This window comes from Dipodomys spectabilis, unplaced genomic scaffold, assembly GCF_019054845.1.
Source record: "Dipodomys spectabilis isolate Male_0828 unplaced genomic scaffold, ASM1905484v1 ptg000207l, whole genome shotgun sequence".
Taxonomy (NCBI): Eukaryota; Metazoa; Chordata; class Mammalia; order Rodentia; family Heteromyidae; genus Dipodomys; species Dipodomys spectabilis.
In genome coordinates, this window is record NW_024870884.1 from 14,391,074 (window position 1) to 14,535,252 (window position 144,179).

The 144,179-nt window shown below is 41.3% G+C and overlaps 4 protein-coding genes across 12 annotated transcripts; 1 reads left to right on the forward strand and 3 right to left on the reverse strand.

The window, feature by feature from the left end:
- Positions 1-2,619: 2,619 nt before the first annotated feature.
- Bms1 (BMS1 ribosome biogenesis factor) lies at positions 2,620-38,369 on the reverse strand. The gene is made up of 23 exons (XM_042696377.1): positions 38,261-38,369; positions 37,398-37,606; positions 36,259-36,449; positions 32,405-32,484; positions 29,679-29,867; positions 28,935-29,077; positions 28,033-28,154; positions 27,277-27,470; positions 25,677-25,816; positions 23,416-24,152; positions 23,122-23,223; positions 21,195-21,352; positions 19,043-19,124; positions 16,843-16,916; positions 15,925-16,101; positions 14,371-14,559; positions 14,108-14,288; positions 13,831-13,889; positions 12,934-13,056; positions 11,152-11,299; positions 7,012-7,187; positions 4,012-4,173; positions 2,620-3,130 (listed from the first exon to the last, which is right to left on the reverse strand). The coding sequence occupies exons 2-23, from the start codon at positions 37,571-37,573 to the stop codon at positions 2,897-2,899; spliced, it is 3,837 nt and encodes a 1,278-aa protein (XP_042552311.1). The 5' UTR covers positions 37,574-37,606; positions 38,261-38,369; the 3' UTR covers positions 2,620-2,896.
- Positions 38,370-43,455: 5,086 nt separating this feature from the next.
- Znf248 (zinc finger protein 248) lies at positions 43,456-54,383 on the reverse strand. 5 transcript variants are annotated; one of them, XM_042696365.1, is made up of 7 exons: positions 54,303-54,383; positions 52,029-52,131; positions 51,891-51,932; positions 51,352-51,478; positions 51,003-51,098; positions 46,364-47,895; positions 43,456-44,339 (listed from the first exon to the last, which is right to left on the reverse strand). In XM_042696365.1, exons 3-6 carry the CDS (start codon positions 51,903-51,905, stop codon positions 46,394-46,396), a joined length of 1,740 nt encoding a protein of 579 aa, XP_042552299.1. In that variant the 5' UTR covers positions 51,906-51,932; positions 52,029-52,131; positions 54,303-54,383; the 3' UTR covers positions 43,456-44,339; positions 46,364-46,393. The 5 variants fall into 5 exon arrangements, with proteins under 5 accessions (XP_042552299.1, XP_042552298.1, XP_042552302.1 ...); XM_042696364.1 differs by lacking the exon at positions 54,303-54,383 and adding an exon at positions 53,862-53,909; XM_042696368.1 differs by lacking the exon at positions 52,029-52,131 and having other exon boundaries at positions 54,303-54,379.
- A 2,553-nt stretch (positions 54,384-56,936) lies between these two features.
- On the reverse strand, positions 56,937-84,833 carry LOC122122272 (zinc finger protein 25-like). Of its 5 annotated transcripts, none has more exons than XR_006150141.1 (6): positions 81,387-81,821; positions 64,153-64,279; positions 63,100-63,195; positions 60,604-60,667; positions 58,885-60,467; positions 56,937-58,111 (listed from the first exon to the last, which is right to left on the reverse strand). XR_006150141.1 is itself a non-coding variant. In XM_042696373.1 (6 exons), the coding sequence occupies exons 2-6, from the start codon at positions 81,399-81,401 to the stop codon at positions 59,399-59,401; spliced, it is 1,371 nt and encodes a 456-aa protein (XP_042552307.1). In that variant the 5' UTR covers positions 81,402-81,505; positions 84,684-84,833; the 3' UTR covers positions 58,666-59,398. The 5 variants fall into 5 exon arrangements, 4 of the variants coding, with proteins under 4 accessions (XP_042552307.1, XP_042552306.1, XP_042552305.1 ...); XM_042696373.1 differs by lacking the exon at positions 56,937-58,111 and adding an exon at positions 84,684-84,833 and having other exon boundaries at positions 58,666-60,467; positions 81,387-81,505; XM_042696372.1 differs by lacking the exon at positions 56,937-58,111 and adding an exon at positions 84,684-84,833 and having other exon boundaries at positions 58,666-60,467; positions 81,387-81,709.
- A 12,159-nt stretch (positions 84,834-96,992) lies between these two features.
- Znf33b (zinc finger protein 33B) lies at positions 96,993-108,221 on the forward strand. Its single transcript, XM_042696543.1, has 5 exons — positions 96,993-97,227; positions 98,145-98,189; positions 102,599-102,743; positions 102,955-103,050; positions 105,518-108,221. Exons 1-5 carry the CDS (start codon positions 97,213-97,215, stop codon positions 107,560-107,562), a joined length of 2,346 nt encoding a protein of 781 aa, XP_042552477.1. The 5' UTR covers positions 96,993-97,212; the 3' UTR covers positions 107,563-108,221.
- The last annotated feature ends 35,958 nt before the right edge of the window (positions 108,222-144,179 follow it).

The following is a 144,179-nucleotide window of genomic DNA, read 5'->3' on the forward strand; positions in this document are numbered from 1 at the left end:
AGGTCTTCAGATGTTTGGGTAAGTTCACCTTGCGTTGGAAAGGACTTGACAACCTCAATGACAATCTTTTCTTTTCTTTATTTAAACAGGCCCAGGGACAGCCTAGGCGCTGTCCCTGACCCTCTTTGTGTTCAAAGGTAGTGCTCTACCATTTGAACCACAGCACCACTCTGATTTTTGCTGGTTAATTGGAGATCAGAGTCTTATGGACTTCTCTGCCCAGCCCAGGCTGGTTTGAACTGCAATCCTCAGATCTCAGCCTCCTGAGTAGCTAGGATTACAGGTGTGAGCCACCGGCACCTGGTTCCAGATGCCAGTATTTAGGAGCAGCACTCTTACAAAAGTACTTTGAGGTACCTTTGGCCCCTTCATTAGGCTGGGAATTTGGAAATGTTTTAGAGTCACATTTCTGAATGACTTCCCAGTTTCCAGGGCATTTCCCAGTTCCCTAGGGTTCCCTTTCAGCCCTCCATCCCACAAATGGGATTAAATTACTTCTCTATCTTGCTGCTTACTAATCATGGCTGTGCCCCCAACCAGGGTCAAGCAAGGACTAACACATCTCTGACTTGCTTGAAGTAGGACTTTAGGTATTTCCTGTCTTTGGACTCAAACTAATAGGGTTTTCTTGGTTCATGCGCCTGTTAGCATGTGAATTGGGAGCTATATACGATGAACATTCCAGCTTCCCAAGTCTTCCAATATGGACTAGAACTTTACTATTGGCTCTCACAGGACTCCAACTTGTTGACTATAGATCTCAGAGTTGTTTCCATTATCAGGTGACACAATTACCCTATTGGTTCTGTTTCTCTCAAGAACCCTCAACAGATTTTCAGTGCAGAGAATGGGCCTAGAGGAATAGAATTTTGAGGATGTTTTCTAAATTGGTTCTGGTTTCTAGAACTGGTTCTCTGCTTTTCTGAGATATTCTCAGTAGCAGATCACTGGCAGGCCATGCCATCCATATATGAATATATTAGAGACCATCATTACTGGGCAAAGTGGGAAGGGAAAAGGAAAAGCTTGGGAATCCAAATTCTCCTGAATAGTATGAAAATTTCTGTTGCCCTGTTGCAGATTCTTAACTCCTGTAACTGCAGGGCTGAGACTGCTGAAAAACAAATGCAGAATGCATTTGTTTATATATATAGAGAGAGAGAGCGCGCACCTTACAAGGTTGTGTACTTTTTTTGGGGGGTCCAGTCATGGGGCCTGAACTCTGGGCCTGGGTGTTGTCCCTTAGCTCTTCAGCTCAAGGCTAGTGCTCTACCACTTGAGCCACAGCACCACTTCTGGCTTTTTTCTTTTTGCTTATGTGGTGCTGAGGAATCAAACCCAGGGCCTCATGCATGCAAGGCAAGTGCTCTACCACTGAGCCACCTTCCCAGCCCGAGGTTGTCTACTTTTAAAGTAAGGTATTGGGGAGAAGTGAGTTCTTGAAGATGTGTCTTAGGACAGTCCCTGTAGACAGAACTTCTGAGTGGAATAGGTGTTCTTGCCCCCATCTGGGGTGAGGGAGGGGAGGGAATTAATCCTAGTTACAAGAGGAAGCTACAATGGTTTCCCCAGAGGCAGGTGTTATACAACCCAATGCTGTCTCCTCAGAACCCACCTCCACAATCCCTATTTGCTATAGACCTATAAATTCAAGTTCCAGCAGGCCTTAAAAGGTGAGGACAACATAATCAGAAGGAAGGTATTCTATAAGCCAAGTTCTAATTTATATAGACAGAAAGTGAGGGAATGTATAATGGTACAAGGAACATAGTTGAAACTGGGTCAGATTTATGCTCACTGTATGGCACGTGTGTGAGGCACATGAAATCCTTCAACAGCTCATGCATCCAAGGCTTGGTTCCCACTACAGCAGTGTTCACACGTAGGGCTGGAGGGAAAGGACTGGCTCATGAAGCTTTGGATTCATGAATCAAGAATTTATTGGGAAGTGCAAAGGGGCCCTGGAAAGACTCAGCTCAATCCAGGGACCTTTCCTATCTCTGTCTGACTCTGTCTCCTGCATCCTGGCCACAATGAGGTAAGCCACTTTGCTTCACCTTAACCTTTTGCCATGACATTCTGCCTTACCTCAGCTCAGAAACAAGGCCAACTGACTGGATTGAAACCTGTAATGTACAAGCCAAAGTAAATATATCCTTTTCTGTTTCAACAACAAAACCTAATCCAAAGGCTACTTTCAGCGGTTATTTCTATAGTTTGTTACTAGAGAAACTCCACTGATCATGTAGAGTACTGATAATACTAACAGAAATGAACTCCAAGAAATGGAAACAAGAGGTTGTTTTTGTTTTTTAAATGTATTGTATGAAGTTATTTCTTTTGGTTTATCCCCTGTTGTCACTGCTTTTTATTTTGGGACCCTGAGCTGTTTTGCTCAAAGCTGGCACTCTACGACCTTGAGTCATGGCCCTACTTCTGGTTTTCTGGTGGTTAAACTCATGAACTTTCCTTGCCCAGGCTGTCTTTGAACCACGATCCTTAGATCTCAGCCTCCTGAGTAGCTAGTATTACAGGTCTGAGCCACCAGCGCCTAGGGTAAACACTTCTTTACAAGCAACTATCAGGCATTGATTCCAAATGAAAACTACTGTAACAAAATTAACAGAAAAATATTTAATAGCATTTTTATAGCACAAAATAATTCCACAGACAGGGGAAAGAACGTGAGACAATTCATATAACCCAAAGTTGCACTGCTCCGAACCGCTCAGTGCCACCAGCTCTGCCTTCTCCAGGGCTCCTCCCCTTGGTGCAGTCTGGGTGATGGGTCCAGCTGAGAGTTCTCTCTCGGGTCCTCGTCCCAGCATGGCAGACATCAGCACCATGACACTGGAGACCATCCACCTCTCAGGGATGGTCACAGAGGCCTAAGGGCTCACTTAGGTAAATTGCTCTCAGCTCCTTTCAGACTAGACTTCTGATTTCTTCTCTCCTTCTGTCCTTGAATCCGGAAGAGCTTCTTCCTGAGGTCCTTCTGCCGCTTGAGCTTCTCCTCTTCCTCCTTCTGCTTCAGCTTTGCGTGCTCCTGGTTGTGCACGTGCCTCTGTGCCTTGGCCTTCTTCATCTTCTGACTGTGCACAGTGCTCAGGGCGTCCAGCAGAGCCAGGATCTGAGAGGGATAAAAGCAGTGAGTGCCCAGCCATTCTCAGTGATAGCCAGCGTGTGAGTGACATTTCAGGGCCAATGCGTGGTACCAAAAGTAGGTTCATTTACTGAACCCAGTGAATGATCAATCTAGTGGAAGGTCACCTGAGCTAGGAACTGCAGTCTGCATAGAGATGGCGCTGTGAGTGTACTGTGCCTCTGCTATGAAACCACTTCTGTGCACCACTCTGTGGGCACACAACCTGCCTGGGCAGAGTGCTTCACCAGCTGTGTGTGTGGCTGGTACTCCCCATTCTATCAGCTATGACGGGCAGCACGACTCTCCGGAGGATGCAAAGTCTGGCCCTCCAATTTGCAATTTTAGGGCCTTGCATAAGTCTGGGTTTCATCCTTTAGTGAGAAAGACTGACAATGCAGGAGAAATGCCAACTGTGAGCCAGGCCTGCTGGCACATGCCATATACTGCAGCACTGTGGAAGCACAGGCCAGAGGATCACCAATGGGAAAAAGACTGTCTCAAAAAAACTCAAACAATCCCCTCTCCTGAGTGACCAGGTACTCATGCCAGCAGTCCTAGCTACTCAGAAGGCTGAGATCTGAGGACTGTGGTTCGAAGCCAGATAAGGCAGAAGAGTCCATGAGACCCTTATTTCAAATAGGCAGCAAATAGCCAGAAGTGGAGGTGTGGCTCAAGTGGCAGAGCACCGCCTTGATGGAAAAAGCTAAGGGAGAGCACTCAAGCCCTAAGTTCAAGCCCCCCCCCCCTACTAACACCAAACAAAATATTGGAAAACAAAACAAAACAAAACAAAACACCAACAACAAAAAGCAATCACTACTTTCACATCCATATGCACTGAGCAGTGAGCATCCTGCGGACAGTACCTTTCTCTCATGGGGTTCGCGGATGACAGCTGGTCTCTGCCTGTCCCTTGGCACCTTGCCTGCCTTCGCTTGGGTCTTGGGCTTGTTCTTAAATGGTAAAGCCTTCTGCAAAGCTTTTGGAATGTGTAGTGAATTAAAATGCTTCTTTTGCCTCAGGACCGGCTGAAAAGACAAAGCAAAAACAATGAAATAGTTAAATTAATCTATATGCTTTTAAACCTTCTGCATAAATCTCAATGGATCAACTTTTCCATGGAACTAGTAACATTTGTCTGCTGACCACCACACATCAGAATTCAATCACCATCCCATTTGGACTGCCTTGAGGGAAATCCTTGTGTCTAGGCAAACAGAGGTACATGCAAATCATATTTATAATCCTTTAAGAAATCAACCATGCCCTATCTATGTAATGAAACTATATCCACAGAGCTTAAAAATAGATTGAGAAGCAGGTGTGGTGCTGCATGCCTGTAATCTCAGCACTTGGCAAGCTGAGGAAAGAAGATTACAGGTTTAAAGACCGCAGGGCCTACAGTCTGTATCAAAACAAACAGATTCAAAGTTTCTTTTAATGGACAACTCAGGCCTCATTTTTGGGGCACTGAGGTGGTATTCTCATCCTCCCAAAGAAAATCTTATTTCCCATTTTGAGTATTACCCTCTGGATGAAGGGTACAGTTCTTCCCCAGCAGCCAACAGGTGGCCATTTCTGACCCCAATTAAGAAGTTTAACTGAGCTGGGTGCTGGTGGCTCATGCCTGTAAATCCTAGCTACTCAGGAGGCTAAGACTTAAGTCAGCCAGGGCAGGAAAATGAGACTCTAATCTTCAAGTGACTATCAAAAAGTAGAAGTAGAGCTGTGGCTCAAGTGGTAGAGCACGAGCCTTGGGCACAAAAACTCAGGGATGACACCTAGGCCCTGAGTTCAAGCCCCAGAACTGGCACACAAGAAAAACAACAAAACTCAAAACAACAAAAAAGAACTATATGAAAAAAATATATGCAAGTAGAATAAATTCCTAGAAAAATATAACCTACCAAGACAGAATCAGGAAGAAATGCAAAGTTTGAGCAGACCAATAACAAGAAACCATTAAGAACTTTCTAACAAGAAAAGTCTAGGAGTAGACACTTCATAAATGGGTCATACCAAACATTCAAATTCTAAAAAACAGAACTAGAGTAGAGGCAATACGTTCAGGTTTTGAGGCCAATGTCACCTACTACTTAATCCAAAGATGAATTCCAAAACAAGCATCCTGAATGAAACATTAGTAAACTGAGTGCAACAACACATTGAAGAGATTACACCAGGATGTTTTAAATATGCAAACCACTAGTGTCTCTCGCCTATAATCCTAACTACTCAGGAGGCTAAGATCTCAGGATCATGGTTTCAAGCCAGCCCAGGCAGGAAAATCTGTAAGACTCCATCCCCTAAATAATCAGCAAAAAGCCAGGATGAAGGGGTGCCTCAAGTGGTAGAACACAAACTCAGCAAGCATGAGGTCCTCAGTTCAAACCCTAATACTGGCAAAAATAAGCTCAATGGCTTATCCTAAAATTTGGAAACACACACACACACACACTACTCAAAATGACTAAAAAAGGAAAAATAAAATTGAAGGCAGCATCACATTTCCTGATTAATAACAACTAATAAGCTAAACTGTCAAGAAGCTCTACAGCAGTCAGGAGGAGGCACAACGTGGAACGCTAGAAGGCAGGCGCTGGGGGCACACGTCTGCACTCCAAGATCGGGACAGAGAGCTGAGGAATGGGACTTATCTCCAATTAATCAGCAAAAAGCCAGAAGTGGAATTGTGGCTCAAGTGGCAGAGCGCCAGCCTTGAGCAAATATGCTAAGGGGCAGCGCTCAGGCCCTAGTATAGGTGCACATCACCTCCACCTCGAAAACAGCACTAGAAAACTAGACCTCTGCATGTAAAGGAAAGAAACTGACCCCTTATCTTACAGCATACACAAGTGAAGATGGCTGAAAAACAACAAAAACCTAATTCCCTAGAAAAGAACGGGGAAAACTCCTTGACATCCTCACTACCAAAAACTAGGATACAAGAAGCAAAAATACACAAGAGGGACCACATCAAACTAACAATCTCCTGTACCACAAAGGAAACAACCAACAAAATGAAAAGAAAACCTACTGACTGGGCAAAATTACTTGCAAACCATTTATCTGTAAAGGTTCAATAATCAGTCTTCATAAACATTTACAATAATAGAAAAACAAGCAGGGAAGTACCCAGGGAAGAAGGTGAGTGGAATGTTAGTACTTACCTAGTATATGTGAGGCCTGGATTCAATCCTCAAAACCACCCCCACCACACACACATAAAATAACCTAATTAAAAAATGGGCAAAGGACCTGAATAAACATTTTGCCAAGCAGACATAAAAATGACCAAGAGATGAGGGAGCCCCAGAGAAGGGGTGATACCAATCGAGATGCAATGCACTCATAATCTGACAAGTAGAACTGAAAACCCTTTGTACAACTATATGAAAAAAATTATACATTTTTTTAAATGGCTAAGAAGAAATGGGGGAAATATAGATCAAAGGTTTAAAATGGAAGACATAGAGGATGCCTAGGGCTACAGATGTATTGTATCAGAATTACAACATGAGTTAAATGTGGGATTGCTGCTGAATACATTCTAACTGTTCATCACACAGATGGCAGCCATGGGAGATGGCAGAAACTCTACTTTGCTTCATTACAGTGACAACTTTGCTATCTCTATTCATTCTATGTTATGATATAAACCTCAAATACACATAATAAAATTGACTTATTCTTCCCAATCCAGTGAAAAGTACTTGCCTTTTTTCTTTCCCAAAGTACTCTATGCATCACAATTGTTGTATCTGATTTAATGTTAAGACTTCAAAGCATATGTTATATATGAAAGCACAGGTGTGACTCATGTGAACACAGGTGTTGGCTCACTGACACATGTAAGTGATCTGTACCTTATACAGTGAGTCCTTGTTCGGCTTTAGTTTGATGCCATGGTCGAGCCTGAGTTGGCCTGTTGTCCTCATTCCTGACCAGGTGTCTTTCTCACCCACAGGTTTCAACAAGGACGTTACTGGGTTATAGAAGGCGGGAATGGAGACTGGGTACCACGTTCGCATGAAGACGATATCTACAGTAGAGATGAACTTGAACATTTCCCAAAGACTCATAGCCATCACACACTCCCAATCACCCCAGGCGTCTCTAGCTAGCTGCACAGAGCCTGAGAGGAAAGCTCAACCACAAAAACTCTATGGCAGAAGTCTGGGTGTGAACCAAGAGGCTGCAGATACCACAAACTGCTTATAGTGAGAGATGCCCATCTGGAGAGAACTGAGTTCCCTCTGGCTTTATAAAGACTTGAACTCCTACCACAAATCAGATACAACAGACATGCACATTGTCTTTATCTCACCATTTTATCTTTTTTAAAAAATTTTTTTATGCTAGTCCTGGGGCTTGAACTCAGGGCCTGGGTGCTGCCCTTTAGCTTTTGTACTCAAAGCTAATGTGCTCTACCACTTGAGCCTCAGCTCCATTTCTGTTTTTTTGCTAGTAACTGGAGGAAAGTCTCTGCCTGGGCTGGCTTTGAACTGTGACCCTCAGAGCTCAGGCTCCTAAGCAGCAAGTATTACCGGCGTGAGCCACCAGCACCATGCGTATCACTTCATATTAATCATACAATGTGAGGTTTGGGAATTTCCATACATACATATATATAATATGCCTTGATCATATTTATTACCTATATTACTTACTCCCCCTTTTCCTCACCCTACCCACTCTTAATCTTCCATGCATGCAAAATAATCCTGTTCTGGAGGCTTAAACTCACTGCCTTATGCTTGCTAGGCAGGTGCTCTACATTGTGAACCATGTTCTCAGACCCTGTTGCTGCAGACCTGTTTTTGCCTGGAGCTGAATCTGGATGCAGTCTTCCTACTCATATTTCCCAGGTAGCTGGGATCACAGGCGTACCCTACCACATGTGGCTTACTGGTTGAGACAGGAGTATTGCTAACTTTTTCACAGCTGCTAACCTTAATCACAGTCCTCCAGATACCTATCTTGAAAGTAGCTGGGATCACAAACATGTACCACCACACCCAGACCCTCCTGAAAATTGGGGAAGGAGGGGTGGGAGGAGAAAGTTATTATGATGTCCTCCTCATACTGCCATACAACATACTCCAATTAGCCTCCACCCTCTTTCCCCTCACTCTACCCTGGTTCCTGCCCTTCCCAAACAGTCCCCATTATGTTCTATTTTCTTTATAACTAGAAGAAAATATGACACCTGTCTTTGCATCTGGCTTATTTTAACATAACCATCATTTCCTCGCAAATAAGGTAATTTTATTTTTATAGCTGGATAATACTCTATAGTACACATATAGCACAATGTTCTGTTTCACTGGTCTTTTTATCGTTTTGTGCCAGTACTAGGCTGTTTTTGTTACTATGGCGCTGTAGTATAGTTTGAACTGCTGTATTGTAAAGCCTCCAGCCTTGCTTTTTGCTCAAGATTGCTTTGGCTACTAGGCATCTTTTGTGCTTATAATGAAGGTCACTGGATTTTGATGGGGATGACATTAAATTTGTAGACTGCTTTTCAATATGAATTCTTCCTTGTTTATGAATTTGGGAGGTACTTTTCTTTTCCATGTTTTACTTTCTTCTACAACTTCTCCCTTAACTTAGTTTTTACTGTAGAAGTCTTTTATCCCCTTATTTTATTCTTGTTTTGTTTTTAAGCTATTACAAATAGAACTGTTTCCTGATTTCTCAGCCTGCTCATTACTGGGACACAAAAATGTTACTGAGTTCTGCTACTCTGATAAGTGTTTGTCATATGTAAAAGTTCTTGATCTTTAGAGTCTTCTAAAGATAGGATCATATTATCTGAAAAATTTTTATTCCCTATGTCCCTCTTTTTTTCCTTGCCTTACTGTTCTAAGAATTCAAGCATTATATTGAGTAAAAGGGGAGACATGGACACCTAACCAAGCTCCTAACCCCATTTAGTATACTGTAGTATATAACCTTTATTTATGTTGAGGGATGCTCCTTTTGCTCCTGGATACTTCACACTTTTATCATGAAAGGACAGTAAATTCTATCAAAAAGCTTTCTCTACATCTATCGAGATGATCATGTCATTTTAGACCATTATCTTGATTATGCCCTGTATTAAATTTGTCTATTTTGAATTATTCTTTTTTTTATTTTGAATTATTCTTTTGTATCACTGAGATTAAACCCATGTGATCATGATGTATAATCTGAATTTAGTTGACAAGTATTTTATTGAAAATTTGTGTCTTGTTCATCAGGGGAATTGGTGTATAGTTTTTCTTTGTTGTGTTCTTATCTGATTTGGGTATCAAAGCAGTAAGTTCCTTTCTACTTGAGGAAATAGTATATGGATCATTGACAGTTTTTTTTTCCCTTGTTGGTCAGTACTGGAGTTTGAACTCAGGGCCTCACACTTGTTAAGCAGGTGTTCTACCACTGGATCCACTCTATCAGCCCTTTTTGCTCTGGTTATTTTTCAGGTAGGGTATCACTGTATACCAGGCCAGTCTGGACTATGATGTTATTTGTACATCTATCCCTAAGTGGCTGGGATGACAAGCACATGCTGCTGGCTTGGGTTTTTTTCACTGGCAGACTCTACCACTCTCTCAGTAGCATTCATCATTAAAGAGCTGATGAAGTGGTTTATACCTTAGACATGTGTCTAGAAATTTACTCGTTTCTAGACTTACACAGTTTTTGAAATATTCCCTAAAAAGCCTTTGAATTTCATTGCTACTTGCCTATATCTACTTTCTCATCTCTAATTTTATTAGTTTGGATCTTCTTTTTTTTTTTGTTAGTTTTGCTAAGTATTGGTCAATAATGTTCATCTTTTCAAAGAACTGTTATTTCATTGATTATGCGGTTTTGTAATCTTTAATTTGTGCCCTGATCTTCAGTACTTCTATCTATTGCTTTCGGTTCTTGTTTTTCTAAGTGCGTGGGGTACATCATCATTTATTTTGTGATCTGATTTTTTTTTTTAACAAATGTGTGCATTACTGTAAACTTTGCTTAGTATATTGTTTTTGCTGTTTCCCAAAGATTCTAGTAAGCTAAGGTTTCATTTTTGTGTGAATCGAGGAATATTTTTTCTTCCTTATTTCTTCAGCTACCCACTGATCGTTCAAGTGTACAATTTAGTCTCTGTTGAATATTATTCTTTGAGTATTTTCTAGGCTTTTAAAAACAGTTTCTAGTTTTAACCATTGTGATCTGACAAAATACAGGAGGTTATTTTAATTTTCTTGTATTTCTCAAAACTTGCTTTATGCTGGTTATCATACAAGCTCAACTTATAATCTTACTACCCAGGATTGAGATTTGTAGCCAGCCTTGACAGAAAAATCCAAAGATTCCTAGTTTCAATTAAACTGCAAAAAGCTGGAAACAGAAGTATGGCTCAAGTGATATGGTTAAGTGACAGTGCCTAGTCCTGAGTTCAAGCCTCAGTACTGGCACAAAAGCCAAAACACAAATCAAGGAAACAACTTGCTTAATGTCCTAAAACATGATTTCGTTTAGAGAAAAGTTCCATGGGCTGCTAAGATCAATATGTATTCTATGGCTGCTGATCCAGGAATCTATATCATTTACTTCCAAAGTTAGTTCGTTGCATTTTCTTTGGTCTAGTTGACCTGTGTACATTAGCAACAGTGGGTTGTTGAAGTCATCCACTATTATTCTGTTGGAGTCTATCTGGGCCTTTATGTCCAGTAATGTTTATTTTATAAATTGAGTGTGGTTAATCCACCATAATGTCTTAAAAAGACTAGAAAAGAGCTGGGCGCTGGTAGCTCACGTCTATAATCCTAGCCACTCAGGAGGTGAGATCTGAGGATCACAGTTCAAAGCCAGCCCAGGCAGGAAACTCCATGAGACATTCATCTCCAATAAACCACCAGAAAACCAGAAGTGGTGCTGTGGCTCAAGTGGTAGAGTGCTCACCTTGAGGCCCAGAGTTCAAGTACCACAACCAACAACAACAAAAAAACAAGACTAGAAAAGGTTCTTACCACTCATCAGCAATTTGTCCTCAAAGGTGGCCCGGAAAGCTCCTTCTGGAGCCCGGAGTGCTTTCTTGATCTGCCCCCTTATTCCACTGACAGTTCGAATCATAGCCCCTTCAAACTTGGCAACTTCTAAGGCAGAATTAAACATTCCCTACAGAAAAAAAAAAAACAAAAAAACAATATAAAATCATACACTTTACCTACTTAATTGCAAATATAGTTTCTGGGTTTTTGTTAAAACAAACACAAATACCAGGCTGTAATCCTAGCTACTCAGGTGGCTGAGATCTGAGGATCACAATTCAAAGCCAGCTTGTGCAGAAAAATCCCTTTATTCTCTTTTAGTGGTTTATTCTCCAATAAACCACTAAAAAACCAGAAGTAGCACTGTAGTTGAGTGCAAGTAGTTGAGTGCTAGCCTTGAGCACAAAAAGACCAGGTCCTGAGTTCAAGCTCCACAACAGACAAAAATAAATAGATAGATAAATAAATGGAGATAAAAGGCCAGTGTTATCATTACTGGATATTAACATTGGATACTGATATTTTATGGCAGTTTTCTTTGCTTTTTCCCCTTACCTCCTTCAATGCTGAAGATCAAATTCAGGGCCTAGCACCGGCTGGCAAGCTCTCTGTTACTCAGCTACATCCCCAGCCTTTGGGATTTTAACACTCTCTTTGTTTAATGGAAACATCCTTTTCCATCCATGAAACTTTCAATAAATTCTTCTCAAACATCCTCTCATCTCTTCACATTGCAAAGCATTTATGTGATGAACTACTTTTTAAACTTCTTACTGCACTATTATACAAACCTAATTTTTTTCCTTTCTTTTTCTCTCCTATTATTGCTATTATTTATTACTTTACTGTACTGAGCAGTTTGACTACAAGGTCTCAAGCTTATTAGGCAAGTACTCCTATATTACTGCCTCCTACACTTCTGTTTGGATTTTATGAAATGAGGTCTTACTTTTCCAAAGCTGGCCCCAAACTATGATCCTGCCTCCACTTCCCTAGGAGCTAGGATGACTACACACTGGCCTGATTTTTCTCCTTTGCTTTCACAAACCTAATAGGCAGAAAACAAAAGCAGTAGATCAAATTATGGATTTTCAGCATTAGTGTCAACTATCTGTTTGACCTCACATTCAGAGATTTAAGCACATTTATTTATTTATTTGTGCTGGTCCTGGGACTTGAACTCAGGAGCTGGACTCTGTCCCTGTGCTTCTTCTGATCAAGACTAACACTCTACCACTTTGAGCCACAGCACCACTTGTAGCATTTTCTGAACAGTTAATTGGGAGTCTCAGACTTTCCTGCCCAGGCTGGCTTCAAATTGTGATCCTCAGATCTCAGCCTCCTGAGTAGCTAAGATTTTAGGTGTGAGCCTGTCAAGCAATTTTTTTCTTAAACATTAGAAAAATAACACTCTAGAGGAATAAGCCCAAAATTTTTTGAGTGCTGACATATACAAACATAGAAAATTTAACTGACCCCATGTTTTAGTCAAAACCCAGCATCAAAAATACTGTACAAAATGGTCTTTAGACTATGCTGATGCGTTGCACATGAAGTACAAATGAATTTGGACCAATCCCAAGGTATCTTGTTATATATGCAAATGAATGTTCAGAAGTCTTAAAGGAAGTCTTGAATATGAAATTCTTCTGGTCACAAACATTTCAGACAGGGGATCCTCCACATGCACTGCACTCTTGTCCATTATCCAATATGCTTTAACCACAATCCATTTGTGAATATCTAAATATATATACAGACCTTAATAAAAGAAGTATTCTTGAAAATTTTGAATGGGAAACCAGTAAGCTTTAATTTCTTCACAATTTTTATGGATTTATCCAGATCAAGGACAACTCCAGTGGCAGCGATCCGGAAATCAGGCTAAAAAGCAAAAACAGGAAGTCTGAATATAGGATCAAATCAAGAGAAAAACTGTATTTCTGTGATGCAATAAATTACCAAAGTTTAGTTTGCTTAAAACTAGCTAAGAAAAAAGAGAGAACTTGTGAACATGGAAAATAGAATTTTAACAAAAGTAATCTAAAATTGTTATACCATGTAGCATACTAATTAATGATGGTGACTCCAATACTTGCCTGAGGGTAATTTCATACTAACACTATTTCACAATAAGAATCAATTTGGAATGAAAAAGAATTAGTTTTATTTAAGAAATTGTTTGGGACCATTGAGATGGATTATATCTAGCAATTACTCTAATTTCTCCTGTTAAATGGGGGGTCAATAAAACTTGCTCTGACTGGTCTAAGACTATGAAAATACTTTGCCCAACAAACATTAGCAGGGAGTAATCATGTCTAGACACTTATTGATATAATGCTGGAACTTAAACAAAGAACAAAATCCTTCTAGCTCCCTCTTCTCTATTCTCACATTCTACTTAAAGAATTATAGAAAAGCTGGCCATGGTGCCATATGCTTGTAACCCCAGTAATCAAATTCTAGGCCTGCAGGGTGATATAGTGAGTTCAAGGGTACTGTGAGCTATACAGCAAACCCTTTGTCTTTTTTACCCCCCCAAAAGAAAAGCCAAAGAGAAATTTATATACTACAATTTAAGTAGATTTCAACTTGCAAATGTAATTTGTATTAAGGAATTCTCAAACATAATCTGTAAAAACCTCAGATATTTACCATTATGCCACTGACAGACTGTATTGCTAAGAATCCAGTTCCCTGTGGGGTGATAGGACCTTAAAGAAACAAGAAAAACTCACACAGTAAACCACAAAACTTAGATTCTATTTTACATATTCCACTTCAAACAGTTTCCCCCAAGAGAGACAAATCTTATGAATCAGGATTCCATGAAAGGAAAAGAGCAAACTGCAATAATAGAGCTAAAAGGGTATAGATTAATCTATTGCAATAATCTAATTTAATTTAATTAATCATTGCAATAATGCTTTACCCCAAAAGGTTGCTCCACAATGCATGTGCTGTGGGGTATATTTTAGAAGCCTTTGCCTTCCATTGTGGTCTTCAATATAATACAGTGGGATGGTCTGAAACCTCCTCCAGCCTATGGAGAAAATGATTGGATCTCTGGACTTGAGGATTTTTTTATACCAACGATGCTTCTTCAGACGCATCTGAGGAGAGAAGGGTTGGATAAAACAGTGTGCATCCAAATGAGCTCAGAGGTCAAGCATACAGTGAAGGGTACGTACCTACCTGCACATACCCCACATTGCCCTCGCTATTGCCCAAACCACCCAGAATCATTGGGTAGTGGGGGTCAAAGTTCAACACGAATTCACAGGGAACGTTTTCAATCTCAATTCGGACATACATCCCAGGTCGAAAACCTTCATACTGGACTCTAGCTTCATCATCTTGATCTTCAAATTCTGCTCGGTTAAGCTGTATGTGAGAGAAAGAAACAAACAATAAAATTCTATCATACCATGATCATCTATGAGCATAAGACTGAAATTCAGACATATGCATGCATGCAAGCAATAAAAACTCTTATCATACCATGATTATCTATGAGCATAAAATTAAAATTTAAACATACAACTGTGTCTAGCGAGCCACCTGCTCTCTGAGATGCCTCTGCTAGTCTCTGCTCAGTTCCACCCCATCCCAGCTCTTTCCCATCGTACATGGTGCCCAGTCACTCCCCAGGCTTAAAGCAACATCTCCATGATGAGGCCTGTCCATCGAAGGCCCTGGCTGGACTCAACACTCCACTTGTCTAAACATAATCTCAAACCTATCCAAGTCAAGAAGGGCTTGGGCTTCCTGCCTGCCTGTGACAACTCATTCTTCCAGAAACTTCTGTCAATCTTACTTTCTCACTGCTCTGTTTTCCCAACAAAGTATATCCAGCCCTGACTCCTCCCTCCTCCATGGCCACACCTGGATACATAACTTCCATTTCTGACTTAAGGGATGAGGAGCCACTTCCTCTGCTCAAATCCTTCCCTCCTGCCAGATCTCACTTCTTTCAGAGTGACAATTTAAAGTCCTTTAAAGTGGGCCACAGGATTCTAGTAAATGGCCTGAAGTAAAGACTTCAAAACCAGCTTTCCACTTCTCAGTCACTTTTGTCAAAGACCAACCACAGACTGTAACCCCTAAGTAATGACAGATGAAGGCTTGGGTAGAGCAAGGCCTGTCAACAATGTTATTCCAAGCTATATACATTTGTTCCTTAAGCTGAACAAGATCGCTGGTGCCCCCACTAACAAAACACTAGTCAGACAACCACAATTAGTAGTGTGGACAACTCTGTGTCTGCTTCACAGTGAGATAAAAACAGCCTGCTCACCACCCTCAGGCTGTAGGCACATACACTATCTCCACAATCTGTGTGTGTTTCAGTCTCTGCCCAGGACCTTACATGAAATATCCAGACCTCAGTAAAATGAGTTTGCAAAAAGCCCTCTCTCCCCTAGAGGGTACTATGTGTACATAAGCCAAACAGGTCACAAATCACCTCCCAGTTCAAATCTGGGAGGAATAATGAGAATGTGAAATCTATTCCTGCATTTAAAGGCACACTGCCTCAACTCACTCCTAGAAGTAACAATCACTGCACTGTCTCAGTCATTTCTGCTTGCTCAGCGCCAAGGTGCAAAAGTGTGAATTACTGATATTTTTCTGGTAAAGTTCCGATTAAAGCTCTCAGAAGACTATGATAGGTCAGAGCAGAGCCCAGACAAGGATTCACAATGTGGGTAGGCCTCTGGGAGGAGGCTGACAAGACTTGCACTTTCTCACCTGTGCTTGCTTCTGCATTTCTCCTTTGAGATCATCGAAGTATGTGCTCTCTCCTTCATCGTATTCAGCATCAAACATCTCCTTTAATTTTCTCTTCTTATCCAAGTGTTTTTTCTTGGCGCTTTCCTCCTCATTAGGATCAGTTTCTTCTTTAACTTCTTCCTCTTCATCTTCAATCTTAAAATTTCCCCAAGAAAAAATGTAATGTTTATGGCAACCTTTTGAGATGACAGTTGATAGTATGGCAGATTTACAAAGTTCTATTTGAGCCACAAAAATTTTAGTTACAAGCATCATGAAGAGAACAAAACAATACACAAATCTTGATGGCAAACAACCTGGTAGGAGATAGTAGTGTGCAATAATTAACTGCCACTCCCCAATCTGGTGGGGCGCATCAAACATGAATGAGATACCAACCAATGTCTTTGATAGAGATATGGTTCTAAAGCAGTACTGAAGAGAATAGGGAATTTGTTGTTGTTTTTCTGGTCGTGGGGCCTGAACTCTGAGCCCAGACGCTGTCCCTCAGCTCTTCAGCTCAAGGCTAGCGCCCTACTACTTGAGCCACAGCACCACTTCCAGCTTTTTCTGCTTATGTGGTGCTGAGGAATTGAACCCAGGGCCTCATGCATGCAAAGCAAGCACTCTACCACTGAGCCACCTTCCCAGCCCCTTGTTGTTTTTTAAATGACAAATTTAAGAAGAAAATGATGGTGAGAAGACATGGCTTACAGTTCCATGAGTGAAGAATCACTCAGAATTTGCTAAGTGACTACAGTAAGAAGGGATGATAAGCATTATCATCATTATCATCTGCACAACTGGTCTACAACAGATTTGCATGTCTCAAAATAGGTCTTCCTCAAAACATGGTGACTGCAGATGAAGTTGGGAACAGCCATAGCAAACTCTTACCTGAGAATCCTGGCCTGGTTTTCCCTTGTGCACGTGCCCTGTTTCTAGGTCTTCAAAGTCACCGTAGAGCTCCTCTAGGAAAAACGTATTGAGTGACTATGCTGTGGACCACACATGTGGCCCCACACAGATCATCCACTGCAGACCATGTGCTGTGTGGACCACGCATGTGGCCCCACGGAGACCATCCACATGCAGACTGTGTGCTCTGCATTCCAGGCCATCAGCATACAAGCTATCGAATATCCTTTTAAAATTGCAATTCATCAATGAATGCACATTTCCAGAGGCTATTTTTCTGGTACAGTGATGGACACTATCGGAGACACATCCCTAGAGATGGGGGGCATGGACCTGAAGGTGAGAGCTCCAAACCAACATTTCAAAGAGTGAATAAACAGCCATGGCTTGGTAATAGCTGATATGAAAGAGTCTTGACAGTAACCTACCCATCATTACAGTGTAACAACCTAGGGAAAATCTTAGATTATAGGTATGAAGCATAGAACTTAAAGTAAAGGCAGAGCCCAATCAGTGCTCTAACATTTGTAGGGTACTAGGTTCAGTTCCAGATTCTAAAAACAGACAAGGTGAAAACTCTAGGAAGACGGGTAGGCAGACTCACACCTGTAATCTTAGCTACTCTGGAGGCTGTGAATTGAGGATCACAATTAGAAGACAGCTGGGGCAGGAAAGTCCATGAGACTCTCATCCTAATTAGTCATCAAAATGCTGGAAGTGCAAACAACTCTAGGAAGGCAATATTTACAAAGGTATTAAACATTTTTCCCTTAAGAGCCAAAGAAGGTACAACAGATGAGAAGTTCCTATAATAAAAACAAAACAGAAACAGAGTAAAAAACTATAAACTTGGGCACAAGCAGTAACATCATTGGTCAGCAATTCCAGTGCCTTCTATTGCAGACAATGCTTTTAGTACGGCTGTTCCTTAGCTACCTTTTTCACATAATTCAAGGAAGGGCTGCAAGGATTATCTACCAAGGACTATCTAGAAAGGAGGACAAAATGTCACACTGATGCCAATTTATTATTCTTTCAATTATTCAATTATTCTTTCAATGCAGTTAACAATACAAAGTCATCACCAAGGCTTTAGTTTTGAAATAGGGTGTCTAAGTTTCTACCCAGGCAAACCTAGACTGCAACCCTATATATGCCTTTCACATAGCTGGGGGATCACAAGCATGTGTCACCATGCATGACCAGCTTTATTGGTTGAGAAGTCTCACTAACTTTTTGTTCTGGCTGGCCTAAAACCACTACTATGTTAATCTCTAACTTCCGAGCATCTGGTATTACAGGTATAAGCCACTGTAATATTTTCCCCTCCTAGGGCTAGGGTCTGACTGAACTCACAGCTTTGTGCCTATTAGGCAGGTATTCTACCTGTGAGCCATGCCCCCAGTCCTTTGTTGCATTGGTTATTTTTTTAGATAGATTCTCACTTTCTGCCTGGGCATGCACTTGGACCTGGATCCACCCATTTAAGGTTTCTATCACCCGGCTTCTTTCCCTTCAGATGGGTCTTGGGGAATTTCCTGCCTAAGCTAGCCCAGCATTATGATCTCTCAGCCTCTCTTTTTGCTGAGGATGAGTGTGCATACTGCACCCAGGTTTTGATTGAAAAGGAGCTTCACATATATGCCTGACCTGGCCTGATATTATGATCCTCCCAATTTTAACCTCTCAAGTAGCAAGGACTGCAGGTATGAACCACTGATGCCCAGCTGTACAATACAATTTTTAAATGACTAGAAGGGGGAAAAAAAATCTCCATTTTTTTTTTTTAATGGGTGCTGGGATTCTAGAATGAAATGGTTTTTGTGTTTTTACAATGCTGGGAATCTGGTATGAGCTTTTTAATTGTAAATGTTCCCAAGTGAATATACTACCATCAAAAGAAAATAAGAAATTGAGTATACCATTCCTACAAGTACAAATACAATTTTAAGCAAAATTTACAGAAAACCTTTCACTTTTCTTTAAAAGACAGTATCTAATAACTGAGCTAAGCAAGGGGGGGAAAATAAGACCACCATGAAAGAAGATATTTTGCTGAAGATAAAAGGCCAGTCAGAGTACCCCCAGACTTGATTAATTTAATTAATGTAATTATTTTAAATTATTTAATTAATGATAATTTTAAGATATAAGAGAAAACCCTCAGCCCTTTATTTACCATCTTCGGCTAAGATCTTGGCTGCGTCTTTATCATCTTCCCACTTCCCAGTGACGAAGCAATCTCTGATACTGTTCATAACCTACACAGAGAGAGTAGAACTTAGTTGACTGGTTCCTAAGAACTATTTCCTGCCATAATGGTTACTACCTTAAGGAGGAATGAGACTTAGGAACTATCAGCTTGTCTTCCAATAGTGCTTATGTCCCTTTCCTGGGCAGTCTCATTTCATATGGACCTGACAGCACTTACCTGTGACAATGAGAGTGTACCATCAATATAAAACATAAATGTCACACTAGTGAGATTTCGAAAAATATTCTGAGCTCATGGACCTTGCAAATAACCTGATTTTACTCATTTACTAATCTTTAAAGTTTTAACAGTATTTTCAAAGTGTTCTTCTTAACTGTTAATCCACAGTTATCATGTATACAGGACATTCCTAGAGAATGGTAGAAAAATATTTCCAAATAGATCATGTACCAATAAGGTAATCAGAATATATTAACTAAAATTTAAAAGTAGGCAACCAATACAAATACATATTTCTTCCAAGTGTATATAGAAATGACCAAAAAGCACATGAAATGATATTGGCAGTAGGCATCAGGAAGCCTAACACCCTAATAAAATACCACTGTATATCATCTAGGATCCCTATAATCAAATAGATTACAAAATATAAGTAGAGAAGGAGCTGACAAACTCTACTGGAAGAAATGTGAAATACCATGGCCACTTATGAAAAGTGGTGGCTCCCGCCTGTAATCCTAGCTACTCAGGAGGCTGACATCTGGGAATCATGGTTTGAAGCTCAGCCTGCAAACCAGTCAATTAACCACCAAAAAGCCAGAAGTGGACCTGTGGTTCTTTAGTGGTAGAGTGATAACCTTGAGCAAAAAAGCTTACAGACAGCACCTAAGCCCTGATTTCAAGCCCCAATACCGGCACCAGAAAAAAAAAAAAAAAGAAAAAGAAAAAGAGAGAAATAAATATTAGGGAAATAACTAGTTTACTATAATAACACATACTAGAAGTACTGTATAATCACTATTCTGATGTGAACATGAGAGATATCAAATAAATGACAAGTTCTATGACTTTCTAATTTTTTTCATCTTCAAGTTAAATCAGGGAATAACTTAAGTGTCCAGATAGAAAATTGATACAGATGTAAGATTTAGTACTGATTATAAACTAAAAATGTAAGTTCTACCTTTGGCCACTGGAAAACCATAGAAACCATAAACAACTTGCAGCAATAAATGAAGATCATGATGCTAGAATAACATTTTCCAGTAAAAGAAAAATCAGTGTTTCTTGTTAGGGATGATGGCTCATGTTTGTAACCCCAGCTCATCATAGGCTGAGATCAGGAAGACCAAAATTCAAGGCCAGCCAGGACAAAAACACTCCATTTCAACTAAACAAAACAGGCGTGGTAGTGTATGCCAGTTATCCCAGTTACATGGGGCAGCACAAATGGGAGGATTGAAATCTGAAGCATCCACAAGCAAAAGCCAAGATTTTATCTGAAAAATAACTTAAAAAACAAAACAAAAAGATAGGTGTAAGGCTCAAGTGGTACAACACCTGCTTAGTAAACTCAAACCCCAAAGCCACAAAAGTAAGGGGAGGGGAAGAGGATAGGAGGGAAAGTAAGGGAAACAGGAGAAGGGAAGGAAGAAAGAAAAGAGGGCAAAGGGATACTTGAAACTAAGCCAATGACAGGTAAGTAATACTGAATTCAGATTATGTTCTTCTAATACAATTCCCTGACCAAGTGGCAGTGGCTCACACTTGTAACCCTCGCTACTTGGGAGGCTGAGATCTGAGGACTGAGGATCAAAGCCAGCCTGAGCAGGAAAGTTTTGGTGACCAGCCTGGCCACTGGAAAAGCCAAATCGGATCTGTGACTCAAGTGGTAGAGTGCCAACCTTGGGCAGAAAAGCTCAGAGACAGTGCTCACACCTGAATTCAAGCCCCAGAACCAACACCAAAAAAAATAAATAAAGATTACCTAATTTTTTCATTGCTATTTTTTTTGGTAGTGCTAGAAACTGAACCCAGGGCCTCACACAGGCAAGGCAAGCCCTCTACCACTGAGCCCCCTAATTCTTATGAACATTAAGCATACTACAGAACTTACCTCCTCTAAGTCCCAATCATGTGGTGCCTCCACAAGAAATTTGGAGCAGTCCAAGGAGTCGGCCTTATGTTTACAGCCTCTGTCAGGCTGGCTGATTCGGAAGAGTCCTCCAAGTTCTTCTCCTGTATCTCCATCTTCCTCTTCACTGTTCTCTGTCACTAAAAACACCATGAGAGAAAGTTGAAGACAAAAATTCTATCAGAACTCCACATCTCCAACCTATCAGATCATAAATGTTAGAACTCAGGGAATAATGGGCTGGGAAGGTGGCTCAGTGGTAGAGCGCTTGCCTTGCATGCATGAGGCCCTGGGTTCGATTCCTCAGCACCACATAAGCAAAAAGAAAAAAGCCGGAAGTGGCGCTGTGGCTCAAGTGGTAGAGCGCCAGCCTTGAGCTGAAGAGCTGAGGGACAGCGCCCAGGCCCAGAGTTCAGGCCTCAGAGAACTCAGGGAATAAGATCCCCTTTGTGATCAATTTAATGATGGCCTTGAGCCAGACAGAAACACCAAGAGCACCTCACCACTGACAAGGAAAGGCCAGGGGCTATCCCTTGGTTATTTACAGAAAATTTACCTTTCCAAAAGGTAGCAACCAAAAAAACAAGGAGGAAATCCGAAGATTGGGGTCTGGAATAGGGGAGGGGCATTTAAAGGCAGAGCTTTAAATTAGTATGGAGAAAGCTGGGTGTGGTACCCATGTTTATATTCAGGAAAAAGAGATGGGAGGATTATGTTTTAAGGTCCAGGCAAAAAGAGTTCACAAAATCTCATCTTAACCAACAAACCTAGGCATGTGCCCATCAATCCAACTACTTAGGAAGTAGTAATGGGAGGACTGAAGTCCAAGGTGGCCTGAGAATAAATGCAAATTCCAAAAATAAAACTAAAGTAGAAAGGACGAGTCATGGCTCAAATAGCAGAGCACAAATATCAAGCCTTTAGCTGAAGTTCTACTACAGAAAAAAAAAAAAATTATAGAATAGTTTCTGCAAAGGTTGATTAATTTCTGCTCATTTAGAGTCTTTTAAGCAAAATCTAAATCAGTATCAGTACACATGAACCTTCCAATCAGAAGTTCATCTTATCTTGTGGCAATGAGAAGCCCCATACAAAGCTCTCCAGTTGACATTTACTTCTGTCTTATTCTGCTACATTCATTTTTCCAAAAAGAACACACAGGTAAGTTTAATAAACTATAAAATTGGAAAACTATAAAATTGTGTAACACAGGATTCTCGTTCTCAGGAAAGGAAACACCACCTTTTCATAGGCAGAAATAATAGGCATTAATTCTACCAAAAAATTCTCATAAAGGACTTCAAGTCAGGACTTGAAATAACATAATCAACAGAATTATCATCAAAATTTTCATGCAGTCTGCAGTCCTTAAGAGATGTAAGTACAAAAAAAATCTGCCATGGGGCTGGGAAGGTGGCTCAAGTGGTAGAGCACTAGCCTTGAGCTGAAGAGCTGAGGGACAGCGCCCAGGCCCAGAGTTCAGGCCCCACGACCGGGCCCCCCTGTCCCCCCCAAAAAAATCTGCCAAAGCTGGGTACTGGTGATTCATGCCTACAATCTTAACTGCTCAGGAAGCTAAGAACTGAGGATTGTGAATCCAAGACAGCCTGGGCAGAAAAGTCTGTGAGATTCTTATCTCTAATTAACCATCAAAGAAACAGAAGTGGAGGTCTGGCTTAAGTGAAACAATGCCAGCCTTCAGTGAAAAAAGAGACAGCACCCAGGTCCTAACTTCAAGCCCCAGTACTGGCACCAAAAAAAAAAAAGTATATAGAAATAAAATTAAAAAAAAAAAAAACACAACATAAGCATAAAATTAAGCTTCTGACCAAATCTCTCATCTCCTTTTCAGAAAAGAATCTAAAATTAAAAGTGGAACTCTACTTCATTCTGAACCAGTGCTCTTTACCTGTCCCATATACAAGCTTTCGAAGGTTTGGAGTTGCCTGCTGCTGCCTCAGGAAAGCCTCTGCTGCCTTCCTGGAAAGGTCTTCCTTCCACTTGAGGGCACCTGAAAGACCAAGGCCAACATCACATCAGTTACACCTGCCTGCTAGTCCTCCTTTCTTTGGGCTCATAGCTTCAATTCAGCCCAAAATCCAATCCATGCCTCAGCAAAATCCTTGAGCAGGGATTGCAAATACACATATCTTACTGACAGCAAACCTCAAGTGCCAGGGTTCCAAAAGCAGCAGGTACTCACCAGAAGTTTCTGTGGGACAGCTGTTTTCTTCTTTATATTCTTCTTCCTCTTTGAGTAAATCTTCAATATCACTGGTTTCATCAATTAAATTCTCCGACCCGAGTTCCTGCACACTGCCCATATGAGAAGGCTTTACAAGCTTTTCCCTACCAATCTCTGTGCTTTCTGCATCCTCATCATCTGAACTGAACGAAGAGCTTTCTTCTGATTCATCTTCAGATGCCAGTGCCTCTTCCGCTGTGCAGTGACCAGAATCAGAGGTAGTAATGGCTGCCTTTTTCCCCAGATTCAGATTGTCATTTTGGTGGTTAGCTGCAGATAGTCCTTCCTTACTACCTTCTCCAACTGTCTTCGATTCCAAAATGCTCCTCCCTCCTTCTACAACAGAATCTTCTTCACTGCTTTCATCAGCTTCCTCAGCTTCTCCTTCGCCCCCTGAGCTCTGCTCAAGATCATCATCACTGTCAGCAAATGCTGGCAAATCCACCTCGCTGTCTTCTTCCAGCTTTTGGCGCTTGATGCCCCTCATCATCACATATTTGTCTTGGGTTGTTCCAGCGGCATCTTCCTCCTCCTCTTCTGCTTCATCATCACTATTTTCTGACTTGTCACCTTCAGACATCTCTTCATCATCTCCGTCACTGTCTCCAGACTCATCTTCATCTCCAAAAACAGCTTTCCGACGTACTCGACCAGTTTTCATATCCATTTGCTTCTCCTCTTTGGGCATCCACAGCCTAAATTACCAAGTAGTGACAAAAAAATTCAACTTGTGCAGGAACAAGCTCCTTTAGAAAGGCAACAGTCAATAAAAATACAAAGAAATAGAAAACATCAAGGAATAGTTTAAGATGCCACAGCATAAAAAATTTTTTTTTGATAAACACTGGAATGGTCAATAAACAAAATCATGCACAATTCCTAACAATACATTTGTGAAGAACTTAAGAGAAAATAAAAGAATAACTTAAAAAAAAAACTGAAACCAAATGGCTCACATCTGTAATCCTAGTTAGTTGGGAGGCTAAAATCTGGAGGACTGCAGTTCAAGGACAACCCAAGGCAATAATGTTTAAGAGACCTCCAACTCATAATTCATAGCTAGATGCAGTAGTACATGCCTGGCATCAATTATATATATTATATATAATGCTCAGATATACATAATGGTTATATATGTATGTATGCTCAGACACACATGAAGATGACATCTATGTATGTTCAAACATAAAGATGGTGTATATATATACAGTATCTCAGACATGAAGACAGTATATTAATATATGCTCAGTCATACAAAAATGGCATATATACATATATATGCTCATTCATAAATATGGCATACATATATATATATATATATATATATATATGCTCAGACATAGAAATAAAATTTCTGCACATAAGTATGTTAGAAAAAGAAGTATTAATGTAGACAAGGACAGCCAGAATACACAAAAACAGTGCAGCAGTGGAGTCCTTCCAGCTATGTTAACTAATTATGCATGCTACATATAAATCTCTATCATTGCTGGTGCCAGTGGTTCATACCTGTACTATGCAAGAGGCTGAGATCAGGGGATCATGGTTCAAAAGCAGCCCAGGCAGGAAAATCTGTAAGACTCTATCTCCAAATAACCACCACTAAGCCAGAAGTGAAGCTGGGGCTAAAGTAGAATGCTAGCCTTGAGCAAAAGCAGCTCAGGGGCTGCACCCAAGCTGAGTTCAAGCCCCAGGGCTATACACGTACACATACACATCCAGATTATGAAGTATAAATCAGCACAACACAACAGCACAAGCAATGTTTATCAAATATCCACTACGTATAAAGGTATAGTTTCCCTTCTCAAACTAAAACAATGCAATCTAAAGTAAACTTACTTTCAGAGACTAGGTGAGCAGCTCTGGATAACACAATGAGTTCCCTGACTGCTCCAGAACCTAGCCAACCAAAATATAGTCAAATGGCTTTTGGTCTGCTTGGAAACTATAAGCAATCTATGGAAAGGACTTTGTAGTATTTGAGAAATATCTTGAATACTTCTACTGAATACAAACCATGTTATTTTGAGAAAATACTAGTCAAAAATACAAGTCAAACAAACAAACAATAACAACAACAAAAAATCCCTGAGAAATATATACAAAGCAAAACAAAAAGCCCAGAATAATTTCTGGCAAAATAAAAACATGTAATGACGCAAAAGGATGGATGTTTTTACTTTTATTAATTAAAAATAGAAGACAAGTAGACTTACCCTTGGTTATCTACTTCTTCTGACTCTAGAGGTTTGGAATCAGTAAAAAGTGCCACTCTGCTGGAAGCCATCTTGGCATCAATGGTGGCATGGGTGGAAATGAGACTCTGGACCAGTTCATGTGTAGGCCCTGTCTCCTCCTGTCAATCAAGGACACCAAGAAAGGGCAAATGACGGAAGCACTAGGTTCCTGGAGTGACACACTTGTTTCAACATTTTACCAAAATTATCCTAAATCATCTTCTGTATACCTTTCTTACTGCCTCAGAAAGAAGAAAATTCTTTTAACAAAGCTTAAAATTGTTACCTTCATTAAGCTACTCCAAAATTCTTATCAATTGGTAATCTAACTAAGTAGAGGCTATAGTACAAGAATTATCACCACTGAGCCACCTTCCCAGCCCAAAGCATACTTTTTTTTTTTTTTTGGGTCCGGTTGTGGGGCCTGACCTCTGGGCCTGGGCGCTGTCCCTCAGCTCTTCAGCTCAAGGCTATCACTCTACCACTTGAGCCACAGCGCCACTTCCAGTTTTTTTTTTTTTCTTTTTGCTTATGTGGTGCTGAGGAATCAAACCCAGGGCCTCAGGCATGCAAGGCAAGCGCTCTACCACTGAGCCACCTTCCCAGCCCACAAGAATTATCTTGGACCCAATAAAATCCCATTTCACCCCCCCCCCCCCCCCCCGCTTTCACTATATTTGATGTCAGTATAACTTGTGGAGAAGATGGGGACAAACAAGCCGTTTAAGGATTCAGGTGGACCTGTTGCAACAATGAGAAGTACAAAATGTCATGTCAAAAAGGAGCTTTACAATGTCGGTGGGGGGGGGGGGGGGGGGGAGGATTGGGTGGGGGGGAGGGGGGAGGCTGGGAAGGGAGGTGAAGGGTAAACAAAGGAGGAGGCTGCAATGCTTGGTAAGAAATGTATGCATTAGCCTGCCCATGTAATTGTAACCCCTCTGTACAGTATGTTCTCAAATAAAATAAAATTAAATTAAAAAAAAAAAAGAAAATGATAAAAATTTTAAAAGGCAAGAACTTAAAAAAATAAATAAATAAAATAAAATCCCATTTCAAAACTGAAAAAATAAAAACAGAGTCATAGCCAGGTAGTGGTCATTCACACCTGTAACCCTCCTCAGGAGGCTGAGATCTGAAGATCACAGTTTGCTCAGTCAAGAAAGTCATGAGACTCTTATCTCCAATTAACCAACCACAAGCTGGAAGCAAGCAGTGGCTCAAGTTGTAGAGACCTAACCTTGATTACAGAAGCTCTGAAATGGTGCCCAGGCCCTGGATTCAAGCCCCAGGACCAGAGCACACACACAAAAACAGTCCATTTTAAAAAGCAAAACAAGGAGATCATTCTGAATTTTAAAAAAAGGATAAGACCAATGAGAGCTGGAAAACACTGGTCTATGTTCAGGTGAGCCATGTAGGCATCACAGGGGCAGGGTACCCATGGACTATGGACCAGAGGTATGAAGGGCAAGACGCTATCCTGCTGATACTACGACGTCTAAATTATTACAGTATGTATGTGGGCCTTTTTCATAGTAGAAATAGAGAAAAGCAATTCAGAACCAAGCCTCCCTCTTACCAATCCCTGGAATCCGTGGCTGCCACCAAGGTCAACATAAACAGCGTCTTTGTCATATAGCACACCCCCAACTCCAGAAAGAGGTGCATAAACCAACTTCTCCTTCTCATTTAAACAACGCTTCTTTTGCTGTTCAGGAAGAGCACAGGGGTCTGGGAGGAAACTGACGTCACTCACAGCAAAATCTCCCACGCCTGAGGATCAAACCCAGAAAGCAACTTCAGCTGAGAGGAAATCAACAAGTGCCAACTTGGCAAAAATGCCCGAAGGAAAATAAATCATGGCAATACAACAGGTATCATTCAACAGTGGAACTTGTGCTTCAACTAAATGACACAAATGTTTACTCAACACATAGCTGGGCTATCTGTAAAACTTCCAACAAGCGAGACACTGTGGCTCATACATGAAATCCAAGCGACTCAAGAGGCTGAGATCTAAGGATTATGAAGCTAGCCTGTAGAAAAATCCTTGAGACTCTTTATCTTCCAATTAACCACCAAAAAGCTGGAAGTGGAGGTGTGGCTCAAATGGTAGAGTATCCACCTTGAGAGGAAAAAGGCAAGGGGCAGTGCTCAGGCCCTAAGTTCAAACCCCAATAACAGTAAAATAGGTAACATATAGACAGATAGATAGATAAAATAAAACCTTCATTCAACAAGGTGATTCTGTCTAGTTTTCGTTATTTGATCAGCTTCCCTGAGAAGTGACCCCAAGACTTCTACAAATAAAGAATATTTTATAAGAATAGAATACCTGGCATGTGAATCTGGCTTTTATTTTTCAAGTGTGCACCTCTTAAATAACCATAAATAGATACTTTTCTATCACACTTTACATTTTTCCGGATATCCTCAGGGTTTGTCAAATCTTCCATCCTACAAAAACAAAACATAATTATATGCTTTCCTTCAGGGTTTGATAATTCTTCACATTTTCATTCATGAGCTGGGGTGAGTGTATTAGAAGCCTTTTGTAGCATGTGTTAAGGTCAATTCCTAACACCACAAGAAACAAAGACAAAGACAAAACCAATCTCATTCATTAAGCATACTAAGAAAACACTGGAATCAGAAAGTAGGGTTCATTATCTACCAGAGGATAGGCAGCTCCATCTCTCTAAGACTGCCTGTGAGAGCACATTCCATGAGATAACACAAAGGGAAGTGGCATCATATGAGGTCAAAGAACATGTTCAGAATAACCCTTCATGGAAGAGTATTAACCTATATTCTGGGTAGTTTATTGTGGCTTGGATCCTAGCAGGAGATAAAGACGATTCCAGGATGAGAAAAATATTTCCAGTAGCAACAGGATGCAGAGTAAAGGCACACTGGGTGACTGAAGCAAACAAGGATGAGGGTCACTGGAAATTGAGACTACTGCAAAATTCTCCTCCTCCAAAATCCTTCTGCTGTCTCTCTTTTCATAGAGCAAAGGACTGAACCCAGACCTCACATGAAAGCTCAACACCACTGAGCTCTACCTCTGGTCCCAGCTCTTAGTTTTCTGTACAGATCTCATATGTCCTGAGGGCACAATATTTTTCTGTTGATGGCACAAAGTAAGTATTATTACTGTTCTTTCTTAATTTTTCTGATCCTTTTAGCTTTAAAATAAATGAGCCAGGAAGGAAATATTTACATCCACCTTTTTACCTGTCTGCCAGGACATAAGGGTGAGAGGTTTGCCACATGAGAGGCCTGAACTTCATAACTGTAATGAAGCGACCCAGATTGTGAATCTCTTGATTCTGATACTCTCCATGGACCATCCCAGAAAGATAAAACAGCTTGGCACCCTAAACACAAACAAACAAAAAATAATAATGACAATATCATAGCAAAATGAAGGCCCTAAGAAGCAATAATACTAAGAGAGACCAACAGGGAAGCTGCCACCCACTGCTTCCTGGGCCTGGTCAACTTCTTTGGGACTTCCAGGTAAAGGCCTGGTAGGAATAGCTCCTTAGGTCACAAGAAGAGGTCTCAAGGCACAGGACTCTGTAGCTCAAGGCCCACAAGGGGAAGGGAGAGAGGTGTGACAGATGCTGGTCCTGAACTAAGAGCAACTTCTAGTGACTTAATTAAATCATGTCTCATGTAAGTTGTACAGAAGTAAAAGGGACAGAGTTAAAAACTATCTTAAGGGAAAGATTTCAAGGACCAGGAGCCAATAAATACAAAAAATTCAGCAAATAAAGCCTAATAAGATGTTTATTCATGTTTCTTCATTCTGACTTTATTTTTTCCTTTCATGCTGGGACTGGGGCTTGAACACAGGGCCTTGCCACTCCCACTTGTCTTTTTCACTTAAGGCTGACACTGTCATTTGAGCCATACCTCTAGTCCCCTAAAGGATTTTAAATGTTAATGCCCAGTAATAATAATTTCTCTTCTTACCGGGTAGACTTCTGTCCAAAACCTGTGTTTTAACCGTTTTTTTGTCTTCTTCAGTTGTTTATTATGCTTGAAAGAGTCTAGGTGAGTGAGAACTCCCATAATTTTAGGAAAGCCATGTACTTGACAGATATTTAGAAACTCAAATGTTTCCATTTCAAACCCAAAGCTGGCATCTATGAGCATCAGTACCTAAAAACAGAACACAATTTCTCAAGGAAGTTATCCAAAAAGACCATCTAAACCTAGGGCCAGCAAAGTATGGCTCATGGGTCAAACCCAGCCCAGGGTCTACATACACAACTAAAGCTTTATGGGAACACAGCCACATCAAGACACATATATCTACACTGCTTTTGTACTACAAGTTCAGGGTTAAGCAGAAGCATCACAAAGTCCCTGATCCACAAGGCATGCATGGCTTCTCTCCAGCCCTTTAAAATTTGCTGACTCCTGCCAAGTGATTCTTGGGGATTGCCTTGACAGAGAAAGCACCACTTTCTGGCTGGACAATGCCTACCAGAACATTAAATTTCCAGCTCAAAACTCTGAATGAATGAAAATAAACAATAAAAGAAAGAAAAAAACTCAATAATAAATCAAGGAGATTTGGTTAAATTACCCAATATAAAAGACAAACTATCTGAAAGCTTCGAAAAATCCCACTTTTTACATTTTTTTTTTTTTTGGGTCCGGTCGTGGGGCCTGAACTCTGGGCCTGGGTGCTGTCCCTCAGCTCTTCAGCTCAAGGCTAGCGCTCTACCACCTGAGCCACAGCGCTGCTTCTGGCTTTTTTTCTTTTTGCTTATGTGGTGCTGAGGAATCGAACCCAGGGCCTCAGGCATGCAAGGCAAGCACTCTACCACTGAGCCACCTTCCCAGCCCCACTTTTTACTTCTTAACCAGAAGAAGAAAGGGGGAAAGGAGTATTTTTTGAGTTACTATATAGGACTAGGACTCATAATACCAAACTTACATGAATTTATCTTAACATGCTACGTAATTTATTAGAGTTTCTGCTTGAGAAGCTATGCCTCCATCATGTAATAGTCAAAAATGGTTTGTGCTGAGTGCTGGTGGCTCACCCCTATAATTATAGCTACTAAGGAGGCTGAGATCTGAAGATCATGATTCAAAGCCAGCCCTGACCAGAAAGTCTGTGAGACTCCTATCTCCAATAAACCACTAAGAGAATCAAAAGTGGCACTGTGGCTCAGCTGAGCTGAAGAACTCAGGGACAGCACCCAGGCCCAGAGTTCAAGCCTCATGACTGACACTCCCGTGGGGGGAAAAATGGTTTGAGTCAGTGATTATCAATTCATTCATGACATTCTTCAACTTCAAAAAAAAATTTCCAGATGTCACAAAATTGAAGAAAATAGAGAAGAATGCTAATCTCCATTATGAAATAAGTAATACTCTGAGCTAGGCATTGGTGGCTCATACCTGTAATCCTAGCTACTCAGGAGGCTAAGCGCTTAGGATTCACAAAGGCCAGGCAAGAAAGTCTGTGAGACTCCTTCTTAACATACTTGAAAAAAGCTGGAAGTGGAGGCGTGGCTCAAGTGGTAGAATATGAGTGAGAAAATCAAGCAAGAGCACAAGACCTTGATATCAAGCCCCAGTATGGGCTAAATAATACATATATAAAACAAGTAACCAAGGTATCTGCCATCCTGTCATGCTAGCTTTAAAGACAGGTAATAGAGTATCAGCAATAATGAGTACTACTAGTTAGAAAATGCATTTGAGGCTACAAATCTTCCATATGCAAAATATACTATTTAGATCTTTCTTTTCCTTCCTTTTTTCCTTCCTTCCTTCCTTCTTTCCTTTCTCTCTCTCTCTCTGTTGTGGGGCTTGAATTCTGGGTGGGGCACTGTCCCTTAGCTCTTCAGGTCAAGGCTAGTGCTCTACCACTTGAGCTACAGCACCACTTCTGGTTTTCTGGTGGTTAATTGGAGGTAATAGTCTCATGGACTTTCCTGCCTGGGTTGGCTTTGAACTGCCATCCTCAGATCTCTGTCTCCTGAGTAGCTAGGATTACAGGCATGAGCCACCAGCACCCAGCACTATTTAGATTTGCTAACTGATAAACTGACCACTTCACTAGGACAAGCTATGTATTTAATTTCACCATTATTAAAATGAAAGTTCTAGAATCATTAAGAACAGGAGTTCACATCTCTCATCCCTAGATAGGGAGAGGAGCCACACATAGGAGGGTCATAGTCTAGGCTAGCCCAGGCAGAAAGCAAGACACTATCTAAAAATAACCAATGCAAGAAAGGTGGCCAAGTGGCTAAAATGGTAGAAAGTACTCCTATATCAAGTACAAGGCACTGATCTTTCCAATCATATCTAATGTAGCTTTCTTTTCATTATATTTCTCATTTCTTTCCTTGTTTTTGTGCTGGTACTAGGACTTGAACTCAGGGCCTGAGCATTGTTCCTTAACATTTTTGCTCAAGGCTAGTGTTCTAGCACAGGAGCCATAGATATATTTCCAACTTTTTGGTGGTTAATAAGAGGACTTTCCTGTCTAGGCTGGTTTTGAAAGGTGATCCTCAAACCTTAGCCTCCTGAGTAGTTAGTATTACAGGTAATATCTACCAGTACTTGGCTTCTCATTTCTGGACAATCACCAAAATTCCTTCAGAATAAAATTCAAACAGCCCATTATATTGTTGTTGTCTCCATTAAAAACCCAAATGCCCCTATTGACTTACCAGATCTGCTACTTTAGCCAGATCAATCATCATATTAATGTCACACCCACATTCAATAAAGGTGAGTCTGCGCTTCTTACCTATAAATGAAAAAATAAAGATTCTGCTTCTTAAAAGAACCTGACAAGACTGTCTATTAACTCTGACCATTTTAAAAGCATAGCCATTATAACACTATGTACATTTATTAGAAGTTAATTTTTACAGGAAAAAACTGGCAAACTAATGCAAATTTCATCTTGGTTTCCTTCATGGTTCTTTCATTAATACCAACTCTATCCTGATAAAGTATTAAAATAGGTAAACTTTCACTGGATGAGTGACCATGATGGCCTTGCTGTTTAGCAACAAGTCAACACTTTTATCTCTGCCAATTTCCATTTCCCACCATAGTTAACAGCATCCTTAAAACAGAAGGCTAGGCATCAATAGCTCATTCTTGTAATCCTAGCTACTCAGGAGTCTGAGATCTGAGGATCATGGTTTGAAGCCAGCCAGAGCAAGAAAATCCTTAAGACACCTATTTCCACTTAAGCACCAAAAAGCTAAGAGTGAAACTGTGGCTCTCATACGAGAGTGCTGGCCTGGAGGTTAAAAAAAAGAAAACACAAATAATCTTCACAGAATAATTATTTCTGAATTATAATAAAAATAATCAATAAGGACATCCTAAAGACCTCAATTCAGCTGTATTATTATTGTAATAATAAAGTTCAGATTCAACGTTGCCTTTTTTTTGGGGGGGGGGGGGAGGGGGTTGGTAGTGGGGCCTGAGCTCTTCAGCTCAAGGCTAGCGCTCTACCACTTGAGCCACAGTGCCACTTCTGGCTTTTTCTGCTTATATAGTGCTGAGGAATCAAACCCAGGGCTTCATGCATGCAAGGCAAGCACTCTAAACCACTGTCCCAGCCGACATTGCAATTTTTTGGACTTCTAATTTTCCCCCAAACTCATAAAGGTCACCATCACCAAAAGCAACATGTTTTTTACAGAAAAAGGAGCCCTAAGAACGTGGCTGTGAAGCTGGGAAGTTAGTGGGTCTCATCTATAATCCTAGCAATTTGAGTGGCTGAGATGGGAAGGACAGAAGTTAAAGGACAGCCTAGAGAAAAGTCTGAGACCCTAGCTGGTCATGGTAGCATGCACCTGTCATCTTAGTTACAATCAGGAACCTAGAACAGGTAGACTGAGGTCTAGATGCTCACCTGGGCAGGAATCGAGACCCTATCTCAAAAATTACAAGTGCAAAAGTGGCTAGAATGTGGCTCAGTGATAGGAGTGCCTGAATTCAAACCCAGTACTGCACAAAAGAAAAAAAATGGCTTTAAGAAGACAAGTATGGAAGTGAACGACCTCTACAATGAAAACTTGGGAGGATTAACATCATGAAAAATGGCAATACTGCCAAAGGCTATCTACAAATTCAATGCAATACCTATCAGTATTTCAACCTCATTCTTCAATGAAATAGCAGCCCAAAAATTCATAGGGAACAATAAAAAACCCTGAATAGCAAAAACAATCCTTAGCAGACTGAACAGTGCTGGAAGAATATCAATGCCAAATATCAAACTCTACTCCAAAGCCATAGTAATCAAAACAGCTTGGTACTGGCACAAGAACAGACCTGAGGACCAATGGAATAGAACTGAAGACCCAGAAATGAACTCACAGACCTATACCCACCTAATCTTTGATAAGGGAGCTAAAAAAATAGAATGGAAGAAAGACAGCCTCTTAAATGGTGCTGGCAAAATTGGTTAAACACCTGCATCAGAATCAACTCCAAATGGACCAAAGACCTCAAAGTCAAAACAGACACTCTGAAAACATTATAGGAAGGAATAGGAGAAACTCTAGGGCTCCTTGACACAGACCAAAATTTTCTTAATAAAGACCCAGAAACACAACAAATCAAAGAAAGGTTGGACAAATGGGATTGCATGAAACTGCAGAGCTTCTGCATGGCTAAGGACATAGCTAGCAAGATACACAGCCCACGGAGTGGGAGAGCTTTACTAGCCATATAACCGATAAGGGTTTCATATCTAAAATATACGCAGAACTCAAAAAACTAAATCCCCCCCAAAAGAAATCCTCAAAGAAACAACTGCCCCATAAATAAGTGGGCTAAAGATTTAAAGAGAAACTACTCTGAAGAGGAAATAAGAATGGCCAATAGACAAATTAAGAAAGGCTCAACTTCTCTAGCCATAAAAGAAATGCAATTCAAGACAACATCGAGATTCCACCTCACCCCAGTTAGAATGGCTATAATCAAGAAATCTAATAACAACAGATGCTGGAGGGGATGTGGCCAAAAGGGAACCCTACTGCATTGTTGGTGGGAGTGTAAACTTGTTTAACCACTTTGCAAAGCAGTATGGAAGCTCCTCAAAAGACTCCACAGAGTTCCCCTATGACCTAGCAATCCCACTTTTGGGCATTTACCCAAACAACCACAAACAAGGCTACCAGCACAACTATGTTTATTGCAGCATTATTCACCATAGCTAAGATATGGAACCAACCCAGATGCCCCTCAGTAGATGAATGGATCAAGAACATGTGGTATATATATACAATGGAATTCAATGCCTCCATCAGGAAGAATGACATTGCCCCATTTGTTTGGAAATGGAAAGACTTGGAAAAAATTATATTAAGTGAAGTAAGCCAGGCCCAAAGAAACATAGGTCTCATGGTTTCCCATATTTGCAATAACTAGTCTATGTCTAGGACAAGCAGGAATGGTCAAAAGCTGTGTACATATGACCATATAAGATGATGTTAAGCGAAATGAACCCCAAGATAGAGACACAAGTGGTTTTACCTTTCTTGTTGTTGTTTTTAATGTACTTATAATGTATCACATGATATTTTTTGTTTCTTTTGTATGTTCTTCCCCCACAGTATAACCCATTTTCACTGTATTTGATTCCGGTGCCCTGAATCTAGTATATAAATTTTTCTAATTTGGGGAGGGGAAGGGAAATAACAAAATGCTGAAATAAGGATATAGGTTGACCCATTTTAACAATGAGATGTACAAGACACTATGTTGAAAATGAACTTTACAACTTCGGGGGGGGGAAGAGTTGGAAAGGTGGGGAGGGAAGGAATGGTAGGGGAAAAAACAAAGGAGACTCAAGATGAAATGTACTCATTACCTTACTCATGTAACTGTAACCCCTCTGTATAGTATTTTTACAATAAAAAATATATACAGAAAAGACAGGTATGCAAGTAGGTACTACTTACTATCTGTTAAATGAAAGTGCCTAGGATGGTAAGCCCTATCTAAGCCTTTCCTCCTCCTTTTTTTTTTTTTTTTGGGGGGGGGGGGGTCAGTCCTCCAGACCTAGGTACTGTACCTGAACTTTTTTTTACTCAGGGCGAGGGATCTACCACTTGAGTCACAGCACCACTTACAACATTTTTATTTTTTTTTAGTAGTTTATTGGAGATAAAGAGTCTCACATGCTTTCCTGCCCAAGCTGGCTTCAAACCATGATCCTCAGATATCAGATCTCCTAAGTAGCAAGGACTATAGGTGTAAGCAACCGGTGCCTAACTAAGTTTTCCTTTCTATATCTATACACCTTTTCCCACCTGCCCAGTTGGCTAAAGCAGATGTAGAATTCTCTATATCTCTCTATATAGAGAGGTACAGACATAGATATAGCCACCATTTTCTCTAGGAACCTACCTCTTTGTGAACTTAGTAAAACAAAAGAATGATAATATAATACCATACATTATTACTTTAAGTTTCTGGTCAAAAAAAGCAACAAAGATATATGTGTTCTTCAGGGAAAATCTATCAGGAGAGTCCCATGTCAGCACCTGCTCACCTGACACAATTGTCACAGGGCCTCTGATCTCTGTCAGCTTCTGTCTGGTGAAATTCCGGATGAGGCACTGTATCAAAGTACTCTTTCCAACTTTTGGGGGCCCCATCACCACTACCACGATGGGTGGGGGCTCCAGGGGTGTTCGATCAACCACTGGAATGTGATGCTTTTTTGTTTTTAAATCCTGAGTCCTATTTATTTTAAAAAAAAGATTAAGATCACTTTCAAAATAAAGAACAGCTGATATTCAGATATAAGTAACTGGTGAATTATTAACATTAATTTCTGACCCCAAACCAAATAACTGTTCTTTAGTAATGAAATAACAGATAAAAGACAGGGGAAAGTTACTCAGTAAATCTGACTACTTTGTGTTGATTTTAATAGTTTAAAAGAAAAAGAGAAAACAAATAAGAGTAAAATCTTCGGAAATAAATTCAGTTTTCTCACGATGTAGTTGAGAATGAGATTTATTTTTATAAAAAGGTTTGTGCCAGTACTTAGTTTTAACTCAAGGCCTGGGCTCTGAAACTTATTTGCTCAAGGTTAGTGATCTACTTCTTGAGCCACAGTTCCACTTCTGGCTTTTTGCTGGTTCACTGAAGAGTTTCCTGGATTTCCCTGTCCTGGCTTGGCTTGAATTGTGATCCTCATACTATACCTTAAGCCTCCCAAGTGGCGAGGATTACAGGCTGTGAATCAATGAGTTTGAGTCAGATTTCTTATTCCTAAGATTATAGGGAGAATTTAATTCAGTAACATTTAAAAGTGTTCTGCTGGCTATATAGTAGACTTCTAAATACAGCCTTCTTAATACTATTACAGTTCAACATTTCCTATTACAATGGTATGAAAGACATAGAGGAAAAAAGAAACATTACCATAGAGACTAAAGTTCAGGAATTCATCTTACAAATTATATTCTAAAAATTCTTTTCTTTTGGACTAAAAATAAAGCAACCAATGGGCAGCTGCTGGAGGCAAAATAGCTCCCATGAGAAAGCCTTCTGAGACATTAGTAAAAGCCATAAGGAATTGATGTCCTGAATTATCCATGAAGCCCAAAGTCAGCAGTGAGTGGCTCCTACCATATAAGAAATAATAAAATGTAAGAACCATCAGAGTCTAGCCATTCATACCTGTGAAAGGATCGAGCCATACGCACAGCAGACTGAACTGCAAAAGCTTTAGGGTTCCTTTTCCGAGCATCTTCTTCATCTCCAAGTTGGAGATCCTGCAGATGGCGTTTCTTTTTCTTCTCAGCCTTGGGTCCACTGTGTTTCTTCCTATGCTTCTTCTGATCCTTAGTCTCCATGGTTACTGTTTATCAACTGACAAATATTCCAATCTGCGTGTAATAGGGTGGGTAGGTGAGGAACAGTACTTAACCATCAAGGGGCACTATTTAATTCAGTACTATTTGTGTAGCCACTGGCTACTGAGAAGCTCAAATATACTTAGGGAAACGGACTATCACTTGATCCACAGCTACACTAAGGCTTCTTGCTGTTTGTAAGTCTCATAGAATTACCTGTCCCGGATGGCTTCCAACGATTCTCAGATCGCAGCCTTCTGATTACAGAAGTGAGCCACCGGCATAAAGATGTTTTGCAGTACTATTTTTTAAACTGAGAATATAACTTATGGCCACTACACTAAACGAATGGTGTCCTAAGTTAAACTTTAATCGAAATTTCATCGCCATCCATCAATCTCCTGTGCTTCGACAGAGATATTCCCTAACAGAGAAGTACATTTTGTCCTACTTTTGCTCTCCCCTTTTCCCTCTCGGAAAGCGCGAACGCACACACAGACACACACACAATCTGGAACGGACAGCTCTGTAGAAGGCCCAGGTCGCCTGCCCCGAGATGATCTCTCCAGCCACTTGCCTCACGGCTCCGGCGCCAGGCCGGGCTTCACTCTGCTACAACTCTTCAGGTAGCGAGCACGTCAGCCAATGAGGGGCTGAGCTTCCGGGAGGACAGCGGGAGGACCTTACCACGCACAGCTTCCTCTCGGAGCCCCCAAAGCCTGCCGTCGTCTCCCAGAACCCGCGGCGGTTACCCGGTTCACAACTGCTACCCGTAGAGCCCGCATGGACACCGCCGGAAACGGAAGCCCATTACACACGCGGCCCGCCGGTGAGAAACAAGAGACAGACGAAAAGGACTTCCGGGAGGACGAGTTTGAGAGCAGAACCGGAAGGAAGGCATCTAGGGAATGAGTGCGGCGCTGGAGAGGAGCTGCCCGGGAAGCCCCGCCCTCCTGAGGCCCCGCCTTTGAGGCGGAAGCCCCGCCCCTTCCCTTCCTCAAGTCGGGACCGGCGTTCAGCCTATACGCAGTTGGTACTCCTGTGCCGCCGGCGCTCTCCAGGCTAGTCCCCGCCGAAAGCCAAGCTGTTGGTGCGGCCTGTCTCCGGTTATAGCTGGAAGTGAGTCCATTTAGTCCTAGTCATGTTCGAGTCTCCGTACCTGTCTCCTCCGAAAGGCCGGTTCGCCACAGTCTACACGCGCGTCTTCACAGACGGCGACGTCCGGAGCGCTCCAGGGTCATTAGGGTTCTAGTGCCTTGCGTGCGCATGCGCGCACCTTTCTGGCTCCAGGCACGTGCTTTGCCATTTGAGCCGCACCTCCACTTCTGGCTTTGGGGCAGTTAATTGGAGATGAGAGTCTCACGGACTTTGCTGCCTGGGCTGGCTTGGAACTGCGGTCCTCAGATCTCGACCTCCAGTAGCAGCTAGAATTGCAGGTGTGACACCCGCAGGTGGCTGGCTTTACCTGGGTTTCTACGTAATGCTTGGGTCAATGCAGGACCACTATGGATGGGGTGTACGAGGTTTTACGTTTCCAGTGTTTTCCGCCCTTGTAAGCGGGGCGCCCATCTGGTTCATCTTGGGGCCTGGGTCTCTAACATTGCAGCTTGCCGAATCCTATATGGCATGACTCAGACCAGGAGTCAGTAGGGGCTATTCTTTGGATGTAGTGGAAACCAGCCACTGTGTGCTGGCCAGTTCTCCGGATGGCCTTAGACTCTCAGTTCTATAAAATGTTCTTGAATGTACGATCCTGAGAAAGGAGGAACTAGCAGAAATGGCCAGACTTCTCTTCCTGTTCTCCCTACGAGAAGGATGCCCTGCAAAGTGTTATCCCAATGAGTCAAATTGCCCCGGAGTCTAAAAGCCTGGTGGGAGAGCTGTTTTCCAGATTGTCTGTCTCAGTTGTGGTTCAAGTGGGGCTTTACAGACGAGCGTGTCCACCGCATGGGCCACTTTCCTAAGCCTTGGTTTTCAGTGGCCCTTGCTTCCTCAACGTTGGCCCCTCACCCATGTATTGTCTAACTAAACTCTTAGTCTTGTATCATTTAACACAGGTCTACGTTACAAATAATTTGATTTTAACATTATGTAAGCATCTTGTGTGTAGGTGTGCGTATGTGTCTGTACTAAGGCTTGAATTCTTTGTTTTTTCACTCAAAGCTGGAACCAACCACTCGAGCAACTTTTATGTCTAGCTTTTTGGTGGTTAATTGAAGATAACAGTCTCTGGGATTTCTCTTCCTAGAGTAGCTTTGCCCTGGGATACTCAAATCTCAGCTTTCTAAGTAGCTAGGATTACAGGCTTGATACACTGATGTTCAGCTCTAATGATAGTCTTTTTTGTGTGTATGTGCCAGTCCCAAGGCTTAAACTTAGGGCCTGGGTACTGTACCTAAGCTCATTCGTTTTTACTTAGGGCTACAGCTCTACCACTTGAGCCACAGTTCCACTTACAGCTCTTTTGGTAGTTAATTGGAGATAGAGTCTCTGACTTTACTATCTGGGATGCCTTTGAACTGCAATCCTCAGATCTCAACCTCCTGAGTAGCTAGGATTACACAAACCTGAGCTACCCATCCCTAATTACAAAATCTTTATGTGAATTATCCTTGTTTAGACATCAAGGCCAAGACTTAATATTTTTTACTATATTTCTAATTTTTAAAACAAATTCATGTAAGATTCCAGTAGAGTATAAATTTTTAAAATTATAGATAATGTATATTTATGTATATTATATATATATATATATATATATATATATATATATATTACAAGGTATGGGCTAAGGCCCATACCAAGTTATTTAGGAGAGCACCAATGGGGTTGAAGACCATTCACCTGTCAAATGCCAGATTTATTCTCCCAGTCTGGCTTGCTGGTAAGGCCACCACAGCATAAGGAGCACCAGTCCTAAGCTGCCTAGAGAAGTCTGACCATGTCATGGATGCCAGCTTATCACTTTCTACTTGTCATGGCTCCAAGCTCATCTAAGGTCCATGTCTGAAAGAATGTGAGTAGAGATCCACAAGAGCTAGGTGTTACTATCCTCCTTTGGGACTTGAGTATATAGAACTCTGAACTCCCTACTTCTTTGAGGACTTGGGCTTTCTTAGAAAGGCGGGTAAAAGGAGAATTTTTACCTGTGCTATTGGAAGCAAGTGAGAGACCTGCTCTTACAGATGAATTATTCTCCTCCCCATTTTGTAGATGCGGAAAACAAGCTCCAAGAGAAACGTGTCCCAATTGTAGACTCCAGATGTGGGAGGGCTGATAATATAATTTCTAACCTCCTTAGGTAGTGGAAGGGAGTCTTGGACTGTGTGTGTGTGTGTGTGTGTGTGTGTGTGTGTGTGTGTGTGTGTGTGCACATGCACTGGTCCAGAGGATTAAACACGGGGCTGGGCACTGTCCCTGGGCTTTTTTGCTCAGGCTAGCACTTTTACCACTTGAGCCACACCTCCACTTCAGGTTTTTTTAGAGATGAGTCTCACAGACTTTCCTGCCCAGGCTGGCTTCAAGCCTCCTGAGTAGCAAGTATTACAAGAGTGAGCCACTTGTGCCCAGCTTGAGGGGACTACCCTCTCTGAGGGCTGGGGGTATAGCTCTTTGTCAGAAGTCTTCTCCAGTATGTGTGGGGTCCTGAAATGTAAGGTCACAAAGGTCAGACTGGGAAAAGGAGGCCTGCACAGATAAAAGGAGGAGGCTGAGTGTGAGTGCCCAGGGATGAAGTGGCAGATGAAGAGACAGGAAATACAGTGTGATAATCAAGTCTTCTTGAGAAAGGAATACTAAGGAATGTGCAAGATGGGCACAGTTGCAGTCTACAAATTAGGAACAGAAAGCAGAGATGGTTGACTAGGGATAATTGTGGGTGGACCTCACAGATGTTATGGTTCTATGTCAGGGACATTCTGGCTGGAAAGTGCCAGGGTGCACTAGAATAAGGGAGGGCAAGTTCAACACAGAAAAGAGGACCCCAATCTCAAGACCAGGCTGTTGGGGAGTTGAAAAAAAGGTCTAGGTATAAATTTATAACCCAACAGTTCCCATTCTGTTTTTGTACACTAGTGAACCAGAGGATATCCTAGCTGTTTGTGTGTGGTTTAGTATGTGGGAACAAGAATTTCTTTGATTAGAATGTAGACCGATGGGGGTGGGGGAGGGGAGATAGATGGGAAGGGATAGGAAGAGGAAACAAAGGAGGAGGCAACAATGCTTGATAAGAAATGTACTCATTATCTTGCCCATGTAATTGTAACTCCTCTGTACGGTATTTTCACAATAAAAAAAAGAATGTAGACCAACACAAAATATTGATGTACATTAAAGATGAGTAGGGTGTTCATGCAACTCTTTTTAATTGTGAAAATACTGTACAGAGGAGTTACAATTACATGGGCAAGATAATGAGTCCATTTCTTATCAAGCATTGTAGCCTCCTCCTTTGTTTCCCCTTCCCATCCTCCCCCCCCACCCAATCATGCAACGCTTATCTGTCTCTCTGCTTCTCTCTTTCTCTCCCCCCCCCTCCACTCCCCACTTCCTCCAAATAGCCACTTGGCTCTTCTCTCAATGTGGCCTCCTCTATCTCTCAGACAACTTTGCCTATTATAAATTGTCTTAATAGCACTTATTACCATTTACTTGGTAATTTTTTGGTGTCAGTATTGAGGCTTGACCTCAAGACCTGGGTGCTTTCACTTAGCCTTTTCATGCAAGACTAGTGTTTTATCTCTTGAACCACATCTCAACTTCCAGCTTTTTGTTGGTTAATTGGAGGTGAGAGTCTTATGGACTTTCCTGCCCAGGCTGGCTTTAAAACCTCCATCCTCAGATCTCAGCTTCCTGAGTAGTGAGGATTACAGGCTTGAGCTGTACAATTATGGGCTTGGCACCCAAAGACCCTGGATAGTAGATTTCAGTGCAAGTGAATTTTCTTGACATCAGAGCTGGCACAAAAACTATACCAAATATATGATAACTCCCCCAATCAAAGTACTCTAGAATGAGTTCTTACTGGCCTAATTTGGAACACATACCTGGAGCAATACTAAGACTGGCCAGTAAAAGACTACTCTTTGATCACAGAGACAGATTCCACTATTAGAAAAATGTTGAAAAGTTACACTGAGCAAACAAAAGTAACACCCATAAAATTTTCTAAGTACATAGTAATATGGCCACATCAAGAGAAAGGTTAATTAGCCAAGTGCTGGTGTCTTACACCAGCAATCCTAGCTACTTAGGAGACTGAGATCTAAGGATCATCGTTTGAAGCCAGCCCAGACAGGAAAGAATGAGACTCTTATCTCCAATTAATCACCAAAAAGACTTGAGCTGTAGCTCAAGTAGTAGAGTGCAAGCCTTGAGCAAAAAAACTCAGGGACAGTGCCTACCCTGAGTTTAAGCCCTAGGACTGGCACGAAAGGAAGTAAAGAAGGAAGCAACGAAGGAAGGAAGCAACAAAGGGAGAAGAGGGAGGAAGGGAGGGAGGAAAGGAGGGAGAGAGGAAAGAAGGAAGGAAAGGAGGGAGAGAGGAAGGAAGGAAGGAAGGAAAGGAGGGAGGGAAAAAGAAGGAAAAGAGAGAAAAGAGAAAGAAAGAAAGAGAGGGAAAAGGAAAGAAAGAAAAAGAAAAGGAAAGAAAGAAAGAAAGGTAAATTTGTTCAACACTGCATAGTCACCTGGAAGTTTATTTGGAAGAACATTGAGCTCATCTCACACCATATATAAGGAACACCACATAGATATATATGAATAATGAAATTTATCATCTGTTGCATACAGGCCAAAGGAGAGATTTGTCTATCTACAGACAAAGTTCCAAAGAGAATCTGCTTATGCCAAGATGAAAGCACAATGAAGTGGGAACACTTAGCTTCCAACTAGTAATATCTTTATTTCTAATACTGCGCCTTTTACATAGGAATTTACAGAAATTAAAAGCACCATACTGGCTTATGCTAGCTTATGCTACATTTTTGTCTGTGCAGACTCCCCTCCACCCTTCTGTGCCCACCTGGGCTCACCTGTAGATATCTCTGGCTGGGTTCTTCAAAGGAAGGTTCTAGCAATGTGTGCCATAATTCTGCTAGGTTGATGGTGTCTGCTTCAGGATATCAGCTCTTGCTAGAATCTGATAATGCTGTCTCCATCTTCATCCCTTGAGGATTTAACATGGAAATGGTTTCCTATAGGTACCACTTTTGAGGTGTTTCAATATTATTTCTTCTTAGTCCATACCACTGTAATACATTTGCCATTAAAATTTTTGTACTTCATTTTCATCAGAGAAACCAATGGCTTATTTTTTTTAATCATCCTGAGAGGGACTTATGAAAAGAAATTCATTTCCCAAATCACTATATGTAGTACTTAGAAAAGTGTTCCTCTGTATCAGCTGAAATTCTTCCAGCTGTTAAGTGTCACACAGGCCTAAGAATAAACAAGGAACAGTTACTATCACTGTCAGGACAAAGTCCCAGAATGGAAGAGTTACAGAGTTGAGCAGCTCAGTGACATGTCTGGGCCAGCTTTTTCCTCTCACAAATTTTCATCTTCCGAACCCAGATTATAAACTTGTATCACAGACATGGAAACCAGAAGATGTCTCTTACATCTTACCATGTCAAGACAATATTTCAACACTGATGTATTTCCTGAACTTCTCACTACTCACATATTCATCCCAACAAAATGGCTCAAATGGAATTTCCATTGTAATCTAATCTGGATTCATTGCTCCCCGTGCCCCCAAAGTCAACTGTGGGAAGGAACAGGGAAGAAGTAGGTGGCCACTTAGAACTGTGTATTCCCAGAAGCACTAGGAACAACAGAACAGAGGCAGAGAAACGGTGATAGTCTATAGTTGTACATATAAATACACAATTCTTGAGGGTTATATATATCATGCTTAAATAGGTCCACAATGAAGTGCTAAGAGTCTGAAAGTAAAATTCCATAAAATGTTGCCATTTTTAATCTGTAGAGTGTAGTACAGATGTTTAGAGTTGATGTATATTTGTGTATTCATAAAAAAACATCATAGTTACTGACAACATTTATATGTTGTCATATAAAACCTCAGAAAAATACTATTTGATTTCTTAACTGAAAAGTTAGTTTGGTAATAATGGCCATGTTCATTCAGATATGCCAGAAAGCAGTCCAAAGTAGATGATATAGCTCTTGCTGAAATTCTGTGTCACTTAATATACTATACAAGCTATAGAGACTGCTAGTATTTAGAATCGGGCTGATTCAGAGGTAATTAAAAACCTCACAATCTTTAGTTGTCCTTCGTAATGAGGCAGGTAAGTAATAATAGCCAATGGCCATTAGCTATTTCAGGAAGTAGAAAAATGGGCATGTGATTTGTACTCTAAATCTGCCACATACATTTTCATACATACTCAGAGAAATGCTAGTTAAATATTAGACAACAGATTCTCTGATAAAATAAACCCTTGACATATAGTTAATCAATTTCCGTTGTATAAATATTCTAACTAAGGCCTAGCTACCAACATGATGGTGTGTGTATCATGTCAGAAAGAGATGTGAGCAATAGCACAACATGACACAGACCATTCAGAGCCAGTAACAAGAGAAATCCAATCCACAAAGATGACAGTGAAAAGCAGCAACATTATTAGAAAGTGATAGATAATGTATTTCCTTTGCTCTTAATACAACTGATCTATGAACTTTAATAACTGTGTTTCCCAACTGGCTCAACAAATTCCTGAAAATTCACCAAGGAGTGACATTACATCACCAAATGTATGCAGGTATGAGTATACACATATATCTACCTATGCATACATATAAGTACATACATTCACTTCACACATGTATAGACACATATATAATTGTATTAACCTATAAAGACACTGTGGTATTTAGTATGGAAAATATTAATATATACCTTAAGTTACTAAAATTAGGAGTTCATATTTTCTCCTCATAACCATGTTGGGCTCTAATATACAAACCAAGTCCACCCCAAATTTCTTTTACACTAACATACTCACATAAAGTCTAAAAACATCAGGGATTCTTCATATATATGCATGTTTAATGCTACTGTGATTCAGTTTTTAGCTTCAGATGCCACAATGACTATGGATAAAATAAATATTGCACATTATATTTACAATACAGTTTTGGTATCACAATTGGAAGATGTTATTAAGCAGTATAAATTCTAAAGACTTTTTCTAAACACATTATTTCCCTTTTGTACAATTTCCAATGAAAAGTTTAAATTTTTCTTGAAAGCACTCCATTATTTTTTTTTTCCATTATTTTAAAAGATGCTACTTTCAAGTTACTTCCTAGCATCCTTTTTTTTCCCCAAAATTTTTATTGTGATTAAGTGGTTACATAATTTCCCAAATTTCACAGTATTGTGGGATAGTGATGCTCAGTTAAAGTCAAAAACACATTCTAACTTTCCTGGAGCAAATGTCTGTCATGGTCTGTAACATTTGAGTTCTATGAGCTTTGCAATATGGTTATTTCTTTCACATTGGGTGATATGTACATTTCTTTTGTTTTGCATAGCATCAGCTGTTCTCTCTTTCCCACTTGTTCCCTCCCTCCCATCGCTGCCATTGAGTTGCTTAGTTCATTTTGGTCAATGTCCAGTGCAACTGATGGGTCCCGCTGTTATATGCTTTTCCCTGATTCCCTCTAGTTCTGTGTCATCTTCCTGGTTCCCCTCTGGTGTACACATAGCATCCTTTCAAATTCCCTAATCTCATTTTTAAAACATGGATAACAAACCTAACAGGTGTTGTGTCGGCTTCTGACCATTTAGGATGTTGAAAGAGCTTTCAGCCTTGTGTGAATTCTCTGATGTTTAGTGAGGACTGACCTCTGACTGAACGTCTTGCCACATGCATTACACTCATAAGGTTTCTCCCCTGTGTGAGTTCTTTGATGTTTAGTGAGAGCTGATTTTTCACAGAACATTTTTCCACATTCATTACATTTGTAAGGTTTCTCCCCTGTGTGAGTTCTTTGATGTACAATGAGGTTGGACTTCACACAAAAGGATTTCCCACACTCATTGCATATAAAGGGCTTCTCCCCTGTGTGTGTTCTCTGATGGACAGTCAGGGCTGATCTGTGGCAGAAGGACTTCCCACAGGCATTGCATCCATAGGGCTTCTCCCCTGTGTGTGTCCTCTGATGCTCAGTGAGGTTTGACTTCACACAGAATGTTTTTCCACACTGCTTACATTCGTAGGGTTTCTCTCCTGTATGTGTTCGCTGGTGGTTGGTGAGGTGTGGTTTCTGGCAGAAGGCTTTCCCACATTCAGTACATTCATAGGGTTTCTCACCTGTGTGTGTTCTCTGATGCTGAGTGAGGTTTGACTTCTCCCAGAATGTTTTACCACACTCACCACACTCAAAGGTTTTTTCTCCCAAATGAGCTCTCCGAGATTGAGGGAGATGTGGCTTCTTGCTGAAATGATTCCCACTTTCAGGGCATGGATAGGGTTTTCCACCCATGTGTACTATCTGATGTTTAAAGAGGGCTGACTTTTCCCAAGCTTTGTCATTCAATTTATACTCGTGGGGAGTTTTTCTTGTGTAAGCTCCCTGGTGGATGATGAAAGTTGAACTGTCACAGATGATTTCCCCAAATTCATTATATTCATAATTACTGTCCTCTGAAGGAGCTCTCTGATGTCCAACTTGTAAATCCACATAAAAGAGCTTCCCACAAATACTGCATTCATATGGCTCCATCTCCCAATGAGTTCTTTGGGATACATTAAGCTTTAAGCTATCAATGAAGGTTCTTCCACATTCAGTGTATTTACAGAGTGTCTCCCCTATCTGACATCTCTGACTTGTAAAAGAGGAGGCTTCCTCATGGAAGCCTTGGCCATTTTTATTATACATAAAAGGCTGGTCAAAAATTGGTTGAATGAGGTCCTGATGATGTCTGAGAATATTCCTTTTTTGGTTGTATTTACAAGATTTTTCTCCAACAGGGATTTTTTCAGATCTAATATCAAGAACTAATTTTTCACATACATTAAACTCATCAGACTTCTTTTTGGAATAGTTCTTTTTACTAATAATTAAATCTGAAATATTTTTCAAACTCATTTCACAAGTATCACATATTTTAAAGGGACAATTTCTTGAAGACATTTGGTCTGTGTCCAGATTCAAAGTTTTCCTAAGTTTATCACCACCTTCTACACTTACTGGTTTGTTGTTGGTGACTATGAGCTGCCAAAAGTGTTCATCTTGATTTTCCTGGCTGCTCTCTAATAGGTCATCATCTTTCCATTTCTTTTCTAGAAAGAAAGAGAAAAATAATCACACATTTCTGGTGAATTTGGACACAAAGGCTCTAATCCAGTCAATTCTTTTGCTTTAGACCCAGTTTCCTGGTATGATTGAGTTCAGGGAAACTTTTCTAGCTTTCATCAGAAAAAAAGGGCAATGACTAACACTTTATAAACTTCAAAATGATATAAAAATGTCAAATAAAATCTACAGCCCAGGGAATCCAAGTGGCTCATTCAAAAAAGTCAAGAAACGCACACACTATTTTAAGATGAGCCCAGCAGAGCCAATAAACATGGAAAAAATTGGGGAGCCCAAAGTTTCAGAAAATGAACAAGCTTAGGTGGTAACAGATATGTCCTTACTGCTCTCACCAAGATCACTGGAGTAGATTCTCACTAGAGTCCATGCTTCTTTTCATTTTTTTTGTTGGTCATGGGGCTTGAACTCTGGGCCTGGGCGCTGTCCCTCAGCTCTTCAGCTCAAGGCGAGCGCTCTACCACTTGAGCCATAGCACCACGTCCAGTTTTCTAGTGGCTTATTGGAGATAAGAGCCTCACGGACTTTCCTGTCCAGGCTGGCTTTGAACTGTGATCCTCAGATCTCAGCCTCCTCAGTAGCTAGGATTATAGGCGTGAGCCACCGGCGCCCAGCCATGCTTCTTTTCTATAATATATATTAACACCAAACTAAAGTTTTATAAGTATCAACTTCCTCAGGTTCAAGAGAATAGTCTGAAAGCCCAGGATGAAGAGCTTTTTCTTTAATTTTATTGACAAGGGTGGAGTTTCCAAAAGTTGGTGGAAAAACATGCTAGATGAAGTGCAATAAATGGAAGATAGGATAAGCAGGGGATGGAGATAATCTGAAAGTTACACAAAAGACAGGAAATTCACAGTAAATGTGACAGTTGTCTTTTTTTTGGGGGGGGGTGTCCGGTTGTGGGGCCTGAACTCTGGGCCTGGCACTGTCCCTCAGCTCTTCAGCTCAAGGCTAGCACTCTACCACTTGAGCCACAGCGACACTTCCGGCTTTTTTCTTTTTGCTTATGTGGTGTTGAGGAATCAAACCCAGGGCCTCATGCATGCAAGGCAAGCGCTCTACCACTGAGCCACCTTCCTAGCCCCACAGTTGTCTTTTTAATAAAGAGTAGTTGTGAAATATAATGGAGGGAGAATTAAGCTTGGCTGAGGCAGAGCATAGTTTATACCTCATCTTCCCATGACCTACTTACTACAGTATGTCACACACACATCTGTCACTACACACAGGTGTTCAAATCTGCATTTATTTGTAGGTTTCTCATTTATGACTCTGCTTTAATGTTTGGCCTAATCTGTGAGGTCCACAGGAATACTTCTGTATATGGTATCTAGATCTTCAGTATACTTACTCGTAAAATTGTTGGCTATACGTCACTGTTGCTATCCATATGACATGTTAATCACATGTTCAAAAATAATCTATGACCAGGGTGCAGGTGGCTCATGCCTGTATGTCTATCTACTCAGGAGGCTGAAATATGGTGGATCACAGTTCAATGCTAGCCCCAGGCAGAAAAGTCTATGAGATTAATTTCCAAAATAACTAGAAAAAATCTGGGTTGGAGGCCAGGTTCAAGTTAGGTAGAGCACAAACAGAGCAAGCAAGCCAAGCATGTGTGGGTTCAAACCTCAGTACTGGCAAGAAGAAAAACATATAGATATAAATACATAAATATAATATATACACACATATAGGTTTACATATATATGTGTATATGTGTGTATGTATGTGTATGACAATAGATAAAAGTTATTACCCTGACCAAAAAATAATAAATAAAACCTTGCAAAACTGATTCACATTATGTGTTCAAACTAAAAATTTGCAAGTCTGTTAAAAGTACCTTTGTGTGGTTCCAGCTAGATATCAGACTCATATACTGGTCATTCCCAATAATGTATCCTTTAGTTAAAAAGTATATTAACTAAAGGCATTCCAGCCTTTCTTCTCCTTGAAGCCTATACATCCTTCAGTGAAATGCTACTTTAATTTTTTTTAGATTGATAATATAAGCATTAGTGATTGTAAGAACATGAAAGCCAAAAAGTCGCTAAACATCCACCCATTGTAAGATCCTATGTATGCTGTCTTTCAGAAGATACTACTTTTTACATAATTCACTGTAAATACAACAAATCCCTCTGTTGCAATCTACCTCTTAGCATGTATTACTAGACCTGTTTCCTCTACCTCTTCTGAGATGGTAAAATAACAGTTCCAAAAAAGTGAGGTCCATGTGAATCATTTCCACCTCTACCAAATGAGGTGAAATACTGAGGATGAAAGACAAGATACTAGAGAATGTTTCTCTTTTTTTTCCTTCCCTCCTTCCTTCTTCTTCCCTTTCTCTCTCTCCTGACTTTCTCTTCTCTTTCCTTCCTTCTTTCCCTTCCTGCCTCCCTCCATTCTTTCCTGCCAGTACTTCCTTCAAATGTAGGACTGGGGCTTGAACTCAGAGCCTTGTTCTCTCACTGGGCTATTTTGTCCTCACAACCCCACCTCTGGATTTTTTGCTGGTTAATCAGAGATAAGAATCTCACAGACTTTTCTGCCAAGGCTGGCTTTGAACCACAATTCTCATATCTCAGCCTCTTGAGTAGCTAGGATTACAGGCATGAGCTACAGGTACCCAGCTAGATATTATTCTGTTAATTGCCTAGAACATAACTGAGCCACAGTGACTATTCACCATCATATTTTTGTTAAGTTGAATGTATGCAAGAAGTGCATGAATATATGCCAGCTGTCTAAAAGAAAATCGATGGTGAATAATTTTAAAAGATAAAGAGAAACTGAGAAAAAGAAATCAAAAACCTAAAGCCAGTTGACTGGATGCCATGTACAAATAAATCACTCTACAATGTCAAAGACAAAAGCATTTATGAGTAAGAATCTCATACAAGGAAATTATATAAGACAGCAAGATGTGGGCCAACCATCCTTGGTCAATTCTAAAGATCTGGGGTGAAAAAGAATTTCTGAAAAATATTCCACAGGTAACAAACCCTAAACCAAGGACTGAAGATTAATTTCCTCTTGTTTTCACCTGCCTGTGGATTCAATGACTCACCTGAGTGATTCTGGCTTGAGGACCCCTTCTCCAGTATCCAGGGTTCCTCCCCTTGTTCTATCTTATAGATCACCTCTGGCTTAGTAACACAGTGCCCTGTAAAACAGAATACCATAAGGTGGAGGACAAACAGCTTAGATTTGTGCACTCTGAAAAAAAAAAAAATGAAGGCAAAGGAGCTGCTCAAAAAAGGTACCCAAACATATAATCCTCAAAGATTGGAAAGAACACTTTCTTTATCACAGGCAAAGAGCTCAGTCTGACTTGAATCAGAAAGCAACAGGGTCTTCACTTTCAGCAACTAAGAAATGCATAGGATTGGAAGCCATGTTAAAAAAAAAAAACTCACCTACTGAGACAAGGTTGCTGTAATTTTCCAGAATTACATCTCTGTACATTATCTTCTGAGCAGGGTCCAGGAGATACCATTCTTCTTTGGTAAAGTCCACACACACATCCTTGAATGACACATGTCCCTGTAACAGAATAGTGTTTCTCTCTGCAGTTGTGATGTAGAAAAGAATTGGCAGGACAATTTTTTTTTTTTTTTTAGTTTACAAGAAATGGCAGAAGAACCCCTCCTTTTATGCTTATTATGTAGAATAACACTGAATATCTTATACAAACTGAGTTTCCACTACAGGCTGGGAACTACCCAAGTTCCTAAGACTACAAGTAAAAAAAAAAAAACAAAAACAAAACAGGTCCTTTTCTCAACATTTGATGAGGGCACAAATTTATGAGCACAAACTTATGAGCACTTATTAAACCAACACTGCAAGAACCAGCAGTGTATACAGAAAAGTGAGTTATACAAGACCTCTGGAAGACAGGTCAGTGGTTTTGGTTTGTTTTGGTTTTCAAACTTTGAAGTGGGAGAAAACTCACCTGGGATTTTTTCATCTTCTGCTCTTGGTGGAGGAGAGAGAGCTGATGGAGAAGAAAGGAAGAAGGATGTCAGGAGAGACTTGGCCTGCTTGGCAGTTCCTGGATTCATCTGCCTATAGAGGTCCATATAATACTTACATGTCCATGTGTGGCTCTGATATATGTTGAGTTTAGACATGATATTTTTTCACTGAGTGAATGTAAACATTTGTTTCTTATTGATTTATTACCAATTTAGGTTCTGTGATACAGAAAAATTGAAAACATAAATGAGTTTAATAACAGTAATCTAAAAGTGGAAATAGTATAGATTTGTCATAATTGAAGATAAAAAAAAAACCTCAGGCCATCCTGTTTATCAATATTTACCTGCAAACATCACTAATCCCTAGGGTCAGGTAATCCAAGTTTATGGAATGGCTCAAATGGTAGAGTGACAGCCTATTAGAATGTTCTGCTGCTATGTTAAATTTCTCAAAGGCATGTTTTAATAAGAAACTAACTTTGAAGCTGGGTGCTGGAAGCTCACACCTGAAATTCTAGCTACCCTGGAGGCCAAGATCTTAAGGTAGCAGTTTGAAGCCAGGTTGGGCAGAAAAGTCCTTGAGACGTCTCCAATTAAGTATGAAAAGAAAGGGGGAGGGAGGGGAGACAGCGACAACACCACCACACAGACTAACTGTGATTTAAGTGGCAAAACAAATGCCAATGTCCCAGGAATTTGTAAACCAGAGTTCTAACCTTCTGGTATCAACAAATCATGTGTTTGAAATAAGTCACTTTCTGAAACTTGATTTTTTTTTTCCCATCCTGTTTGGCTGCACTGGAATTAGAACTCAGGGCTGCACCCTAGCTAGGCAGGCACTTTAGTACTTGAGCTACACCTCCACCTCCAACACTTTGTGCTATGGTTTTGAGATAGGTTCCTGTTTCATTTTGTGTACTGGTCCTGGGGCTTGAACTCGTGGCCTGGGTGCTGTCTGTGGGCTTTGTACTCAAGGCTAGAGGGCTAGCACTTGAACAACAGCTCCACTTCCAGCTTTTTTTTTTTTTTTCTTAATTGGAAATGAAGAGTCTCATGGACTTTCTTGCTTAGGCTATCTTCAAACTATGATCCTCAATTCGATGCCTCCTAAGTAACTAGAATTACATGTGAGCCATAGGCAGCCAGCTAGGTCTGTGTGTGTGTATTTTTAATTGGACTTGACTGGATCTCTATCCTCTTATTTTCCTCTTCACCTCAGCTAGGATGACAAGTGCATGTCACCTAGCTTTTGCAGTTGGGACATATATGTTTAAATCTCTCAGTAGTCAAAACAGCTGCACTACAAAGGACCCGCCTTGCAGGTCCTATCATCCCGTGGGCCTATAAAGCCAGGAAAGCAAGAACTTCAACATCTGCTTGATGCCACCACTGGATGGGACAGCTGCTGCTCCAGGATATGAAGAAACGGGTTTTTAGGAAGGGGTGATAACAGCATTTCCTTAGCTTAGCTGGTAAGCCTTTCAAGCCAGACACTGCTCCACCGAGGCTCCCCAGTGCGGCTGTGGTGCACCCACCCCTCAGCTCCAGCTCACCTGTCTCTTCTTAACCTAGTAGTCCCAGAGCCTTCAATGGCTTCAAGATAGATACTGTGTCATGATTATACACAATGAACAACAAAAGAGCAAGACGTCAAAGAGGTCTGACTGGGATGGAGCATGTCGGGCCAGGAAAGGGCCCTGGTGACTGCCAGGGCACGCCCCGCGTCCATCCAAGCCCAGGGAGCCCAGGGAGCGACTCCAAGTCCCTTTCCTGGGACCCTCTCAGGTTATGACACACAGCAGAAATAAGTGTAATAGCCAGCTAAATTAAAGGGGGGGGGCAAAGAAAACCACCTAAGGCATTAAGGATTTTTGACATCCGCATTTCAAACAAAAAAAGGACACAATCTCGCGAGCGTTAATCTCAGTAATCCATTCACACCCGACCTGGCTCAGCCGCTCTCTTCCGGGCAGTCCTGCCCCCTTTCCTTTTCCAGCGCGACGCGCACGCCAATACGTCACGCGCTAACCGCGCATGCGTTGGGCCCGTCACAAACGGGCGCGCGTGCCCTTTCCGCAGCTCCGCCCCACCCCCCACTCGGAGGCCAGCGCACGCAACGCGCGTGCGCACTTCCCTCCCACAGCCGTGCCTCCGCGCCGCCGGCTGGCCGCGGGGCCCTAGGCGCACCTGCACCCCGTTAGTCTAGCCCTTCGTCCCCCGAGGCGACCCAAGCGCCCTCCCGGGGCAGTGATGCCCGAGCCGTACTGCAACTGCGTACACGGGTTTTGTTTTTTGTCCGAGGGGCTCAGACCCATCGGGGTACCGGTTGCCTCCTGCCCGCCCCCTCCCGACCCCCACGAACCCCCCTCATTCTCCCCGAGGCTCACCTGCCGCTCCCTCGCGGTGTGGACCCCGACGCCGGGGATCGTTTCCCACGAGGGACCGGAGACCAGGCAAGGACGAGTCGGAGGATGGCTGTCTGCGCATGCGCAGAGGGAGGGGCGCCCCTGAGGCCCGGCGTTGGGATGGAGTTTGTGGGCCACGTTGAGGGGTCCTAGCCCCCGAGTGGGACATCTCGCCCTCATGTTGTTCAGTCCTCCAGCCCCTGGCTGCTGGAGTGTCCTGCTGGAGGTTGTGGATCAAAACAGTAAAGGTGTGCTTAAATTTCATTGATGAAGGTAGAACATCCTTTTATCTAAAATAGTATAAAGTTGGGCTGGGGATGTGGCTTAGTGGTGGAGTGCTTGCCTAGCATACATGAAGCCCTGGGTTCAATTCCTCAGTATCACATAAACAGAAATGGCTGGAAGTGGCGCTGTGGCTCAAGTGCTAGAGTGCTAGCCTTGAGCAAAAGAAGCTCAGGAATAGTACAGACACCCTTAGTTCAAGCACCAGGACTCCCAAGCGGGGGGCGGGGGAGAATCTAGCCAAGAGCTGGTGACTCAAGCCTGTAATCCTAGCTACTCTGGAATCTGGCATCTGAGGATCACAGTTTGAAGCTAACCCCGGGCAGGAAACTCCCTGTGAGACTCATCTCCAATGAACCACTCAAAAACCAAAAGTGGCATTGTGGCTCAAGTAGTAGAGCACAGAGAACCTCAGGACAGCGCCCAGGCCCTGAATTCAAGCCCCTGAGCCCCCCCTCCAAAAAAAAAATATTAGAAAGTGCCTGGGCAATGATAGGACAGTGACCTGTAATCCCAGCTACCCAGGAGGCTGAAATCTAGGATCGTGGTTCGAAGCCAGCCTGAGAAGAAAAGTCCATAAGACTTATTTCCAGTTAACCAGCAAAGAGCTAGATGTGGAGCTGTGGCTCAAGTGATGGAGCACCAGCTTTGAGCAGACAAAGCTAAGGGACCGAGCCCAGGCCCAGAGTTCAAGCCCCAGGAAAGGAAAAAAAAATACCTGACACCTTAAGGTGGCATTTTTTACAGCATTAATCCTATGATCAGCCATTTGTCTAAGAAACCCTGATATGGATACCCCTGTAGGGGTCTTGGATTGTTTCTTTCTGATAAAGGATGATGAGGATAGAGGGAAAGGTCATTTGAATGTGAGGGTAGGGCACCAAAGTAAATTGAGGCATGCCTCATAGCTACTGGCAGGCTATTATAAACCCCCAACCAGGACTCTCGGTTGAGAGGGTTGTTTTATGCTATATGAGGTCTTGTCCACTCTCTTCCCTGCGGGGGTGGGGGCGTGAGGTGGGGGTGTCAAACTTCCTGGAAATCAGCCGGATGTAGGTGGGTTTCCTACCTTTTGGGCCAGTCTCAGCTGTTCTGGCATCTGGCACTGTCTCCTTAACCCCAAGGGAAGAGACACTTGTCCCCTGTGCGGGCCTGCTCCAGAGTCAGGGGTCTTTGCTTTCATCTATTTCCAAGTCTTCAGGAAAAGGAAAGAGTGTGTCTCTCATCTGCCTAATTTTTCCTCTTTCACCTCAGTTTTTATTAGAGAAAGCTCTGAACTCAATAGTTATGGGATGTAAGCATTTCTAGGCCCTCTCTATAGACAGAGCTAAGAAAATAAAGTGACTTTAAACCAGTATCACTATATCTACATTTCTATCTCTCTATCTGTAAATATTAAAATTAATATGTGTATCTTACTCTAAACCAGGATTCATTCAAGCTTCTCTGCTCTCTTCTTGTCTATTTATTTTTTTGTTCTGATTCTGGGGCTTGAACTCAGGGCCTAGGCTTAGGTTTTTCACTCAATGCTGGTGCTCTATACCTTGAACCACACCTCTGTCTCTGGCTTTTTACTGGTTAATTGGAGATTAGTCTCACAGGTTTTCTGGCGTTGGACCTTGATCCTCAGATCTCCTCTGTAGCTAGGATTATAGGTATGAGCACTGGCCCCCAGCTCCAGTCTTCACTTTTTATTAAAAAAAACTTGAGGAATAAAAAAAAAAAAATCATGCTGAGCGCCTGTAATCCTAGCTACTCAGGAGGCTGAGATCTGAGGATCATGGTTCAAAGCCAGCCTGGGCAGGAAAGTCTGCAAAATTCTTATTTCCAATAAACCACCAGAAAAAACAAGTGGTGCTGTGGCTCAAGTGGTAGAGCCCTAGCCTTGAGCTGAAGAGCTCAGGGACAGAGCCCAGGTTCAGAGTTCAAGTCCCAAGACCGACCAAAAAAAAAATCACCATACAGGGTACAGAAGTTACAGCATGTAAATTCCAAGTATACTTTTTTTTTTATTAGAGCTTGAAATCAGGTCTCATAGCTGGTGCTCTACTTGAGCCACAGCTCCACTTCCAGCTTTTAAAGGTTAACTGGAGATAAGAGTCTCTCCTATTTGATTGCCCAGCTGGCTTCAAATCATGATCTTCATAGCTCAGCCTCCTGAGTAGCTAGGATTATAGATGTGAGCCACCAATGCCCAGCAAGGTATTATATTTCTTTGTTATTAGATTGGGTTAGTTGAATATGGGACAGAGATGGCATGTTGTGATAAAAATAAAAAATTATAAAACAATACTTGTCCTGTTGATTTGGAAGGAAATATAAAAGAATTGACAATTCAGTTTAGACAATGTTTATTTCACGTTTGCTACATATCATTGGGACATTTGCTATGATTACAGTTTAGCCAGTTTAAAATAAACGTATTTCTTTGAAAAAATACTTCTAAGCTTAGGCTTTTGACCTACAAATATGCAAAAAATAAATACACTACACAGAAATCATCTATTCAAATTTGTACTGTAGGCATAATTTCTGAAGCAAAGAACATTAACAAAAGGAATACCTCTGCATTGGCTACAATGTTTTCATCTCCAAGGAACAGAAAACTTGTTTGATAAAGTGCTAGGTAGTAAATAGTGCTGTAGGCCATCAAGTCTGTCACAGCTCTGGACTCCATGGCTACAGAAGGAGGCAGCCACAGGCAAAATATAAACAAATGGTTTGTATTCGTATTCTCAGAATGCTTTATTTATGGACGCCAAAAATTTAATAGGTCATTTCCATGTGTCCCCAAATATTCTTTGTTTCAACCAATTAATAATACAAACCTAGTCTCAGCATGAAAGCTACACGAATGGGCAGTGGATCAGATGGGCGTGATAGGCGAATAGAAAATTCATTCTCGAGTTCCTGTGAGGGAAACCACCAAATCAAGTGGACACATGAGCAGCCCTAAGTTAGGAGATGAATTTGCATTGATATTCTTTTAATTCACTGCATAAATCAGGACAATTAAGCAGCATGACAATATCTAATGGGTAGGTGGTCTGTGTCTCAGAAACTATTCTAAGTGCTTCACAAATATTCACTAATTTCCAACCTCCAAGCAATCCCAAGATGTGACTAACTACTATTCCCACAAAAAAGGAGCCAAAGCACAGGGCAGCTGAGGCCCAGGCTGGGATCTGGTCTCCAGAGTTCACCTCTTAGCCATCTGCTTCTACAAGGCAAAGAACAGCAATACCAAACATTTAAGACTCTCGTACAAAATACACAGATAAGCTCTACACCTTGCTAAAACAAGTAAATGATACTTCTTACATAGTACTGTAACTTGTTCTTATTTTGTAGAGAACAAAAAAAATCCGTTTCCAACTATTTTTAAAGCATTTCAGACTTTTGCTATAAGTAAATATGTACCTTATCCAAACTCTGCTGAGCACAAAACAGTTGAAAGTTTTCTGAAAGCTAAAATTTTAGCTTCTTTTTTTGTTCTTTTTTTGTGATGCCTAAATGCATTCACAAAGGCCAGGAAACAGGAGGGGGAAAAGCATAATTTTAAAGGAGTACACCAACACATATAAACAAAATAACTGCTGAGGCACTGTCACACATCTTGTTATGCATACATTATTGAACTAAGGTTATATACTTTCCTATGTACATTGATAGATGGGTTCCGTATGTATGGCACACATTTTTAAGTTATATTTTGTAGCACATTCACACACAAGAAAATTCTTCATGTGTGTTAATGTGTTTAATAATGTTGTCTGATTATTTTTGCTTTTTAAAAAGCTTCCTTTCTTCCTTTTTGTGTTCTGTCTCTGTCTCTGTTTCTCTCTGTTCCTTGACATAGGGTCTCATTATATAGCCCATGTTGGGCTTAAACTCATGATTCTCCTATCTCAGCCTGCCTCAGTACTGATGTGATAGGCATGCTCTGGCTTTGCTCCCTTCCCTTCCCTCTCCTCTCCTCTTCCCTTCCCTCCCCTTCCATTTCCCTCCATCCCCCTCTTCCTTCCTTTTCCCTCTGTCCCTCCATCCCTCCGTCCCTCCCTTCCTTCCTTCCTTGCTTGCTTGCTTGCTTGCTTCCTTATTAGATTGAACCCAGGGCCTCATTCTTACAAGGCAGCACCCAACCACTAGCCCTTAGGTTGCTATTTTTGAAACAGAGTCTTGCTAACTCTGCCTAGGACAGCTTGAACCTGGAATCCTGCATCCTGGAGGAATGCCCCACTATGCTACACTGTATATTTCTTTTAAAAGAAAACAAACCCACCTTGGAAATCTGCAACATGACATACTATAAGTGCTTCTCTCCACACAGTCTTCGAATTTTTGTTTACAATCTTTCAAATATGTACAATAAAGGGTATAAGTATGAATGCTAGGGCATTTCATGAAACATCATCTTGATGAAAACATCTATTATCTGTCACAATCTCTGCAGTTTTCTGTTGTAAGTGCCACTTTTGTGCCATGGTTTTGAATACTTAGAGCTATTCACAGGACTTTCTCATGAATGTGCACTTTTAGATGTCTGGCATTAGGTACTTCCACATAAAACTTCTTGGCCATCATTTTACTAACAGGAATTCTCTCCCATGTGCTCTCTCTGTTGTCTGATACTTTGTAAAGTCTATCCTGTGATTAAAAGGTCTTCCTAATAAACTTACTGCACTGGCTGATATTCTGTAAGGAAAAGTTACAACTCAGAACTTTCTCATTGACAATTCTCATTACATGAATTATCTGATCCTTCTGCTGGGCGAATTCCAACAGAAACAGTCACGCTATTTGTCAGCTTTTCCCTTCTGTGCATGTGTCTTCCGATGTGTATTGAGCTGTGACTTCTGGATGAAGGTGTCCCCACACTCTTGACACTCGTATGGCTTCTCCCCAGTATGCTTCCTCTGATGTATAATGAAGTGTGACCTCTGAGAAAAGCATTTCCCACACTCTTCGCATTCATAGGGCTTCTCTCCCGTGTGAGTCCTTTGATGTAATCTGAGGACTGAGTTCACAGAGAAGGATTTCCCACACTCTGAACATTCATAGGGCTTTTCCCCTGTGTGTTTTCTTTCATGTTTAGTGAGATCTGACTTATAATAGAAGTGTTTTCCACACTTACTACATTCAAAGGGCTTCTCCCCTGTGTGAGTTCGCTGGTGCACTGTGAGGGCTGACTTCTGGTAGAAGCATTTTTTGCATTCCTTACACTCATACGGCTTCTCTCCAGTGTGAGTTCTCTGATGGGTTTTGAGATGAGAATTCCTGGAGAATAACTTCCCACACTCCTTACATTTGTAGGGCTTCTCCCCTGTGTGTGATCTCTGATGTACTGTGAGGTGTGACTTCTGGGAAAAGAAGTTGCCACACTCCTTGCACTGAAAAGGTTTCTCCCCAGTATGTGTTTTCTGATGAACCAGGAGGTATGCTTTCATGTAGAAGAACTTCCCACATTCAGTACACTTGAAGGGCTTCTCTCCTGTGTGAGTTTTCTGATGTTCCATGAGATGTGGCTTCTGGTAGAAAGATTTCTCACACTGCTTACATTCATAGGGTTTATCTCCTGCATGGGTTCTCAGGTGTCGACTGAGTGATGACAGGTGGTAGAAAATGCTTTTACATTCTTTGCATTCGTAGGTTTTGTCTCTGGTGTGAACTTTCTGGTGTTTTGTGAGGTCGTCATTTTTCGAGAAAGACTTTCCACATTTCTCACATTCATAGGATATGTCCTTGGAGTGTGTCTGCTGGTGCACTGTAAGGGCAGACTTCGTGCAGAAAGACTTCCCACATTCGTTGCAGTCATAGCTTTCCTGTTGCTTCTGTGTTTTCTGAGGTCTTGCAGGTTCTCTATTCCTAGAGAGAAAGCCCCAAATTCATTAATGTATAGGACTTTTACAGCTTTAATAGGAACTAATGTCCTCCCTTTACAGTACCCCCATCAAGGCTTTTTTGAAAAGTTTCTATGTTAAATATGAAACCTTGAACTTGCCTTGAATTTCCAGTTTGGCTTTTCTGGGATCTTCCTCTGGGATTCTGAACATTCTTTACTTTTTCTACAAAGGAGCCAAGATTTTAACACATTATTATGGTTATAGAGTTAAACCTTAGATTTCAGCCAATTTATCCAAATGAAACAACTCTCATTGGGAAAAATATAATAAAGACTAAAAATCTTACATATTAGACAGAGAAAAGAACATAACCATAAAGCCAAGTACCACTGACACCTCTATAAATACCTTAAATAGTTGGAGGTAAAAGCCAGGCAAACTGGCACATATCTGTAAAATCAGCATGCAGGAGGCTGATGTAGGAGATTGTGAATTTGAGGCCAGCCTGGACTATACAGCAAGATCCTGTCTCAAAAAGCAAGCAGAAATAAAACCCAGACAAAACCAAAAACACAAAACCATATTAGAGACGAAAGTTAAGACAAAAATTAGAGGAAACAAAAGATACTCAGAAGTGTTTAATAGGAATATGAGAATAAGAGAATGCTGTAAGTCCATTAAGAATAGTAAATTAGGTGAGAAAAAACAGTGGACAACTATTTATTTGATATATGCAAAGGGATTAAACTGGTTGGAGCTGTAAAGTCTTCATCCCTTCAAACTTAGATTGCTGTGTTTGGATTTCTATACAGTATTCCTCATCCCTTCCCTGGAGGGGATACTTTCCAATACTCGCAGTTGATAGCACAGATAGTACTGTATTCTATATAAACATTTGTTGTAGTTTTTTTGGGGGGGAGGGGGTCCGGTCGTGGGCCTGAACTCTGGGCCTGGGCACTGCCTCAGCTCTTCAGCTCAAGGCTAGCACTCTACCACTTGAGCCACAGCGCCACTTCTGCCTTTTTTTTTCTGCTTATGTGGTACTGAGGAATCGAACCCAGGGCCTCATGCATGCAAGGTAAGCACTCTACCACTGAGCCACCTTCCCAGCCCCATTTGTTGTTCTTATACATACATACCTATGAGAAACTTTCACCTGTTTATGTAAAGGAAGTATTTTTAAGCTTCTCTCTGGCATGTCTTAATTGCTAGCATCACCACTTTTGTGCACTGTGTGCTTTGAGTAAAATAGCTATCTATGATTCTTCAGTAGTAGGTCTGACGACCAGCAAGACTGCCTAGTAAGTGATGAGTGTAGCTTATACAGTGTAGATACACAGCATAAGCAGATGATTCATATCCCAGTCAGAAAAGAGTGGGCCAACAGGAGAGTCTATCATCCTCAGAATGGCATGTAATTTAAAGTGGTTAAGTTGCTGATTTCTGAAAATTTCCAGTTAATATTTTTGACAATGGGTAAATGAAAACACACAAGGCAAACAAGGGGGACTGATATTATAGAAAGCAGACTATAAACCTGTGCTTTATATCCTCCTTATTTATTTAATTAATTTATATTGGGTGCCAGTCCTGGGACATTGTCCCTTAGATTTTTTGCTCAAGATTAGTGTTCTACCACTTGAGCCACAACTACACTTCTGGGGTTTTTGGTGCTTAATTGGAGATAAGAGTCACCCAGACCTTCCTGATTGGGCTGGCTTCAAATCTCAATCCTCAGCTCAGCCTCCTGAGTAGCTAGGATTACAGATGTAAGTCACCTTTCTCTTTTAACAACAATCTAGACCTTGTATCTTTTATTTTGACATTAAGAAGGAATGAAATGCAAAGGTAAAATATGAGACCAGAATACATAATAGGATAAAGATGCTGGACAGGTCAGTGTGAGGTGTTTTCACCATTAAAATCAGGATTTGTTCATGTGTATATGTGTGTGTTTGTGTGCATATACAGAAGCTTGAACTTAAGATTCATGTTCTTGCTCAGTGTTTCTGCTCAAGGCTGGCACTCTACCACTGTAGCCACAGCTCCTTTTCCATCTTTGTGCTAGTTAATTGGAGGTAAGAGTCTCATGGACGTTCCTGCCTTGAACTGTGATCCTTAGATCTCAGCCTCCAGAGTAGCTAGGATTACAGGAGAGAGCCACTAGCACCCAGCTCTCCACTTCCAATATTTTGCTTTCCAATTTATTTTGGAGAAAAGAGTCACATAGACTTTACTGCCTACCAGGCTTAAAACCAGGATCCTTAGATCTCAGTCTCCTAAGTAGCTAGGATTATAGGAGTGAGTAAGTGTCTGTTCATAATTTCTTCAGTAGAGTGAATCTAGAGAGATTCTTGAAAGCTATGTCAAAGGACAAGATGCATCCACTGCCTCATTATTAACATGAAATGGAATTTTCTTTTTTTTTTTTTTGGGTCCGGTCGCGGGGCCTGAACTCTGGGCCGGGGCGCTGTCCCTCAGCTCTTCAGCTCAAGGCTAGTGCTCTACCACTTGAGCCACAGCACCACTTCCGGCTTTTTTCTTTTTGCTTATGTGGTGCTGAGGAATCGAACCCAGGGCCTCAGGCATGCAAGGCAAGCGCTTTACCACTGAGTCAACTTCCCAGCCCCATGAAATGGAATTTTCTGACTCACCAGTATGCTTTCGACGTGGACATTCAACTTCTAAGCTCCATGGGTCTTTCCCTTGCTTCAGTTTAAGAACTATAGCTGGCTTACTCACACGATAGCCTATTAATAGAAAACATAAAGGAAATAATACAAATTGCTTGAAGAGTAAGTATAGTTTTGGCAAGTTGAAGATCATACTTAGATTTGGCATATTTAGAATCAATCTTCCAACCTTTTCTCCCTTTCCCTCTCTTTTCTCTTTCTCTTCCTTCTTTCTTTCCTTGTTTCTTTCTTCCTTCCCTTGCTTATACCAGAGGGCCTCATTGTGCATTTTCACAGATGTACATTGTTCTTTGCACAAATTTACCCCTTCTATTATATACCCTTAATTCCCATCCTTCCCCCGTTTATAAGTGCAGTTTTGTGTGTTTCTTTATGCTATCTTTTTTCATGTGTGCCTGTACTAGGCTTGAACTCAGGCATTGTCCTTTAGATTTTTTCACTCAAGGCTGGTGCTCTAAAATTTGAGTCACACCTCCACCCCAAACTTTTTGCTGGTTAATTGGATATAGGAGTCTCATGGAGTTTTCTGCCTGGGCTGGCTTTGAATAGCAACCTCAGATCTTAGTCTCCTGAGTGGCTGGGATTATAGATACAAGCCACAGTGCCTGTCTTGTTATGCTATCTTAAGAAATATATATATATATATATATATATATATATATATATATAATGTATTTTATTCAGTTCCTACTACTTTTTCCCCTCTTAATAATCTCCCTGAGACAGCCTTTCTTTACCATCAGGGTCCTGCTTTTTATCATCACCACTACCACCACCACAACGACTACCACCATCACTACCACCACCATCATCACCATCACCACCATCATCATCATGGATTCTTTCAATAAAATGGGACACAGATATTTTTCTGGTGCCCAGACTGAATTCATTGATTTTGACTTCCTGCTGAAGTCAAGTTGATATCATTCAATCATAGAGGAACCTCACATATCCCAGCAATTAGGAAAAGTAATCCAAACTATGTGGAGTTATACATGATGTGTTTCTTACCCACAGAGACCAGGAGATTATAGTTGTCCAGTGTAACATCCTTGTAAAGGGTCTTCTGAGCAGGAGTCAATAATTTCCACTCCTCCTTGCTGAACTCCACAGTAATATCCTTTAATGTCACAGGCCCCTAGAACAACAACTTCTGTTCAGTCTGAACTAATCAGAAAAGAGTACCACTGAAAGCTACACAGTGGTGGCTCATGTCTGTAATCCTAGCTACTCAGGAGGCTAAGATCTGAGAATCACAGTTCAAAGCCAGCCTAGGCAGGAAAGTGTGTAACACTCTCCTCCAATTAACCACCAAAAAGCCAGAAGTAGAGCTGTGGCTCAAGTAGTAGAATGCTAGCCTTGAGATAAAAAGGTCAGGGGCAGCACTCAGGCCCTGAGTTCTAGTCCCAGGATTGATACACACACACACACACCTTCGCACAGGGTACCCACACATACATATACACACACGAGTACCTTTGGAGAGACACATTAAACTAACTCTTAATGCATTGACATTTATCCTGGACAGTCAGTATAAGCTTTGAACTCTGAACCCTACTTTATGCACTGCCATCAGTTCAATTCATATTTGCTGTACTCTGTGCATGCAACTCTGTTACAGGTGCAAAAATGGGTAAAAATAACCCTTCCTGTTATCAAAAATGTACTCTTTGACAGAGGCAAAGATGTACATGTCTTATGGCAATATGCACCAGGTACTAGGACATGATACCAGAAAGCTGCAAATGCTAAGAGATTGTTTGTGCTTTGAAGTATCAGATTCTTACTAACTTGCCAAACTGGCTAATGTAAATGTTAGGAATAATGGACAATTAACAGGCAATGGCATAGGTGCATGGTAACTGGCAAGTTTTTGGAAACCTCAAATAACATATATGAGCTATGAGGATCAAAGTTTAACTGGGTTATAAAGTCAAGTGATAGAACATAAAGAAAGTAAAATAATAAGAGAACCAAATTAAAGACAGGAAAGCCTCAAATTATCCCTATTTCAGACAACATGATTCTACATTTATTCCATCTGAAAGCTCTTGCTTTGATATATACTTTTCAACAAAGTAGCTAGATAAAATAATCTACATATTAAAAATAACTTTTCTGTAAACTACCAACAAACTTACTGGAAAAAGAATTCAGAAGTACGTCCTATTTGCCACAGCCTTAAAAATAAAAACATAGACACTCAGAATTGGGAGGATCATTGTTCCAGTTTAAATTTTTTAGTTATTTTGCTTTCAGTTTGCCAATCTGGGCAAAACATTTGCAATGCCCTCATCTCAATAAAATCTGGGCACAGTGACAGGTGTTGGTCATCCTAGTTATATGGGAAGTGAAACCTGGAGAATCATAGTCCAGTGTGGTCTGGGCATAAATGAAAGACATTATTTTAAAAACAAAAAACAAAAAAAAAGAATATTCTTCTCGAATAGTTTCTGTCCATTTTTATCTGACTTGATGGTTTTATGATGGATATACCTGGGGGGGGGAGGGAATATTCCTTTTTTCCTATCTCTTCAGGCTGAGGCAAGTGCCTCAGCAATGCTTAGTTAAAAGTATTTAAAGATACTATCTTTGGGCCTTCACAGCTGCCATGTAGTGGAAGAACATGAAGCAAGCAGGGTGCACTTTCCAACACCCAGGAAGGAGGCAGAGGAGGAAGGTAACAGGAGAATGAGGAGAGCTCTGACCCACTGGAGTCTGCAAACCAGAGAATCCAGACAGCACTGTACCTGCCAGGGTGCTCGTATGCTCAAAAGACATCTTAGAAGACACTTGGCTTGCTCTTCTTTTTTTAACTTTTATTTTAAAAATTATCTTCAGGTACTTGTACAAAGAGATTCCAATTCAACATGTCAGTTTATGAGTACAATACATCTTGGTTGTTGAGCACTGATCACCGGCTGCTCTTCTAACTGCTCTTAGAACTCTGCATGAGCCCATGGGAAAATAAGGCAAAGATGTGGGCAACCCAAGTGTCAAAGAAATGTCAGTTCAGAGGTAATCTGTACATACAAAGACCAAGATTACAAGCTTGAACCATTAGTGCCAGCCTAAGATTCCTTTCCTTTTTTGGGGGGAGGGGACAAGGGGAGTCTGGAAACCCTTTGATTGTGTAAGTATTGCTTTTGACTTACATTTTATTTTCTATGAGGCTATGTAGCCCCTTTGCAGTCCTCTGCTCATATGTTCATGCATAAAGTTGAACACTCAGAGGATCTCTTCCAGCCAGGAATGCCTCTTCCACCAGGCATCTCAGGAACAGCCCTGGCAGCTGTGATAGACACAGCACCAGGACAATGGGCATCCTCAGGTTAACATAAACCGTATGTGAGTAGAAAAGCTCCTCTCCCCCACCTCTCTCTTTCATGCCAGTCCTGGGTCTTGAACTCATGTCCTAAGAGTTGTCCCTGAACTTCTTTTGCTTAAGGCTAGCACTTTACCACTTATGCCACAGTCCCATTTCCAGCTTTTTGGAAGGGAGGGGTGTGATTAGAGATAAGAATCTCATAGACTTGGGGCTGGGAAGGTGGCTCAGTGGTAGAGCACTTGCCTTGCATGCATGAGGCCCTGGGTTCGATTCCTCAGCACCACATAAGCAGAAAAAAAAAACGGAAGTGGCGCTGTGGGTCAAGTGGTAGAGTGCTAGCCTTGAGGTGAAGAGTTGAGGGATGGCGCTCAGGCCCAGAGTTCAGGCCCTACGACCAGAACCAAAAAAAAAAAAAGAATCTCATAGACTTTCCCACCTGGTCTGGCTTTGAACCTCAACCCTCAGATCTTAGCTTCCTAAGTAGCTAGGATTATAGGTGTGAGCCACCAACATCCTGCAAAGCCCCTCTCTTAAGGAGGCATTATAAAACACCAGTGGCCCAGCAAAATGTAGAAATAGGGGCTGAGTGCTCAAAATGAACCAGCTGGAATGCAGAAACACGTCAAGCACAGACAATGGATCAGTTAGAACGTGGAAGGGAGTCAGGTATGTACAATGGGTCAAGTGGAATCCGGAAGCCAAACTCACAAGGTATTCCCATGCAAACAAAATTCAAACCATAATCTGAGGAAGAAACAACCAATTAACAAACCCCCTGAGAAAGAAGCAGCCAATCTGTGAAGTCCTAAGTAAACTGTATAAAATCCTGTCCCCAAAGCTTTATCAGAGCAGGAATAGGGACGACAGCAGCAGCAGCACAGCATACCCTCTGTCCAGCAGTCTATTAATTGCTCATTAATGCATCCTAATATCCCTTGTTTCTCCTGTTCCTCTGTCTTGGTAAGCTTTTAACAATGTATGAACTGGCTGCTGGTGACTCATGCCTGTAGTAATCCTAGCTACTCAAGAGGCTGAGATCTGAGAATCACAGTTTGAAGCCAGCCTGGGCAGGAAAGCCCCTAAGATATTTCCAATAAACCATAAAAAAGCTGGAACTGTAGCTGTGGCTCAAGTGGTAGAGCCTTGAGTGAAAAAAACTAATGGCCCCTGAGTTCAAGACTCAGTACTAGTACATACACACACAAACTGTAATTCCAGAATCTACTACATCACAGTGGTCCCTACGGAGATACTATTTTCTGTGCACTGTTTCTACATCACTACACACCATTAAAGTGAAGAGCCTATTTGTCCTCTCTCTTCCATATCTCCACTTCCCATAGCAGAAGAGGCGGCAGGAGACTGGGTGAGTCTTTGTACCTCTCTTCTGACACTTTTACTTTCAAGTCTTCTTAAGGGCTCCTCAGATGACATCATCTATCCCCTGCAGGATTCTTTCTGACTTGTGGAAAGATTTTCAGTTCCAGTGGTTAAGTTCTCCCATGTGCCTCCTCTTCTCACATCCAGACTTTACTTCAGGAGACATCTCAAAGCTGACAGTATCTTCCAATTTGTGAGTCACACCTTGAGTTTGGAGCCCCTCTGATTGGGTGGGATACACTATCAGAGGTAGGATCCTGGTTCAGTCCTCCATGGATGCCTGAGCTCCTTTTCTCCTGGTGGGATTAGGTACATAGGATGGAACTTAGGTACCATAACCCATACCCTAATATAGATCAAGCCACTTTCATCTCCTCAAACTCACCCCTGGGCTGCTTCTCTGGCACGGGGCTAGCTCTTCACCTCAAATGCTTAAAAAGAAATGCTTCATTGGTAACCACGCTTGCAATTCTAGCTACTCAGGAGGCTGAGATCTGAGAATTGAGGTTTGAATCCAGCCTTAGCAGGAAACTCTGTGAGACTCTTACCTCCAACTAAGCATCCTCTCCCCCGCAAAAAAATGCCAGAAGTAGAGCTGTGGTTCAAGTGGTAGAGTGCTAGTCTTGAGTAAGAAAGCTTAGGACAGTGCCTTGGCCTTGAGTTCAAGCCCCAACACCAGCACAAGAAAGAAAAGGAAGGAAAGAGAGAGAGAAAGAAAAAGAAAGAAAGAAATGCTTCATCTTTACTTGCAATGTGCCATGGCCAGCTAATAGTCTATAAGTCTGAGTAATGGTACTGTTAATTGCTGCACTATTTGAAGCCCCTCTGATTGGGTGGGATACACTATCAGAGGTAGGATCCTGGTTCAGTCCTCCATGGATGCCTGAGCTCCTTTTCTCCTGGTGGGATTAGGTACATAGGATGGAACTTAGGTACCATAACCCATACCCTAATATAGATCAAGCCACTTTCATCTCCTCAAACTCACCCCTGGGCTGCTTCTCTGGCACGGGGCTAGCTCTTCACCTCAAATGCTTAAAAAGAAATGCTTCATTGGTAACCACGCTTGCAATTCTAGCTACTCAGGAGGCTGAGATCTGAGAATTGAGGTTTGAATCCAGCCTTAGCAGGAAACTCTGTGAGACTCTTACCTCCAACTAAGCATCCTCTCCCCCGCAAAAAAATGCCAGAAGTAGAGCTGTGGTTCAAGTGGTAGAGTGCTAGTCTTGAGTAAGAAAGCTTAGGACAGTGCCTTGGCCTTGAGTTCAAGCCCCAACACCAGCACAAGAAAGAAAAGGAAGGAAAGAAAGAGAGAGAGAAAGAAAAAGAAAGAAAGAAATGCTTCATCTTTACTTGCAATGTGCCATGGCCAGCTAATAGTCTATAAGTCTGAGTAATGGTACTGTTAATTGCTGCACTATTTGAAACTTGGTCTTTTCTACTGAAAGTCCTCTAAATAATCTAAAGTTCCTTATATCCAGGCTTCTATTACTCTCAGAATAGGGACCTCTAGGGGGATGTCCAATTTATCTGATTGTATTCCCTGAAGAAAATTCCTTTGATATTTTAGAGGATCCTCAGTTTTCCTCAGCCCCACCTGCATCATCAAGTACAGTGTCTAGCTCTTCTCCATCTTCCAGTTCTTTGGAGGAATCTGCCATTCCCTTGAGCTTTCCCTCTTCCAATTCTAACAAGGTATCTGTCTTCTCCTAAGCCATTTTCCTTTGTTCCAGTCCCTTAGGGTCATCTTCCACTCTTCTTTATACAGATAGCCTTGACCTTCGATCCCTTCTCATACCAGATAAGAACAAAGATTTCTATTTTTAAAGCTCAAAAAAAGTTTAGTGATCCCTCTTTTGGCTCATTTCCTTATTTCCTCTCCTCTGGACACCTCCCAATCTGCGCCCATATGGCTCCACTCAACTTTCCTATTCCACCTTCTCCACCAAGGAAATGTTGCTCTCTCTCTTCAGATAGTGTGTGTGTGTCTGTGTGTGTGTCTGTGTGTCTGTGGGAATTTTACAAGCACTTAATCTACAAAAAATATCTAAAATATTCTAGAAGTCTGTGGTTTGGAGAGGGGGAGTATGCACACCCACAAGTGCCACTTGTGGAGCTTGAACTCAGGGCCAGGGTGCTGTCCCTCAGCTCTTCATCTCAAGGCTAGTGCTCTATCACTTTAGCCACATCACTACTTCTGGTTTTCATGTTATATTGGAGATAAGAGTCTCAAAGACTTTCCTGCCTGGGCTGGCTTTGAACTGTGATCCTCAGGTTTCACCCCCCTGAGTAGCTAGGATTACATGTGTGGGCCACCAGTGCCCTGCCCAGCTTTTTTAGTATTAATTGGAGATAAGAGTCTCCTGGACTTTCCTGCCTAGCTCTCTTTGAACCGTGATCCCCATTCATCCTCCTGAGTAGCTAGGATTCCAGGCTTTCGCTAGCAGCACCTGATTAATTGTGCTTATTTTTTAAAACCAGTAATTTTAGACTTCTATGCATGGAAGTTAATTAAGGTATATAATTATTCCAGTTAAAAGTTGTGTATAATAAGGTTTACTCAGTCAGTTGTGGGGTTTGAACTCAAGGCCTGGGCACTGTCCCTGAGCATTTTTGCTCAAGGCTAGTACTCTATCATTTTGAGCCACAGCTCTACTTCCAAGATTTTTTTTTAGTTTTTACGGTATGTTTTTACTGAATCATCTATTCCTTGTCCCAAGGCAAGCATGAATAAAATTAGATTAAATGTAGCATGTGGCATCACAGTTTCTTTGTTTCACTGATTTTGCTGAATACTGTCTTTGGTTATCCTGTCAGAAATAAAAGGACAAATATAGATGGCAAGAAAAAAAAGTTCTATAGGAAATCATACACAAAGAAGGAGGCTGGCCATGGCAGTACATCCTGTAATCCCAGTTATTCAGGAAGCAGAGTTGTTCAGGAAGTAGAATACCATTTGAGGCTAACCTGGGAAACAAGTTACCAGACCCTATCTTAATCAATAAACTGGACATGGTAGTACATGTACAGTAAAAGTTGTATGTAGGAAGATCATGTTCCAAAGCTAGCCCTTGGGACAAACACAAAGTCCTAACTGAATAATGACTAAAGCAAAAGAGGGATGAAGTGTGGCTCAAGTGGTAGAGTGCATTGTAGAGGCCATGAGTTCAAACCCCAATATTTCCAAAGTAGAAGAAATAAAGGGAAACAGAATCACAAGTAAGCTAATAAAGAATACCAGCAAAGAACTGGGGAGCTGGATTCAGTGGTTCACATCTATAATTCCAGCTACTAAGGAGATAAGGGATAGGGAGGATTACATTTCAAAGCCAGCAGGAGCAAAAGGTAAAACCTTAATCTCAACAAGACAAGCTAGGCATGATGCCTTCCATCCCAACTATGCAGGAGGAGGATAGTTTGAAGTCCACCAGGGTAGAAAGTTAACAAGATCCTCCATCTATATCTAAGAAACAAGTGGGGCATGGTGGCACATGCCTGTCATCCCAGCTACATGCGAGGTGTAGGAGGAACATGGTCAGAAGCTGCAAAAAGTGAGACCCTATCTTTTAAAAACCTACAGTAAAAAAGGGCTGGAAATATGGTCCAATGGCAGAATGCAAGCCTAGCAATTGCAAAGTCCTGAGTTCACCTCCACCAGCCCAAAAAGATACAGAGAAACACAGAGATCAACAAAGAGATGGAAGTGAAAAGTTGGACCCAAAACTTAAGGAAAAATAACAAAATTTTAAATTCACTGGAGAAGATTAGCATCCTATTTAAGTAGGCAGAAGAATCTATAACATTAAAGATAAAGACAAATAATTATGGCTTTACATATCTGGCTCAACATTCTATTCTCAATGAAATTCATTATAGTAATAAACTAAAGCAGAAAAAAAGAAAAATCATCTGAAAAGATGTAGAAGCAAGTCGAGATCTGTATATGAAAAACTAACTCTAGCTAGGCACAGTGCTATAGCTGCCATTCTGAGTCCTCCCAAGGTCCAAGCGGTTTTTACCACAGCAGGTGGTGCCATTGTGGGGAGGTGGGATCTAGAGGGAGAGTTCCTCAAGGGAACCTGAACCCCTTAGTTCCTTCTTCCTCTTGCTTTCTGGTCATAGAGGATTGATTTTGCTCTACCACACACACCTGCCATGTTGTGCCTCAACACTGGCATAAATGCAATGGGAACAAACAATCATGGATGAGACCCAAGAGCCTGGTGGCATGGACCTGTTATCCTACCTACAGAGGAAGAACAATGGCTGGGCACCAGTGACACTGGAAAGCACAAGCAGGAAGATTGAAACACAGGCTGACACAGGAAGAAAATGAGACCCTACCTTGAATCACCAAGGCAAAAAGGTGGAGGCATAGCTCGAGTGGTACTTTGAGAACATGAGACCTTATGTTCAAGCCTCAGTACCATACACACAAACAGACACAGACACACAGACACATAGAAACAGACAATTACACAAAAACAGCATGATACTTATTACTGGACGAATAAATTATTTTCCCTAAGATCAGGGGAGAAAAGAAAAGTAAAGAGATCTACTCTTAGCACTCATTCAACGCACTAGAAAATCATGGCCAGTACCATAAAAAAAAAAAAAAAAGCCCGGTGAGGGTGGCTCACACCTGTAATCCTAGCTACTCAGGAGGCTGAGATCTGAAGATCACTGTTTAAAGCCAGCCCAGGCAGCAAAGTCCCTGAGACTCTTATCTCCAATTAACTACCAGAAAACTGGAAGTGGCTTTGTGGTTCAAGAGCACTAGCCTTGAGCTGAAAAGCTGAGGGACAACATCCAGGGTTCAAGCCCACAATTGGTGAAAAGAAGAAAAAAAAAAGAGGAAAATAGAACTCTTTTTTTGTCGGTCGTGGGCCTTGAACTCTGGGCTTGGGTGCTCTTTAGCTCAAGGCTAGCGCTCTACTGCTTGAGCCATAGCGCCACTTCCAGTTTTCTAGTGGTTTATTGGAGATAAGAGTCTCACAGACTTTCCTGCCCTGGCTGGCTTTGAACCGAGATCCTCAGATCTCAGCCTCCTGAGTAGCTAGGATTACAGGCGTGAGCTGCTGGCACCTGGCCTAGAACTGTTTCTGCTATAGATAATAATCATTTATTTAAGGCTAGGAAGGTGGCTCAGTGGTAGAGCGCTTGCCTTGCATGCATGAGGCCCTGGGTTCGATTCCTCAGCACCACATAAGCAAAAAGAAAAAAGCTGGAAGTGGCGCTGTGGCTCAAGTGGTAGAGCACTAGCCTTGAGCTGAAGAGCTGAGGGACAGCACCCAGGCCCAGAGTTCAGGCCCCACAACCAGACCCCCCCCCCCCAAATCATTTATTTACACAGGCTTAAGGAGTTTCGAGACAACTTCTATAACAATTGAGTTTACTAAGGTCCCTTTTTTTTTTTTGGGTCCGGTCATGGGCCTGAACTCTGGGCCTGAGCGCTGTCCCTCAGCTCTTGGCTAGCACTCTACCACTTGAGCCATAGCACCACTTCCAGCTTTTTTTTTTTTCTGGTTATGTGGTGCTAAGGAATCGAACTAAGGGCCTCATGCATGCAAGGCAAGCGCTCTACCACTGAGCCACCTTCCCAGCTACTAAGATCCCTTTTTAAAAAATCTGTATTTAATGAAAAATGTGAAAAGCAGAATATTTTGAAACGTTTGCAAAATTTTCCATATTTCTTTATGCAATAAATAAGCAGTAATCAATAAAAATAAAAAATATCACTTGAAATGGCAGCATATTAAATATTTAGGTATTGATCTAGCTACATATATTTATGGTTTAAATGTAGAAAACTACGTAAAAGAAGAAAAAAATCAAAGACTTGTGTAAATGGGGAGATTAAAAAAAACAGATATGTAAGTTTGTCTTAATCAGTATATCTAATGTAATTCTGATCAAAACTCAAGAGGGTTATTTTCTGGCATATGTCACTGGGAAATTCTAAAATATAGCAATGATATTATATCATTTGCAGAGGAATGGATGGACCTGGAAAAACTGAGACAAAGGATGCATGTTTTCCAATGTATAGCCTACAAAATTAAGAAGGGAAGGAGTGGGTAGGATGGATGAGACTGTTGAAAGAGGTGACATTGACTAAGATATACTGTATTCATAAGCTAATTTGTTAAATGGCAAATCCTTTGTAGAACTACTTAAGGATAGTAAAAAGATACATTTGGACAATTATCAACACCAATGAATGCAGAGATATCATAAAAGTCCTGACAAGTGCCGGTGGCTTATGCCTGCAATCCTAGCTACTCAGGAGGCTGAGATCTGAGGATCATGATTTGAAGCTAGCTTGGGTAGAAAAGTCTTTGAGACTCTTATCTCCAATTAATCCACCAAAAAGCTGAAGTAAGGTGTGGCTCAAGTGGTAGAGCACTAACCTTGAGCACAAAAACTCAGGAACAGCATCCAGGGCCTGAGTTCAAGCCCCAGGACCAACACACACAGAAAGAGTCCATTTTTATTTTCTTAAACATAATATTGGCATAAAAGGTTTTTCAATGCAAAAAATGTAGAACTTTTTTTTTTTGTCGGTCATGGGGCTTGAACTCTGAGCCTGAGTGCTGTCCCTCAGCTCTTCAGCTCAAGGCTAGCACTCTACCACTTGAGCCACAGTGCCACTTCTGGTTTTCTGGTGGTTTATTGGAGATAAGTGTTTTACAGCCTTTCCTGTCTGGGTTGATTTTGAACCTCGATCCTCATATCTCAGCCTCCTGAGTAGGTAGAATTACAGGTGTGAGCCACCAGTGCCCGGAAAAAAAATGTAGACTTTTTAAGTGTCACTTATTTTCTATCTTTGGCAGTAAGAATTAGGTAAAGAAAACTTTCCAGGTGTCAGAAGTGTGGAGAAGAAATCCAGGTGCCTGCAAATCCCATTATTGCATCAGTGAGCAAGGTAACTCGGTTTGCATTTGTTCTTTCTTTACTTTTTTTGTCAGTTGTGTTGCCTGAACTCTGGGCCTGCACACCTCCCGCAGCTCTTCAGCTCGAGGCTAGTGCTCTACCACTTGAGCCACAGCGCCACTTCCAGCTTTTTCTGCTTATGTGGTGCTGAGGAATCAAACTCAGGGCCTCATGCATGCAAGGCAAGCACTCTACCACTGAGCCACCTTCCAGCCCTCGGTTTGCATTCTCCTACTGAAGGTCTTGAACCAAAATCCTAGTCACTACCTCACATGGGTGTTGTGAGGGCTCATGCAAATAAAGTGCTTCCAGTGCCTTTGAAGAAAGAAAAAGAAAAAATGATGTATATTTTCTCTCATGTGGAAGTTAGAGCTAAATTTAAATACATATGTGTACAAACATATACAGGGTCATATGTATATATATGCAAACAGATTAAAGTATGGTATATACAGGGTTGGAGTCCAACAGTGTGACTCCTTTGAACAACTATCTTACAGCAAACTTGTGGTGGTGGTATGTGGTGAAGTCGAGGGGAGAAGGGTAGACCAGTGGAGAGAGGAAGGAGGAAAATGCAGTCATAATAGTCACTGTACATATGTGAAAATGGAGCCAGGAAAACTAAGGGGCTGTGTGGGATTAGGAGATGGAAGAGAATTATGAAATGAGGAACAGTGATCAAGAGGCACTGTGCTCATAAACTGACATGTTGAATTGAAACCACTTTGTACAACCACTTGAAGATAACAGAATAAAATATATGCTTACTTGAATTTCCTTGATGGCTAATGATGTTGAATTTTTTTTTGCCAGTCCCAGGGCTTGAACTCAGGGCCTGGGCACTGTCCCTGAGCCCCTTTTGCTCAAGGCTAGCATTTTACCACTTGAGCCACAGTGCCAGCTTTTTTCTGTATACGTGTACTGAGGAATCAAACCCAGGGCTTCATGCATGCTAGGCAAGCACTCTTCCGTAAGCCACATTCCCAACCCCCTGATGTTGAACATTTTTTTTCATGAACTTATTGTCAACTTATATTTCTTAATTTGAAAAGTGCTTATTGATTAATTTTTCTTTTGGGATTATCTTGTTTTCATTTCTTATATTTCTAATATTAAGCCCTTGTCAGATATGAATAGTTGTCCAAGATTTTTTTCCTATTCTATTCTGTCTTCATTTTGCGGTTTTCTTTACTATGCAGAGGTGTGTGTGTGTTTGTGTGTGTGTGTATGTGTGTGTGTGTGTGTGTGTGTGTGTGTGTGTGTTTAACTGGGGAGAATGGGCTTATGGACTTTCCTACATGGGCTGGCTTCAAACTGCAATTCTCATGTTTCAGACTTCTAAATAACTAGAATTACAAAGATTAGTAATGTATCCAGCTAAAATTGTGTTATTTCTTAAAAGCAGTTTAATTATATAAAACAAATGGAAATTTATTTCAGCTAAGTAGAAGAGCATTCATTGGAATGAAGTAGATCAAATATACAGACTGAAAACACTTTTCATATAATTTTTTATTTTTGAATAATTATAGATGTACAGAATGATCACAGAGATACTTTTTTCTTTTTTTTTGAGGAGTGCTGGTGCTGCAAGTTGAACTCAGAAAGTTGGTGCTCTACCACTTGAGCCACAGCTCTGTTACTGCCTTTTTAACTTGGTTAATTGGAACTAAGAGTCCCATGGATTTTCTTACTCAGACTAGTTTCAAACAGTGACCCTCAGATAGCAGCTTTCTGAGTAGCTAGGATTAGAGGTGTGAACCTCAAGCACTCTGTAGGATATACTTTTTCTTGCTAGTGTCTTAGTGTGTCCCCAAATTTTAATGTTAAAACTTACTGGCCAATGTGGTATTATGAAGAGGTGGTGGCTTTAGTAGGTGTTCAAGCCAGGAGGGCAGACTCCCATAGATGTGATTAAGGACCTTACACAAGGCTTGGGGGAAATAGGCTCACCCTCTTTTGCTCTTCAGCTTTGTGAGGACCAAATATCGAAGCACCTTCTTGGAAGCAGAAACCAAAGCCTTCAGCAAACACTGTTAGCACCTTGATTTTAGCCTAATTCCCATAACTGTGACAAAGTAACTTTCTGCTCTTTCTAAATTAATACATTTTGAAAATTTTGTTGTAAAAGCACAAACAGATCAAGACAATTGCTCTATAATCCTCTGTTTCAGTTTTCCCAATATGATTACCTTTAACAAAAATACAGAGCATGTTGGGTGCTGGCAGCTCACACCTGTAATCTTAGCTCCTCAGGAGGCAAAGGTCTGAGGATCATAGTTCCAAGCTCCCAGTCAAGAAAACCTAGGAGACTCTGATCTCCCATTAACCAGCAAAATGCCAGAAGTGCAGTGGTGTGTCAAGTGGTAGAATACCAGCTTAAGTGAAAAAACTGAGGGCACTTAATTCCAAGCTCCAGTAACAGCACATATGTGTGCACATGTGTACACATACACACAAAGGCAAAACAAATATTGGTATATTACAATTAACTGAATTCTAGACATACTTAATTTCAGTCTTCCCTAATTGAGTATACCATATTTCATTTGTTATGTCTCCTATAGCCTATGAAAGTGTTTCCTTGAATTTTAGTTTAAAAATTTATTGCTAGGTGCTGGTGACTTATGTTACCATCCTATTTACTCAGAAGGCTGAGATCCGAGGGCTGCACTTTGAAGCCAGCCTGATCAGGAAAGCCTATGAGACTCTTATCTCCAAGTAACCAAAGAAAAACCAGAAGTGGCACTGTGGCTCAAGTGGTAGAGCACTAGCCTTGAGCAAAAAATCTCAGGGACAGTGCCCAGTCCCTGAGTTCAAGCCCTAGGACCATCACAGAAAAAAGTTATTCACTTTCGTAGTGCTGGAAATTGAACTTGGAGCCCTGAAGATGCTATGCAAGCACTCTACCAGTGAGTTGTATCCTCAGCACCTTTCCTTAGTTATCATTATCATTGTCATCACCATCATATTTTATTTTTATTATCTTTAAGCAGTTGTACAAAGAAGTTTCCATTCAACCTGTCAGTTTATGAGCACAAAGCATCTTAATCAATGTCAGCTTTCCCTCTTCCCTTGATTTCTATGACCTTGAACAGTTGTTGTTGTTTTTTTTTCTGTTGGCCAGAGTTTAAGCTCAGGACCTGGGTGCTGTCCCTCAGCTCTTCAGCTACAGGCTAGCGCTCTACCACTTGAGCCACAGCACCACTTCCAGTTTTCTGGTGGTTTATTGGAGATAAGAGTCTCACAGACTTTCCCGCCTGAGGCGGCTTTGAACTGCAATTCTCAGATCTCAGCCTCCTGAGTAGCTAGGTGGTGTGAGTCACTGGTGCCCGGTGACCTTGAACAGTTTTAAGAGTACTTTGAATATCTTGTAGAAGACCCTTCAAATTGTTTTTATCTGAAGCATTTGTTGTGATTAGACTGAGATTACAGGTTTGGGGTGAAAATCAACTCAGCAGGGAGCCCTCGCCATTGTCATATAGCTAAGAAGATGAGGTACAGCAGGGATGTCAACCTGTTTCACTTTGTTTTGGTAATGTTTGCCAGTTTTCTCCACTTTATGTAGCAATTTTTCTTTTCTTTCTTTTAACAAAGTCCAGTCCATCCTCAAGAAAAGAAGGAAAAATATCCATCTACTAGAGAGAGAACAGTAACTATTATTTGGAATTCTTCATAAAGAAAAGTACTCTCTTTCCATTTATTTGTAAAAACATCTATATTAATATGGCCTCATGTGTGTATGCATGTTTTTATGCAAGTACAGGGGCTTGAACTCAGAGCTTAGGTGCTGTCCCTTAGCATTTTTGCTCAAGGCAGGCACTCTATCAGTTTAGCCACAGCTCCACTTCTGGCTTTTTGGTATTCATTGGAGGTAAGAATCTCACAGACTTCCTTGCCTGGGCTGGCTTCAAACTGTGATCCTTAGCTCTCAGCCTCCAAGTAGCAAGGATTACAAGTGTAAGCCACTGATGCTCAGCTCTCATATATTTACTTTATGCTTTGAATTTTTTGCACCAACTGTCTCAGCTTTGCCAATGAGGTGGGTCCCTGCATCCTTGCCTTCTAAGTTGGTCCCTGTATTGTTTAACACATGCAAGTCATTTTGCCTTTCAGCATTCCCTTACTTTATGATGCTACAACACTTTCAGTGCTTTTCCAGTTTTCATTGCCAACTCTCCAAGGATCTTTAGTTCCTTTTTGTGAAGGGTGGTATCAGAAATTAGGATGTGAGCTGCCTATGTGGAGTTCAATGCTCCTAGGCCTTCTCAGCATAGTTAATAAATGCATGCACATATTTGGACTTATTTATGTACATAAATTCATAACTACTTTCATAGCTCAGCTCCAGTGGCTCATGCCTATAATCCTACCTACTAAAGAAGCTAAGATCTGAAAATTGTGGTTTGAAGCCAGGAGGAAAGTCCATGAGACTCTTATTTCAAATTAATGACCAAAAAAGCAGGAAATGGAGCAGTGGCTCCAAGTGGTAGAGCCTTAGCCTTGAGAAAAAAAGTTCAAGAACAGTGCACAGGATATGAGTTCAAGCCCCATGATTGACACAAAAACAAAAACATACTCATATTTATATATAAGCCAATATATATTTATTAAGATTATATAAGTAGTATTATGTATATTATGTTATATATAAGATATATAGTACATACATATTAAATAGTACATATTACTAAAATATATACTTAAGATATATTATTAAAATACACTATTATTCAGTTGCATGATGTACCCTATTTATCCACTTACTAATTAAAAAATTAAAATGTTTGTTTCTATATTTGGACAATTATAAGCAGAGTAGCTATAGATATTTTTTCATGGATTTTTTTTGGGGGGGGTCCGGTCGTGGGGCCTGAACTCTGGGCCTGGGCGCTGTCCCTCAGCAATTCAGCTCAAGGCTAGCACTCTACCAATTGAGCCACAGCACCACTTCCGGCTTTTTTCTTTTTGCTTATGTGGTGCTGAGGAATCGAACCCAGGGCCTCAGGCATGCAAGGAAGCGCTCTAACCAGTGAGCCACCTTCCCAGCCCTTTTCATGGATTTTTTTTATGAACCTAGATTTCACTTCTCTGTGTAAATGCATAGGATTGTTCTCTCTGAATTGTATGTAAAATACTTTGCTTCCACACACCATACATAACCAACATAATGTTGGTTAAAAAATGGCACTGGAACATGTGGAGATCTATATCTAAAAACAGAACCTAAGCCAATTAATTTATTTATGCTTTATATTATATAATTTATAAATTTATAATTTATATAAGTATGACCTATAAATTATAGACCTAAATAAAATATAAAGACAGTCACATTTTTGGAAGATAGGAAGTCTTTGTTAGCTTTGGATAAAGAAGACTTTTTAGACAACATACCAAAATAAACTAAAAAAAGAAAAGCAAGTTAGAGTTCATCAAAGTTAGTTATGCAAAAGACAATTTTAAGTAACTGAAAACAAAAACCACAGGCTGTGTTCTACGACTTGAGCCACCATTCCACTTCTGGCTTTTGGTAATTAGCTGGAGATGAGACTCAGAAACTTTCCTGCTAGGCCTGGTTTTGGATTGCGATCCTTCCATTGCAGTCCCCTAAATAGCTAAAATTCCAGGCATAAGCCACTGGCTCCCTATCTCTCCTTCACTATTTTTTTACTTTCTTTTATTTTACTTTAAGTAGGTCTTATAAAGCTTAAATACCCAAGGCTTGTCTGCTAGTTGTTCTTTCAAGCAAAAGAAGGTATTCCAATGACAAGTATTCAGGTAAACATACATCAAACAACTAATTGTCCGTGAAACAACCAATCAGGATAGCTCAGGATACAGGAGAAAGAGAGGTATGAACTGCTCATTTTATCATCTGGAAAATTAAAAAGATGTGCACTTGAGAATCAATACTAATTCTTTTGTTAAGGATATCCTTAAGTAAATTGTTTGGCAATTTTTGTATACTATGAGTCCCTTGGAAGAATACCATGATTATTAATTTTTGATTATTTTATTATTTTTCCCCAAATTCTTCATGTTCATGCTTTATTGATAGTCAAATATGAGTCACAGACATAAGCAGGTTATGTCTCTAAAGAATTACTTTCAGTTCAGAGCAGAATGTTGCCCACTTACAAATTCTTTGTAGACTAGAGTATTTGGTCTACAACTCAAACAATGACATAGAATAAAATTTTATTTCTCTGCACAGCTATATATCCTATATGTAAAAGATGATTTATTGCTACTAAACTTGCTCAGTCTTCACCTGTCCCTCCTGATACCCTCATTGCCTTAATTCGTGGCAATCAGGCAACAGTAGTATTTTGAGATAACTTTACAAGACCCTTTGAGGTCTTAGGGTTCATGGGGCTTGGAAGATCATACTTTGGAGGCTACTGTTTTAATGGAATGATATTTTCCCTAAAGGTGATTATAAACTAGTTCCACTTTTCTAGTTTAACACATGAGCTGTCACACACACACACACAAGCACACAAACATACACACAAAAAAACTCAGTACATATATATACACATACAAACACACACACAAACACACACACAAAGTGAAGGTTAAACAAATAACTCACCTTGAATTTTTTCATTTTTTATGATTCTCTCAGGGAAGAGTAGAAACTATGAAGCCAGAGTAGGAAAAACTGGAAGGGAGAAGTTGTAACAGATCATATCTTGTAGTTCCAGGAATTACCTGTGAGAAATTTCCATATCATATTTAAGTTCACTATAAACCTCTTGGGATATATCTCTTTGAACCATGAGAAGGAATAGAAGGGCCATGAAATAGTACTCACCTGTTTAATTGATGACTCTGACAATAATCTTGATGAACATGTGACATTTTTGACTGAATCTAAACATTTCTTTTCTATTGGTTGTTTTGATAATTATGTATCTGTTCAGTGAATAACACAAAGGATTGAAAACTTAAATAATGAGTAATGGAAGATCAGTTAAATACGGTGTATAACATGTCCAAATATGGAACCCTCCCTATGACTGCTATTAAAAATGATGTTGGAGGGCTGGGAAGGTGGCTCAGTGGTAGAGCGCTTGCCTTGCATGCCTGAGGCCCTGGGTTCGATTCCTCAGCACCACATAAGCAAAAAGAAAAAAGCCGGAAGTGGTGCTGTGGCTCAAGTGGTAGAGTACTAGCCTTGAACTGAAGAGCTGAGGGACAGCGCCCAGGCCCAGAGTTCAGGCCCCACGACCGGACCCCCCCCAAAAAAAATGATGTTGGATTAATGTGTTTTTGATACATAAAAGGTGTTACATGTCATTACAATTTTTTCTTTTAATATTTTAAATACCACAAAGGCACAACATCCATTCAAAATCCTCAAAAGTTAGACATTTCTTCTCTTTATTTTCTCATAAAATGCTTATCCAAGAAAATTTTCACCTAAATATGATTGGTTCTACTACATATCCTGTTATAAACATAGTCACTGCCTTGGTTTCAATGTCAATACTTTGGAAATTAGGAAGAATTAGATAATCTTGATTAATCCTTCATGTATTATTTACTTCTTTACCCAGGACCGCAAATTAAGACAGTGCCTAGAATGAATTCTGCTCTCCTACAAATTTTAGGTTAGGTCTATGGTAAAAATTAATTAGATCTTGGTGAACTCTAAATCATCCCCCAAATCTGCTGTTATTGACAAAACTACAGCTTCTAAAATAGCAGTTTGGCACCACAATCAGCAAACAGGTCCTTCATATGCATAGCAAAAGACAGCAGATGCAATAATCCTAAAGTCTTTCTCATTAGCAGCATCAATCATATCCACACAACACAGGTGCTTACAAAATGCTTAAATTAAGCCCCAATACCACCAGCCAATCAGAGGCATTATGATACTACCTTTATAATATGAAACCTGGCTCGACTGAAGTTTTCATCTTAAAAAAAAAAATCTTGCTGTGCTCTGGTGCCTCAAGCCTGTAATCCTAGCTACTCAGGAGGTTGAGATCTGAGGATCACAGTTTGAAATCAGGCTGGACATAAAAATCTGTGAGACTCTTATCTCCAATCACCCAGCAAAAAGTTGGGAGTAGAGGTGAAACTCAAGTTGTAGAAAGTCAGCCTTGAGAGAAAAAGCCAAGCAAAAATTTGAGGCCTTGATTGCAAGCCCCAATACTGGAAAAAAATAAAATTAAAAACAGTAACCAAAAAAACTTAAGGCTAGAGAAGTGGATAGATTGTCAGAACATTTGTCTAGCAAGGGAGGCTCATAATTCAAACCCTGGAAGAAAAAAAAATACTCGGAAACTAGCTTTCAGCCTGGACAGAATTCCCAACTCTTGAGTAAAACTGAACATTGAAAGGTGGAGCAGCTAAGCAGTCCACTGAGAAGAGAGACAAATGGGAAGATGGGAGGAAGGGTCCTCATCAGGTTCTTGGCTAGACCCAAGAATTTTTGGAAATAGAATAGTACCATATGGTAAGAACTGGTGCATTACACAACAACTATGGTCTGGGGGTGCTTGGACACAACTGCCGAGCCAAATACAAACCAAGACTGGAATTTAGTGTAGGAAACGAACAGAGCCTGCATTGCAAAGTAAAACAATCGAATCTGTGATAGTAATAAAATGGAATTAATAAAAAGTTGTATTCATACTATTGCATGGATTACAGGTAGCCAGAGATAGTGTGTGTTTGGGGCGGGTGGGGGGGGGTCAACTGTAGGTATGCTTTGTGATCCAGAAAGCAGCTCCCCTTGACCCATTTCCCATCACCCTAGACATCCACTGCCCTATTTACAAGGAGGGATTTTCCTGCAAGGTATTCCAATCATGTTTACCGGTGACTGAGTCGCCCTAGATTAACCTATCTGAACGCCAGCCTGGGGCCCAGCCAGTTGAACCGGGAAGAATCGAATCCCGGCGAATCGACGCGATTTGACTGGACTTGCGGCTCAGCATCCCTCGGGCGGCTCCTGGGGCGCCCCTGACAGGGTTCCAGCACCGGAATATGGGGGACCGGTCAAGTGCAGAAGGCGGCCCGCGGTCAGGCGCGGTCAGGCCCCCCTACGGTAAGGACCCCGCGGTCGGTCAGGCCCCCGCGGTCAGGCTCCCCTCCCCCGCGATCGGTCAGGCCTCCCCCCCACCCCCCGCGATCAGTCCCCTCCCGCGGTCAGGCCCCCTCCCCCGCGATCGGTCAGCCCCCCCCCCCCGCGATCAGTCCCCTCCCGCGGTCAGGCCCCCGCGGTCGGTCAGGCCCCTGCGGTCAGGCCCCCGCGGTCAGCCCCCCCCCCCCGCGATCAGTCCCCCCCCGCGGTCAGGCCTCCGCGGTCAGGCCCCCGCGGTCAGCCTCCCACGCAATCAGTTCCCCCCCCGCGGTCAGTCCTCCCCCCCAGCGGTCAGCCCTCCCCCCGCGATCAGTTCCCCCCCCCGCGGTCAGGCCCCTCCCCGCGATCAGTTCCCCACTCCGCGATCAGTTCCCCCCTCCGCGGTCAGCCCTCCCCCCGCGATCAGTTCCCCCCCGCGGTCAGCCCTCCCCCCCGCGGCTAGGCCCCCCTCCCCGCGGTCAGGCCTCCCCCTGTGGTCAGGCCCCCGCGGTCGGTCAGACCCCCCCCCGCGGTCAGGCCTCCCCCTGCGGTCAGGCCCCCGCGGTCGGTCAGTTCCTCCCCTGCGGTCAGAACCCCCCCCCGCGGTCAGGCCCCCGCGGTCAGCCCCCCCCCCCGCCGCGGTCAGACCCCCGCGGTCAGCCCCCCCCCCCCCGCCGCGGTCAGACCCCCGCGGTCAGCCCCCCTGGTGCGGCGGGGCGCTCTTGGACTGGGGGACGGCGGCCTCCAGGCCGTGACCTCCACCCGGCCACGAATCCCCGCTCTCCCGCCCGCCCCGAGAGGCCTCTGACGCACCTTCAGGGTCACGGCCTCAGCTCTGGGTCGCCGGCCGGCCGCCCGGTCTGCGAGCACAGTCCCTGTGTCGAGCGGCACCGCGGACGGACGGCGCGAGGCCCACCTGGAGTCCGCTACCTGCGGTGCCGCGGCCGGAGACAAAAACCGCTAGCCGAGGGTGACAGATGAGGGCGCCGCACATGCGCAGAGCGTCCCCAGGCGGGCTCCACGGGCGCTTCCCAGCAGCCTCCGCGGAGAGGGACACGGGGACGCTGCACGCGCCGGCCTGCAAGCCCGGCCCCGCGCGCGGCCCTCGCCCCTCCGGAGGCTGAGCTCTGGGTTGGAAGCCAGCCTGGGCAACAAAGTCTGTGACTCTTATCTCCAGTTAACCGGCAAAAACCGGTGGCGCTGTGGTTCAAGTGGTAGATCGCTAGCTTTGAGCAAAAAAGAGCCCAGGGACAGCGCCCAGGCCCTGAGTTCAAGCCCCAGCATTGTCACAAAGAAAAGATTTAAGAGATACCGAAAGGATTTAGAAGTGTTTCTCCAGGAAATGTCTTAAGAAAATAGAGTGAAGAAATGTCTATCAGGTTCTTTGTTTTAGCAAATCTAGTTTTATGATGTGATCTTTAGGATGATAGTGTCCCAAAGCTCACAAATCACTGTATTTTCAAAAGAAAATAAAGTCAGAATATTGGTCGGGTTTTTTTGGGTGTGTGTGGGGGGGTCGGGTCATGGGGCTTGAACTCTGGGCCTGGGCGCTGTCCCTCAGCTCTCCAGCACAAGGCTAGCGCTCTACCACTTGAGCCACAGCATCACTTCTGATTTTCTGGTGGTTTATTGGAGGTAAGAGTCTCACTCATGGACTTTCCTGCCTGGGCTGGCTTTGAACCTTGATCCTCAGATCTCAGCCTCCTGAGTAGCTAGAATTACAGGCGTGAACCTGTAATGAATATTGATAGCCCAGCTGAAGATTGATGTGTTTTTGAAATGAGGCATGTATATTTCCAAAGGCATTGTTACCCACAAGGCGTTTGCAGAGTTTATTTTGTCATGTATCTCATTTAATTTTGTTTTGCCCAAATTAAAACTTATTTCTTGTACTATAAGAAATGTAGCACAAATTTAATTCTTGTTTTTTTCTTATTCATTTGTATTTATCATTAAGTTGTTGTGCAAAGAGGTTTCAGTTCAACAAGGTTGGTTATTAGTGCAATGCATCTTGATTAGTGTTGACTCTTTTATTGCTCTTCCCCATCCTTCCCAGCCCTACCCATCCTCTTAAGTTACCTGGTTCCATGTTTACATATGTATCATCAATATAATGATTGCATTTGCCATCCTTTCCTCTTTTCATTACTCTTCCCCTCTTTTTTTTTCCAGATTCATTTTTTCATTTGTGCATTGTTACAGGCAATTTTTCCAATATGTCACAATAATACAGTGGCAATAATAAAGCAATAACAACTTTTCTTCTTTTAAGATGCTTATTGAACCTTTCATATTTGTTCTAAGTGATGAGAATCTGCTTTGTTCTCATTATAACAACATATTGCTCCCTTCCCGCCCTATTCTGTTCATGTATCCAAAGTCCTTATAAGAAGGACTGACCTCTCCACTCTCAGCCCGTTATTTTTAGGTATCCAAAGATGGAATATGAAGGACTGACTTCCACCCTGTTTTCCTAGGTGCATACAGATACCAGACAGGCCATAAGTGCAGAATGCCTGAAGCCTGTAGAGCAATCTATCTAAGTCTGGCTGTAAATATTCCATCCTGGGCCCAACTGAAGAGTCCTTCACCTTCCTTGACCCAGTAGTTTTTCATTAACCTCTGCCTCCTTGCTGGTCCCCATAAAACCCCATTCCTGAGCCCATGTCTTTACACAAAACTCCATACCAGAGGGAAGGTCTGTGTCCCTTGCTGTTCCTCAATAAACAATCCTAGCCTGTTGAGATCGAGTCTGGCCCGTTCCTTCCTTTCTTCTTCACTTTCCCAACACTAAGTATTATTTATTTTAATCTTCACTACAGCTGTATTTCATTACCCCAACTTTATTAGTGAGCAAATAAGGGCTTTTAGAATTTAATTTATTTTCCAAATTTACACAACTAAGTCTAGGTTTCTGGACACAAAGTCTATAGTAGTAATTTTTTTAATCCATACCCTTAGTTTACTATGTCCTGAAACATTCTGTGGAAATGTCATTAAAGAAAACATCATAGTTCTTGCAGCTACTCTTTACAGATTTCATCTCAGACAATATACTAATGCAACAAATTGTTAAAATACAACTTTTCAATAGTAGATACTTCTTGCAATTTTTCCTTTTAATGGATTACTCTTTTCAGTTTACATTTGTGTTAGCAATTTGGAGCTAATTCATTAACATTTCTGTCCCAAATTTTATACCCCTGTGAATCTCTGAAGCTATTGATGCATGGTTGTGAAAAGATAACAAAAATGCAAATTCAATAAACACAAGCACAAAACATCAACAACCTGAAGGTATACTTGCTGTGATAAATTGTCCTCAGATACTAAATAAGTATCTGCCAAGACACAAAGTCCACTGACCACTAACTCACTGGTTTCAAGTTCAAGGCATAGGTGTACTTTGAAGAATTTACAGTAAAAGAGTAAAAGGATTTTTGAAGGATCATGATAACGAATTTCAATATCATAATACATTTCAAATTTGTGAGATGTTTGTGCCCTCTCAAACCACTAAAGTTTCCTATATTTTACTTAAGGGACTTTGGGAAAACATAATTCCTTGGCTTTGTATTTTGAGATTGAAAGATTAATTAGACTTTGCCAGAGAACCACGCAGACATCCAAGTATAGAGAACAAAGAAAGATTTGTTGCCGGGAAAATGGGCCAGCAAGACTCCTCACAAGGGAGAAATGAGAAGCAGCACTAGCTATTGTCTGAGGTGACCTATATAACCTAAGAGGTTTAGGAGAGTATGGAAGGGGCTAGGAGGTGGAGACCCCCGTGTGGACCTGTGGGCCAGGGGCTTCATCATGGCAGACTAGGATTTATGGCTGTTATCCAAATAGTAGATAAGGGGTCTTGCAACTGCCCAGAGCTGAAGGTCACTCTAAGGGGATCTTATTGCCATATATGGTGGTAGCTGCCCCAGAGAAGTGCCATTCCAAGGTAAAGGGGGTTGGAGGCTGATTATTTACTGCCTTTACTACATGGGCTTAGTGTTGCCTAGGAAGGGAGCATGCTAAGCTGTGGAGAAGGGAAAGAGTGGACTAAGCTATGGGAAGGGAGCTCATTTCACTAACAGAGATAATTTTAGATTTATAAAGTAATTACAGAAATATTTCAAAGAGAGGCTGGGAAGGTGGCTCAGTGGTAGAGCACTTGCCTTGCATGCATGAGGCCCTGGGTTCGATTCCTCAGCACCACATAAGCAAAAAGAAAAAAGCCAGAAGTGGTACTGTGGCCCAAGTGGTAGAGCACTAGTCTTGAGCTGAAGAGCTGAGGGACAGCACCCAGGCCCAGAGTTCAGGCCCCATGACCAGAGCCCAAAAAAAATTTTTTTTAAAGAACTACTTGTCATTTATCAGCATCTCCTAAGGCTGAAAACCCACAGAACAGTATAATTACCAAGAGATGTAATGTTTTAAACTAGACTGCTTTAGTTCATTGCCTTTAATACTCACCAGCATTTTTCACTAATACTCTATTTCCATCACAAAATCTAATCTACCCTGCTTAGTTATCCTGTCTACTTAGCATACCTAATCTGCAACAATTCCTCTTTTTCCTTGTCTTTAACTATGGCCTTAAAGCTTTCACTTGAATATTAATTCAAGTGAAAGTCTGGAACAAAGTTTTCCAAGAAAATGGTCTTCAAAAAGAGGTTGGGGTAGTAATACTATCAGATAAAACATATTTCAAATTATAATTAGAAAAAACAAAGAAGGACATTTCATATTAATCAAGCGAACGGTTTCTGTCTGATGTGGTTCCCTGGTCTTGATTGTTTTCTTCAGGCTATATTCCCCCATTTAGTATTTTTTGTTGTGCTATCAGTTTTTACCAAAGAGGCAATCAATTTCATTTATCTTTACAGAATATTCAATGAAATACAACACAGTTGTTAATAAAATCTCAGTTCAGAACTTTGTTTTTCAGTCTTCACATGTAGTCCAGGCTGGTCTTGAATATGGAGCCTAGGCTGGCCTGTGTTATATTGGAGTTTGGTCAACGAGATACAGGGAAGCCACACTTTGAGGGTCAAATCCATAGTCTATTATAAAGTCAATTACTGCAAGCAGACCCATGTCCCAAAACACTTGCAGCCCAAAATGTAGCTAGCACAAAGTTTATAAAGGTGAAAAACACATCAAGGCAGATTTCACATGGAATGGGGACTAGCCAAGCATGTTTAACAGAAGCAAAACACACTATCTAGGGGGAACAATCACAGGCAATCAAGGGCCAGGTATCTAGAGGGAGCAATCAAGGACTACCAAGGACAAGTATTCTCTGGAGCAAAACTTTCCTGGAGCTTTACAACTCATGACACAGCTCATGACACAGCCCATGACATATCTGCAGTTCAAAGAATGTCCTGTGTCACCTCTAGAGTTCTCAGAAAGTCCCCATCATCTGTTAAGATGCCAAGATGGTGGTGAGGACAAGATGATGTTACTTAGACCCAGTACCTGTATTTCACCTGGAACTAGAAATCCACCTGCTTCTGCCTCCTGAAGGCTGAGATTATAGACACTTTTAGACATAAGCTTCCTAGCTCTCCCTCATTATTATCACTATTGTTGTTTTCCAGATGCTGAGGTTTGAATTCAGGGCCTGGGCACAGCCCCCCGAACCCCCCTGGCTTTTCCGATGAAGGCTGACACTCTACCACTTGAGCCACAGCTACACTTCCAGCTTGAAAATTGGTGAGAAGGGTCTCACAAACTTTTCTGCCTGGGCTGGCCTTGAGCCTCTGTCCTTAGATCTCAGCTTCCTGAGTAGCTAGCATTATATCATGAGCTACCAGCACCTGACCCTTTTTTTTTTTTTTTTGGTCAGTCCTGGGGCTTGAACGCTGGGCTGGGCTTGGGCACTGTCCCTGTGCTCTTCAGCTCAAGGCAAATACTCTACTACTTGAACCACAGTGCCACTTCCGGTTTTCTGGTGGTTAATTGGAGCTAAGAGTTGCATGCACTTTCCTGCCCAGGCTGGCTTTGAACCGCAAGCCTCAGATCTCAGCTTCCTGAGTAGCTAGGATTACAGGAATGAGCCACCAGCGCCCAGCCCAATTAAATTTTTTGATGGAGAGTTCCTTCACTTGACAAGCTTGAAGAAGATCCAGTGGCATTTGGAAATGCAAATTGTTTTTTTTATTGTGAAAATACTGTACAGAGTAGTTACAATTACATGGGCAAGATAATGAGTACATTTCTTATCAAGCATTGTAGCCTCCTCCTTTGTTTCCCCTTCCCATTCTTCCCCCACTCTCCCACCCAATCCTCCTCCTCTCCCCACCTAAGTTGTAAAGTTCGTTTTTCCACATAATGTCTTGCACATCTCATTGTTGCAATGGGTCCACCTGGATCCCCATTTAAACGATTTGTTTTTTTCCTTCCCCTCCACAAATTATACCAACCTCAAATACAGTGAAAGTAGGGGTTATACCATGGGGGAGGGACACACAAAGCAACAAAGAAATAATCTTATAAATGTGTTAGAAACGATCACCTGAAAGAAAGAAACATTTGAATACATATCTTAAGGTTCATTTCCCTAACATCAACTTATCTGACCTTTTCTGCTTGACTCAGACATATACTAGTTATTGCAAATAAGGGAAACCATGGGACCTAAGTTTCTTTGGGCCTGGCTTACTTCACTTACTTCACTTGACAAGCTTGAAGAAGATGCAGTGGCATTTTGAAAATGCAAATTGTTATAAAAAGTAATTTACAAGTTTGGTGTGGGGCTTCAGAATAGTATGGCAACATGTAATTGTAACCCCTCTGTACAGTATTTTCACAATAAAAAAGTAACAAAAAAGAATAGTAGGGCAGCAGAAATAAATACACAACATTTTACTGTATATTAAAGTTTTCCTTTCAATGAGCATTATGTGATCATTGTATTTTTTATTTTTTAAATATTTTCATTAAGTAGTTGTACAAAGAGGTTTCAATTCTAAAAGTCAGGTTCTGAGTACAGTGCATCTTGATTAATGTTAACCCTTCAACTCTTCCCCTCCATCTTTCTCCATCCAATCTCTACCCTCCAGTTACATAGTTCAGTTTTTTCATAATGTACATTACACGTAATGACTGTATTTGCTCAGCTCCCCACTCTGAACGTGTTTCAACTTCCTGGTATCATTTTGTTAAATGGTTTATCCAGAGGAGTTGTACCATAAGACTCCTCCCCAAAGTATATCATTCTTTAGTCAGTTTGTGTATATATGCATATAACCCTGTATATGTTTTTGTGTATGTTCATAATTTAGACTTAACTTCCACATGAGAGAAAACATTTGTCATTTGTCTCTCTGAACCTGACTTACTTCATTTAACATAATTTTTTTTCCTAGGTCCATCATTTTTCTATAAATGACATAGTTTGATAGATGAGTAAAATTCCATTGTGTGTGTGTGTATATATGTATATGTGTATATATATGCATATATACATATACACACACATTTTCTTGATCCACTCATTCATTATAGGGTACCCATGATGCTTCTGTAGCTTGACTATTGTGACTAGTGCAGAAGTGAACATGGATGTACAAGTGTCTACTGTATACTAAGTGGAAATATTTTGGGAAGATGCCCAAGAATAGTATCGTTGGATCATAGGGTAGTTCTATGCTTAGGTTTTTTTTTTTTTTAAAGAATCTACAGGGGGCTGGGAAGGTGGCTCAGTGGTAGAGTGCTTGCCTTGCATGCCTGAGGCCTCGGTTCGATTCCTCAGCACCACATAAGCAGAAAAATCTGGAAGTGGTGCGGTGGCTCAAGTGGTACAGCGCTAGCCTTGAGCTGAAGAGCTGAGGGACAGTGCCCAGGCCCAGAGTTCAGGCCCCACAACCAGACCCCCCCCCCCAAAAAAAATCTACAAATCTCCTTCCAAATGCACTAGTGTAATATGGTTCCTTTTTTCCCCACCACATTCCCACAGACATTTGTTGTTGCTTGTGTTCTTGATGATGGCTAATCTTGCTGGGATGAGATACAATCCCAGTGTTGTTTTGATTTGCATTTCCTTTCTGGCTAGGGATGTTGAGACACAGAGGAAGCAGCAAGGCCAAGCAGGTGAAATGGAAAAAATAGTCTTATTATTAAGGGACACCAGAATAAAGAGGGCAGTGAGCCTCAAAAGGGGACAACAGGAAAGAAGATTAGGGTGTACATATTCAACCAGAGGGGTGGCAGTCAGAGAGATCGAGTAAGGAGCATGGAAGATAAATCAGTGGGTTTTGTTGTTGTTGTTGTTGTTGTTGTTTTTGTTTTGTTTTTTTTTTTGCTTTCCAGGGTGATATTTGAAAAGGTTTCCTACAGAGAAGCCTAATCAATGGATAAAATGCAGGCATGTATTATATCCAGAAACACAAAGATAGTACAACACACACATACCAGTACACACAATAAAATTAATGGGCAATGATTATATAATCATCTCAAGATAATGTAGATAAAGCTTGTGAACAATCCAATTTTGTCATGTGATAAAGCCCTGAAGAAACCAGGTCTTAGTGGCTCATACCTACTTAGGAGAATGACACCTGAGGATTAAAGTTCAAAACCATCCTGGCCAGGAAGGCTTTTGTTTTTTGCTTTTGTTCTGGTACTGGGACTTAACACCTGGGCACTGTCCCTTTCAATGTTGGTGCTCTGCCATTTGAGCCACCACAACTCCACTTCTGGAGTTTTGATGGTTAGAATAGACCTGCTCAATAATGTGTAAAAGAACACAACATTATATGGTATACCCCGAACATTTGCACAACCTAGTAACTAGCAGGATGGCAAAGAAGCAGAAAATTCAACTTGCTGTGATGGGAAAAACCAACCACAGAAAACTGATTTAGAACTGACAAACATTTTAGACTTAAAAAATAAAACAAGGACATTAAAACTGTTACCTTAATCTGGGCATCAGTGGCTCACATCTGTAACCCTAGCTATTCATGAAGCTGAGATCTGAGGTTCAATGTTTGATGCCAGCCTGGGCAGAAAAGTTCATGAGTCCCTTATCTCCAACTAACCACCAAAAAAACTGGAAATGGAGCTGAAGCTCAAGTTGTAGCGATCTGGTTTTGAGCACAAAGGCTCAGGGACAGTGCCCAGGCCCAGAGTTCAAGCCCCAGGACCACGAAAAATAAATATAATTTTTAAAAACCTACCACAAAGTTAACTATTATCTCAGAAGTTCAAAGAAATAAGCAGATACATGAAAGACCTTCATACTAAAGAAGTAGAAATATTAAAATAAGTATTTAATATTTTAGCATATATTAAACACATATTAAAATAATGAAAATAACTGAACATAATTAAAATAAATATATAACATATTTAACCACATATATAACATATATTTTAATATATTTCATTGTATTTATTGATTCATATTTATAGCAATGTTATAATATCCCTATCAAACAGAAATAATACCTACAAAGTAAAGATGACAAACACATTGAATGTGATTGACATCAGATTTACAGTAGAACAGATAATCTTCAAAACAGAACACTGAAAAAAAAAAGACCAATGAGCTTTGGGAAAACTTTCAGTTTCCTAATGTATATGTAACTGAAGTACACAAACAATAGACGATTAGGGAGGAGACAGAAAAAAATGATTTGAAAAATTAATGGCTAAGAATTGATGGCCCATCATCTAACCATCTGATGGTTATTCTGCTCTCAGCAACCGAAGTAATCAGGATCACAAGGATGAGCCAAAGACAATCAGCTCCCTGGAAGATTATTCCATTTGAAGTTTAGAATGGTTAGGTTAAAAAAAGGTGGGTGAGTGAGTCTGGATGTGTGGCTCAGGTGATAGAGCATCAGTCAGTCAGCAAAAGCATCAGATACTGAGTTCAACTCCCAATAACTGATGGAAAAAATTAAAAATAATGTTTTGGTAAAGAATACACACTAAAAGCTACTACAGAGGAAATACAAAACTATTGCCAATTGTTAGGAATTTTGTAAAAAAAATTAGTCTTCCTATGTATGAAAATGTGTATCTCCATTTAGTCAACCCATCTAATATTACAAAGGAAAGAATGGTAATATTTTCTTCTGGATCATGTCTGGTTTTGTTGTACAGCAAGAAAACAGAAGCCACATTTTTTTTGAGGTTGAATCAGCAGTTTTTATTAGAGCAAAGGGGGTCTGCAGATGGACTCCTGTCTCAAAGATCTGTAGTCCCACAAATACACTTAACACTGTGAGAAAACTGAGTCATGAGAGCAGGAAAAGAAAGCAAAGAGCAGAAAAACAATACCAACAAACCACATCAGCGCCAATGGATCACTTAAGTGGGACACCATGGTGACTGGAGAAGAGTCAGGAGTCAAGAAGTGAAAACAGACACATGGGGCATGGTCTCCTGGCACCTGAGCTGGTCTGGGCCTAAATAGGGTCAGGTCAGGAGGCAGGGTCACAGAGAGCTTGAGAGTTCATGACCTAAGACTGGCGGGTCCAGTAACCTATTGTCCAAGTCCCTGCTCCTGCCTCTAGGAATTCAAGTATGCCCATTACCTGGCAGGTAGGACTTCCCTGCCTCAACCATGAAGTTAAACCCAATACCCTATCTTCCACTACGTGGTTGTTGAGGGGAGACCACCAGAAGAGGCCATGCAGACACAGAGTACAGCCAAAAGAAAGTCTTAATTATTGGATGGGACTACATTGGACAGTCGGGTGCCCAGAAAAAGTACAGTGCCAAGTCTGGCCTCATGGCCCCTTTTAAAGCAGAAAGCCCACCTCCTTATTTGCTCAAGGGTGGAAAGTTCCTAATGGTTCTTTGCAGGTGCAAGCCAAGCATGAAGTTAAAGAAGGTGAAACAATGGTGTGAACAAGCATGAGTAAGCTAAAACAACGCTATAAGCAATAATGAGTGAGGCAACATGACAATTACCCATGGCATTTCTATAATCCATTACCACGATCATTTCCACAGCCCCTTACTATAATTGTTAGCTAGAAACAGAAACAATAGCTACATATCATTTTTTTTTTGGGGGGGGGGATGGTCCTGGGGCTTGAACTCTGGGCCTGGGTGCCTTCCCTCAGCTCTTCAGCTCAAGGCTAGTGCTCTACCACTTGAGCCACAGTGCTACTTCCAGTTTTCTGGTAGTTAACTGGAGATAATAGTCTCATGGACTTTCCTGCCAGGGCTGGCTTTGAACCTCACTCCTCAGGTCTCAGCCTCCCTGAGTAGCTAGGATTAAAGGGTAAGCCACCAGCGCCTAGCAGCTACATTTATCTTTAAATGCCAAACTATAAGAAACTAGTCTCATAGGTGGGGGTAGAGTTTTCAGATGGAGTCACAAAAACAAAATGAAGTTATAGAAGCCAAGTGTAAACTCTAAACTTGACAATCCCAAATTACATGACCAAGATGTCATCAGTTAAGATTCAGCATCCCTACTTAAGGGTTTGACCTACTGTTTTCTTGTATTGCTTCACTAATTTTTGCCACGCCTACTCTGGTGGAGTCTGCTTAGCATGGGAAACCTGCTTTCAGACCTGAGAATGAGGCTTCACAGAGACCTATCTCTGAGAATGGGACTTCACCGAAGTCTACCTCAGAGAATGGGGCTTCAAAGAGGCCTACCTCCTGGAAAGGCTGGCAAGCCCCTGGGAAAGATATGTTTCTGTTCCTGTTTTTCTTTTCTTCACTGTATAGGAGTGCCTATTAATCTTTTACTGTTCCTGCTGCTCATTGTACTTACTCATGCTCCATGTTCCCTAATTCAAGGCTCTTTCTTAAGAGTGTTGACGACTCCAACATCTGATGAGTGTCTTAAAAATATGACTAACTCACCAGAGTTAAGTGCTACCCTGAAAGCCCCTCTTATGGAGGCTAGTAGACAAGTCATAAGTAAATATAAAAGTATTGGGGGTTTCATGACGCCACTTCAGCAGAAGGAATTGTTTGTAAGAGATTTACAAGAAGCTGTAGGTGCGGCTAGTGCAGAAAGAGTGTATGGCAATTGCTGGGAAAACTACTTAGGAGAAAGAACTTCCTGTTACTCTCTTTCATTTACTAAGAGACTTGCTAGAGCTAGGCCTCCTTGGTGCTTACTATTAAAGAAGGAACAGGAAAGATCTTAAGGGACAGTTAAGGCCTCTATAGAAAAAAGTAATGGTTAATTGGTGATAAACATCGAAACCCATTGTATTTCTTAAAAATAGAGGTAAAGCCGGAAACAAGTGCCTATCAGGCGACCAGCTGGGTGACCATCCAAGAATGAAGCCCTGCAGCAAGATTGTGTAACCTTTTGTCCTTTCTCATGGAGACTTTTGCTATAAAAGTTTGTTATCCTCTGCATTAAATCGCACTCAGCATCCACTCTTGTGTGTGAGTTGTCTGTTTACCATCTCCCCACCTATTCCAGTTCCTCCACTAGGTGTCCTCCGTTGTCCCGACAGAGCCAGTCCGTGGCAAATTTTGATTTTGATTTTCAGCGCTCTGGTTCCCTTTCCCTGTTTGCCCCGAGACTCAATGGTGGGGTCAAGCTTGTATGTGTGTGTGTGTGTGTGTGTGTGTGTGTGTGTGTGTGTGTGTGTACCTGTCTGGGCACTATTCCTGAGCTTTTCCACTCAAGTCTGGTGCTCTACCATTTGAGACACAGCTCCACTTCTGGCTTTTTGCTGCTTAATTGCGCTGAGTCTCGTGGACTTTCCTGCTCAGGCTGTCAGATCTTGGGTTTCTGGAACATGTAGGATTACAGGCGTGAGCCACCTGCATCAGGTGTTCAGATAATGGTTTTATTCCACGGATGAGACCTATTTCCCAAATCTTTAAAGCAAAACGGACACGCAGCTGTTATTGCTTGGCAGCTCTGTGTACAGAGTGCGCACCGCAGGCCCCCCCCTCTCCCTCCCCGCCCAGGTTCTCATCTTTGGGACGCCCCTGTCCGGCCCCAGGGTACCGGGTGCTCACTTCTCCTTTCCCCGCCCATCCGGAAGTGCTGGCCGCCGAGCCTCCTGGGAAATGTAGTTTGACTCCTGACCCTGCGCGTAAGTTCTGCGCAGGTCTCCTGCGGCTCTACTCGCCCCGCCCTCCCCGTCTCCCTTTGGCCCCGGACCGCCCAATCTACGCGGTCTTGGGGTTGCGATGCCACACGCCCGGGTGCAACGGGTGAGAACCAAGGAAGCCCCGCGCGACTTGCGGGGTACATTCAGCGCCCGGCTGCGGAGAAGATCCCTGCGGACCTCTTGGTGGGACCTCCAGATTGCGGCGTCTCCGTCAGAGCTTGAGGCAGTCTCAGGACAGACCCCCTCCTCGGTTTTCACTGTCCTTTCCCGGCCTGGGAGGAGGACATATGCGCATGCGTGAGGTGTGCCGCTAGCACCTGTGGAGGGGCAGTGCTGCAGGGCGAGCCTATGCGCAGGCGTGATTTGGTTTGGCACCACTGGGGTGAGGGCTGTACTGTGGGGTGAGCAAATGCGCATGTGGCTTGGGTGCTGGGGCCTTGGTGTCACCACTTAGATCAGTTATCCTTTTCTGGATGCCCTGTGTTGCTTGGTTTTCTTTCATAGATTGTGAGCTGCTTTCCAGAAGTAGTTATCACTGCATTTTGATGTATGCTGTTTACCAGAGTTCCCCCTAGCACTGAGCAAGGATCTTCAAGAATTGTCTGCTTTTGTTTTTATTTGGTACAAGAAAAGAAAGGTTTACTTCCTCAGGGTCACATTTTCTTAATGGTGAAGGCCAAAATTCAGCTTTCCATTCTGGCAAACTAGTATACTTAATCTGAGCAAATTTCTTACAAAGACATCCTTTGGAGAAACCACGAAGTTACAGAAATTAAAACATTGTTTTTTCTTAGAAGCCTTTTATGACTTTCTGTGCACTCACTAGCCAAAGGGTAAGTAATAGTAGTAAGAAAATTGATAGGACAGCCCAGAATATTTTTTTTTCAACAGTTTCAGTGTTACTGTTCTTTCACTAGGTGTACTGTCTACTTGTTTAAACTATGTTGCCATTTTTAATGTTTTTTGTGAACATCAAGGAGATTAAACCTGTTAAATTCCATAGGATGCAAATATTTATACTTATCTGAGAGAGTGATATTAGAGTAATCTTAGGTGATCACTCACCTGATTTCTCCTGATCATTCTTAAAGGTCAAAGGAACAGTAACTTCCCATAGAGAACATTTCATCTTGTGGATACGAGTAGCTTTTTAGGGCAGAAGAATCAAGAAATTTATGGAAGTCAATATCTTTCATGACCTGTATTTCTTCTAACACAGTTGTATCTTCAGAACTGTCTACATACAAAGCACAAAATGAACAAGGTAAGGGTGCATCATTTGTTCTTACACTATTTTATTTTTATATGGGAGTTTTGTGAGATTTATAACAATCATTCTTTTTGTAGTGGTACTGGGGCTTGAACATGGAGGGTTTTTTGGGGGGGGGGGGGGTCTGGTCGTGGGGCCTGAACTCTGGGCCTGGGTGCTGTCCCTCTTGAGCTCTTCAGCTCAAGGCTAGCACTCTACCACTTGAGCCACAGCGCCACTTCCAGCTTTTTTTCTTTTTGCTTATGTGGTGCTGAGGAATCGAACCCAGGTCTCATGCATGCAAGGCAAGCGCTCTACCACTGAGCCACCTTCCCAGCCCGAGCATAGAGTTTTATGTTGCTTGGCTGGTGCTTTTCTGCCTGAATTAAGCCTTCACTTCAGCTTTCTGCAGGTTTTCTTCCTGGGCTGTCTTTGAACTGCTGTCCTACAGATCCCAGCTTCCTGAGTATCTAGGATTGCAAGTGTGAGCCACCAGCTTTCAGCTTGGATATGAAAAAAAATATTCTGAGTTGTGTAGATTCAGTATTGCTTATTTGAAAATTACTTTTCCTACTTACTCTCTAGAAAAATATTTATGTTAATGGATAGAAAGCATCACTTTCATATATCTGATGATTATTGAGGTTGTGCAGCTTTCTTAAATGGGTATGGTTTTCAGGTAGTATTCTCTTGCTTTTTTTTTTTTTTTTTTTGCCAGTCATGGGGCCTGAACTCTGGGTCTGGGCGCTGTCCCTCAGCTCTTTAGCTCAAGGCTAACGCTCTACCACTGGAGCCACAGCACCACTTCCGGCTTTTTCTGTTTATGTGGTGCTGAGGAATTGAACCCAGGGCCTCATGCTTGCAAGGCATGCACCCTACCACTGAGCTACCTTCCCAGCCCCTCTTACTTCATTTTTAAGCGTTCTGCTTGTACAGATATTTGAACTCAGAGACTCACACTTGCTAGGTAGGCACTCTATCTCTTGCCACACCCCAAGCTTTTTTTTTTTTTTTTTTGGCTTTATTTTTCTGACATTGTCTCAGTTTTTGCCCAGGACCAGTCTCAGACAGCGTTAGGGCTTCCTAAGCCAGTTCATTGGTTAGGGTAGCAGTTTACTAGCTTTTTTCTTGTGCTAGTCTGAAACAATGATCCTCCTGATCTCTGCTTCCCAAGTAGAAGGGATTATAGATACGAGCAACTGTGCCTGGCTAGGATTTGTGATTTTTGTACTCCAGTACTTGCCTTCTGCATTTGTATATGTTCTCCTAGGCTGGCTTTCCACACATACCAGATCAGTTCCTCTGTTTGGCTTGCCCAGATTGTCTGTTGTCCTTTTTAAATATTTGGGTCTGAGAGTTCAGTGTCCTCCCATCACCCATCTTGTAGATTTGGTGCTTTTTAGCTTCTGATAGTTTCCCTAGAGATTTTAGAGATAACAAATGCTTTCAGGGCACTATCTTATTCTCTTGTAATGATTTAACATTTTATATTTATAATTGTATAAAATTATAGGCATTTAGTAGAGACTGTACTTTGAATTTTAAATTTTAGTCTTTGCCTAGTGATAGTATACTTGATATTCTTGTACATTGTTGTAGAGTGACTTGGGTTCTAAGATCAGAATGGTAAAGTAATGTTCTTCCAAACATTATGTTGCTAAGCAACAATAGTTATCAGGTTAGATGTATTACATGGATTTTTGCGTTATGATATCTTCTAATTCGGGTGGGCTCCTCAGGACATATCCTATCAGAAGTAAATGAGCATCAGTACATTTTATTTTTGAAAATTTCTTATCAAGGATATTAGATTGTATTCTGTATTTTGCAGTCTTTTCCCCTGTCCTGAAATGTACATGGTCCTGTCGACTAACTGAAGTTTGACTAACTAAAGTAGGGACCAATGGCCCTGCGGGCTTTAGAGGTGCTGATCACTTTTCCCATCAGAGATGACATAGCTAAATCTTCTCTTTCAGCCATTCTGGGAGAAGCCTGAACTAAAGCGACCTGTTCTCTCTCTCATAGACTGACTCCTGTTAAATTTTATCAAATTATGTTTGGCAGCTCTTGAAATTATCAGATGATTTTTTTCTTTCATTAGTTGGTTGAATTGTATTAATTGACTTTGAAATGTACAAGTAACTTGACATTTCTAAAATAAACCCAACACGGTTATTATAATCCATTATACTTTTTATGTGTTGCTAGGTTTCATTCGCTTATATTTTGTTTAGGGTGTTTTTATCTATGTACATGAGATAAATTGATCTCTCTTTTTCTTTCTCTCTAAAGCTATTGCCCAATATAGTTTTGAACTTCTGGGTTCAAGTGGTCTTCCCACCTACACTCCCAAGAAGCTGGGATTACAGGCACATAGCACTGGGCAAGGCAGTAATCTAAATCTATATCTACCTATCTATCTCTATTCATACATGCACACACACACACACACACACACACACACACACACACACAAACTCATTTAACACATCAAGAAAATGACAATGTGATGTGTGGCCACTTGTCCGTGTGTGTGTGTGTGTGTGTGTGTGTGTGTGTGTGTGTGTGTTGGTTGTGGGACTTGAATTCAGGGTCTGGGTGCCATCCCTGAGCTCTTTTGCTCAAGGCTAGCACTCTACCACTTTGAGCCATAGCTCTACGTGTGGTTTTTGACTGGTTAATTGGAGATAAGAGTCTCAAGGGGATTTTTTTTTTTTGCCTAGGCTGGCTTTGAAGCAGGATCTACAGATCTCAGCCTCCTGAGTAGCTAAGATTACAGGCATGAGCCACTAGCACCTGTTTCCCTCCCCCCCAGTAATTTTTATTTTTTGTCAGTCAAGTGGATGGAACTCTGGGCCTATGTACTGTCCCTCAGCTCTTCAGCTCAAGGCTAGCACTCTACCACTTGAGCCACAGTATAATTTCTGTTTTTTCTGGTGGTTAATTGGAGATAAGAGTCTCACAGACTTTCCTGCCTGGGCTTCACTGAACCATGATCCACAGATCTCAGCCTGCTGAGTAGCTAGGATTACAGGCGTGAGCCACCAACACCCAGCTACCCCAGTAATTTCTGATAAAAAATAGGAGAGTAAATGTTTATGTATGTCATATATCTATCTTTATCCATAAATTATTTGTGTTGGCTCAATCGGTCTTTGCACATGTAACCCAGACATTTAGAGCAAGTCAAAACAAACAAACAATATGCTGGGGGCCTGTGGCTCAGACCTGTTTCTCAGCTACTCAGTTGGCTGAGATCTGAGGATCACAGTTAAAAGCCAGCAGATAAGCCTCTGAGGCTCTTATTTCCATTTAATCAACAAAAAGCTAGGAGTCGGGCTGGGAAGGTGGCTCAGTGGTAGAGCACTTGCCTTGTATGCATGAGGCCCTGGGTTGGATTCCTCAGCACCACATAAGCAAAAGGAAAAAAGCCGGAAGTGGCGCTGTGGCTCAAGTGGTAGAGCGCTAGCCTTGAGCTGAAGAGCTGAGGGACAGCGCCCAGGCCCAGAGTTTAGGCCCCATGACCGGACTCAAAAAAAAAAAGTTAGGAGTCTACCTGTGGCTTAAGTGGTAGAGCATCAGCACTGAAAGAAAAGCCAAGGAACAGTATCCAGGCTCTGAGTTCAAGCCCCAATTCTGGCATCAAAAACATATTGAATTGTAAATTGCTATTCATCATAAATGCTTTTTTATTTCTGCAATTTTTGTAAGTATAAATCTGTAGCATACAAAAATACTCTTGAAGATAATAAAATGATTGGCAGACTATTGGGTTTAAAATATTCCATATTCAATTTTCTAACTACTTCCTTGGCCTTTTTTCTTGTGTCGGGAAAGTGACACCTTCATGTCTTCTGCTTGTTCTGTGCTGGCTTCTGGAATGTTCCAACCACCCTCTGGTGTGGCACTGGGCTTGGGAAAAGCACAGGGTTAGTCTTCAACCTAAGGAAATTCTAAATAGAACATTAACCTTTTTATTCCTAAGAACTGGAATCAAACTCAGTATCTGACACTTTTACTCATTACCTGGAACTTTACCACCTTAGCTATGCCTCAAACCCCATTAACCTGGTTTGTATACACTTGCTTTTTAGCACTAGTATATTATTGCATATGTTCTGTTATTTACTGCACATATTCCATTATTTACTCATTAAGTATGAGGACTTTTATTCAATTTAGTATTTCCAACAGCTCTAATAGTTCCAGGTACTTTACAGGGTCTTGCTGACTTTTTTGTTATTGCATGAATATGAATTAATACCTTAATCTAATAGCAGTTATTATTTCCTTTCCTCTCCCTTTGGAAGTATAAAGCAAATGCAATGAATGTGTAGTGATTTTCATAATCTGTGAGCAGTAATTGCAGTAAGGAATCATCCCATGCATCTTTTTTCCATGTCACCTAATCATGGATGTTGCAGACTGGACAGAAATTCCACGGATCAGTGTCATTTAAGGACGTGACTGTAGACTTTACTCCCGAGGAGTGGGGCCACCTTGATGGTGCTCAGCGGTCTCTGTACAGGGACGTGATGCTCGAAAACTACAGCCACCTTGTCTCAGTGGGTAAGGCTGTTTACTGTGTCGTTCCATATAGCACTTGCTTTTTCCTTTAGTTATGAAGCCTGTCGACCCTTTGTACCATGTAAAGATAGTGGACATTGGGAAAAAATTGAATTTCCTGTTGGCATGTTTCAACAGCACAATGCTTCATCCACTACCAGAGGCCATACTGTCTAAGCTGCTGACCAAATGCCTTCATTATTTCTGTTAACAGGGTATTATGTGAGCCAGCCCGAGGTGATCTTCAAACTGGAGCAAGGGGCAGAGCCATGGACATTGAAGGAAGAATTTCCAAGTCAGAACTTCCCAGGTGAGTTAGTCTGGACTGCAGAAACAAGGATCAGATCTATTATTATATGTAGTTAATTCAAGTTAATTCAAATAGTCCTCTTTGCTTATGTGTTTTTGCTTTTCTTCTAGTTGGTTGTTCATATTGATATTTTAGCTTCTGTTTTTTGTTTTTGTCTCTTACATGATTTCAGTTTCTGCAGCTGATTATGGGCATCAGCCATAATCTGTACTTTTTGCCTTCTGTGTCCAAAATGATTCTCTGCTTCACTCTTTTTTTTTTTTTAAGTGTTCCATTAACTCCTGGGTTTATTCATTATATTTATTTCACTTCATTTTACTTCATGGGCCTCACTCTTGCTCAGCTGGCTTGCTCACAGCTGGTGCTCTACCACTCGAGCCACTTTTACAGCCATGGATTTTTTTTTTTCCGTACCTAACTGGAAATGGACTTTTAAGGACTTTTCTGCCTGAGCTTGCTTCGAATCATGATCCTCCAGATTTCAGCCCCCAAGTAGTTAGGATGACAGCGTGAGCAGCTTCTGGATATTTTGTTCCTGTTTGTTTTTTGTTTTCATACTCTCCCAAAACAATGTTAGATCCTCTGGTAAAACTAGAGCATCTTTTTGAAGTTTTAACTATGTAATGACAATAGTGTTTATTTCTGGATTTTACCTGGGATATCAGGTCAGGAGAGCTTTAAGCACTCTTGTCTTGGATTTGGATAATTTATTAGTGAGATCTGCTGATGGAATCTTGCACCTCAAGAAGTTTAGTTTTGTCCATAGCCTTGCTGTTCTTTAGCCTTGCAATTTCTTCTTCTGGGGGAGTTTCCTCAACTTTGATCTGGTCTTGATTTTGTGTGTGTATGCCAGTATTAGGGGCTTGAAATTAGGGACTGGGTTTGTTCTTTAGCTTTCTCACTCAAGGCTGGTGCTCTACCACTTAAGCCACAGCTCCACTTCCAGACTTCTGGTGATTAGTCAGAGATAAAAGTGTCAAAGATTTTCTTTCCTGGGCTGGCTTCAAAGCACAATCCTCTAATTAGCTAGGATTACAGATGTGAGCCACTGGCATCCAGCTGGCCTTGAATCTTATTCTGTGTTTCAATTTACTTTTCTCAATTTAAGCCTTAACACTGCTTAGTTTCTTTTCCTCATAGCAAATCTCTTTCTCTGTATAGCATGCTTGGTTTAGCTATCATCGTTCTAACTGTTCTAACACTACAGAAAGCAGTATTAGACTTGAGCTGTCATAGTTTAGAATCTGATTATTCTTAACTGGTGGTTGACCGAGAGTTTCAGATTGTTTCTCCAATATTTGGAGCAAGTTCTTTTTTGTTATTTAGTGGGACTAAGGTTTGAACTGAGGGTCTCACATTTGCTAGGCAGGTACTGAGCTTACAATCTGAGCCTCCCAGGATGACAGGTGTGTACCACTACACCCAGCTGTGGTTTGGGAAGTAGTTGGGAAGTAGTCTTGCAAACTTTCTGTCCAGGCTGGCTCACTATATTTTTTGTCTCCTTGCTATTTGAAACTCATAGGTTATTATAGGTAATGCTTATTTTGTGGATCTTATTTTTACCAAGATACATGGAGAGATTATATTATTCATATTTTTTAAAGTAAATATATGTTTGGTGTGTGTGTGTGTGTGTGTGTGTGTGTGTGTGTGTGTGTGTGTGTGCGCGTGTGCGTGTGCCAGTACTTGGGCTTGAACTCAGAGCCTAAATGCTCTCTCTTAGCTTTATCACTCAAGCATAGAGCTCTACCACTTGAGCCATACCTCCATTCACAGCTATTTGGAGGCTACCTGGAGATAAAAGTTTCATGGTTTTCCTGCCTAGTCTAGTTTGAACTATGATTCTCATATCTCAGCTTTCTGAATAGCTGTGATTACAGGTATAAGGAATGAGTGCCTAGCCAACTTTCTAATAGTCAGATTCTTTTCTCTTTTTCCACTATTCTAGTCTACGTATTTATTCATACCCCACACCCACAAAATAGAAAAAGAATGGCAGTTAGTTTCACTTCTGGAACTTGGATAGAAAGCAACAGCTATAACATATGACATTTGTATAGAGATTTTTTAGTGCCAGGTGTTGGTGGCTGATACCTGTAATCCTAGCTCCTTTGGAGATTGGAATAACGGTGAATTGAGGCCAGCTTAGGCAAAAGAGTTTGTGAGACTCCCCTTCTAGCCACATAGCTAAATGCAGTACCTGGCATCCTAACTTTGAGCAAAGCATAAATAGGCATATCACAGTCCAAATATGCACTTGAATAGGATTGACACCCTAGCTTAAAAATAACCAGTGCAAAAAAGCTGAAGGCGTGGCTCAGTGGTAGAGTACCCATGTTACAAATATGACATGAAGCGCTGAGTTCAAACCCCAGTACCCCCAAGCTCCCAACTAAACAAACAAAAAAACCTATGAAAGGAAAATAGATGTTTTTTAAATGCTGAGACTGAGTTTTCATCTTTCTAGACCTTTGGAATGCTGACCATTTGAAGGACAGGAGTCAGGAAAATCCATCTAAACATTTGTGGGAAGTTGTATTCATTAATAACAAAAGGTTGACTCAGGAGAAAGGCCATATAATAGGAAAACCATTTAACTTGGACATCAATTCATTTTCTCCCACAAAAGTATTCTGTCATTGTGATTCTTATGGGATGAGTTTCAACAGAATTTCAGAATTGATTTTTAGTAGGACTACCTACTTAAAGAATGAACCTGATGAATTTAATGCCTGTGGAAAATTGCTACTCAAAATTAAACACGAGGAAACTCACTGTAAGGAGAGAAGTGAAGTTTTAAAAAACAGGACTTCTAGCTCTCACCATGAGGCTCCTATTCAGCACGAAAAGATTCAGACTTTAGGACATATTTTTGAATATAATGTAAGTCAGGAAGCATTCCTGGAAAAGACATTGTTCAACCCACATACAAATGAAAACAGAGATGAGCTGGACCATGCCAGCTCTGAACATGGGCGACCTCCCTCTAATGCCTCATCCCTCCTATACCCTGAGGTCGTGTCCTCTGAGGAGAATCTCTGGAAATCTATCTCTCTCAAACATGGTGGCATTCTTAAGACACACTGTGAATATAGTGAAAGTGGAAATCATTTCAAGAGCAAGTTATGTCTCTCACAACCTCAGACAACTCATAAAGGAGAGAAGCACTTTAAGTGTCCTGACTGTGGGAAAGGTTTCTTGGAAAAGTCATATCTCACAAGGCATCATAGGGTGCACACAGGAGAGAAACACTTTGGATGTAAGGAATGTGGGAAAACTTTCTGGGAGAAATCAAACCTCATGAAACATCAGCAGTCACACGTAGGAGAAAAGACATATGAATGTAATCAGTGCAGTAAAGCCTTTAGCCACAAGTCAGCCCTCATATTACACCAGAGGATGCATACAGGGGAGAAACCCAATCGGTGCACTGCATGTGTGAAAATGTCTTACCAGAAGTCAGACCTCACTAAGCATCAGAGAACCCACACTGGGCTAAAACCCTATGAATGCAATGAATGTGGGAAATCCTTTTGTATGAATTCACACCTTACAGTTCATCAGAGAACACATACTGGGGAGAAACCCTTTGCGTGTCTGGAATGTGGGAAATCTTTTTGTCAAAAGTCACACCTCACGCAGCCTCAGAGAACTCACATAGGTGATAAGCCTTACACATGTGATATCTGTGGGAAAGCTTTCTACCACAAGTCAGTACTCAGAAGACATCAAGTAATTCACACAGGATTGAAACCTTATAAATGTTATGAGTGTGGGAAAACCTTTTGCTTAAATTCAGACCTCACAGTGCATCAGAGAACTCACACAGGGGAGAAACCTTTTATATGTCCCGAATGTGGGAAATTCTTCAGCCATAAGTCAACCCTCTCGCAGCATTATAGAACACACACCGGGGAAAGACCTTATGAATGTCTTCAATGTGGAAAAATCTTTTACAATAAGTCCTACCTAACTAAACATAACAGAACCCATACTGGAGAGAAACCGTATGAATGCAATGAATGTGGAAAGTCTTTCTGCCAGAAGTCACAGCTCACACAGCATCAGAGAATTCACCTTGGGGAGAAGCCCTATGCATGTACTCAATGTGGAAGAGCTTTCTGCCATAAGTCTGCTCTAACTGTGCATCAGAGGACCCACATAGAAGAAAAGCCCTACAAGTGCAATGAATGTGAGAAATCTTTCTGTGTAAAGTCAGGACTAATTTTACATCAGAGAAAACACACAGGGGAGAAACCTTATGAATGCATTGAATGTGGGAAATCCTTCAGTCACAAATCATCCCTCACAGTACATCATAGGACTCACACAGGTGAGAAATCTTGCCAATGTAACGAATGTGGGAAAATCTTTTACCGTAAATCAGACCTTGTAAAACATCAGAGATCGCACACAGGTGAGAAGCCCTATGAATGTAACACATGTAGGAAAACCTTTTCTCAAAAGTCAAACCTCAGTGTCCATCAGAGAATACACACAAGATCAATCTGATGAATGAAATGGATATTAGACATGAATAGCCACAGATTAATCCACTCTACACATTAGCATGCACACATTGGAGAAAGTTCTGCTGCCATCTCAAATATTTAATATCTTTCTGGACTGAATATATCTTATGCCAGTGATAGAGTATAAACCATAGATTTCAACAACTTCTCCAACAGCCTAAATGACATCCTAAATTAATGCTGATATATAACTTTACAGACTTATTTTTCATTGAGGAGGAACAAACCCAGGGCTAGCTCTGAGTGCCCTTCTACTAAATCCCCAACCCCAAAACCTTACAGATGTTTTAAATTTGTAAACATTTTTAGGAAAACACATGATGTCAAACCATATATAGAGAAATGTCAAATTATGAAATTTAATCTGAAACTTTTGTAGTATTATACATCATGGTTTAGGTATGTTGCCAGAAATGTTTTTAGAAAACATAAGTAGTAATTGACAGCTATATGTTTTGAAATATAAATCTTTAGAAACTTCTATAAAGTAATAAAAGTATAGATTTATAAGCACGTGGTAAGAATACAGAGTTCTCATGCACTCTTCAACCTTATTCTAATGATGTCTTACATAACTGTGTTATGAAATATAAGAAATTGTTATTATGCAATCTCAAATATAGACTTTCTTCAAATTTACCATTTTTACATGTGTTCTGTTTTGTGTTTTATCCAGTTTTTCCTTTTAGATTTGCGTAGTCATGAACATAATTAAGTTGCACAATTGAGCAGGAATCTGGAGTCTGTATTTTACCAGGATTATCAGAGCATCATGATGTGACATCAAGAAATTTCCTTTTTAAAATACTCTCTCTTTCTGAATCCCTAACACTGGCAACCATTTGAATTAAACCTTTTAAAAAAACATAGATTATAATAGCATTAAAAACATAAGAGAAATCGCTTTAGTATGTGTAAGACTTAAATGTTTCCATGTGGTAAGTCATATAAAGTGTCTGTATTTGGGGCTGAGGATGTAGCAGTTGATATAATGCTTTCCTAACATGCACGAGGCCCTTGGCTTAATCCCCAGCATCTGGAGGAAAACAACTGAATGCCTTTCATTCAAATCAATGTAACGTAATTGTGACTAAGATGTAGGTATCCCTAAATTAGTAATGGTGTCAATAGGCCAATCTTCCATGTATTTAGGCCCTGGAATAAGAGTTGAAATGAGAGCCAATGTCTGCTCACTCAAAAATTATCAATCAAAATGTTAGATGCAGAGTTCTAGATCCTATTTCATATTCTTCTTAGGCTTATGTAATTTTTTTCCAGACCTGTAGCTAGCTGCATCACAATGTAGAGAAAGAGGAGCACTTATGGCCACCAAGATGCTGTTCAGTGATGTTTGGCTGTAAATTCAGAGATAGGCCATACCCAGGCAGGGTAGGATTGAGGATGGAATAGGGCCACAAATTAGACAGAATGGGGGAAGTCATATGTTATATCACATAGGAGTTTACAAAAGTAATATTATATGTTCTAATAATTTCAGGTTGCTTGTGTAATTTTCTGCCTTCTAAAACTAGAAAAAAAATGTGGAGTAAACAGATAAAGAGTAAAAAGTAGTGCAGTTGGAAGAAAACCAGTAATATAATAAAAAATGATTCTCTGAAAAGGTCAATAAGATTGATTAAACTCTAGCTAAGTTAACTAATTTAAAAGACAAAGACATAAAGCCAGGTGTAATGACACATGCCTATAATCCCAGCACTCAGGAGGCTGAGGTAGGAGAATCATGAGTTCAAGGCCAGATTGGTTGACATGAGTAAGACCCTGTCTTAAAAAAAAAATAGCCAGGTGCTGGTGGCATATGTCTGTAACCTTAGCTACCTGGGAGGCTGCGAACAGGATTATGATTAGGAGTAGAGGCCAGCTAGACAATAAACTTCACGAGATCCCTTTCCTACCTATAGCTTGACACAGTGGCACATACACCTAGCTCAAGGAAGCCAAAACCAGGAAGATCATATTCCAAGCACACTTACCCAGGAAGTGAAGCTATATCTCAGAAACAATGCTATCTTAAAAATAACCAATGCCCCCAAAAGGGCTGGAGGTATGGCTCAACAATGGGTTTTGCAAGTTTGAGACCCTAAGGTCAAACTTTATTTCCTCTCTAAATAAACAAACATAAATTATAAATACCAGAAATGAAAGAGAGCTGGGTAGCAGTGACTGCTGCCTGTAATCCTAGATATTCAGCAGACATATCTGAGGATTGTGGTTCAAAGCCAGGCCAGGCAGGAAAGTCCATGAGACTCTTAGCTCCAATTAACCAACAAAAATCAGGAAGTAGAGGATGGATCAAGTGGTAGAGTACCAGCCTTGAGCAAAAAAATCAAGCAAGAGTGCAAGGGTTCTGAGTTCAAGCCCCAGTACCAGCACAAGAAAAAAAAGGACTACCATTATTGATGCTACAAATATCAAAAGAAATATAAAAAATATTAACAAATTCTACCCATAAATTAAACCTATACAAAATGGACCTATTCTTTTAAAGATGCGTTCTTTAAATATGTAAGAATAAACTTAGTAAATAGCATGTTAAGAAGAAGCATTGTACTCATAAACAGACATGCTAAATGGAAGCCCTTTTGTACATCTACTTAAAGATAATAAGTCATATTTTAAACATTAAATCAGTATTTAACAACCTTGAAAAACAAAATACCAGGACTATACAAGTGTCCTGCTGAAATCTACCAAAAGAATGAATAGAATTGTTACCTTTTTCATTCCTAATTATTTTTCCCCCAGAATGTAGTAGCAAAGGGAAAAATCTTATTCCATGTAGCCAGCATGACTAATAACCAAGTCAAACATTACCAGATATGAAATTACAGACCAAAAATGGGCATGAGAATATAGATGTAATCATAATGCAATTACTTCTCATCAAATCAAATTTAACAATGTATTGATAAAAAAATCCACAAGAACATATATCACCACAAAATGGGATTTATTGGTTCAACATTCAAAATCAGTAACTTATCAACAGCACAAAGATGAGCCATAATCATATCAATAGATTCAGAAAAAACATTAGACAGTACCCAAAGCCTATTAATGAAAACACCTCTTGGCAAGCTAGGTAGATACAGGAAGCAAACCAATATTGTAAAGGATTTCCATACATACAACTAATATCACATTTAATGTCTTATATTTAGGGTCTTTCTGACAGATCAGGAACAATGCAAAGATGTTCCTGCTTATTTTTGTGCTGGTCCTGTGGCTTGAACTCCAAGCCTTGGTACTGTGTCTTTGTCACTCAAGGCTAGTGCTCTACTACTTGAGCCACAGCTCTACTTCTGGCTTTTTGATTATTAATTGGAGATAAGAGTCTCATGGACTTTCTTGCCTGGTCTGGGTTGAACCATGACCATCAGAACCCAACTTCTTGAGTAGCTAGGATTATAGGCATGACCCACCAGTACCTAGTAACACTGCCATTTTTTTTTTAAACCCTTCTGGCCGGGTGCCAGTGGCTAATGCCTGTAATCCTAGCTACTCAGCATGCTGAGATCTGAGGATCATGGTACAAAGCCAACTTGGTCAGGATAGTCTGTGAGACTCTTATCTCCAATTAATTAACCACCAGAAAACCAGAAGTGGTGCTGTGGCTCAAGATGTAGAGCACTACTCACTGACATAAAAGCTAAAGGTCAGTGTCCAAGCCCTGAGTCCAAGCCCCAGTACTGGCAACCAAAAAAAATCATTATTTCTAGTTATTAGTTGTGTACTAATAGGCTCAAATCATCATCATCTTACTGCCAAGCTAGCAGTAAGGAATGAAAACAACCTTAACAACATCCTAACACTCCAATTCTAGTGTCAGATGTCAGGATTCCAGTCTCAGGGGTCTAGGTTGAGCTCTTAGATCTGGATACTTCCTGTGGAAAGGACTACACAGAAGGGAATAGAGTGTAACAACCTGATGTGGAGAGACTTAGTTACTGGAAATTTGTGATAGATAGATAGATAGATAGATAGATAGATAGATAGATAGATAGATAGATAGATAGATAGATATAGATAGATACACACACACATATATATACATATATGTGTGTGTATGTGTATATATGTGTGTGTGTGTGTGTGTATCTAAAAGCTATAGTGAATGAGTACTCTCCAAAGAAAATGTTCCCTTTTTAGCCTCAAAATCCTACCTCATATCAACACATATGGCACATGACCCAAGCAAGGTCCACAGGTCTATTAAAGCTTCATAACTTGTACCAAATAATACCACAGATAGTGTGTCCAAATGGCTATTCAATCTGATGCAACAGAGAACGCTTATCTTACCATCATCTGTTGTTGTTACCATGTAAATGATATTTCCATTTGTTTTATTGGACAATTACTCTAATGTACTAGTTATAAGCTGAGTAACTCCAGTTGGTAAACATAAATCCAGTTGGAGTACCTAATGTTGATTTCTTCCCAGTCAGTTCTTCCAAAATTGGTTTTTGTGTGTGTGCCAGTAATAGGATTTTAACTCATAGCCTGGGCACAGTTCCTTAGCTTCCTCACACAGATGGTGCTCTACCACTTGAGCCACAGCTCCACTTGTGGCTCTCTGCTGGTTAATTTGGAGATAAGTCTTACAGACTTTCCTGCCCAGACTAGCTTTGAACTGGAGTCTTCAGATCTCAGCCTTTGGAGTAGCTAGGACTAGAGGCCTGAGCCATCAGCTCTTCCTGGCCCTTCCATGGATTTTCTGTTTTCAATTTTAGGCCAGACTTTGTTCTGGAAGTTGCAATTGTCTATGCTATTCCTAGTCAAGTGCTCTTAACCAGTAGACCTCTAATTTCTAATTTCCAAATTTCACCAGAATGTAACAACCTCAGGATAAATGATACTTGAGGACATCTATGCTCTGCCATCATAAGTATATAGTTTTAAAATCAAACTAAAATGTTATCTTTCATTCAAATAGCTTTATGACACAAATATAAACCATGTTAACAGCGATCAAAGGTTTGAGTTTGTCATTTTTTTTATGAGAAAAGAATTCTCTTGTGTCTCTGAATGTCTTTCTCCTAACAGGCAGCTAGGTTCTTGCTCCTTCCAGTTTATTTATTTTTTTTTGAGGTACTAGGGCTTAAATACAGGGCCTGGGTACTGTCCCTTAGCTTTTTTGCCCAAGGCTGGTGCTTTACTTATGAATAAATTCAGACAAAATGATTGGGTCATCCAAGTTCACTTCCACCTAGGTGAAATGAAAACAGCACTGAACCCTGGGGGCTTGTGGCTTACCTCTATAATCCTAGCTACTCTGAAGGCTGAGACATGAAGGATTAAACATCCTGAGCAGAAAAGTCTGTGAGACTATTTCCAATTAACCATCAAAAAGCCAGACTAGAGGTGTGGCTCACACAGTAGAGTGTCAACCATGAGTGAAAAGGCCAGGGGAATGTTTGAAGCCCTGGTTCAAGCCTGGGTACCAGCATGAGAAAATAAAATATTTGGTTTTAGGAAAGCATGACCAAAGTTTGCTTAAAAGGAAACATTGAATGGACCTAGTTGAAAAATTACCCTGCATAGGTAAAGCATTTATTCTTTAAAACAAATCATTGATACAAAAGGAAAAACCAGGAATTTTCCTAGATTAGAAGAGACTAAAGATATTTAACAAAAAATAGAAAAAGGGGGTTGGAGTGTGGGTCAGGTGGTAGAGCACCAGAGAGTGAGCAAAAGTGTCAGATACTGAGTTTGAGTCTGGGGGGTGGGATACAAAGAGTAAGAATAGACATTGTTACAACATGTGGCAAAATTTAGGGTATATAGATTGTGAATTCTAATTATTGTTTGTTTTCTGACTTGGATTGTAGTTCTGCCGTCCTGTAGATCAGTACTTTGTTTGGAAGAAACATATACTGGCATATACAGGTTAACAGAATCTCATGTCTATAGCTTGAGCAGAAAAATCCACGAGACTATTTCCAATTAATCACCCAAAGGGTAAAAGTTGAGCTGTGTCTCCTAGGTAGCTAGGATAACAAGTTTGAACCACTGACACCCAGGAAGGAAAAGATTTTTTTGTTGTTGTTCCTTACACTGGGTCTTGAATTCAGAACCTAGGAACTGTCCCTTAGCTTTTATTCACTCATAGCTGGTACTCTACCTCTTAATCCACAGCCACCAAAGTGGCCTGGCCTGGGTTACCAGGTACCTCAGAGCCGCAGTGGTCCATAGAATGCCAATGCAGAAGACTCCCATAGACATGGACAGTGTAAACAGAGACAGAAACTAGAATCAAGGAAAAACCAAGACCTGGAGCTTCCACCACCACCTGGCCCTGCCCAACGGAACATGGAATGCAGAACACAGTAGTGACCAGCGATCTACAGTTCACAGAAACAGCGATCTGCCACAGCACTGCTGGACAGCCTCCCAAGTTCCAGAATAAGTGAGTACTTCAAAGGGATGCCCCCACCACTGCCATGGAAGACCAATGCTGGTAGTAACACCCAGAGTTTGAACTCCACCTACCAAATGGGCTACTGGTCCCACTGAAACTGGGAATTGTGCAAGCTCCCCAGCAACTAGTGGAGCACACCTAGCCCACTAGGCTTGACCAAGAGTGCCTCTGGGGGGGAGCTCCAACGCGGCCGGGCCCTAGCTGAAGTCAGGAACCCTGCCAGTGGGTCCCAGCAGCCAGAGTCATAACAAGTCCCGGGCTGGAGACCCAGCAGCCCAGGTCCATGAGTCCCTGGCTGAAGTCGGGAACCACGCCTGTAGGCCTCAGTAGCCGGAGGTGGAAGGAACCCCATCTGTGTGTCCTGGGTTGGGGACACAGACAGCTCAGGTCACCAGTATCTGGCTAAAATCAGGAACTGTGAGCGGGTTCCAGCAACTGTAATACAACCAGCCCACCAGGTTTTGCCAAGAGTACCCCTGGGAGGGAGCATGAGCAGTGTAGACTGCTGGTCCTTGGCTGAAGTCAGGAACTGCTTGTGGGCTCCCGCAGGTGGCTGGACGAAGCCCACCTGTGTGTCCCAGGTGGGAGCCCAAGCTGTCTAAACCACCTGTCCCTGACTTAGGAACTAAGTGCACGCCTCAGGAGAGGGTGGAGTGTGTCTGCCCATCACAATCTAACAAGAGTGAGCCCTATGTGGGTCAGACTAGCAGCTGGTGGTGGGCCCCTCCCCCAACAGAACAGAGACAAGGCAAAGTCTATCTCAGCCAGCCCAGGGCTGAGAGCAGGCTTCAACAATTGACCTAGGAACCAACCCAGAACCAAGCAAAGGCAGCCACCTATTGACCAAAACAGTCAAGAGTTCAGGATTTGTCTTCCATAATCTCTGAATCCTTAATGTGAAAATCACAATGAAAAATTACAAGATTCATCAACAACTAAGACAGCAAACCATTCCCCCAAAGCCAGCAGCCACCCAGGGAAGAACTCCATAGGAAAAGAAATGGAAGACAAATGTTACATCCAAGAGTTGATAGAGGCAATGACTCGAATTAAAACGAGAGGGCTGGGAAAGTAGCTCAGTGGTAGAGTGCTTCCCTTGCATGAGGCCCTGGGTTCAATTCCTCAGCACCACATAAGCAGAAAAAGGTGGAAGTGGTGTGGTTCAACTGGTAGAGCATTAGCCTTGAGCTGAAAGCTGATGGACAGCACCCAGGCCCAGAGTTCAGGTCCCATGACCAGTTTAAAAAAAAAGAATTAAAGCAAGAAATGGATCTGAAATTTAAAGAACAAAGAAATGAATTATCAAAAGAGATCCAGAAGTTCAAACAAGAGATGCACTCTAAAACAGATGCAGTACACACTTCGCTAAAAGATGAAATTAATATTTTGAGAACCAACATAGAAATAAATGGATCAATTTTCTCCGTGCAAACCACAATGGAAACCATAGTTAATACAGTGAATGAAATGCAAACTAGAATATCATGTACTGAAGACAAAAATGCAGCAGTTGGAAAAAATAGTCACAGATTGGGGAAAAAAACACTTAAAATATGCTATAGTACAATGGGGAAAAAATCAGATTCACTGCTGATCTCTCCACAAACACACTGAATGCAAGGAAGGCTTAGGAAAGTACCATCTGAACACTTAGAACCAATAACTGCCAACCTAGACTGTTACATCCAGTGAATCTAGCATTAACATTCGATGGAGAAACTAAAATTTTTAATAGTAAAGAAAAAGTGAATTCATAAATAAGCCAGCACTACAAAGACTATTGATGGGGGAATACAATCTCAAGAAAATTCGATATGGGATCCACATCAGATAGATATCACTAGAAGAAAAACTTAGTAAACACAGGGGGAAAGGAAAGAAAAACAGGAAAGCAGGAAAATGACAGGAAACAATGCACCTCTCTATAATAATCATAAACATTAATGGACTCAATTCACCAATTAAAAGAAAAAGAACTGCAGATTGGATCAGAAAACAAGACCCATGTTGCTTTCAAGAGACCCACCTCACAGCCAAACAAAAACAAACTCTGAGTGCAGGGATGGATGAGGATTTACCATGCAAATGCTCCCAACAAGAAGGCAGGAGTTGCCGTCCGATATCTGACAAAATAAACTTTTCATTAAAATCAATACAAAAAGATAAAGAAGGACACTACATATTAAAACAGGGAACAATCCAAGAAGAGGATATCACTATTATTAATTTATACTCTCCAAACATTGATGCACCCAAATATAAGCAAATACTCTCAGACTTACAGGAAAATATAGATCTTAATACAATCATAGTAGGAGATTTTAATGCTCCATTCTCACCAAAGGGCAGGTTTACAAACCAGAGGATTGGCAAAGAAACTATGAATTAAATGATGGCATATCTCAAGTGGAATTAATGGACACCTACCAAGTTTTCCACCTTACAACAACCCAGTACACATTCTTCTCATCAGCCCATGGAACTGTCTCCAAAATATATCATATTATATAGTTCATAAAAAAATTAAGCAAATACAAGAGGATTGACATAATCCCATGTATTCTACCCAACCATAATGGAATCAAGCTAATTCTCAATAACAAAGCATACAATATAAATTACTCAAATACATGGAAATTGAACAGCATACTTCTGAGCAACACCTGGGTCATAGAAGAAATTAAAAAGTTCCTACAATTCAATGAAATGAATATACATCACAAAGAAACTTATGGGGCACAGCAAAAGCAGTCCTGAGGAGCAAAGTTATTGCTGTCAGTGCACACATCAAGAAAATAGAAACAGACCAATAATCTCATGATGCAACTAAAACTGCTAGAAAAGCAAGAAAAAATTGAACCCAAAGTTACTAGACAGCGTTAACCAAAATAAGACCTGAAATATATAGACTTAGAAAACTTTTTTTTATCAATAAAATCGATGGACTTCTGGCAAGCTTAGCCGAAAAAGAAGTGAGGAGACTCAAATCAATAAGATCAGGATGCCACTGGAAAAGTTACAAAAACCATCTAAGACAATCATAAAGAACTACTTCCAGAATCTATACTAAGAAATAAAACCCTAGCAGAAATGGATGAATTTTTAGAGAAATACAAATTGCCCAAATTGAACCAAGAAGAATTAAACCAATAACTTACAATAAGATAGAGGAAGCAATCAAAAGTCTTCCAACAAGGAAAAGCCTAGGACCAGATGGATTCACTATGGAATTCTATAGGACCTTTGAAGAGAACTAATATCCATACTCCTCAAGCTCTTCCAAGAAATAGAAACTGATGGAGCAATCCCAAACTCATTCTTTGAAGCCAATATCACACTCATCCCCAAACCAGGCAAAGACCCAAGGAAAAAAGAGAACTACAGGCCAATCTCTTTGATGAACACAGATGCAAAGCTCCTCAATAAAAATTTAGCCAACAGAATCCAGAAACATATAAAAAAAACCATACATTATGATCAAGTAGGCTTCATCCAGAGATGCATGCATAAATCAATAAATGTAATCAATCACATGAACAGATCCAAGGTCAAGAATTAATGATTATCTCCATTGACACGGAAAAGGCTTTTGATAAAATACAACATTCATTCATGTTAAAAGCTCTGGAGTAAACAGCAATAGAAGGAACATCCTTAAAACAATAGAAGCCATATACGACAGACAAATAGCCAACACTATATTAAATGGGAAAAAACTACAACCAATTTTCCTAAAATCAGGAACAAGGCAAGGATGCTCACTTTCCTTCAACATAGTTCTGGAATCTTAGCCAGAGCAATAAGGTAAGAAAAGGACATTAAAGGGATCATCATAGGGAAGGAAGAAATGAAACTATCCCTATTTGCAGATGACATGATATTATACCTTAACGATCCCCAAAAACCCTCCCACACTCCTAGAGCTTATAAACCACTTCAGCAAAGTAGCAGGATACAAAATTAACCCACAAAAATCAATTGGCTATCTGTACACCAACACTGTACATGCAGAAAGGGAAATCAAGGAAACAACCCTATTTACAATAACCTCAAAATCTGGGAATTAACCTAACCAAAGATGTAAAGGAACTAATAAAAACTATAAAAGCCTGAAGAAAGAAATCATAGAGGACACCAGGAAACATGTTCTTGGATAGGCAGAATTAATATAGTGAAAATGGCCATATTGCCAAAGATGACATCCCCAACAAAATCCCAATGACATTTTTTACTGAAAGAGAGAAAACAATCCAGAAATTCATATGGAACAACAAAAGATCTAGAATAGCCACAGCAATTCTAGGAAAAATAAACAATGCTGGAGGGATCATGATACCAGATTTTAAATTCTACTATAGAGCTATAATAACAAAGACAGCTTGGTATTGGCACACAAAGAGACTTGAAGACCATTGGAACAGATTAGAAGATCCAGAAATAAAATCACATACCTAGAGTCAGCTGATATTTGACAAAGGATCCAAAGACATACAGTGGAATAAACCTAGCCTCTCAAATACTGGTGCTGGGACAACTGGATGGTCACATCCAGAAAATTAAAAGTGAACCCCAGCCTGTTACCATGCACTAACATCAACTCAAAATGGATTAAAGATCTCAACATCAAACCTGAAACTCTATATTTACTGCAGGACAGAGTAGGAGACAGACACTTGAACTTATAGAGACAGGCAGGAACTTCCTAAACAGAGTGCCAGGTTCACAACAAATTGGAGAGAGACTTGACAAATGGGACTAACCTTAAAAGAAAGTTTCTGCACAGCTGAAGACATAGCTACCAAACTAGAAAGACAACCAACTAATTGGGAAAAAATATTTACCAGGAATATATCAGACAAGTACCTAATATCCAAGGAGCTCAAGAAACTAATCCCTTCCAAATCTAACAAACTAATCATTAAATGGGCAAGGGAGCAAAAGAGAGACTTCTCAGAAGAAGAGATAAAAATGGCAAAGAAACACATGAGGAAATGTTCATCATCCCTGGCTGTAAAGGAAATGCAAATAAAAACAACACTGAGATACCACCTTACCCCAGTCAGATGGGCCCACATCCTAAATTAAACCAACGACAAATGCTGGAACAGATGCAGAGAAAGGGAAACCTACTTCATTGCTGGTGGGAATGTACACTAATACAACCACTTTGGAAAGCTGTCTGGAGGTACCTCATAAAGCTATGACTCAGCCATACCACTCCTAGGCATCTACCCTGAGCAACAGGAACCAGTATACAAGGACATATGCGCCTCCATGTTCATTGCAGCACTGTTCACAATAGTCAAGATATAGAAACAACCCAGATGCCCCACTACAGATGAATGGATCCAAAAATTGTGTTACCTATATACAATGGAATATCATGCAGCCATTAGAAAGGACAAAAAATGGCATTTTCAGGAAAATGGATGGAGCTAGAACAAATCACAAATCATTTTAAGTGAGGTAAGCCAAGAACAGAGAGAAAAACGGCACCTAGTCTCCCTGAAACAAATGACCTCTACTCATTTTGTCATATCATTGTTAAATGGCTCCATGTTCCTGACCACATATAACATATATATATATATGTCCACATCTGAGGGAAGCTAGGAGAAGGGCACAGAAACAGAGGGAAATGGGAAAATAAAACAATAGAGGGGGCCCATCAGCTGCATTGGACACTGATGAAAATAAACTAAGCAACTCAAGGGCAGTGATGGGAGGGAGGGAATGAGAGGGAAAGAAGGAACAGCTTACAATAAGCAAAAGGAAAGAAATGCACATATCACTGGATGTGGAAGAAATAGTTGTATTGTCAAAGCTCATGGAATTCACAAACATTATAGACCATGATAATGATAATTTGCCTTGTGAAGGTTAAAATGTGTTTGTGACTTTCAATATCACAATCTCACAATACTGTGAAATTTATGTAATCACTTAATCTAAATAAAAATTATTTTTAAAAAAACTTGAAAAAGCTTCTTTAAACAATTTTTTGTTATAATAATGATGCACAGAGAGGGGGACCAAGATGGCGACGGGGCAGTAGGGAAACGCCACAGCTCTCTCCAACCAAAAAGAGAGTTCGAGTTCCAACGCTTAATCTCCCCAAGAGACCGACAACAACAAAAAGACGAACACTCAGAGAAAAACCAGAGGTGGAATATAACAAAAAAAGAAAGAGAGGAAAACAAGAATTTCAGAACAGAGAAGAGCGAAGACCCCTCCCCCAACCTTTACTGGCCGCGCGGCAGTGCGCCAAGCCGCCAGCCAGCCGGCCTGGCGGGGGCTGCCGGAGCCCCAGACACACAGGGGGCTGCTTGCAGATCACCAGGTACCGGATTGCAGAACAGCGGATCGCCAGGAACAGAGAAACCTACCAGCCGGGAGTCTCCACGAGGATCCCACCCCCACCCCTCACTCTCCACCGGAGCGGAGAGGCTCCATCCCGCCAAAGCCACCCGGCACCAGCAGTGCAACAAAGGGACCTGTCGGCAGACCACCCGCCCAATCGCAATCGCAACGACCCGGCGGGGGCCGCCCAACCCAACCCGCAACCACCCCAACTGAACTCGGATTGCAACAACAATTGACGACCTACACCACATAGAAACAGCCAGCTCCAGGGTGAGTACCCCACAGGGGACAGTGTATCCCTCAAGGGAGACCAGAGCTGGAGGGAATCCCCAGACCCTGACCTAGACTCCCTACCCCAACACCCGGACCACAGGACCCACTAAAACTGGGAACTGTTCGAGAGCTCCACCAGCCGGTGGAGAACACTCTGCTGGCCAGGCCAGAGCAAGAGTGCCCCTGGAAGGGAGCTTAAATGCCCAAGCCAGGAACAGCGCCCCTGGGTCAAGACTACCAACAGTAGAAGAAATTTGAACTGTGTCCTCCAGGCTGCATAACCTAGGTGGTATACACATCAGCACAGGCCTAACGAGCGCGCTCCAGGCTGGGGCCAGAACCAGGCCCGGGGATCCGGTGCCCGAACAACACAACCATCTCCTCCCAACTGAAGTAAAAAGCTGAGCATACGCCTCAACAGAGGGGAGAAAACCAGGAAACAACACTCCCCGGGAAGCATGCCTGTGACAACAAAAGACCTGGAGGCTCAGGACAAGAGAAGCCCAAACCCCACCAAAACTCCACCCATATACCCTAGGCTGGGAATTGGGCAACACAGGCTACCAGCACCTGATAGTAAGCAGGAGCTCAGGCTGATAAGGCAGCTCAGCAATAGAGTGATAGTCTTGGATGTATGAGGCCCTGGATCTGATTCCTCAGCATCACAAAAGCAAAAAGGGTCAGAAGTGGTGCTGTGGCTCAAATGGTACGGTGCCAGCCTTGAGCTGAAGAGCTGAGGGACAGCACCCAAACCTAGAGTTCAAGCCCACAACCAGCCCAAAACAAACAAAAACACATCAGGAGCCCATAGCAGACTCCAGTATTTGGGAGAGTGCATCCAGAGCATCTGATCTTCCCAAGAGCACCCGTAGGAGCAAACACAAGCAGTCTAGGCTGCTCAACCCTTCCAAAGGCGGGAATTGCCAGCAATCTACAGCAGAGAGCTGAGAATCCTAAGTAAGTCAGAATAGCAGCTGGAAATAGGCTCCCAACAGAACCCAGATCAGGCACAGACTCTCTCTACCAATACAGAATCAGCAACCAAGCAAAGACAGACACACCAAAACAAAATTGAAGAGCAGTCTCCTGAACCCCTATGTGAAAATCACAGAGAAAAATCACAAGGTTTACCACCACACAGGACAGCAAGCTCACCTCAAAAGCCAGCAGCCACGCAGGGGAGAGCCCCAGTGGGAGCAAAGCAGGAATGGAAGACAAAAGCTACATCCAAGGGTTGCTGGAGGCAATGACTCAAGAAATAAAGCGAGCTGGAGTTCCAGGAAGATGGCGGAGGAGAAGCTGGAATCTGAACAAGCTCTTGCATAGAAAGCAGTTTCAGAGTTCCAGTGAACAGTCCCAAGCCAGAGAATCACACCAAGTGTGCCATCACAGGACAGAGAGTTAGTCAAGAGAGGGGAAGCCAAGCAGACACATCTGAGCGCTAGCCAGCAGCTGCTGCTGTGGCGGCAGGGTCGCGGAGGCGACCACCGCCGTGGGGTCATACCTGAGACACAGTCCAGGACAAAGGAGCCAGACGCAGCGGACGAGTGGATTCTACTCAACACCAGCAAGAACCAACAAGGAGCGGACAACTTCATCCTGCACTTTGCAGACCAGAGACGACCCAGGATCCAAGACTCGGCGTGAGTAGAAGCCCGACGTCCTCACTCCTTCTCAGGGAGCAGAGGAGGGAAGGCCACCCCTCCCCCCCCAGCACCGGTGATCTCCATCTTGGATACCGACAAAGCTCGGAGGAGCGGCTAGCTCCAGCTCAGGCCTTGGAATAAAACGAGTCATTTAGCAGGTCACAAGAACTTAATGGCGAAGTGACGTCACAGACTCAGTTCCATCCAGGGAAAAGTCACCCAGCTCAGGCGCCAGCCATTGGACTGGCTCTCCTCACCGGGTAACCAGAGCCAGAGGCTGCCCCTCCCTCTAGCAGCCACGACAATCAATTGAAAAACAGAAACCCTGAGAATGGCTCCAGGCTGGGTGCTGTGAGTTTTTTTCATAAAATAGCCCCAGGGAAAAGCTACTGTTTGTTGAAAGGCCTCAACTCTACCCAGAACCTAGCCTCATCACTGCATCCCCCTTTTTTGTGATTCTCAAAGCAGATCACTCTCCCAGTAAACTAACCTGGGAGGGGGATCTCAAAATCTTGGGTAAAGCAGAGCATTTTTCTGCCTGTTCCAACAAACTGACTTAAGAAACCAATCAAGCCACAGGACCTCAAGCTGACCAGAGACTCCAACAAGACTCTGGTTTCTTCTTCTTTTCTTTTTTTTTTTTTGTTTTTTGTTACCTTATATATATAAAAAATTTTTTTTTCCTTTTCTAAAACTTTTATTAATCTTTAATTTTTGCCTCTTCTGAAAAAATAATTGTTTTCCAGCAACTTTTTTTTTCTTTTTTCTCCTCTTATAATTTTTATTTTAGGAATACGTGAGTGTGTGTTTTCCTTTCTTTTCTTGTATTCTTTCTCTTTTTCTTTCATTCTTAATTATCTTTTTGTTTTTTGTCTAGCTCTACTGAACTTCTGATCTTTTCTTCTCACTTTCCTATCCTTTCCACCTTTTCCTCTCTTTTGTTCTTTATGTGACTTAACTCTTGTCCTGCACATCCTCAGATAAACCCGTAGTTAACTAGTAGACCCTATCCCCCATTGTGTACACACTTAATCCACAAACTTATTACTCAATTCAAAACCTCTGAGACTTAAATTCATTAATAGCAGTACTACCTCTTTATACCTATATAATATTTTAAGCATTTTTTTAAAGTTTTTCACATCTCCTCTATGTCCCTCCCTTTCTCTCAACATATTCACATTCCTCTATAATAACATTAATTTTTACGTTTCTATTTTTTTTCTGGTCTCTTCATTTCCCTTTCCCTTTCTTCTTTTTCTCTCTCTCTCTACTTGCATCCTACCCAACCTATTTCCTGCATTGTGATTAGGACATAGTTAACTCACCCTGTGCCTCCCCACACCAATCTATACCTATTTTTTACCCACATCTCTCCCTAACCCTAATAATTTCTGGTTTTCCAAATTCTTCTCTGCCGTTCGAAGTCCTTTAACATATAGTTGTTTGATGTTGAATAGATGTATCTGTTGAACTAGAATGTACCTGTAGACTATTGACTGTACAAATGCAAACTTTGGTTGATGGTTGCCTTAAAATAGTGTTCTAGCACAAAACTGGTGCTATCTTCATCTCAAATGGGCAGAGTAAGCCGGAAAAACACAAGAAAAATGGCAAATTCGGGTATCTCAATTCCCAATCTTGATAATCAGGGGTTAGAACAGATAATGAATAATCCAGAGGAGAGTTCCCAAATAGCTCTACAAACACTGCTGGCAAACATGATAAATGAGAAGTTTGACAACGTACAAAGGACTCTGTATGAGCGTGATAGGGAGAGAGAGGAGGCATCCCAGAAGTTTATACAGGAATATCATAAGCGTGAGGAAGCTACTCAAAAACTGATACAGGATTTGTGTGAAAAACTTGAGAATACTCAGAGAAAGGGAGGAATGGCGTGAGCAGGCTGAGAACACTCAAAGAGAACTGCAGGAATCCCACGAACGGGAGGAAGCTAATCAAAGAGTAATACAGGAATTGAGAGACCAGGTAGAGAACACACAAAGATCACTAAAGGCATTCATGGAATCCATTAACAAAGAGCTGAAGGAAGTCAGGGAGACCACAAAGGGAATGCTGAATGGAACCCAACAGAAGGAATGGGAGTCCAAAGAAACCATAACCAATCAACTAAGTGATTTGAGGACAAACACTGAACACCAAATTAAGGAAGTAAAGAAATTCATACAAGACCTAAAACAGAGCTTCAACAAAGAACTTGAAGCCATCAAAGCTGACCAATTAGAAGGAAAAGAGATAAAAAACAAAGTAGAGAGTCTTGACAGCAGGTTAGACCATGCAGAAGATCGAATCTCAGGGATTGAAGACAGCCTAGATATTATAGAGAAAGAACATACAACCATCAAAGACAAGTCCAAGAAATATGATAGATCTATCCAACACCTGGAAGACACCATCAGAAGGCCTAATCTAAGGATAATGGGTGTAGAGTAGCACCTACAAACAGAAGTTAATGGTCTAGGAAACTTGTTTAACAGGATCCTAGCAGAGAACTTCCCAAACATGCAAAAAGATAGGCCTGTTCAGATACAAGAAGCCTTTAGAACCCCAAATAGACCAGACCAGAATAGGACATCCCACCGTCACATAATCCACACAGGATCAACTCAGAACAAGGAAAAGATCCTTAAAGCTGTCAAGGAGAAAAGGGTAATCACCTATAAAGGGAAACCAATTAGAATCACCTCAGATTTCTCAGCAGAGACAAAGCAAGAAGAGCCTGGAATGATGTATGCCATGCCCTAAAAACAAACAACTATCAACCAAGAATACTGTACCCAGCTAAACTCTCCTTCATAACTGAAGGCCAAATAAAAACCTTCTATAGCAAAGAAAAATTGAAACAATACATCTCCACCAAACCAGCCCTACAAAAGATTCTTAAAGATGTCCTACACATAGAAAACCAACAAGACCGCAATAAAGGCCAAGAAACTGCACCCAAACTGAGAATCCAAGAACCATAGGAAGAACCTAGTTTTTGCAGCCCCCAAGAAGGTAGATAACATGGCAGGAACTCCCAAATACCTCTCAGTCCTATCTCTTAACGTTAAAGGACTGAACTCTCCAATTAAGCGACATAGACTGTCTAGTTGGATTAAAAAACAAGACCCTTCTATCTGCTGCCTGCAGGAGTCACATCTTGCCCGTAAAAACAAACACATTTTCAATGTTAAAGGCTGGAACAAAATCTACCAAGCAAACGGACCCCATAAACAGGCGGGAGTTGCAATCCTAATATCAGATAAAATAGACTTCAAATTAAAATTCGTGAGAAGAGATAAAGAAGGTCGCTACATACTAATTAAAGGATCTCTCCTTCAGGAGGATATTACAATTCTAAATATCTATTCGCCAAACAATGGAGCACCCAAATTTATCAAAGAAACACTACTTTCCCTCAAATCCCATATAGATCCAAAGACATTAATTGTTGGGGATTTTAACACACCACTCTCCCCACTAGATAGATCAACTCAGCAAAAACTCAACAGAGAAACCGCAGATCTAAACAGTTGCATAGATCAACTAGACTTAACAGACATCGACCGAACATTTCACCCAGCAGCATCAGAATACACGTTTTTCTCAGCAGCACATGGAACATTTTCTAAAATAGACCACATTTTAGGCCACAAAGCAAACTTGTCTAAATTCAGAAACATGGAAGTTATACCTTGCATTCTCTCAGACCACAAGGGAATAAAATTAGAACTCAACACCAAAAGCCACCAAAGTCTGGTATCACATGGAGGCTGAACAACACACTGCTGAATCATGAGTGGGTCATGGAAGAGATTAGAAAGGAAATTCAAATGTTCATGCTATTCAACAAAAATGAACACACAAATTACCAGCTCCTCTGGGACACAGCAAAGGCAGTACTCAGAGGCAAGTTTATATCTCTGAGCTCTTACATCAACAAATTGGAGAGATCTGAAACTAACAATTTAATGACACATCTAAACCTCCTTGAAAAAGAGCAGCAAGATAAACCCCAATCCAGTAGATGGAAAGAAATAATCAAAATTAAATCAGAATTAAATGAATTAGAATCCAAAAAAACTATAGAAAGAATCAACAAAACAAAGAGTTGGTTCTTCGAAAAACTTAACAAAATTCACCGACCCTTAGCAAATCTTATCAGAAAAAGAAGAGAACACACCCAAATAAATAAACTCAGAGACGAGCATGGAAACATCACCACGGAAACAAGCAAGATTCAGAACATTATAAGGGAATACTTCTCAAAACTTTATGCTAATAAGTTTGAGAACTTGACAGAAATGGACCTCTTCCTAGCAAACATTGACATGCCAAAACTAAACCAAGATGAGTTAAACTATCTTAACAGGCCCATATCAAGCATTGAAATAGAAACAGCAATAAGAGACCTCCCACCTAAGAAAAGTCCAGGACCAGATGGTTTTACAGCGGAATTTTACAAGGCCTTCAAAGCAGAGCTCACACCAATTCTCCTCCAACTCTTCAATGAAATTGAAAGAGAAAGCTCACTACCGAACACATTCTATGAAGCCATCATAACCCTCATCCCAAAACCAGGCAGGGACTCATCAAAGAAAGAGAACTATAGACCGATTTCTTTGATGAACATTGATGCAAAACTTCTCAACAAAATATTGGCCAACCGACTTCAACAATTCATCCAAAAAATCATACACCACGATCAAACAGGATTCATTTCAGGGATGCAAAGCTGGTTCAATATACGCAAATCAATTAATATTATTCATCACATCAACAGGAGCAAGAATAAGAACCACATGGTTATCTCAATAGACGCAGAAAAAACATTCGACAAGATCCAACACCCCTTCATGATGAAGGTTTTGGAAAAATTAGGAATCCATGTAACATTCCTCAATACAATAAAGGCTGTATATGACAAACCTACAGCCAGCATTATACTCAATGGTGAAAAACTAAAGCCATTTCCTCTTAACTCAGGAACAAGACAAGGATGTCCACTGTCTCCACTTCTCTTCAATCTAGTATTAGAATGCCTAGCTACAGCAATAAGACAAGATGCAGACATAAAGGGGATCCAAATAGGGAAAGATGAAATAAAACTCTCCCTCTTTGCAGATGACCTGATCTTGTATTTAAAGAATCCCATAGACTCCACTCCCAAATTACTCAAGCTGATTCAAAACTTTGGCAAAGTAGCAGGTTATAAAATTAACCCCCAAAAATCAATGGCTTTTCTGTATGCCAACAATGAGAAAAGTGTGGCTGAAATTAGGAAAGCAACTCCATTTGTAATAGCCCCACAAAAAATAAAATACCTAGGAATTAACTAAAGAAGTGAAGGACCTCTATGATGAAAACTTTAAAATCTTGAAAAAGGAAATCAACACAGAACTTAAAAAATGGCAAAACCTCCCATGCTCCTGGATTGGAAAGATTAACATCATGAAAATGGCAATACTTCCCAAGGCTATCTACAAATTCAACGCGATACCTATCAAAATTCCACCCTCATTCTTCAAGGAAATATAAGAGGCAATCCAAAAATTCATATGGAACAATAAAAGACCCCGAATAGCAAAAACGCTCCTCAACGGAAAGAACACTGCTGGAGGAATATCAATACCAAATTTCAAACTCTACTATAAAGCCATAGTAATCAAAACAGCTTGGTATTGGCATAAGACCAGACCTCAGGACCAATGGAATTGAATTGAAAACGCAGAAATGAACCTACAGACCTACAGCCATCTAATCTTCAATAAGGGAGCTAAAACAATAGAATGGAAGACAGACAGCCTCTTCAGTAAATGGTGCTGGCAAAACTGGTTAATTACATGTAGAAAACTAAAGCTAGATCCTTATATATCACCCTGCACCAGAATCAACTCCAAATGGATCAAAGACCTTGAAGTCAAAGCAGACACTCTGAAAACATTACAGGATGGAATAGGAGAAACCCTAGGTCTCCTTGGCTCAGGCCCAAATTTTCTGAATAGAGACCCGGAAACACAACAAATCAAAGAAAGGTTGGACAAATGGGATTGCATAAGGTTGCAGAGCTTCTGCAGGGCAAATGACATAGCTAGCAAGATCAATAGAAAGCTCACTGATTGGGAGAAGATCTTTACTAGCCATACAACAGACAAGGGTCTCATATCTAAAATATACTTGGAACTCAAAAAATTAAACCACCCAACAACAAATCCTCAAAGAAACAACTGCCCAATAAGTAAGTGGGCGAAAGACTTAAAGAGAAGCTTCTCTGAAGAAGAAAGAAGGATGGCCAATAGACACATGAAGAAATGTTCAACATCCCTAGCCATAAAAGAAATGCAAATCAAAACAACATTGAGATATCACCTCACTCCAGTTAGAACAGCAAAAATCAAGAACTCTAACAACAACCGATGCTGGAGGGGATGTGGACAGAAAGGAACCTTACTTAATTGTTGGTGGGAATGTAAACTTGTTCAACCACTTTGGAAAGCAGTATGGAGGTTCCTCAAAAGACCACATAGAACTCCCCTACGACCCAGCAATCCCAGTTTTGGGCATTTACCCTAATGTTTACAAAAAAGACCACACTAAAGCTACCAGCACAACTATGTTTATTGCAGCATTATTTACCATAGCTAAGATATGGAACCAACCCAGATGCCCCTCAGTAGATGAATGGATCAAGAAAATGTGGTATATATACACAATGGAATTCTATACCTCCATCAGAAAGAATGACATTTCCCCATTTGTTAGGAAATGGAAAGGCTTGGAAAAAATTATATTAAGTGAAGTAAGCCAGGCCCAAAGAAACATAGGTCCCATGGTTTCCCTTATTTGCAATATCTAGTGTAGGTATGAGTCAAGCGGAAAAAGTCAGATAATGGGATGTTAGGAAAACGAACCCTCAAATATGTATTTCAATGTTTTTGTTTCTTTCATGCATGTGTTTCTAATGCATTTATAAGATTATTTCTTTGTTGCTTTGTATGTCCCTCCCCCACAGTGTAACCCCCGCTTTCACTATATTTGATGTCAGTATAACATGTGGAGGAGATGGGGACAAACAAGTCGTTTAAGGATTCAGGTGGACCTGTTGCAACAATGAGAAGTACAAAATGTCATGTCAAAACCAGCTTTACAATGTCAGTGTGGGGGGGGGGGAGAGGGGGGGTATGATTGGGTGGGGGGGAGGGGGGAGGCTGGGAAGGGAGGTGAAGGGTAAACAAAGGAGGAGGCTGCAATGCTTGGTAAGAAATGTATGCATTATCCTGCCCATGTACAGTATGTTCTCAAATAAAATAAAATTAAATTAAAAAAAAGAAAGAAAGAAAGCGAGAAATGGATCAGAAATTGAAAGAGCACAAGGATGAATTATCAAAAGAGATACAGGATATTGAACAAAAGTTGGATGCAAAAATAGAAGCTGCACAAACCTCAGTAAGAAGTGAGATAAACGCCAAATTAGAGGTAATGCATACTGATCTCACCTCATTGAGAGGTGAGATCAGTACTCTGAGAACCAACATTGAATCCATAAAGGGATCCATTTCCTCCATGCAAACCACAATAGAAGCCACGGTCAACAGAGTGAATGAAATGGAAGGTAGAGTGTCAGATACAAAAGACAGAATACACCAACTGGACCAAAAAGTGACAGATATGGAAAAATCACTCAAATTAAACCAAAGGGAAATTCAAGAGCAAGCAGATAATGCTAAAAAATTTAACCTTCACATAATCGGAGTGGACGAAGGTGAGGAATTCCAGAGCAAGGGAATGCAACACCTATTTAACAAGATAGTCAATGAAAATTTTCCCCACCTCAAAAACGACCATCTTAACTACATCACAAAAGCTTATCGAACACCCAACAAGCAAGATCCCAGGAGAAACACTTCTAGACACATTATAGTAAAAATGATAGATCTGAATAATAAGGAAACAATCCTGCATGCAGCAAAAATGAAGAAGGAGCTATACTACAACGGGAAAAAAATTAGAATCACTGCAGATCTCTCCACACAAACAATGAATGCAAGAAAAGCCTGGGAAAGCACCATATGAGCCCTGAGAGCCAATAACTGTCAACCCAGACTAATATACCCGGCAAAGCTAGCATTCACATTCGATGGAGAACTGAAAACTTTTAATAGCAAAGAAAAACTAAATGAATACATAAACATTAAGCCAGCATTACAAAGAATTATAAGAGGGGGGACACAACCTGAAGAAAGCAACCAGGAACTGGGGCCTGCCCCAAACAGGCGTTACTCAAAGTCTAACTGAGCAAGCACAGGAGGAAAGGAAAGAAGAAAAACTTAGGAAAACGGAATGGCAGGGACAACAATGCATCTCTCTATACTTTCTCTTAATATAAATGGGCTGAATTCGCCAATTAAAAGAAAACGAACTGAGGACTGGATCAGAAAACAAGACCCATCCATCTGTTGCCTTCAGGAGACCCACCTCTCAGCCAAACATACAAACAAACTCAGAGTGAAGGGGTGGAAAAGGATCTACCAATCAAACGCCCCCAGTAAGAAAGCAGGTGTAGCTATCCTGATATCTGACAAAATAAACTTTTCATTAAAATCAGTACAGAAAGACAAGGACGGACACTACATATTAATAAAGGGAACAATCCAAGAGGAGGATATAACCATCATCAACTTATATGCCCCAAATATTGGTGCACACAGATATGTCAAACAAATGCTCTCAAACTTACAGAATAAAATAGATCCCAATATGATAATACTAGGAGACTTTAACACGCCACTCTCACCAAAGGACAGGTCTACCAACCAGAGGATTGGCAAAGAAGCTACCGAATTAAGAGAGGCCATACTTCAAGCAGAATTAACTGACATCTACCGAGTATTTCACCCTAAAACAACACAGTACACATTCTTCTCAGCAGCTCATGGAACTTTCTCCAAAATAGACCATATCATAGTTCATACAAGGAACTTAAGCAAATACAAAGGGATCGACATAGTCCCCTGTATCCTATCTGACCACAGTGGAATCAAGCTAGCTCTCAATAACAAAGCATACCGCAGAAATTTCTCTAATACATGGAAATTGAACAGCACACTCCTTAACAATGCCTGGGTAACAGAAGAGATCAGAGAAGAAATAAAGCATTTCCTACAACTCAATGAAAATGAAAACACCTCACAAAGAAACTTGTGGGACTCAGCAAAAGCAGTCCTGAGGGGCAAATTTATTGCCCTCAGTGCCCACATCAAGAGAATGGAGACAGACCAAGTAAATAATCTCATGCTGCAATTAAAACAGCTAGATAAGAAAAAATGGGACCTAAAGCTACTAGATGAAGCCAGATAACCAAATTAAGAGCAGAGATTAACCAATTAGAAAATCAAAAAACCATAACCAAAATAAACCAAACAAAAAGCTGGTTCTTTGAAAAAATAAACAAAATTGATGGCCCATTGGCTAGATTAATTAAAAAAAGAAGAGAGGAAACCCATATTAATAGGATTAAGGATGCCACGGGAAACATCACAACACGTACCCAAGATATCCAAACAATTCTAACAGACTACTTTCAAAAGCTATACTCTCTAAAGGAAGAAAATCAGGCAGAAATGGATGCATTTTTAGAGAAATACAAGTTGCCCAAACAGAGCAAAGAAGAAGTTAACCAATTAAATAAACCAATATCCTATAATGAGATACAGGAAGCTATCAAAAGTCTTTCAACAAAAAAAAAGCCCAGGACCAGATGGATTCACAGCAGAATTCTATAAGACCTTTAAACAAGAACTAATACCCATACTCCTCAAGCTCTTCAGAGAAACAGAGAAGGAGGGAGCTATCCCAAACTCATTCTACGAAGCCAATATCACACTCATCCCCAAACCAGGCAAAGACCCAACCAAAAAGGAGAATTACAGGCCAATTTCCTTGATGAACACAGATGCAAAGATCCTTAACAAGATTCTAGCTAACAGAATCCAGAAACACATAAAAAAAAAATAATACACTATGACCAGGTAGGCTTCATCCCAGAGACACAGGGATGGTTTAACATACGTAAGTCAATAAATGTAATCCAACATATCAACAGAGCCAAGGTCAAGAATCACATGATTATCGCCACAGATGCAGAAAAGGCCTTTGATAAAATTCAACATTCATTCATGCTAAAAGCTCTGGAGAAAATAGGAATAGAAGGAACATTTCTAAAAACAATAAAAGCCATTTATGACAGACCAATAGCCAATATTATACTTAATGGGGAAAAGCTACAACCAATTCTCCTAAAATCAGGAACAAGGCAAGGATGCCCACTGTCTCCACTCCTCTTCAATATAGTCCTAGAACCCTTAGCCAGGGCAATAAGGCAAGAAAAAGACATTAAAGGGATCCACATAGGGAAAGAAGAAGTTAAACTATCCCTTTTTGCAGACGACATGATACTATACCTTCACGATCCCAAAAACTCCATCCCCAAACTCTTAGAAATCATAAATCACTTCGGTAAAATAGCAGGATACACAATAAACCCACAAAAATCAGTTGCCTTCCTATACACTGATAATGTACAGGAAGAGAGGGAAATAAAGGGAGCAACCCCATTCACAACAACCTCCCAAAAAATAAAATATTTAGGAATTAACCTAACCAAAGATGTAAAAGAACTATTTAATGAGAACTATAAAAAGTTAAAGAAAGAAATTGCAGAAGACACTAGGAAATGGAAAGACCTCCCATGCTCCTGGATAGGCTGACTTAATATAGTAAAGATGGTAATACTTCCAAAACTAATATACAAATTCAACGCAATTCCTATTAAAATCCCAATGATGTACATCACTGAAATACAGAAAACAATCCAAAAATTCATATGGAACAACAAAAGACCTAGAATAGCCAAAACAATTCTAGGGGATAAAGACAATATGGGAGGTCTATCCATGCCGAACTTCAAACTCTACTACAGAGCTATAATAACAAAGACAGCATGGTACTGGCACAAAAACAGACCCGAGGAACAATGGAACAGAATAGAAGATCCAGAAATAAATCCACAGGCCTACAGCCAGCTGATATTCGACAAAGGAGCCAAAGACATACAATGGAAGAAACACAGCCTCTTCAACCGCTGGTGCTGGGAAAACTGGGCAGCCACATGCAGAAAACTAAAAGTGGACCCCAGCCTATCACCATGCACCAACATCAACTCAAAATGGATTAAAGACCTTAACATTAAACCTGAATCTCTGAAACTACTGCAGGACAGAGTAGGAGAGACACTTGAACTAATAGGCACAGGAAGGAACTTCCTGAACAGAGTCCCAGGGTCACAACAAGTTGGAGAGAGACTCGACAAATGGGACTACCTTAAAATAAAAAGCTTCTGCACAGATAAAGCTATCGCAACCAAGCTAGAAAGACAACCAACTAATTGGGAAAAAATATTTACCAGCAATATATCAGACAAGGGGTTAACATCCTGTATATACAGGGAACTCAAGAAACTAATCCCTCCCAAACCTAACAAACCAATTACTAAATGGGCAAGGGAACTAAAGAGGGACTTCTCAAATGAAGAAATAAAAATGGCAAAGAAACACATGAGGAAATGTTCATCATCCCTGGTGGTGAAGGAAATGCAAATAAAGACAACCCTGAGATACCACCTTACCCCAGTCAGAATGTCCCACATCCACAAATCAGCCAACGACAAATGCTGGAGGGGATGTGGAGAACGAGGAACCCTATTACACTGCTGGTGGGAATGTACACTAATACAACCACTTTGGAAAGCAGTCTGGAGGGTCCTTAGAAAGCTAAAGATTGACCTCCCTTACGACCCAGTCATACCACTTCTAGGCATCTACCATGAACAACAGGAACCAATATACAAGGACACGTGCACCTCCATGTTTATTGCAGCACTGTTCGCAATAGCTAGGATATGGAAACAACCTAGATGCCCCACCACAGATGAATGGATCCAAAAATTGTGGTATCTATACACAATGGAATATTATGCAGCCATTAGAAATGACAAAATAATGGCATTTGCAGGGAAATGGATGGAGCTAGAAGGAATCATGTTGAGTGAGGTAAGCCAAGAACGAAGAGACAAATGATACATGGTCTCCCTGATAAGTGGATGCTAAATCCAAAATGTTAGGTGATACGACAAAACTAACAGGACTTAAGAAACAAAGAACTCCCACTCATCTGGTTGAACCACTACTAAATATCCCCATGCTGCTGATCACATATATGGTATATAACACGTGAGCACCGTTATATATTACAGACTGTGATAGACAATTTGCTCCAGGAAAGTTAGAATGAACTTGTGAGTTTAAATGAGCATCATTATTCCACAATACTGTGAATTTCCGGAAATTATGTAATCAATCACAATCAAAAAAAAAAAAAAAAAAAAAAAAAAGAACCTCGGGGAAGGGAGGGAGGGAGGGGATGGTAGGGGGAAAACCATGGAGGGGGTAACAATGTTCAAGAGGAAGTGTACTCATTACCTCACTCATGTAACCGTAACTCTGTATAGTATCTTTACAATAAAAAAATTAAAAAAAAATAATGATGCACAGAGGGGTTACAGTTACATCAGGTAACATGATTTTTGTTTTTGGATAGCATCACCCCTTCCCTCACACACTTCAGCATCTTGGTGGTTAACTGGATATAAGAGTCTCATGCACTTTCCTGCCCAAGCTGGCTTTGATCTGGCATCCTCAGATCTCAGCCTCTTTAGTAGCTAGGATTATAGGCCTGAGCACTGGTTCCTGGCATATAGCTTGGTTCTTTTGAATTGCTCCAAATGTCTTGGTTATATATACAAAGACAGATTTGGATGACACATCTGGTATATGGATTATATATAAAATTATATATATTATAATTTAAATTCTACATATAAACATTTTGGTCTCCTATCTTTTATCAAAAATTACTGTGGATAAAACAAGTTTAATTTCACTGCACAAGTGGCCACACATACATTCTTGGTCTTCATTTCTTTTTCTTGATGTTAATAAATGAGTTGTTAGTTAAAAAAAATGTAGCTTGGCACAAGAGTATGTGCCTGCAATCCCAGATACTTGGGAGGCTGAGGTCAGAAGATCATTTAAACCCAGGGCTTCAAAACCAGCCTGGGCAATATAGTTTGAGAGAAAGAAAGACAGACACACACACACACACACAAAGAGAGAGAGACAGAGGGAGAGAATAAATATGAGAATCTCAAGCTGTTTATATTGTTTTCGAAATTTGAAACAAAGCAACATGAAAAGTTGTGTTTATTCAACTGACATTTATTGAGAACCTACTATATGGCCAATGTTGTTTTTAGCCCTGGGCATATGGCTTAGTGAACAAACTAGACATGGTTCTTGCTTTCATGGGACCTAGAAAGTTCATATTCAATCTCAATTTGTAGAATCATGAAGAACAACAGGTAGAATGACAATCATAAACAAATTGAATTCTACACAAAAACTTTCCAAATAAAGTCTGAGTTAAAGAATATAGTCAATTTTAACACTGAAAATTAACTATTTTAACACGGAAAATTCCATTTCGAAGTCTGCTGTGAGTCAAAATAATGTAGAAGTATATTTTAATAGAATTATTGTCACACAGTAGAGACTTTTTTCTTTTTCCTTTTCTCTCCCCACCATCCTCATTTCCTCTGACTTAAAAGGCAAAAAGTCCAACAATTAGTAGTCAACATCTGTGTGTGTGTGTGTGTGTGTGTACATGTGCACGTGTGTGTACACATGCACCAATCCTGGAGCTTGAACTCAGTGCTTTTCACATGATGCAATGAAGCCTCAGTCCTCATTCCTGAGCCATTCCTACTTCTATCAGAGAGGACACATTAAGACCTTAGCTAGTATCTGGCTTGAGCATAAGCAAGACAAGAAATACAACTAGAGGGAAGTAAGAACATCAAGTACAAAGCTCAATATGTACTAGTCACTCCCTAGAACAGACATAGTGTTCTAGATCCTTATGAGTAAGCCCTGCTTTGAAATCAGGGCCAAAATAGCTGACCACTACATTTATCCTCCACTCTAAAAGATCCTAAAACTCAAGTCAAACCTTGGTCTAAGCTTGAACAGTCTCCACTGAATGGGGACATGGATTTGCCTCCATGAGCTTCTACCCCTGCCCCCAAAATACTGCCCTGAGCTCTCTGTTCCTGAACTCAAAATAATTTGTTAGGCTTATTAATTAGTATGATTTATGCTGTTAAAGCAGTTAATAGTTCACTACATTGAAGGGTCATCTCTATTGCTTGATCCTTTGGCATGCACCAGTAGCTGCATACAAAGACTATTACTGACTAATGTGAAGTAAGTTCAATCCCTGCCTTCCTGGGATCAAAGTGACTATGAGGTCATTCATGAGAGGCACCGGAGCTCCACTACTTGTCAGAGCCTAGTCTATATCATGCCAAGACTTTGAATGAGCTCATACACTGTTGAAACTCTTCTGGATACATGACACCACAGCTAGTGCCCCAACACCAGGAGTCTGGGGTGGGGAGGAGAATTTAGCCTTCCCTAGAGCAGCAATGCCTCAAAAGGGAAGGAGGGGTTGATGCAAATTTCCCTCAAAAAAAAAAAAATCTACTGAGCTGGAGGGTATTGTCCATAGAGACCTAAAGCCAGAATACCTGGGGTTTTGGATGATGGAGTCAACACCAAGATTGCAGATTTTGACTTCAACAAGTTGGCCATTGGCCGTATGCAGGAAGCCTTCTATAAGCAGTTCCTTCATGCTGCCAAGGAGCTTTTCTAGGGCCAAACATATGCTTAGTCCCCTAAGAGGATGTATGGGCCTTGGAGTCATTCTCTATACAATGGTCACCAAAGTCCCTGCCTTTACTTCATGGGAACTTTCTGGAACTGTAAGAATGCTCAAAGAGCATATCTATAGGGTATGAGAATCTGCTTAATTTCTTCAATTTTTTTATTTCAACACTAGTGAGATATCCACTTCAAAGATATCATGAAATATCATGGGCCAAAGAGGAAACTGAGGCTATACATTGAGTCATTTTTCCAGACTACAAGGACTCCAAGCAGCCTGAGCTGATTGGTAGGTCAGCCGCATGAGCTACACAGGGAGACAGGTGGCCTAGGACCCATTGATAGGCCAAAAGTCCAATGAAGTGATGGCTATTTATCTGTCCCTGGGCTAGAGGAGGCCCCAAATTCAGGGCTCATAAATACATAGGAAGCTTCCGGCATCACTGGAACACGCCAATATCTTCAGAGTATTTTGTCTCTCCCCTCCCCCAACACTGCCCTAAGGGCTCTGCTAATCCCAAACAGCTTTAATCCCTACTATAAAATATCAACACCAATAATTGGTGGTAGGAGAGAAAGAGAGAGAGGGAGAGATAGAGAAAGAGAAAGAGAGAGAGAGAGGAAGGAGAGAAAGAGGAGAGAGGAGAGAAGAGAGAGACAAAGAGAGACAGAGAGAGACAGAGAAACAGAGAGAGGAAGGCCAGAAGCACAGCTAAAGATTAACCCCAGGCAAGTACAGCTCCTCCCTCACCATGGCTCTGAGGCCTCCTTGGGTACCCGCAAGCTCAGGGTATCATTAAACTGCTCCTAAGGCAATGCCATCCTGTTGTGATAAAAAGAATAAGAATAAAATAGCATGTTTGATTTAGGCTATATAAAAATTAAGTGTCCCAGGGCTGGGAAGGTGGCTCAGTGGTAGAGCGCTTGCCTTGCATGCCTGAGGCCCTGGTTCGATTGCTCAGCACCACATAAGCAAAAAGAAAAAAGCCGGAAGTGGCACTGTGGCTCAAGTGGTAGAGCACTAGCCTTGAGCTGAATTGCTGAGGGACAGCGCCCAGGCCCAGAGTTCAGGCCCCATGCCTGGACACCCCCCCCCAAAAAAAAAAGAAATCAAAAGTCCCTGTTTATTAATAATGGATGACTTTGGTAAATAATTGTAACTGTGCTTTTGTAATTGTAAAATCAAACTGTAGTCCCTACCAAAAGTGTTTTTATCTCTGCTCTGGATAGGGACTACTGACCATCCAGCTATTTTGGCTTTTGTAAATATGCTTCTGCTCATTTCTAATTCACTTGGACCATGTGTATTTTAACGATGCTCAGTCACCCCTCTACCCATCACTGTTTCCCAGGTTCCACCAACCTGCCCCCCTACTCTGGCAGGAAGCTGATGCAATCCCCCGCTCTGGTGGGGAAACTGAGATAATCCCTAGGCAGGAAGTTTAAATTTAAAAACCTAGGGCGGTCACTGACTGGAACAAACAAACAGCCTTACTGCGCATGCTTCTATTCTCCCCATCTCCACAACCCAGCCAAAAAATGCTTAAAAGCCAACATGAACTGGCACTCGCGGCCCGTTCTCTAAGATCCCAAACTCAGGTGCGGTCCTGGCACTTCAGTGCCTTCTCGCTCAATAAAATCTTGTACATTTCCAATTGTGGACTGTGTGGTCTTCTTGCCCGCTGATTCTTGGACCTCCATAACAATCCAAAAGAAACGCCTTTGAACAAATGGGCCCCCAAATGGGAAAGCCTCTACTCTAACCTGTCTTCTCATGGGAAAAGCCAGGGCTAAGCAAGGAGTTCACTGCCAAGTGCCTCATCTCTCTCCAGCTGGCCTGTATACCTCTCAAAGCACAGTGGAGTGGTTCTAATACGGAGGAGACAAGAAGCAAGGTCGGGAAATAAGATTGTGCTCTTTGACTTTGCTCTTAAGGGAAGAACAAGATCATGAGCTCCCTAGAGCCCTGGGGAAGGGGCAGGAGATGGGCTCGATGTGGGTACAGAAGCCAGGAGTCACGCAATCAGCACTTTGCTGCTCTGTAGGCATGGTATTCCAGCTCCAGTGGACTTTGTCCATAAGAAAAAACCCACCATGGACAATTTGCACACATGATTCAAGTCAAGATGGCATCCAGCACCTTCAAGACGAAGAAAACACTGGGTCTGCACAAACGGCTAGGCGTTTTTACCCGGAGGGCTCTGCTCCCACTTGGTAAAACCTCCAGTACAGGGTTGTCTTTCCTGGTGGATGCTTGACTCTCCACCACACTTCTCTGTCCTTTCTTCTGAGTTTGAGGGAAGATGGTTCTGTAGAAACAAACACACTTGATTGGAAAATTCAATGGATGAGCATTTACCATCTTCCCTCCCCTCTGAGCTGCTTTTGATGATGGGAATTGGGGAGTCATTATTGTTGGGTGATTCTCATTTGTATAAGCACAAGGTTGTCACAGCCCTGAGTAGGGTTGAAAGGATGATATAAATAACACCAAATCACAATAGCATTTAACGTTGGAAAGATGAGGTCTTTTAGATCTATTTAACAGACACAGGGAGGGTTACATGGTCTATGGAAATCAGTGGCACTGGTGGCAGAGCTCACGTGTGAGACCATGCTTTCAGTCCCACTGCTGTCTAGCTTCTCTTGGTTCATATGAGCTTCAAAAGTCCTGGGATTGACATCCTTTTAAGACTAATTTCTTAGACGGGTACAAGTGGCTCATGCCTATAATCCTAGCTATTCAGGAGGCTGAAATCTAAGAATCCTGATTTGAAGTCAGCTAGGCAGGAAAGTCCTTGAGGTTCTTTTTTTTTTTTTTTTTTTTTTTTGGGTCCGGTCGTGGGGCCTGAACTCTGGGCCTGGGCGCTGTCCCTCAGCTCTTCAGCTCAAGGCTAGCGCTCTACCACTTGAGCCACAGCACCACTTCCGGCTTTTTTTCTTTTTTGCTTATGTGGTGTTGAGGAATGGAACCCAGGGCCTCAGGCATGCAAGGCAAGCGCTCTACCACTGAGCCACCTTCCCAGCCCCCGTCCCTGAGGTTCTTATTTCCAATTAACCACCAAAAAGAAGTAGACCTAGGGCTCAAGTTTTAGAGCACTAACCTTGAGCACAAAGCTCAGAGATAGTGCCCAGGCCCTGAGTTCAAACCCCAGCTTATTTAAAAGGTGTTTTCAGTGGCTTATCCAGTCATGTGAGACAATTACTTTAGAGCTCCTCATGAAGTAAAATATATGCATTCCTCTAAGCCCTGAAGCAGGACTGTGTGTGTGTGTGTGTGTGATTGTGTTTGTGTGTATGTGCACCAGTACTGAGGTTTCAATTCAAGGCTCAATACTGGTACTCTACCACTTGAGCCAAACCTTCATTTCCAGCGTTTTGACAACTAATTGGAGATAAGAGTCCCTTGGATTTGTCTGCCCTGGCTGGCTTCTAACACTATCCTCAAATTTCAGCCTCCTGAGTGGCTAAGATTATAGGAGTGAGCCACTAGCGTGCCTGGCTAGGGACATTTTTTTTTGGTCAGTCATGGGGTCTGAATCTGGGCCTGCTCATTGTCCCTCAGCTCTTCAGCTCATGTCTAGCGCTCTACCACTTGAGCTACAGAGCCACTACTGGCTTTTTCTGTTTATGTGGTGCTGAGGAATCGAATCTAGGGCCTGATGCATTCAAGGCAAGCACTCTACCACTGGGCTCAGCCTTCTCAGCCCTAGGAACAGTCTTGAAATGCAAATCATACCTTGGAAAAATAAAAATGAGGTTATACAGAATGTTGGAAATGCTAATGGTCACTGGGACTTTCTTCAGCTGATGCCTGACAAGCCCTGAGGCACATAAGCTTGCCTCTGGCATTACAACTTGAGGAGCCTGGTCCAGAATGTTGTTAGCTAGCACAGTGATCTCCCTTGTCCTTCCCTACCTCATGTCAATTTTATGAGCTAGATTCTAAATGTGAATTAATAACTTGATAAACATCTTTTGTATATTTAAGACCCAAATGAGATCCAGGTATGAGTTACTCATGCAGCTGAGATCTGAGGACCTCAGTTCAAAACCATCCATAGGCAGGAATGTCCATGAGGCATTTATTACCAATTAACCAGCAAATTGCCAGAACTGGTGCTGTGGCTCTAGGGGTGGAGCACTATCTTTGAGTGAAAAAGACCAAGGAGAATGAGAAGTCCTGAGTTCAAATCCTAGTGCTAACATGTACATGCACACATGCCCTCTAGCTATACAAATATGTTCTAGTCAACCTGATGATCCACTGCTCTCCTGAGACATCAGTGCCAGCTGGAGGGAAGTGGAAGGGGATATCTGTAATCAACAGGAGGGAGGATCGGGTGAGGGGAGGGGAGGAGTATGGGAAGGGATGGGAAGGGGAACAACAAGGAGGCAACAATGCTTGATAAGAAATGTACTCGTTATCTTGCCCATGTAATTGTAACACCTCTGTATGGTATTCTCACAATAAAAAAATAATAAAAAACCCAAAAGATATTGTCCCGCTGGCTCACCTTGAACTTGAACTTAAACCAGAGCCATCTTCAAAGGGCCATGTTCTATTGTGGTTCCAAGTATTTTCCCTTTTCTTTTCTTATGTCTTTTGCAGTCTTCTGATGTCTTAAGTCAGCATGGAGACCTGCATAGATATAAAAGTAATAGCACAATGCTTAGTTGGAATATCAGTGGGAGTAAGTGGGAATTCTTGATAGGGATAGGGAAGATGGTTTGGGAAATAACTCCATCCTTTTGGTCCCTTGGCATCTAAGAAACGTGCTGAGGATTCAGAAGTTAGCTAGAATCATTAAGTGAAGACTACACAAGTGCCATCATCTGCATAGGGAGAGTTGAGGTTTCTGGTGAGGGCTGCTCATTTAGAGACATTCTGACCCTTCTCTTAGACTCAAATGAGGCAAAAGGAATTCATTAATCCCAAGTCTCTGCTTTCCCATCATCAGTACAACAGAAGTGGTCATTGCCCCAATTACTCAAGTCAGTGTTCATTCCAGTAGATGCCATTAGCACTTCCCATGATGTCTGGATACTTTACAGAGCTTTTCTTTTCTTTTTTTAAAGTAGGGTGCTGGTGGCTTATACCTGTAATCCTAGCTACTAAGATTTGAAGTTCAAAGCCAGCCCCAGGAGGGAAGACTTTGAGATTCTTATGTCCATGTTCTGATTTTATGCCCCTGTACTGTCACACACACACACACACACACACACATACACACACACACCTTTTAGGCCCTGGGTTCCATCGGCTCACACCGGTAATCTTACTCAGGACACTGAGACCCAGTGGATCTAAGTTTAAACCCAACCCAGGCAGAGAGGTCTGTGAGACTCCATCTCCAAGTTAAACAGCAAGTAGCTGGCCTGGAGGTGTGATTCAAGTGGTAGAGAATGAGCCATGAGCAAACCAGTAAAGTGACAGTGCCATTCTGAGCTTAAGCCAAGGTATCTGCTCATATGTACATGTACATGTGTGTGCATGGGCACATGTGTGCACAGAGACACATGCTTAAGGTCATGTAGGATAGTACTTGCTTGATGTTATGCTGCACTATTTATAGAAATTATCTTTAATGTGGATCTAGAAGGATGGAAACAGTGAGAGAAGGGAGGTGGAGTCTGATAGGTGGGTTGTATTCAGGGGAGTAATTCTTACATGAATTTATCTTTCAACACTAACAATCATGTCCTGGGCAGGAAAGTCCATGAGACTTTTTATCTCCAATTAACTAGGAGATGAGGGGCTGGGACAGTTGAGATAGAGAATAATGATTCTGTATTAAGTGTTCTACTTTGTTGCCCTAATTCAGCTAGGTTTCTTCTTTGTCTAGCTTATAATCTAGAATTCCTTTCTTCCCTCAGTAAAGACAACTATTGTAGAAATTGCTTTATTTTTGTCATATTTTCATTATCTCTAAGCACTTGTGCAAAGGGATTACAATTCAATGTATCAGTCTGAGTAAGATGCATCTTGGTTAATGTTACCTCTTTCATTTTTCTCCTCCATCTTTCCCAACTCCACCCCTCTGCCATTTTCCCAGTATCTCATATGATATGCATTGAGTACATATATATATCGTCATTATGACTGTTATTTACTTATATTTACAACTTAGATCTAACACACATTGGAGAAAACATGCCGTCTTTCTCTCTCTGGGCCTGACTAATTTCAATTGTTTTTGCAAATGACTTATCATTCTTATTGGATGAGTAAAATCCTAGTGTGTGTGTGTATGTATCTTCCATTTTCTTTATCCATTCATCCACTGAAGGACATGTGGGGCTGTTTCTATACTTTGGCTATTATGAATAGTGCAGCAATTGTTGATTTGTAATCTTTTGGATAGCTTCTTTATGTTCTGATAGGTAATATTGTCTCGAATGACAGAGCCCTCAGTGTCTTTGGGTGAAGAATGTCTATTCATAGTTTGTGACTTGCTCCTCAAGTTGCAAGATTGGGGAGTGAGGTAGATATGTACGTATTTTACACAGCAACTGCTGAAAATAAGTACAATATAGTAACAAAGCAAGGGAGTCTCAAAATACTCTCTTCCCTGATGGCTGATGGCTTCTCATTCAGAACTTTTCTCATTTGCACATTCCCTCTTTGTCACAGAGTTCTTTCAACATTCCCAGTCTGAACTGCTTGAAACACTGAACAGCTCAATATTCTGAGCTGCTGGTTCAGAGATGGCTTGCTGAAACAAATCTCCTGAGCTTTGATTGCCTTGGTATAAGGAGACAGTGGCCATTCTGCAGTTCTTTTCAGACTGAGACTGCTTGGAAGGGGCAACTGGAGTTCTTGTAGGGTGTAGGTGTTTTGGGCTTGGATGCTAGCCTGAGACCTCCTGCTATGGTTTTTTTTTTGAAGTTGTCTAGCATAGTACCCTTGCTCCCAAGCCAAGAAAGAGCTAGATGCTGAATATTCTGCCAACTATAGACTTGTGATTTCTGCAGTGATCTTCAGGTAGAGACTTTCTCCAGCCAGAAGAGACAGGGCCATCCTCCGCACGGCTCTTTG

Bases quoted from the DNA above. Each gene is read 5' to 3' on its own strand.
- LOC122122272 (XM_042696373.1), bottom strand. The intron at 60,668-63,099 runs GTGAGTCAGAAA...GCTCCTTTGTAG, and splicing joins TCCACGTCGAAAGCATACTG to AAAAAGTAAAGAATGTTCAG. The intron at 60,468-60,603 runs GCAAGTTCAAGG...CTTTCTCTCTAG, and splicing joins AGCCAAACTGGAAATTCAAG to GAATAGAGAACCTGCAAGAC.
- Znf33b (XM_042696543.1), top strand. The intron at 98,190-102,598 runs GTAAGGGTGCAT...TGGATGTTGCAG, and splicing joins CAAAGCACAAAATGAACAAG to ACTGGACAGAAATTCCACGG. The intron at 103,051-105,517 runs GTGAGTTAGTCT...TCATCTTTCTAG, and splicing joins TCCAAGTCAGAACTTCCCAG to ACCTTTGGAATGCTGACCAT.
- Bms1 (XM_042696377.1), bottom strand. From the start codon at position 37,573: ATGGAGACTAAGGATCAGAAGAAGCATAGGAAGAAACACAGTGGACCC. The intron at 25,817-27,276 runs GTAAGAGGGAGG...CTTGATTGACAG, and splicing joins GCCACGGATTCCAGGGATTG to GAGGAGACAGGGCCTACACA. The intron at 21,353-23,121 runs GTAAAGAGCACT...TGGTGTTTTTAG, and splicing joins AAAGCTTGTATATGGGACAG to TGACAGAGAACAGTGAAGAG.
- Znf248 (XM_042696365.1), bottom strand. The intron at 51,099-51,351 runs GTGAGTTTTTTT...TCTGTTTTACAG, and splicing joins CAGCAACCTTGTCTCAGTAG to GGCACTGTGTTACTAAGCCA. The intron at 47,896-51,002 runs GTGAGTCATTGA...CTTTCTTTCTAG, and splicing joins CTCAAGCCAGAATCACTCAG to AAAAGAAATGGAAAGATGAT.